Source organism: Dendrobates tinctorius, unplaced genomic scaffold (assembly GCF_039654945.1).
Source record: "Dendrobates tinctorius isolate UK_male_01 unplaced genomic scaffold, ASM3965494v1 ptg000312l, whole genome shotgun sequence".
Taxonomy (NCBI): Eukaryota; Metazoa; Chordata; class Amphibia; order Anura; family Dendrobatidae; genus Dendrobates; species Dendrobates tinctorius.
In genome coordinates this window covers 3,789,505-3,933,683 of record NW_027361979.1, presented here as the reverse complement: position 1 = coordinate 3,933,683, position 144,179 = coordinate 3,789,505, and the positions used below count along the sequence as shown (strand labels likewise).

Genomic DNA, 144,179 nt, shown 5'->3' with positions numbered 1-144,179 from the left:
TGTTATTCTCACCTTCCGACGTCCCGCGCAGCCTTCCCGCCTCTCTTCCACGCTCCCGGTCCCAGTAATCCTTTGCGACAATTACCGCGATGACGTCTGTTCTCGCGGGGTCGCGACGTCTCGCGGTCATTCGTGATGATGTCGCGCGAATGACCGCAAGACTTCGCGATCCCGCGAGAACGGACGTCATCGCTCGCAAAGGCTTACTGGGACCGGAACGTGGAGAGAGGCGGGAAGGCTGCGCGGGACGTCGGAAGGTGAGAATAACAATATTTTTTATTTTAAATTCTATTTTTTTACAGGGATATGGTACCCAAAGCCCGGAGGACAGTCTCCTCTCCTCCGGACCGTGGGTACCATCCGCAAGTGTTCTGCTTACTTTTCGCATGGTGTGCACAGCCACATGCGGAGAGTAAGCAGAACAATGCATTCCTATGGGTGCGGCAACGCCGCGATTCCGCGAAATTAACGAGCATGCTGCGTTTTTTCCGCAAAGCGATTCCGCCTCAGTAAAAACCGCAGCATTAGCACAGCATTGCGGAATCCCATAGGAATGCATGGGATGCTTATTTTTCGCGGCAAAATCGCACGGTTTAAACCGCCGCGGAAACGCGAAAAAAACGCCACGTGTGAACTCAGCCTTAGTGCTCTGTGCACTCTTTCAATGATTATCTTCTCTGCTCTATCTTGGCCTACCAGGGATGAGAAAATATCTCTTTTGACTTTTTCAAGATCTTCAGTGGCATAGGTTTCAGAAATTCCTTTTATTCTGACCTTCTTCCTCCTGCTTCTGTTTTCCTGGTTCTTCAATTGCCAGGAGGGTATTGTTTAACTGCTTTTGGTGGTAGGAGACTTGTTCACGTAAGGTTTCGGTGTATTCTGTCAGCTCCGTTTGGGTAGATTCAAGTGACTCCACTCTACCTCCTATGTGTTTTAAATCTGATCTGATTCCTGCTATTTCTTGTAGCAAAGGTTTCATTGCTTGGGTCAGTGATTTCTTTTAAAAAGACCTGGAGATGGGAGCGCTATCCAGAGGACGGGATTCGCCGTCTGAACTGTCCTCGTTTGAGTCCGAGGTATCAGAGAGTGGTTGTTCCATCACTTGGACGGTTTTTTCAGTGAGGGCTGCTGAAAAGTAGATTTTTTTCTTTAGATATTTATCAAGTTCCACTTGTTTGCAGGCCTTGTTACTGTCAGGGAGCACTTTTACACTCTCCTTAATTGATTTAACCATATCGGAATTATGAGCGCGTCTTCATAAAATGACCACTGGATCACTGGATCATCTATTCGTTTAATAAATCATGTCCAGTTTTAGCATGCTTGCTGCTGGTTAGAAGAGTCTTGGGCTCAGTTTGTGTAAACAGAGATGTTGGTATGACTAAATCCGAAAAACAGGTGTAGTAACGTTGGTCTACCAGTAGGTGGCACGGTTACACTGTATTAGAGGTTGCACGAAAAAAAAGAAATAAAAAACAGTTTATATACTGTCCCCTCCAAAGTATGAATACAATAGAGAAGTGTCTCCTAAGCCCCAAGTAGAGGGAATTATTCAGGAGGATATCTTTTGTGCTGTTATGAAGCTGGGAGGTTGATTGAAGGGGAGAGAGGGTTGTGCAACAAGCCCTATTTTAAGTTCCTCTCTGAGGAGCAGAGGGGGAGAAAATGGTGTCTTTGCCACTCCAAATGGTGGGGGATTTGGCGCCAAATCAGTCCTGGTGTTAGAGCAGTCTGGTTAATTTGTTAGTTATTGCTGTAGGGGAGTATATTAGAGGACCTGAGGTAGACGTGGGATTCTGAATCATCCCCCTGCTATTATAGTGAGTGGAGCTTATGGAGCTGTTGGTGGTGGACGGGTCTCACCCCCTGCAAATCCTCCGAGTCTGTGCCTCGCGCTCTAGTCAAACGCTCACCCAGTCAGCCACCTGTCGGTATGCCTCACTCTCTCCCGGACGCTCGTTCACTGGCGGTCGACTCCTGCCACAGCGGGCGGTTCAAGGTAAGCGAGGGGAGCGGGCCGCCGGACTCACTGCGTTTGTCATGTGGGGTGATGGGGCTTGTCACGGCCGCTACCGTCTCCCGCGCGCTCACCAAGCTCTCTCTGCTTCACCCGCACCACCGGCTCTCCTGATTCCTTTGGCTTCCGACCTCCACCTCCTGTTGGTGGGGCCTCTGTTCCCCGGCGGTCTCTTGTCCGAGGAGGCTCTGGCAGACGAGCCTCGGCTGCAGCCTCCACTGCATCTCCCCTCAGCCTAGGCCTCTCTTGTCTGTATGATGCCTGGAGCCGGTAAGCGGGTCTTCTAGGGTCTTCAATTTGCTGCAGGGTCACGCAGGGAGACTGTGGGCACACCCTGGGTTCGGATGGGTAATTATTTCGGATAGTTAGAACACTTTTTATGGCCTAGGGCCAGGAGCTCAGTCACTGCACGTCTTCTCCTGTTGGTGCCTAGGCCACGCCCCTGGAATAACCATGATTTTTAATCACAGCTTTCATGCATCTTGGCATGCTTGCCACCAGTCTTTCACACTGCTTCTGGCACAAAAATTTAAACAGGTCTTCTTTGATGACTTGTGACTATCCATCATCCTCTTGATTACATACCAGAGGTTTTCAATGGGGTTCAGGTCTGGAGAATGGGCTGCCCATAACAGGGTTTTGACGCGGTGGTCTCTTAATTTTTGCCAGAGCTGTATAGTCCTGCACATAATATAATGGCTCCACATATAACCCTGCACATAATATAATGGCCCCACATATAGTCCTCATAGAATCATAGAATCGTAAAGTTGGAAGGAACCTCGTGGGCCATCTGCTCCAACCCCCTGCTCAAAGCAGAATTCGCTAAATCATCCCAGACAGATGTCTGTCCAGCCTCTGTTTGAAGACTTCTATTGAAGGAGAACTCGCCACTTCTCGTAGCAGCCTGTTCCACTCATTGATCACACTGTCAAAAAGTTTTTTCTAATATCTAATCTGTGTCTCCTCCCATTCAGTTTCATCCCATTGCTTCAAGTCTTTCCTTGTGCAAATGAGAATAAAGATGAGCCTTCTACAATGTGACAGCCCTTGAGATATTTGCAAACAGCTATTAAGTCTCCTCTCAGTCTTCTCTTCTGCAAGCTAAACATTCCCAAATCCTGCAACCTTTCCTCATAAGACAGGGTTTGCAGAGCTGTCACCATTCTGATCGCTCTTTTCTGAACTTGCTCCAGTTTGATAATGTCTTTTTTAAAATGTGGCACACCCAAAACTGGACACAGTATTTCAGATAAGGTCTGACCAAAGAGGAGTAGAGGGCAATAATGACTTCACGTGATCTAGACTGTATGCTTCTGTTAATACATCCTAGAATTGCATTTGCCTTTTTTGCTGCTGCATCACACTGTTGACTCATATTCAGTCTGTGATCTATTAGTATACCCAAGTCTTTTTCACATGTGCTGTTGCTTAGCCCTATTCCTCCCATTCTGTATATGCTTTTTTCATTTTTATTGCCCAGATGTAGCACTTTGCATTTTTCCCTGTTAAAAACCATTCTGTTAGTTGCTGCCCACTGCTCCAGTTTATTTATATCTTTTTGAATCCTCTCTCTCTCTTCTCTAGTATTAGCTATCCTTCCAAGATTTGTGTCATCAGCAAATTTAATCAGTTTACCCTCAATTCCTTTATCTAAATCGTTGGTAAAGATGTTGAACAATACAGGGCCCAGGACTGAGCCATGTGGTACCCCCTTGAGACATTCTTCCAACTGGATGTACAGCTATTTACGACCACTCTTTGGGTCCGATCACTAAGCCAGTTATGAATCCACCTAACAGTTGCCTTGTCCATTCCATTCTTAGCCATTTTTTCAATAAGGATTGTGTGAGATACTTTGTCAAATGCTCTGCTGAAGTCAAGATATACTATATCTACAGCATTTCCCTGATCCACCCAATCAGTGATTCTGTCATAGAAGGAAATTAAGTTAGTCTGACATGACTTATTAGTTACAAACCCATGCTGACTCTGTTTAATCACTTCATTCTTATTCAGGTACTTACATACACATGTTGTTTAATAATTTGTTCAAAGATCTTTCCTAGTATAGAAGTCAGACTCACCAGCCTATAGTTGCCTGGGTCCACCTTCTTCCCCTTTTTGAGGATAGGAGCAACATTTGCTCTTCTCCAATCTTCTGGGACTTCTCCTGTTCTCCAAGAATTTTTAAAGATTATGTAGAGGGGTTAAAAAATTTCTTCTGCTCTCTCCTTCAGTACTCTGGGGTGTAATTCATCTGGACCTGGAGACTTCAATTCATTTAGGTTAGCTAAGTGTTTCCTCACTATCTTTCTGTTTATAGATATCCTGGTTTCTTCTATTCCCTTAATTGGACAATGAAGAACAGAATGTTACATTTCCTTTCTGAGAGAAAACAGATGCAAAATAGGAATTTAAAAGTTCGGCCTTCTCAACATCCTGTCTTACCATTTCATCATTTTCATCCTGTAAAAATCCTATAGCATCTTTGACTTTTCTTTTACTTTTGACATATCCCCAAAATCCTTTATTATTGCTTTTGACGTCTCTTGCAAGCCTCAATTCATTGTCAGCTTTAGTAATCTGATTTGTACCCTGCAAGTTCCGCAGACAGCATTATATTCTTCTTTAGATATGCCTCCCTCTTTCCATTTTATAAACATTTCTTTCGTTTCTTTTTAGCATGTGCTTAAGTTCTGTGTTCATCCATCCTGGTTTCCTTAAATGCTTCCTATTCTTCCCTCTTTTCGGAATTGTTAACAATCGTGCTTTGAGAATTTCCTTTTTCAAGATTTCCCATCCTTCCTGGACATTTTTGTCCTTAAGGATATCCAGCCATTGGATCCCTCCAATTCTCATTCTGAATCCCTTAAAACCTGCCTTTCTGAAATCTAACCTTGATGTCTGAGTCTTCACAGGTCTTCTTTCTCTAGTTATCCAAAATTCTAAAATAGCATTGTCGCTACCCCCTAGGGTCCCAGCCACTTTTACCTCCTCAACCATTTCCTCCCTGTTTATAAGGATTAGATCCAAGGTAGCAGTTCCCCTTGTTTTCTCCCCTACCTTTTGGAAGATAAAGTTGTCAGCAAGAGAGGATAAGAATTTCCTTGACCTGTTAGTTTTGCCTGAGAGAGATTCCAAACAAATGTCTGGATAGTTGAAATCTCCCATGACAACTATGTCATATTTTTTGGAGAACTTGGCCATTTGATGCATAAATAGTTCATCCATATCTTCAGCTTGCACAGGCGGCCTGTAGTAAATGCCTACAATGGTGTCCTTTCCATTGTTCTGTCCTTGTATTCTTACCCAAACAGTTTCCACAGAACTCCCAGTCTCTGAAGCTTCAATCTCTGTGCAGATATGCGCGTTTCTAACATACAATGTGACACCTTCTCCTCGTTTATCAAGTCTGTTTGTCGCAAATAAATTGTAAACATCTATCCTTGTATTCCAATCATGTGTATAGCCCATCAAGTTTCAGTGATTCCAATGACGTCATATTTTTTTTCCGCGTTAGTAGTTCCAATTATCCTTGTTTGTTGCCCATGCTTTGTGCATTAGTATAGAAAAATTTTAGTTTGTGATTGGTTTATCTTTCTCCAATATTTTTATTATTTAGAATTTTTTGTCTTTGTTCTTTCCTTCTGTGGCGCCCCTGAGGCTCAGTCGCCACAGAGGTACTGCACCTTTGCCTAAGGTGTGGTGCCCCACCATCCTGGTAAGTTGGGAATTCCTTTCTACACTCCAACACCTGCACCCGCACACAGGATAGTTCAGCAAAGGACCAGATTGCAGCTCCATGCTTAGAGGGTAGCAGAGGACCTTTCGTGGGTCCTTACTTCGTAACACGAGATGTGCTGGGAGGTGGGTGGAGTTTAGATTCATATAAAAGATTGGGAAGGTTTAGAATTACAGGTCAGTCTGGGGTGAGTCCAAGAGGAGGAGGTCAGTCCCTTAGAGGGTCAGTCCCTTAGGGGGCCGTCTGACAGAAGGTCGGCAGAGTAGGAAGTCACTCAGAGTGAGGAGTGAGGATCCCTGGAAGAAGGGATGAAGGAAGGAGTGCTGCAGCTGCCTCAGTGACCTGAGCCAGCTGGCACGGGAAAGTAAGAAAGGTGGAAAGACGTAGACCTGTAACCTAAGCATCCATATGAAGGAGAGACAAGTACGGAACAAAGGAGTAGAGAAGAGAGAGGAGTGGGTTGGATAGGAATCCTGCCTATAGGTTCTCAGCACAAGGCCGGGGCCCGGTCCCCGAGGTTGTATGGACACTTATGGTTCTGCAGCAGACACCGGTGAAGTAGTTGGCTATAAATGCACTACTCCCATCCAAGACTTGGGACACAACAGCAACACGGATGGAGAGCTGGGATCCAGGAGAATCCCCGAGCAGGCTACAGCTGTCTGTCATACAAGTAGAGTTCTAGGAACATCTAGAAAGGAGGTATTCCAGGGTAACTAAGTACTGGAGTGCTTCACACCACAAGGCGCATTGGAGAAGTCATTCAGGAAAGGTACATGTTGGCAGAGTGTTGGAGAGGAGAGCCCTGACTTGCCCGGGAGGTTGATTGAGTCTCTACCCCGGAGGACATGGCACGGAGGCAGGCACCAGTGTGTACCACGAACTGTGAGTAAAGCTTTGAAACTGCAAGCTCTGGTGTCCTCCATTCCTTCGTCGCTAACACCTTCAGCACCGCTACATCTGGGTACCAGCATCCACGGCAATGAGAAAAAACTTTGTCCAGCTCCACGATGTAGTGAAAAATATTCTTTATTCACTCAATAGAAATGAGGTTTAAAAGCCAGCATGAGTTACAAGGCATGTGATCGATCTACGCGTTTCGAGTGGCTAAGCACTCTTAATCATGATACGCAGCTTTGTCCATGGGTAGATCTTATATACTCTATGCGGTCTACACACCGGTTAAATAATTAATTAAAATAAATATATAACAAATAACGAGAAAACTAACAATTATAATTTTCAAGAAATATCACAATTAAATATAACAATTTGATTCATTAAGATACAATATTATCGCCTTCAGTAGTATTTTATCTTTTTTTTATTCCTTAATTTTTCTTCATTATTCTCTTGTTATTATCCATGAAAAAATGAAGCAAACTTCTGAAATAGAAGAGAAACATAACAGATCTCAATGTTGCAACCATTCACAACAGTAAAAATCACATAGATACAATTTTTTCAAAATGGTAGTTTTTTGCAAGGTTTTTCATAGGGTATTTTTGTGCATAGAACTGTATTTTCATGCCGCTTCTCGAATCTGCATGTTTAAAATATAAAAACTAAAATATTTGACATAATTTTGTGTTGATCAGTTACTCAGGAAATACTTTATTTATTTGGGAAAGTCTATGATAATAATCTCTCTATATATGCATTAGAACGGTTTTTTTCAGTGCATGAAGGGGAAATATAATAACCGAATGCTCCCCCCCCTTTTTTTTGGGTTGCAGATATAAACTGAAAATTAAATATAACGGAAAAAAAAAATTTTTAGTGCAAATTGAAGTTTTCCATCTTTCTGTCTTGAGAAAGTTTATGATAACAACTTTTCAATAAATGTATCAGAACGGATTTTTATGATTGGCGTGTGATGGGGAATAAAAGAATTAAATGTTTTTTTGGCTGTGTATATAAACAAAAAAATCATATACACTGAAAAAAATTCTTTAGAACAGTGCAAATTGGAGTTTTCCATCTCCTCTTTAAACGAATATATTATGGCTGTGTGCACATTTGGTGCGCTGATTGAAATAGTCCCTGAAAAAATCTTTCCATTTATGATCCCCTTTTTTTTTTTTTTCTTTGTATACATGTGTATACTAAAAAAATGGTTTGCTGTGCTAAAATTAAGATTGCACAAAAAAGAAATAAAAATTTGACATGTAATTGAAAACCGCATGCATTTTTAAAAAATTGTATCTATGTGAATTTTACTGTTGTGAATGGTTGCAACATTGAGATCTGTTATGTTTCTCTTCTATTTCAGAGGTTTGCTTCATTTTTTCATGGATAATAACAAGAGAATAATGAATAAAAATTAAGGAATAAAAAAAAGATAAAATACTACTGAAGGTGATAATATTGTATCTTAATGAATCAAATTGTTATATTTAATTGTGATATTTCTTGAAAATTATAATTGTTAGTTTTCTCTTTATTTGTTTTATATTTGTTTTAATTAATTATTTAACCGGTGTGTAGACCGGATAGAGTATATAAGATCTACCCATGGACAAAGCTGTGTATCATGATTAAGAGTGCTTAGCCACTCGAAACGCATAGATCGATCGCATGCCTTGTAACTCATGCTGGCTTTTAGACCTCATTTCTATTGAGTGAATAAAGAATATTTTACACTACATCGTGGAGCTGGACAAAGTTTTTTCTCATTGCCTTGGATTGTGCGCTTTGACACAGCGGTCTCGTGCTCCGATGTTGGAATGTGTTAAATATTAATAATCCGTTAATTTCTTATAAGACTCAGTTCTGTACATTGCTTTAGCTTACACGACATAGGCTATTTTTAAGCTTGGCTCATGGTAGAAAGACAGCTCCATATATGTAGAGACCACGTGCTTTAGGAGATGTATATAATTCATGGCTAACTGTAGAGGTCGCTCTTCTTCCCTCACCATCATGAGACACAGACGCAAGATGACATAACTCAACAGCTGGTATGTTACTTGACTACGAAGAAGCCGAACTGAGAGACAGACGCCATTTGCCATGTGAGATCCCGGAGAGAAAGAAGAATACATGTTGCTTTTGCCATGTGAGATTTCAGAGTATGAACTATGGACAATTTCTCTTTCACCTATTTTTATTCACCTGTTTTTCTGTAATAACCTTTCTTTGATGGAAGAAACCAAATAAACCACTATTTTTATCTGGTAACTAGTCCTGAGTATTTTACAGGATATGCATTATTTTACATTGGAGAGCCAGCCAGATCTGAATTTTTGTACTTTTTTGCGGATTTCCCTCAACTTGCACACACGGGGGATTGGACTTTGCTAACGTCAAATCATATGTGCAAGTTATCGGGAATTCCACTACTTACAAGAATCATACAGAACCTAGAAGTAAGAAGTACCAGATAGATTGAGAAGTACTACAAGTGCCAAAAGTACCAGACGTAAGCCAGACGTGTGAAGACAACAGGAACCCAGCGTTGTCCATCAAAGGAACAAGCTGAGACATTTCAAGGTAAGATAAAATGGATGTCATTAATTGTCTTGCTAAGCAGAGTAAATTGAAATTTAAGTCTGTAGACAATTCTAATTCAGAAGTTTTATGGTTAAGTTTATATGCCGAGTGTGAACTCGAGAATCAAAGGTTAGATTCTAAGTTTTTCAATAGAGAAAGAGAGAGATTAAAAAATATTCTACAGATGGTAGATATATTTCATAGATCTGTGTCAGAGAAATCCAAAAATGATTGTTGTGATGTTCTCGAGATTGGCTGTAAAGTTAGGGAGATTGACTGTAATCAAGTGTCTGTAGCAGTCACTGAAGGTGACCTTGCAGACGTGGAACAAGATGGAGAAGTAGGAGGAGACTTCAGAACTGACGTAGAGGACGTACAAGGGAAAGATGTACCACTAAAAATAGAAGACTCACAGGCCCAAATCCGAAGTAGCGTGAGGAAGAATTTGATAAAAATATGCCAAATAATACCTGCATATGACAGCAAAATAGATGTTTGTAGAAACTCTGAGGTTTTTGAAAGTTGTGTTGATAAATTTGATTTATCTAACGAGGAGAAGAATCAGTTGTTCAAAATGTGGATCCCTGTAACCTTTTCCAGGAGGTTATCTTTAAAGTTATCTGGTGAAACACATGAGAACTTAAATGATAAAGACAGATTAAAAATTCTCATTTTTGGTTCATCAAATGAAAATCATCCAGATATTGATATTCTTCAAAAATTAAGGATTGGTCGGAAGGAATGTATTTTTACGTTCATGTCCATATATGAACGTTTGTATAGAATGCTGAGTGAGAATGTCAAAACACCGTCCCTCATAAGGAGTTTTGTAAGCAAATTTTGGTTTCTAAATCCTGCATCTCGTGTTATTGCGTCACAAAAAGATTCTTTGTTTGAATGTGCGCAATCCCTTGATTTTGCCAGAAAACACAAGAATCGTGAGAGGAAAGTAAATTGTGCTAATTTTGTAAAGACAGGCAGAGTAAAATCTTATCAGAAGCCTGTATTAGCAAAGCCTTCTAAAATGAGTTTTCCCCAAAATCAAATCTACGAAGAAAGAAAAAGAAAATCACATGTTTGTTATAAGCCATATGGAATGATGCAAAGGAACACCGAAAAGACACAAATGGAATTAAGAAAAATGATGAGTTCTGATTTTCTTTCTGTAACAAAGATGGCCGAATTTAACAGACAGAAACAGGTGGTGAGTGACATCATGGCCTGTAAACTGAATACTCTGCTCCAAGAATCTATCAGCTTTAAAATGGCAAGAACCTTTCAGGATATTTTTTGCAGAGAAATAAGTATGGGTGTAGGAATTGGCTAGGAAAAGTAATTATATATATTGTGTAACAGTGTTATACAATTAGTGAGTTATATGTAATTATTTTATAGAGTATAATCCTGTAGTTTTATGGTTTGTGGATATATACATAGTCATACAGTATATATAGAGTGTTTGTAGAAGTAGAAATAGTAGAACTGTATTTTTTAATGAAAATTAAAATCTACATCAGTAATAATATTTAGAATTATATGATATTAACCTTATTTTTTATGTTTCCTTAGAATTTTCATTTCAAAGCAGGACTTAATCGGGAAAAATTCTATTCCAAGGATTTATGCCTTTATTTACACAGGAAGTTGCAATAATTGCATGATTTTATATATCTAACCCTTAAAAGGAAATAACTGATTGCTTTTTAAAAAAAATGTCTTGTGTGTGTGCTTTTCTGCTGCATGGCTTGAATGACAACCACAGCAGGTATAATTTGTACCTTGTTCTAATAATAAGTATACCAGACCAGTATACTATGTCCCTGTTCCTTAGGGAAAGAATTTTTAAGGGGGTCTCAACTTTTGCAAACCAATGGAATTTTTTTTCCAGGCCTAAATGTCAAGTATAGCTATACAACATATATTTATGTCATGTGGAGGAATATTCAAAGAAATATTAAGACTAAATTGAAATAGTTTACAATGCATTGATAATTAGGATAATTTGGGTTAAAATATGTGTATTCATCACACCTTCGTATGTGAGGTATTTGGTTTAAACTACACAGTCTGAGTGACAGTGACTGAGTGTATGAGCAGCTGCTGAGCGAGTAAGGTGATACGTTTGTGAGGCCTCAGGATCCTGAATGCATGAGAGAAAAGAAAAAAAAAACCCCAAAAGCTTTTATCTTTAGGAGAAATATGCAGATCAGTTAGATTATTAGAATATTAAGATACATAATGAAATATTATCTATACAACATATATTTCTATATTTCTATAGTAATTATTATTTCTTGATTTAGTTAATTGTGGATAAGTGCAAAGTGCAATCGCACATCAAAATGGTTTATGCAAATTAATTTTTCCAAAGGATAATTTTATGATATTCAAATTAATTTTGATGGTTACACATCTTCAGACAAATAATGGTATAAGCAAGTATAAATTCACATAATTTATACATTAATTATTTTTAATTTTGGTTTTGATAAATGAATTATTTCATAGAACAATATTTTTTGGTATTAAGGGGGAAAATATGTTTTTGATCCTGACTACATCATCACATTTGATTAATACCTCTTCTTCACACATTTTAATAGGAAAAAATATTAATAAGGTACAATGGTATAAGTATTGGGTATAATAACAAGTATTATAAGGAGTCATTTCTTTACACTAAGAGGAATTACATGCAAAGTTGCATAATTTGAATATTTTGGTAACACAAGTTTATGACAATTATGAAATAATCCAGATCATGGAAATATTAAGGGTATATGTTACTGAAGACATAACTACACTGCATCAACATAAAGGCCTTATTCTTATTTTTATTTTTATTCTTATTTTTCATTATTTTTAATTCTTTCACCAATATTTAGTAAAGTAATATCTACTGAGAATATTGCTTCATTAAATATAGCAATTATATGGTTCTATTACTAAGGAAAATGTTTCACTTCTGAGTTATATGCAACAATTCTTTTATTCATTCATTCGCTCACTCATATATTCTTATTTTGGTTCATGGCTATACATTCCTACATATTATTAGTATAATAAATATATTCCTTATTAATAAAGATGAAAACACTGGTTACATAAAACACAGTGACACCTATGGGTTGAAAAAGGTAATTACACCCATGACATAAAAATGTTCTATCACATGAAAAAATGGATAATAATGTATTATCACTTATTATTGGTTTATTATTTCAAATATTGAAATCCATATATGGTACAAATTCTGATAATAATTATATGGATATTACTGATTGCTATGGTACGCTGTGATATTATAGGATAGGGAAATTACCAGATTTGGTATAGAATAGGGAATGAAGACTTCAAGCAAGATACTGAAATTACGTTAATAAAGACTTTTCATATTAAAATTGATTCTTATCAGTTGCAAGAAGAAGAATGCCGCGATCCAGAAGTCCCAGAAGGTAACAAAGCTATGACTTCTGAGAAATGAACTGTGTTAATTACAAGTGCAGTATCCACCACTGACAGTCACAAGTGCAGTATCCACCACTGACAGTCACGATTAAAGTGTCTAACCTGACAACCAGAGGACGATGATCCTATGATGCTGAGATGAATGGTGTTATCACGTTCTTATCAAGTTCCAGAGGTTTTCAATCACCTGTAAAGCTTCGATGTAAGGCCGGTGAACAATAAGGTAATTGTCGGGAGGCTACAACCCTGACATATGTCCTGTGCATTAGGACAAGGACTGGTTATGGTGCTATGTTTAGCAAGGAAGAGTCATTTTAACCCTTGCTTTGCTGACCAAAGACGTCACACCTGTTCAAAGACCAGTGCCGATGGAGAATTCCAGAATATCCAAGGCGAGCCAATGTAAGCCCAGGTTTTTAAAGATGACACTGCACAGATATTAAAGCTGCATAGACTTTGTTTTCGTATTAACATTTGAATTTATGGACTTTGATTTGATACACGACACGATTTCTACAACATCTATATGCTAGAGAAAAACTGTATTTTTAAAAGAACCAAGAAGAAGACAAAAGACATCAAAATGAAGACCAGATGACATCAGATGATGATGACTGGACCTGAGATGCTTCAATTTAGACTTAGGGAGGTATAATTATACATATTTTATATGAATATTGTTCACGGCTTACCATAACATGAATTCACATCAATTATGTCATTGAGTACTTATAACGGTAATCTGATATTATTATTATTATTATTATTATTATTATTATTGATATTAAATTATTTTGTCAAAGAAGAAGGAAAGAAGAAAAAGATCTTGTTATATTTGAGGGTTCCAATTAATATCTGTCTCCCTCAAAAGGGGGAATTGTTAAATATCAATAATCCGTTAATTTCTTATAAGACTCAGTTCTGTACATTGCTTTAGCTTACACGACATAGGCTATTTTTAAGCTTGGCTCATGGTAGAAAGACAGCTCCATATATGTAGAGACCACGTGCTTTAGGAGATGTATATAATTCATGGCTAACTGTAGAGGTCGCTCTTCTTCCCTCACCATCATGAGACACAGACGCAAGATGACATAACTCAACAGCTGGTATGTTACTTGACTACGAAGAAGCCGAACTGAGAGACAGACGCCATTTGCCATGTGAGATCCCGGAGAGAAAGAAGAATACATGTTGCTTTTGCCATGTGAGATTTCAGAGTATGAACTATGGACAATTTCTCTTTCACCTATTTTTATTCACCTGTTTTTCTGTAATAACCTTTCTTTGATGGAAGAAACCAAATAAACCACTATATTTTTATCTGGTAACTAGTCCTGAGTATTTTACAGGATATGCATTATTTTACAGAATGCTATGTCTGGTGAGCTGGAATTGTATCCTGATTTATTACCAGCATCCACACCTATCCTCATCCATAGCGCCTACACTGCCCTGGGACTACAGCTCCACCTGTGGGGAGCTACACCATCTTTGCTGCATCACACCATCAGTCCCAGCGGATCTACAAGCAGCGTTGGCTTAACATCTTACTTGCCAAACACCACGGGTGGCGTCATGAACTATTCACATAAACTACATTAAAAAACCACCATTGATCTGGGCGCCCAGGGCCACGGACCAGGTCACCGCCACCGCTGTGACACAACATCCCCCTGACACCGGCCCGGTACCGAGTACCCCACGGCCCTGGGAGGGCGACTCACTTCCACTTCTAATCTCAGAGTTCTTAATAGCATTTGTCAGGTGTATGGCTTTTTCTGGGCTTTTGCTTCCCTTCCCACATTGTTCTAGTTTAAAGCTCTCCTGATGAGTGTAGCAAGGCGACTTCCAAATACATGTTTTCCAGTCTTCGTAAGGTGCACCCCATCACTAGCAAGTAGTCCATCATATAGGTAATTCACTCCATGATCCAGAAATCCAAATCCTTGCTGACGGCACCATCGACGTAGCCAGTTGTTCACCTGCAGAATCTTATTTCACCTCCTTGTTCCATGGCCATCCACTGGGAGGATGGAGGAGAAGACCACCTGCGCTCCCAGTTTTTTCACTTTCTTACCCAAGTTTTCAAAGTCACTGCAGATGATTTCCAGGTCGTTTCTTGCTGTGTCATTTGTCCCCACATGTATTAGCAGGAATGGGTAGTCATCTGTAGGTCTGAAGAGTCCTGATATCCTGTCAGACACATCTTTAATTTTTGCCCCTGGAAGACAGCACATTTCTCTTGAGGTAATATCCGGTCTGCAGATAGGGGCCTGTTATGAATGAGTCACCGAGGAGGAAAAACAAAAACAAGCTAAGCCACAGAAAACCAGAGAGGTTGGTAACTAAGCGGATTGCAGACCCATGATCCTATCCACACAACTAGCAGTAGCCGTGGAGCGTACCTACGATGATCCTAGATGCCTCCTCACAGTTGGAGAACTAAATAAACCTAAAGCAAGAAAAGGGGAAATCTAAACTGCCCCAGAGCAGACCTCAAAGCAATAGACAGCCCCCAAACATGTATTGTCGGTGAGACAAGATAAAAGCACAAATACAGATAGAAAAATAGGCTGAGCAAACAATGGGGCCCACACTAACTAGAAAGGACAGGAAAGGAAAGCTGCTGTCTGCAATCACGCACAAAACCCTGCCAAAAAATGTCCAACACTTACTGATAACAAAAACCCTGAAGTCACTAGACTTCAATTCCCTATATCAGCAGTCTGGTATATTCTGAAGACAGAGCAAAATTAGACAAATCTGATCTGGGACAAAAAGCAAACTGGCATAAACAGAGACATAAGAATGGAAATTCAGCACAGCACTAGCAGGGGCTGGCTGACCACAAAAACTGAGTAAACAAGACCAAATCTCTTGTGAAAAAATAGCAGAGCACACTTAGCTTGAGAAGACAGGAACAGACCTGGAAACCAGAACCTCAGGGCAGAAAAAAATCACCAGCCAAAATTAGGGAGTCGGCTGTCTTAAATCCAGTCAGAGACTCCTGATGTCCACTCACAGTCCTCCTCCTCAGGTGGCAGGTCTCTGCCATTTAGATCAGCTTCATTACCTATTATTACCACTAGAGGGAGCCCGGATGGAGAACTCACGACTCTTCTGTCAACACATCCAGCTCCACCACCCTCACCAGAAGCCAGAGGTAAACTAGAAAATGAGTTCACAACAGTGCCCCCCCTTAAGGAGGGGTCACCGAACCCTCATTCACGCTACTGGGCCGATCAGGATGGGCCCGGTGAAAAGCACGAACCAATCTGTCGGCATGAATGTCAGAGGCAGGGACCCAAGAATTGTCCTCCTGGCCATAACCCTTCCACTTGACCAAATACTGGAGTCTCCGTCTAGCCAGACGAGAATCCAGTATTTTCTCTACCTCATATTCCACATTACCTTCAACCAACACAGGGTCAGGAGGTGCCGCCATAGGAACCACTGGCTCAACAAACCTCTTCAACAGAGACTTATGAAACACGTTATGGATCTTAAACGTAGCTGGAAGAGCCAACCGAAAAGAAACCGGGTTAAGAATCTCCAAAATCCTATAAGGTCCAATAAATCTTGGCTTGAACTTTGGAGACAAACCTGCATAGAGATATTTTTTGACGACAACAAACCATATCACCCACTTTAAACTGGGGACCAATGGTCCTATGCAGGTTGGAAAACAGCTGGGCCTTTTCCTGAGAGAGGGACAACTTATCCACCACTTGGTCCCAAATCTGCTGCATTCTCTCTACCACAGTGTCAACATCTGGGCAGGCTGAAGATTCCACTTGCCCTGAAGAAAATCGAGGATGAAACCCAAAGTTACAGAAAAAGGGCGACATCAATGTGGCAGAACTAGCTCTATTATTTAGGGCAAATTCGGCCAAGAGCAAATATGAGACCCAATCATCCTGATCAGCAGATATGAAACATCTCAAATAAGACTCCAAAGTCTGGTTTGTTCTCTCAGTTTGCCCATTGCTCTGTGGGTGAAACGCAGAGGAGAAGGATAACTGAATTCCCAGCTTGGAACAAAAAGCTTTCCAAAATCTGGAGACAAACTGGACTCCTCTGTCTGACACAATGTTCTCAGGAATCCCATGCAACCGAACCACCTGTTGTAAAAACAAGGGCACCAACTCTGAGGAAGATGGCAGCCTTGGGAGTGGTACAAGATGGACCATCTTAGAAAATCTATCACAAATCACCCAGATAACAGTCATTCTCTGAGAGACAGGAAGATCAGAAATAAAATCCATTGAGATATGGGTCCATTGCCTCTTGGGCACCGGCAAGGGCATCAGTAACCCACTAGAACGAGAACAGGGTTTAGACCGGGAACAAGTCCCACAAGACTGCACAAAATCCCTGACATCACGAGATAAGGCGGGCCACCAATAGACCGACTCACCAAATCTCTGGTACCAAAAATACCTGGATGACCAGCCAATGCGGAGCAATGAACTTCAGACATCACTCTCTTCCTCCACTGGTCAGGAACATACAATTTTCCCACAGGACAACGCTCAGGTTTGTCCTCCTGAAATTCTTCCAGGGCACGTCTCAAATCGGGCGAGATGGCAGAAAGAACTACCCCCTCACCTAGGATGGTAGTAGGTTCGGTCACAATAGGAGAATCAGCAAGGAAACTCCTAGAAAGGGCGTCTGCCTTAACATTCTTAGTGCCCGGAAGAAAGGAGACCACAAAAACCGCGTGAAAAACACGGCCCACCTAGCCTGTCTAGGATTCAAGCGTTTGGCCGACTCCAGGTAAATCAAATTCTTGTGGTCAGTAAGTAATGTCTAGCTCCCTCCAACCAATGTCTCCACTCCTCGAATGCCCACTTCATGGCCAACAATTCCCGATTCCCCACATCATAGTTGCATTCAGATGGGGAGAACTTTCGGGATAAGAAGGCACAGGGATTCATTTTAGAAGTCACCGGATCTTTTTGGGACAAAATAGCTCCTGCACCAATCTCCGAAGCATCTACCTCTACCTGAAATGGAAGTGAGACATCAGGTTGCCGTAAAACCGAAGCAGAAGTGAACCTCTGCTTCAGCTCCTGAAATGCCAAAACAGCCTCTGGAGACCAATTCAGCACATCAGCGCCCTTCTTGGTCAGATCAGTCAGAGGTTTGGCAATACCAGAAAAATTAGCTATAAATTTATGATAAAAATTAGCAAAACCCAAAAACTTCTGGAGAGCCTTCAAAGAAGTGGGCTGAACCCAATCATAAATGGCCTGTACCTTGGCCGGATCCATTTCAATAGTTGACGGAGACAAAATAAATCCCAAAAATGAAATCCTCTGTACACCAAAAAGGCATTTCGATCCCTTAACATACAGGGAATTCTCCCTCAAAATCCGGAACACAGTCGAAATATGTTCCACATGAGAATCCCAATCACTGGAAAAGAGCAGAATATCATCCAAATAGATGATCAAAAACTTATCCACAAAGTCCCGGAAAATATCATTCATGAAGGATTGGAAGACAGAAGGGGCATTAGTGAGCCCAAAAGGCATCACCAGGTACTCAAAATGTCCCTCCTGAGTATTAAACGCCATCTTCCATTCATCCCCATGCTTGATGCGAATAAGATTATACGCCCCCCTGAGGTCAAGCTTAGTAAACCAGCAGGCACCTTTAACTCTGGAGAATAAATCAGAAATCAGGGGTAACGGATACTGATATTTAACCGTAATCTTGTTAAGGGAACGATAGTCAATACAAGGCCTTAAAGAACCATCTTTCTTCGCCACGAAAAAAACCCCAGCATCTAAGGGTGAAGAGGATGGTCTAATATGACCCTTCTCCAACGACTCCTTAATATAAGATCGCATAGCCTCGTGTTTAGGTACAGATAAGTTGAAAAGCCGACCCTTGGGAAATTTACCCCCAGGCCTCAACTCAATTGCACAGTCATAACTCCTATGAAGAGGCAGAGACGCAGACTTACTCTCACTAAATACATCATAAAAATTAGCCAAATAGTCAGGAACATCATGAGACTGGGGAGAGGTGGAGAAAACAGGAGTGTCACCAAGAGCACACCAACAGCCCCAACTCACCACAGACAAAGATTTCCAATCCAAAACTGGATTATGGATTTGCACCCAGGGAAAACCCAGAACAATAGTAACATGCAAATTATGCAGTACCAAAAATCTACAATTTTCTTGGTGGTCTGGGGCGACCTGCAATATCACCTGGGTCCAAAACTGAAGTTTATTCTCCGCCAAAGGAGTAGCATCAATACTCCTCAAAGGGATAGGCGTCCGCAGAGGTATCATGGGAAAACCACAACGTTTAGCAAAATCCAAATCCATCAGATTCAAAACCGCTCCTGAATCCACAAAAGCCTTGGCGGAAAATGTGGATAAGGAGCAGATCAGAGTAATTGCCAAAAGAAACTTAGGTTGTACGCCACCCAAAGCAAATGTGTGTGCAAAATGTTTCTCTCGTTTAGGGCAGACAGAAATAATATGAGAGGCATCGCCACAGAAAAAACACAGCTTATTACGCCTTCTATACTCCTGACGTTGCACCCTAGACAAAACTCTATCACATTGCATAGGTTCAGACATTTGTTCAAAAGGTGGCAACACCTCTCGTGTAGTTTTACGTTCACGTAAACGCCCATCAACTTGAATGGCTAATGACATAGAATCATCAAGAACAGAGGGAACAGGAAATCCCACCATAACATCTTTTACGGTTTCTGCCAAACCCTTCCGAAAGAGAGCTGCTAAGGCACCGTCATTCCATGTAGTAAGGACCGCCCACTTTCGGAATTTTTGACAGTATAACTCTGCAGAATCCTGACCCTGGTTCAATGCCAATAGGACTTTCTCAGCTTGATCAATAGCATTAGTTTCATCATACAACAACCCCAAGGCCTGAAAAAATGCATCCGCATAGTCAGAATAGGATTTTCAGGTGTCAAAGAAAACGCCCAATCCTGGGGATCGCCGCGCAGCAAGGAGATGACAATTTTAACCTGCTGCGCAGAGCTCCCCGATGAGTTAGGCTTCAAGGCAAGAAATAATTTACAATTATTCTTAAAATTCAAAAATTTAGACCGATCCCCAGAAAACACATCAGGAGTAGGGATTTTGGGTTCAACAGCATGTGATTGAGCGAGATAGGCGGAAATTCCCCGCACTTCAGCAGCGAGCTGCTCCACACGATCAGACAATTGCTTAATCTCCATTAAGGAAAAAATCCTCCTACGGCCCCAGAGAAAAAGAGGAAAAAATGCAAATGAAAAAAAAAAAAATTCTGACACTTTTTTCTCTTTTTTTTCCTGCTTTTGAGTACCCTAGAATCTGCGGTATGGCTGGTGATTGTGTTATGAATGAGTCACCGACGAGGAAAAACAAAAACAAGCTAAGCCACAGAAAACCAGAGAGGTTGGTAACTAAGCAGATTACAGACCCATGATCCTATCCACACAACTAGCAGTAGCCGTGGAGCGTACCTACGATGATCCTAGACGCCTCCTCACAGCCTGAGAACTAAATAAACCTAAAGCAAGAAAAGGAAATCTAAACTGCCCCAGAGCAGACCCCTAAGCAATAGACAGCCCCCAAACATATATTGTCGGTGAGAAAAGATGAAAACACAAACACAGATAGAAAAATAGGCTGAGCAAACGATGGGGCCCACACTAACTAGAAAGGACAGGTAAGGAAAGATGATGTCTGCAATCACGCACAAAACCCTGCCAAAAAATGTCCAACACTTTCTAATAACAAAAACCCTGAAGTCACTAGTCTTCAATTCCCTATATCAGCAGTCTGGTATATTCTGAAGACAGAGCAAAATTAGACAAATCTGATCTGGGACAAAAAGAAAACTGGCATAAACAGAGACATAAGAATGGAAATTCAGCACAGCCCCAGCAGGGGCTGGCTGACCACAAAAACTGAGTAAACAAGACCAAATCTCATGTGAAAAAATAGCAGAGCACACTTAGCTTGAGAAGGCAGAAACAGAACTGGAAACCAGAACCTCAGGGCAGAAAAAAATCACCAGCACAAAATTAGGGAGTCGGCTGTCTTAAATCCAGTCAGAGACACCTGATGTCCACTCACAGTCCTCCTCCTCAGGTGGCAGGTCTCTGCCATTGAGATCAGCTTCATTACCTATTGTTACCACTAGAGGGAGCCTGGATGGAGAACTCACGACTCCTCTGTCAACACATCCAGCTACACCACCCTCACCAGAAGCCAGAGGTAAACCACAAAATGAGTTCACAACAGCGGCCTCTGTTCCTCTCAACAGGGAATCCCCCATGACCACCACTCTTTGTTTCGTCTTCACAACATTTTTTCTTTATCCATCCAGGAGGATTCTGAAGGCGTACAAGGTTGCTGTTTGTGGGCAAAGTTCTGGTTCCTTAGCAGTATGGGCGTTGACTGCCTCCCGATCCTCCGGCTTCTCTGGGTCACATGTTTCCATTCCTCTGTTTCTTCAGGTGCACTTTGAATTTCTTCTCTTTCTGTAACATGAAGAGACAATTCTGCTCTGTCTAACAACTCTTAACCTTCCTTAATGATCTTCAATGTAGCTAACCTCTCTTTGAGATTTTGCAACGTTTCCTCCAACAGGGGCACAAGCTTGAATTTGTGGCATGTGAAGTTTGGCTTTTCCACTGATAAGTCTGTGAACATGTAGCAAGAAATGCAGCTCACCAAATGGCTCCTGGCCTCTTCCATATTGTTAGGCTGGAGTCACACACAAGGTAGAAAAATACGGACCGTATTTTACGCCCGTAATACACATAAATGGTCCCTAAATAGTGCTCCGTATGTCATCCGTTGTCAGGGTGTGGCCGCATATTTTTCTCATGTAAACATCCGTATGTAATCCGTATGTGATCCATAAACTGTTTTTTTTCTCGCAACCTTGCAAAATGGACATTTAACGGTTTTGAGGCCAGCACATAATTTAAATAATCAGCACCAACCCTATTTATTGCCTCAACATCAGGTGGCAGCCTCCAATCTGCCCATTTTGGTGCTGTGCTTGTGTGGGTGTCTTGCGGGTTGTTAGCAAACATGTCTGACACACTTCAGTTCACCCCAACTGACCGTGTTCTCTTCAACTGGGTTTTGTCCAGGTGCTTTGGCCAGCCATACCCAGTGATTGTGAATCCGAGGAGCAGGAGACGCATGTGGGTCCATCCACTTTTGAGGCAACAACTCACAAGAGGTCATTTTCAGCCCCTCTATTCTTCTCTGCGGGATCATCCGGAAAAATTTTACAAATACTGTCGCATGAGCCTTGCAATATTTGATCTACTCTTGGAGACAGTGCGCCCTGGGATCCTGGGATAACCTTTCAGGACACAAGGATGCGCAAAGCTAGATCTGCAGAGGAGCGACTTCTACTCACATTACGGTATGTACTACACAACCACATTCGCTATGTTCATGATGTGTTGCCCAAAGTATGTTTTTTATTTTGTCCTAACTTTAAGGCCCTCATCTGATTCCAGATATATATAAACTCACAGACCAGAATGTTATGTGTAATATGTACTGAATATCACAAAGTGATTGTGCGACCAAATATATTTGTGTTAGTAGATATGAATCACTAACAAGTTTGGTATGTATGTACGTGGTGTTTTGTTAATTTGTGCATTCTAAAATGTTCCATTTCTGCTGTTCTTCAGCTTCCTGTCCACTGGCCTGTCTTATGCCGCCCTCCACCATGATTTTCTCATTGGAAGATCTACCATTTCTGGCATAGTCAGGTCGACATGTAGTCAAATATGGTCAAGACTACATCAACTCGTCATGCCCCAGCCCAGGATGGAAGACTGGTTGAGGATATCAAGGGACTTTGAGGAGGAATCCAACTTTCCTAATTGTATTGGGGCCCTTGATGGCAAACATATCCGGGTGCGTAAGCTGCCGAACTCTGGCTCACAATTCTTCAATTAGAAACAATACTTTTCTGTTGTATTGTTGGCTCTGGCCGACCCTCAATGCAAGTTTATAATTGTTGACATTGGGGCCTATGTAAGGACGGGAGACTCTAGAGTCTTCAATACTTCCTTTATGGGTCGCCGGATACGCACCAACCAGTTGGATCTACCACCACCATGCCAGCTACCAGGATCCACTCGAGAATCAGTCCCTTATGTTCTTGTGGCAGATGAGGCTTTTCAGTTAACGCGCAATGTCATGAGGCCATATCCCCGACGCAACCTGGACCACCGGTGCTGAATTTGTAACGTGCGCCTATCACGTGCTCGGCGACTGGTGGAGTGTTCCTTTGGCATTCATTGTGCCAAATGGCGGATCCTACAGTCTGCCATTCAGCTGAGTGAACAAAATGTAAATGAAGTAATTAAATCATGTGGCGTTCGCCATTACTTCACCAGGAAACATGATTGTTCCTCCTCTGCTGGTGTTGTGCGTGGGTCAGACAACGTACGTAGGGCGAGACCACCTATCAACCCTCAACATAGACCGCTCTCTGGGATCAAATTACTTTATGTCAACTGAGGGGGAAACTTCTTGGCAAGAGCATGCTGTGTCTATGTTGTAAATGTTTCTTTTTGGGCTTTGGAAAACTATATATTACAACCCCTTATGTCTTTTCTCTGTTTAGAAATCAATGTGTAAGCATATGGCAGCATGTCTTGATGTAAGTGCATCATTGATAAAGACATCAACAATTGAAAGTTAAAACTTTTTATTTATCCTTTTTTTAAAGGCCTTGTGAAGCCTTATGTTATTTAGCAAAATGGCCATAATTGGCCTTAGGACACAAACAAATTTTTATAATGTTACAATACAGCATTTAGACACAAAAACACACACAAACTTATAAATTGTAGTATGTAGGGGGGGAGAAGGCGGCAGCCCAGCCTGTGTTGCCTGATGGCTAGTTTGGCCACCTTGGCTCTTGGCCTGTGTGGGGGCATACTCTTGCCCATGATGGAGGTAGTGGGCCAGCTCATGGGCTTGAGGTGGATATTGGGCACTTAATTGGAGCCGACTCTCCTGTTGAGGCTGGTAGGGCCGTGAGTCTAAACCACCAAAATGGCCATGTCGTCCCCAACCAGGTTGGGACCAGCCTCCAACATTAGCTGGGAACAAGTGACCATATTGGTGTGCTGGGTTATACCCTGACATTTGGGAATGATGTTGCCAATGTTGGGTGGGGGGGGAAGGGTGTGAGGTGTAGGCCCACGTGTAGGAGGATCCTCAGACCCTGATTGAGCAAGCAGTTGGGGGTGTGGGTTAAGACGCAGGAGAATCCTGGGTGACAGCTGCCACCTCTCCAGAAACTCAAACAGCTCATAAGGGGTATTGGGGGGTGTGCTTGCGTCAATTAGGATCTGAATGTATCCTAGCACACGTAGCCGCACCTCACGGGGAAGGGAACGAAGATAATGGGCAAGGCTGCGTGAGTACTCCTCCTCCCCATCATCAGTGGCAACTTTGTTACAAGAATTTTGGTACCCTGATTGAGCAAGCAGTTGGGGGTGTGGGTTAAGACGCATGAGATTCCTGGGTGACAGCTGCCACCTCTCCAGAAACTCAAACAGCTCATAAGGGGTATTGGGGGGTGTGCTTGCGTCAGTTAGGATCTGAATGTATCCTAGCACACGTAGCCGCACCTCACGGGGAAGGGAACGAAGATAATGGGCAAGGCTGCGTGAGTACTCCTCCTCCCCATCATCAGTGGCAACTTTGTTATGAGAATTTTGGTCCCCTGTATCCACATTGGTCCTGGTATCAGTGGCAGGGATATGGCGCCTTCGTCTACGTCGCCTGGATGGCACAGCAGGCTGGGGGGAGCCCTCTAGCAGAACAGTTGGGCTGCTGCTGTTGCCCTGTTCATCCTGGATGTCGGGTGGTGATGCAGCTGATGGTCCTTGTTGTGGCTCTGTTCCTGGTGGTGGTGTTTCTGGTGGCGGCCCAGGTTCTAGGGCAGGATCAGGTCAAGCCGAAGAAGTCACTTGGGCCTTGCTTCTTGGAAGGTCACAAGATGTGCCAGACACCTCAACCCCTCCACCTGCAGGATCGATGATGGCCTCTGATTCAGACCCTGTCTCCCTTTCAGTGATGTTAGACTGAGTTCTGTGATTAAATATAAAATGTAGAAAAAGGAAATTTTTGATCGGGCCCTATAAAGCATTTGTGTCATGTGGTGTTTTTGTTATACTTAGGGAACGAGAGGCGATCGAAATAAACATGTTTCCGCTTTGTGTGGGCCCCTGAACCACTTCTTGCCCGCTGCTGGCGCTCACGGCGATACTGGTCACGGATGCTGCGCCAGCGTCTCATCACATCTTTGACTGCAATGTGACATAAAAGAATGAAAACTTACAATTTGCCTAAAACAAGTTTTTCAACTAGTATCAAAGTCATGTGGCCTACTAGGGTGTGAGTTCTACCCAGCGTGGCATATAGCATTGGTGCAACCAGGCCAGATTAACAGGGTCACAGTAGCTCATGTAGCAATTAGCAACTCTTTAATAAACTATTTTTGCTAGGCATTATGAGGAGCTTGGGGACAGGGTAACATTCTCTCAGGGTCAAACAGTGGGTCCAAAAATAATTTACAAGCGACAAGAGTCCAATATCAGAAGCACAGGATGTGGGGGGGCCTACTTGTAAAATTTTTTTGGGATGGCAGGTAATTTGACATACATAATTTATGTGCTCGTACTTATGTGCTGCTGCTCCTCACATGGCCGATCACCAAAACCAGGGAACATTTTGAAACATATGCGCCTCCATGCAGCCTCCTTTCTTGCCCGGTCGGCATAATGTGCATCCCGTTGGTCCCATAATTCCAGCGATCATGCACAAGAACAATTAGCAGCTCCACATTCAGATTCTGGTGGAGTGCCATGATGCTGTACTCCGTGGAGGCGTACTTCCTGTATGTCTGGAGCGCTTTTTGAGCTAATTTGCATGTCTAAGCTTCCTGATGATGGATTGACCCATTTCCTGTCACCAGGAAAAGACTTGCGTATTTCTCGCAAGTCACACTGGTGGTCCGTGTGTAATGCGATTTTTTTAGCGCACCCATAGACTTGCATTGGCGTACTACGGTCGTAATACTCTGACAATCGCAGCATGCTGCGATTGGCACAGACCGTAGAAAATACTCAAGAAAAATACAGCTGATGAGAGCTACCCCATAGAGAATCATTGGTCCGTGGGCAATGCGTTTTTTTATCGCCTTTTACTCGTCCGTATTCCTCTCTAGTGTGACGCTGGCCTTATTGTTAAAGAGATTTCAAGGCGATGAAAAATGAGCCAAAATTTGCACGCCGAAAGGCGCGCGGTTTACCGATTTCCTCTTTTCAGCTGCAACGGCCAAAATCCAGTGATTGTTGAGCTCGTGGAGACTATTCACTTATCCCAGAAGGCACTGGGAATATGCAAATTCTCTCCTCAGGACTCTTCCTCTGGTTACCCTAGTCCTGTACATAATATGATGGCCACACATATAGTCCTGCACATAATATAATGGCCCTACATATAATGCCCCATATACAGTATGATGGCCCCACATATAAAGCCGCATATACAGTATGATGGCCTCATATATACCCCCCATATAGTATGATAGCCTCACTTATACCCCCCATATAGTATGATGGCCCCACTTATACCCCCCATATAGTATGATGGCCCACAAAGGACTGCTTGATTAAAAATAAATAAAAGTAATCACCTCTCTTCTTTTCTCTTCATTCCCCGCAACTCCAGCCGGGCCGTAGGTGCGACTGTAGCTGCAACATGGTAGGAGAGGAGAACGCACACGCTCTACCCACAGTATGCGCTGACATATGAAAGCCACGTGTGTTGCAGCGTTCAGTTGATGAACGCTGTGTGCGTGCACACGGCCCCGGAGCTACTGAACCCCAGCAGGCGTCCGGAAAATTAAAGGGGCCAGCAGTCGTAGAAAGGGTCTGGCAGCCCCCCAAACAGCGCCATACTGCGGAGCACCGGGCAAGTGCCAGGTAGGCAGATTAGCAATCCGGGCCTGTATAGGCCCCTCAAAGTTACTTCAAATGTGATGTGATCCATAAAAAAATGGTTTTGTACATTTTGGTGGAAATAAAAATGTAATAATGCTTTCAGGTGTCCAACTCCTTCTGAGATTTTTTTGTAGCACATTGTTCATTGTTCTAGGATAAGTTTTGAATTTAGTTACAGAAGCTTTCAGAAATTTTTTTTTTAACCCCCCCTCCCTTAGTGACCGAGCTAATTTTGACTTAATGACCCAGCCAAATTTTTTAAATCTCACCAGTGTCACTTTATGTGGTTATAAATCTAGAACGCTTCAACGGCTTCCACTGATTCCGAGGTTGTTATTTTTGTGACATAATGACATAATAGTGGTAACATTTCACCGATATGACTTGCGTTTTTTTGTGAAAATATCTGGAATTTGGTGAAAATTTAGAAAATTTTGACATTTTTAACTTTGAATTTTATGCCTTTAAATCAGAAAACTATGTCACACAAAATAGTTAATAACATTTCCCACATGTCTACTTTACATCTGCATTAGAAAAAAAAACAAAGTGACCCCATTGTAGAAACTGCACCTCTCAATGAATTAATCTACGGCTGCAATGACTATTTTTTAACATCCATGCCAGGCTTTATTCTGGAGAATTACAAATCTGTCTGTCACGATACAGCTGTCGGGTGACCCAGGACAAGGGGCTCCTTCTCTCTCCCTAACACTTGGGGGCACCCTATCTCAACCTATTCCCCGGGATACTTTTGAAAGTGAAGATGTCGGGGTCACCACCCTTGCCTTAGGGAAGAGGGGCGTTACTGTGCATCGCAGTACAACAACCCGAGAAACAAGGATGCATAAGCAAGGGTTAACTGAAAACACTAGGCATACAAAATATTCACTAACATAACAGAGGAATGCACTGGGTAGTGAAGGATGGGGAAAAAAACAAAGTAGAGGAGGGAAGGGAATTACCACACTTGGGATACTTTCATACTTGCCTTAGGAGGCGCAGCGTACGCTTGGCGTGAACCTCCGTCCCTGCCGCGCTTCTTCCGGTCAGCTCCGCCTATGGGCGCATGACGCTGCATGCGACCTGCGTACCCTATCTTTAGCATTGGGTATGCAGGCCATGCGCAGGTATCCTTTTCCGGCGCATGCGTCCTTTTGACGGTGCGCCGACCTGCACCAAACGCAACGTGTTGCATTTTTGTCTCCGGCGCACCCGCAAAAGCATACCTGCGCACGGCCTGTGTACCCAATGCTAAAGATAGGGTACACAGGTCGCATGCAGCGTCATGCGCCCATAGGCGGAGCTGACTGGATGGGGTGTGGCAGGGGCGGAGCTTCACGCCGAGCGTATGCTGCACCTCCTAACGCAAGTGTGAAAGTAGCCTTACAAAACAGTATAACTCCTCCAAAACTCCTTCTCATATGAACACCTCTCCTCCTAAGCCATGCAGAAAATATTAGCTCTGACATGGATCTAAATCAGGACCCAGATTATAAAAGGGATGGGAGTGGCTAAGCAAACTCGGCTGAGAGCTTAGTTTCAAACATTAAATCCTGTTCTGTAAAAAAAAAATAAACACCATTAAAACAAAGAAGTTCTTCTCCGCGCAGGAGTAGGAGCAATCAGACGCTGTGGTCTTCTGGCTCCTCTCTGTTGCGGTAACCCCATAACACTGCCAGTTTAGTGCCCATACATTCTGCCCCCATATATTGTAGTGCCCAAATACATTGTGCCTAGCTTGTGCTTCTGACGATACACACCCATAAACTAAGTGCCTTCTCTCCATTACAATAATGGCAATCATATGGCCGCTTACTGTGGTTTAGGCACTTTGTGACTCAGAAGGAGGAGGCATTTTGATTTTGGTCCGCAGAATTCATTGGATTTCATTTGGGGGGCGGGAACCATGTCACTTTTCCAGTCTTTGTTCTAGCAGTAATGTCAGAACACCCTATAGTTCCCAGTGACAGACCTGATTGGGGGTTGGTTTTGTGCAAGATAAATTAGGGTTTTCCTTGGTAACATTTTGGGGTACTTTATATTTTTCAGTTGCTTCCAGAATAAGGCTGAATCACATTCTTGTGTTCTACTCTGAGCACTTACCTCAGGGTTTCCATGTACGCTGCACAAAAATGCGATTCAGATGAAATCCCAACCAAATCACCTACCATGAGGCATATGGAGATACTTTGTACTCCTTTTGGCATCTATTCAGGTGATATCCATCGTTTTAGGCGTGCACAGATCTGTGGTCACCCACACTTGTGCGCTAAAAAAGATGCCTAAAATGATTTGTCACTGCTGGAACAAAGACAGGTCTAAAATGACTCCATATGCTTCATAAGCGAATGGTTCCATTCAAGGGTTTGTCTGAATCGTGGTTTTGGGGAATTTACACAAACCCAGACGTAAGCGCTCAGCGGAGAGCTCAGTATAAATGTGAGCTAAGCCTTATTCCGCTTTTTGTGAGGTAGAATGAACAAGTAGACAGCAGTACAATAATAGTTCTTATTTTTACTTGATTCACCGTGCAGTGCAAGTGATAAGGCGGATTTATTCTTTGGGTTAGTGCGATTACAGCGATACCAGATTTATATAGGTATTTTTTAGGTTTTGCTGTCATCACTCAGTAAAAAAATTTTTTTTCCATAAGTTTTTTGTAGTCATTCTGAGAGCTGTAACTTAATTTTTGGCAAACAGAGGGTATGAGAGCTTGTTTTTTGCGAAACGAGTTTCAGATTTTTTTTGTACCATTTTGGGGAACAATATTTTTTGATCACTTTTTATTCAGATTTTTAAGACAAAACCCAGCAGTTCAGTTATTGTTTTTATTTTTTTACATAGTTCACCGTGCGGTAAAAGTGATAAAATCGATTTGTTCGTTGGGTCGCTACGATTACAGCGATACCAGATTTATATTTTTTAGTGGCATACAGCTGACAGTCATGGGAATACGTGTAGGGTCGTGGGCCGGACCAGGGGGTGGTCCCTCTGTATACCGCGCAGTGACATACAGACACAAGATGGAGGTAGATTTCAGGTGCAATAGGTCCAAGTTTATTTTCCGCCGTCCGACTGACGGCCCTCAAGATGCACCGCAATTCTCTTCACGGCCCTCCGTGTCCAGGCCCCGTTACACACTCACACACCGTACTTTTCCACCAGGGACGTAATTACACGTACCGTCCCTTTTTCACTTAGCGACGATCCTGTCAGCGCAGTCACTGTGGCCGCCTTAGGCCCGTTCACCATCAGCACTTTTACTGGTCAGTTATCGTCTTCAATACGGTACGTTTCTCTCCGGGGCCTCGTCTGTACTGCGGTACTCCCTGTCAGGACCACCCCCCTGACACCTCTCTCCTCAGTCCCCTGGTTTGGCTATCCTCACAGCACACAACCTGTCACAGACTCCTTGTCTCTTGAGCGGTTTTAGGAAGTTTCGCCCCCAGCAGTTCGCCCCCAGCATTTCGCCCCCAGCAGTTCGCCCCCAGGTACACTTCGCCCCCGAATATTTCGCCCCCAGCATTTCGCCCCCAGGTTGTTTCGCCCCCGCACATTTCGCCCCCGCACATTTCGCCCCCAGCAGTTCGCCCCCGGATGTTTCGCCCCCGGATGTTTCGCCCCCAGCAGTTCGCCCCCGGATGTTTCGCCCCCAGCAGTTCGCCCCCGGATGTTTCGCCCCCGGATGTTTCGCCCCCGGATGTTTCGCCCCCAGCAGTTCGCCCCCGGATGTTTCGCCCCCAGCAGTTCGCCCCCGGACGTTTCGCCCCCAGCAGTTCGCCTCCGGATGTTTCGCCCCCAGCAGTTCGCCCCCGGATGTTTCGCCCCCAGCAGTTCGCCCCCAGCAGTTCGCCCCTGGATGTTTCGCCCCCAGCAGTTCGCCCCCAGCAGTTCGCCCCCGGATGTTTCGCCCCCAGCAGTTCGCCCCCGGATGTTTCGCCCCCGGATGTTTCGCCCCCGGATGTTTCGCCCCCGGATGTTTCGCCCCCAGCAGTTCGCCCCCCGGATGTTTCGCCCCCAGCAGTTCGCCCCCGGACGTTTCGCCCCCAGCAGTTCGCCCCCGGATGTTTCGCCCCCAGCAGTTCACCCCTGGATGTTTCGCCCCCAGCAGTTCGCCCCCAGCAGTTCGCCCCCGGATGTTTCGCCCCCAGCAGTTCGCCCCCAGCAGTTCGCCCCCGGATGTTTCGCCCCCAGTTCGCCCCCGGATGTTTCATCCCCAGCAGTTTGCCCCCAGATGTTTTGCCCCCAGCAGTTCACCCCCGGATGTTTTGTCCCCAGCAGTTCGCCCACAGCAGTTCGCCCCCGGATGTTTCGCCCCCTGCTTTTTGCCCTTAGATGTGTCGGCCCCAAATTAGGCAGGGAATTTTGGCCTTGTGTTTTAGCCCTAAGACCGCTTTCACAGTAGCCACTTTCCCAAGTGCTAAGCACTGGAAAATCGCTAAGAAGATTGCCAATTTTGAATATACTACATGGTGGCCCGATTCTAATGTATCGGGTATTCTAGAAGGCACAGCCACGTGGTATGTTGCACAGGTTTTGTAGTATATTGGACAGTCCACATAGTACATTGCACAGGCCACGTAGTATATAGGACAGCCGACGTAGTATTTTGGACAGCGCACGTAGTAAATTGCACAGTCCACGTAGTAAATTGCACAGCGCACATAGTAAATTACACAGCGCACATAGTATATTGGCCAGCCAGCGTAGTATATTGCACTGGTCACGTAGTATATTGCACTGTCCACGTAGTCTAGGAATGTGGGCACTATATTCGTGTTTAAAAAAAAATAATAAAGATATACTCACCTCAGCCACGGGCCCTGAAGTCCTCGCACCTCTCTGCAGTGCTGGCGGTGGCTTCCGGTCTGAGCGTAGGACCTGCGATGATGTCGCGGTCACATGACCGTGACATCATCGCAGGTCCTGGACGGTGTGCATTGGAGAGAGGCGCGGAGGACAGCGCGACGTTGGAGGGGGTGAGAATAACTTTTTTTTTTATCATTATTATTTTTAACATTACATCTTTTCACTATTGATGCTGCATAGGCACCATCAATAGCGAAAAGTTGGTCACACAGGGTTAATAGCAGCGTTAACGGAGTGCGGTACACCGCGATCCGTTAACGCTGGCATTAACCCTGTGTGAGCGGTCAGCGGTGAGTACAGGGCAGTGAAGCAGCGGCCATTTTTATGGCAGACTGTGACCGTCGCTGATTGGTCGTGGGCGTTTTGCCACGACCAATCAGCGACTTGGATTTACATGACAGACAGACCCCGCGACCAATGAATATACGAATAAAACGTTACAGACAGAAAGACGAAAGTGACCCTTAGACAATTATATAGTAGATAAGTCAATGGATAGAAAAGCGAGGTGTTGTTTCGGCCAGCTCTTTTTATTTTATTACAGGAGCTATTTTTGAGCACTTAGCGTTCATCAATAGCCTGTATCTTATGGGTCATTACCGAGAGCGCTCACAAAAGCGCTCTGAAAAATGCCAGTAAAGCACGTGCTTTGGAGTTCTAAAACAGTGGCAGCATAAGGGTGCTTTCACACTTCCGCTACATATGCACTACAGGCCGCCCGTTCGCTTCTGTAATGCCGCATTCCGCTAACCTGCAGCGGAACGAAAAGAAGGAAATGCTCTTCTTTTTGTTCTGACACTGATAGCGGAATGCGGCATTACGAAAGCGAACGGGCGTCTGCAGATCGCGGAACCCAGCCGTTCACTTCTATGGGCAATGCAAGCGGAATGCCAGCATTCAGCCAGCATTGCCCTGGGGTCAGCTGGATGTCAGATCCAGAGCGGATCGACCTCTGGCGGCCACAAACACAAGTGTGAAACCACTCTAAAATTACAGTGTGCAAGAGGCCTAAAATCTAAACAATTTTGAACTTTTACCTGACCCAGCACTGACCTGCTTTGTTGCAAGTTTTGTTGCAGATGTAACAAGTAGCATGGTCACATGTCCTGCAAGTTACATTAGACTAGCTTTTATTCCATCTGTATATCAGAATATAGCAGTGTCTGAAATCTCCACAAAGAGAGAAGTGTACTGCCACAAAAAATCAGTCAGCTTCCACAGCAATTCACTTTCTACAACTATGAATTCAGTTCTGTCCAAACGTGGAAGGAGCAAGTTGGTCCATGAGAATCACATTTACTTATTTTCCAAACGAACCGCTGACGATGTTCATTCCATCTGGGTATGTGAAAAACGGTCGACTTGCAAGGGACGTGTTTGGACCAATGAAGAATCTGGCGAAGTTGTGAAAGTAGTCAATCTTCACAATCATGCAGCACAAGCTGCAAGACCTGAAGCAATCCGACTTGTTAATGAGGCTGTGACCAGGGCAAGGACAACACAGGAGACACCACAACAGATTCTCACAGACGTCGTTTCAGGAGCCCATTCTAATGTTGCTGCACTTCTCCCAAGGAAAGCATCACTGAAGAGGACAATACGATTAGCAAGGCAACTTGGCAATATCCCAAGGTTACCTCAAACCCTTGATCAACTTGTTATCCCACTCGAGTTCCAGGAGATCAGTATTGATGGTGTCCAGCAGCAGTTCCTTCTGCATGACTCTGGTAAGCTACTTATCCATTTAACATTGTATTAAAACAATTCCATTATGCATAATTATTGCAAAGTTTATTTTGCACAAATGTGAAAAATGCTACACTATAAGGTGCCGATATAAAATACTATGTGATTTTTGCCTTCAAGGGAAACTTTGAGGGTAATATAATGTAGTGAGGCCTACTGATTCCAACTAGTGTTGGCCGATCACTGGAAAGTTAGGATCAGATCGGGCTGATCATACCGAAAGATTGGAATTAATTCAGATCCAATCTCCAGAGCTAGATGTAGATATATATATATATATATGCACACTGTACGCCCGAACAGTGTGTGTGTGTATATATATGCATATATGTGGGTGGGTGATGGTGGTCTTGCACTTTTGGAACTTTGAAATGCAATAAAGGATTTGTATAGGACTTCAGGAGCGCGGAGGTCTTTCTTCATGGATGCATGTTAAGTACGGGCGGAAGCCAACCCCTGCTCTAGCAGCACACTGAGTCCTCAGCAACAATCTCAGTTGAGCCACTCTTCTTCCAGCTTTCTTGCATATATATAATGGCCCCAAGCTGCGCTGTTAAAAAATAAACAAACCCAGTTATTCAACTCTCTCTCCGGTGTCCAGCGCTGTCTCCGGCGGTGCAGGGAATTCCGAAATCCCAATGCTATGCATTCTGGGTTGTGCATCACCACCTCTGCACATGTGCCGGGCTGTTCTGTGACGTGATGTGGTGCTTTCCCAGGACCGTCTAGTGAGCGGTCCTGGGATCACTCTCCACTGTAGTTATAGTACGGCAGGCACAGAGGCGGCGATGCGCCGCCTGGATTTCGGGATTCCCTGCACTGCTGGGCTAGGAGCCGGAGCCAGTACTGGACACTGGAGAAAGAGGTGAGTAACTGGGTTTGTTTATTTTTTAACAGCACAGCCTGGAGCCATTTACTAAAGCTAAATATGCACACACGCTGTACACCTGTATAGTGTGTGTGTGTGTGTGTGTGTGTGTGTATATATATATATGTATATATATATATATATATATATATATATATATATGCGCACACTGTTCGGGAGTGTATGCCCGGACAGTGTTTTCAGATTACGGAGGATTCCGATTTCTAATTCAGATCATCATCATGATCTGGCTACAAATCGGATCGTAATTTAAAATAACGATCAGCCTGAAAATCGTAATAAATTACGATCTTCAGTGATCGGACCGGCCAACACTAATTCCAAATATGCAGCATTGTACTGGCCATACCTGTCCTGGATGCTGCCCCGGAGTTCAGCCTCGCCTGTCTGCGGCATGCACGGACTGAACTGCCATCGCCGGCTGATTCCTCGGCTCTCGTAGTTCAGTCCTGCAGATCCGTGGACAGGTCGGGCTGAACTACGGAGCTCAGGTGAGATACGCCATGATTTGCAGATGCGTTTTGCCTGCTGCTTCCAAGCACTTTTTAAGCACTTTGCAAGCGCTTTGGCAAAACGCTTCTGAAAATAGGGGACGTGGCCAAGCTCTGCTATGGGCGTGGCCATGCCCTGCTATGGCCTAAACCGAGCGTATTTGGCGTGGTTTGCAGGCATTTTTCGGGAGGTTTCCCTCTTGCCCATTCCCATTCCTTCCGGGATCCGCCGGAAAATAGCTTTGAAGCTATTTTCCGGTAGGGCGTTTTCCGGCCCCGGCCGGAATCCGCCCGTAACCCGCACCATAGACATGAAAGGGCGGGTTTCAGGCAGGAAACACAGCACGGAATACGCCTGTAAATCCAGCTTGTCTGGATAAAGCCTGAGGCCTCGTGCCCACTGACGGAAGGGGATTGTGGAGCGGCATCTCCGCAGCGGCTGTAATTGCGGTAGCAATTGGAGATCCCACAGGAATCTATTTGTGCCTGCAATTGTGGCCACTATTGTGGTACCCTAATTCTGTATCAAAATCTTCACTTAACTCTATGGATTTAGGTGCAGGTTTTAGTGCAGGATTTCAGCCCCTTGTCTGAATGGCTGGAATTTTGTTTGTATAATGGCAGCATACATTGACATGCTGCACTGCATGTTTTTTTTTTGTAAACAAAATTTTTTCATCAGCATGTGGATGGGATTTACACATTAATGCTGCATATGACCCCAGCCTAATGGACCATTCAGTTATGCCTTAGGCCAAAAGCACACTGGTGATTTTACTGGCGTTTTTTGCGTCCTGCACAATCCTCTCAATGAGACAGCATAGGCAGCGCGGACGTCACGAACGTCCGCGCTGCCCACCCGACGGCTAGCGTGCCCATCCGCCTGAATGGAATGCCCCATTCAGGCGGGCGGACCGCCCAGTCGTTCATTCAGACGTCCAGCCGCACGCCGCGTCTGGATGCTGCTGTCAACTAGACGGCCCGTTCAGCATAGTGGCGATCGGCCGTGCTGAACGGCCGTCTAGTTGAAGGGTCTAAAGGTACCCTAAAAATGTGACCTATTTCAAGTTTGGAAGTAATTTTAATTTTAAACAAAAATATATAATTTTCCACTGGGACAATATAGGTTGTAACAAACTATTGGTTGGCCCCTTCACACTAGATTTTGCTTCAGTTTTTTTATTATGAAATCAGAAAATCTGGAGCAAAATGTGAGTATTTAATGTGAGATATGAACAGAGTCTTCTGATTAGGATATTTTTTTTGTGAATTTATCCCAAAACTCTGTCTGCTGCTTGTTACACTTTTTCTGTTATTTCCTCTACTAATACTTTCATTTTAAATTAGGAAATGGACACAGCCGTATGTTGATATTTGGAACAAGAGACAATCTCCATCTACTGGCACAAAGTAAAGAGTGGTTTGCTGATGGCATGTTTTTCACTACACCAGCCTTGTTTAAGCAACTTTACACAATCCATGTAGTCCACAGCGGCCTTGTTGTTCCTGTAGTGTACACCTTGCTGACAGACAAGAGCCGTTCTACATACCAGAGGTTGCTGCAAGAGCTGAAGAACTTGCAGCCTGGACTGCAGCCAGACAACCTGATGTTGGATTGTGAACTAGCTGCAATACAGGCATTTGAAAGTGAATTCCCCAACCTTGTGAAGACTGGTTGCTTTTTCCACCTTTCACAGTCGGTTTGGCGTAAAGTTCAAAATGAAGGACTCAAGATGCAATACCAAGGTGACCATGAATTTGCCCGTTGGATACGCATGATACCTGCCCTGGCCTTTCTACCACCACAGAATGTTGTGCAATCATTTGAAGAATTGGTGGAAGATCCTGACTTTCCACAAGAAGCAATACTCATTGCCAACTATTTTGAAGACAGCTATATCGGTCGAATGAATCGCAGAGGACGTCAAGCACCTTTGTTTCCAGTTCAATTCTGGAATGTGTATGAACGAACATTGAATGATCAACAGCGAACAAATAATGATGTCGAAGGATGGCACCGTAGCTTTCGAGAAACATGTGGTACTCTTTTCCAAAATATATACCGGTTCATTAACTGTCTGAAACATCAGCAAGAGCTCCATAGTTTTGAAATTATTCAGATAATAGCAGAAAATCCCATTGCTGCAAGAAACAAAAAGTATGCTGCAATTTCAGCAAGGGTTAAACGTATCGTGCAAGATTTCGATAATAGAAGCTTGATGGATTATCTGAGAGGCATTGCCTACAGCTTTGATTTTTAGTTCATGGTCACATATTGTATGTTTTGAGAGCAGTGTTTTTAGCTGTAAAATAATTCAAGCATTATAACCTGTAATTTGTATTTTCTCTTTTTCTCTACTCCTTCCCCTCTATACCTTTTTATGTTTCTTGTTAAAACAGTTTTGATATATACAGTTAAAGCATAACTCTGCAAAAAACATGTTATGTTATAGTACCTGTGCCCATGATATTCATTTCCAAAGGAGACCTTCCAGCAGCTTCACTTCTGTGTGAAAAGTCTCATCCAAGTTAAAGCTCCATGTGCTGCAGGATTTCAGTGGTTGCTAAGGAGGTTGTTTCTCCTTAGTAGCAGTACTTGTGGATGGATTCTAGAGGGTGTGGCTGCACAGGAGCATGCAGCTAACAATATATTCCCTATGATGTATAAAGGGCTGCTGGTTTACAGCCCTCTGCAAAGCCCCCCCTATGTGTTCCGTCCTGTAACGGCTTTACACAGGCAGGGGGGAGCCCTCCTCTTGTCCAGGACAGAGCACATGAGCGGAGGGTGAAGGGGAGCTTTGCAGAGGGCTGTGAACAAGCAGCCCTGAATGTATCATAGGGAGCCAGGATCCGTTCTGCTCCCAAGGGGCACGACCTCCTTAGTAACCAATGAAATCCTACTATTTTCCTGTCTGTTTGTAAAATTACTCATCTAGAAAACAAAGTTTGAGAATAAAAAAAACTAATTTGATCAGAATTGTATATCTTAGACTCATATGGTGTATTATTAGTGATAAGCAAACCTGCCAATGTTCAGTTCAGGCAGGTTTTTCCCGGATGCGAAAGATCCAGGAGCAAATTGCTAGAGGCAAAACATCCAGGGGCGAACTGACGGGGCGAAACATCCAGGGGTGAAACATCTGGGGGCAAACTGCTGGGGGCGAAACATCCGGGGGCGAACTGCTGGGGGCGAAACATCCGGGGGTGAACTGCTGGGGGCGAAACATCCGGGGGCGAACTGCTGGGGCGAAACATCCGGGGACGAACTGCTGGGGGCGAAACATCCGGGGGGTGAACATCCGGGGGTGAACTGCTGGGGGCGAAACATCCAGGGGCGAAACATCCGGGGGCGAACTGCTGGGGGTGAACATCCGGGGGTGAACTGCTGGGGGCGAAACATCCAGGGGCGAAACATCCGGGGACGAACTGCTGGGGGCGAACTGCTGGGGGCAAAACATCCGGGGGCGAAACATCCGGGGGCGAACTGCTGGGGGTGAAACATCCGGGGGTGAACTGCTGGGGGCGAAACATCCGGGGACGAACTGCTGGGGGCGAACTGCTGGGGGCGAAACATCCGGGGGCGAAACATCTGGGGGCGAACTGCTGGGGGCGAACTTCTGGGGGCGAAACATCCAGGGGCAAACTGCTGGGGGTGAAACATCTGGGGGCGAACTGTTGGGGGCGAAATATCCGGGGGTGAACTGCTGGGGGCGAAACATCCGGGGGCGAAACATCCGGGGGTGACCTGCTGGGGGCGAACTGCTGGGGGCGAAACATGCGGGGGCGAACTGCTGTGGGCGAACTGCTGGGGGCGAAACATCCGGGGGCGAACTGCTGAGAGCGAAACATGCGGGGGCGAACTGCTGGGGGCGAAACATCCGGGGGCGAACTGCTGGGGGCAAACTGCTGGGGGCGAAACATCCGGGGGCGAACTGCTGGGGGCGAAACATCCGGGGCGAACTGCTGGGGGCGAAAAATCCGGGGGCGAAAAATCCGGGGGCGAAACATCCGGGGGCGAAACATCCGGGGGCAAACTGCTGGGGGCGAAATGTGCGGGGGCGAAACAACCTGGGGGCGAAATGCTGGGGGCGAAATGTTCGGGGGCGAAGTGTACCTGGGGGCGAACTGCTGGGGGCGAAATGCTGGGGGCGAACTGCTGGGGGCGAAACTTCCAACTCCCCTCTTGAGCACCTCCCGGGGACTGGAACTTTCTGGAACCCTCCTGTCAAATTTATAACTTTCCCGGTTCCCTGTAACTCCGCCCCCCATGAACCAACCGTTTCTAAAGCCCTAAGCTGCTGTTAAGTCCTGAACTTACACTCCTCCCTGCCATCTAGTGGTCAACCCAGGGTACTGCACGTCATCTACACTTTCCTAGCTATTTCCCCACTGTCATAACTGCTATCTGCCTAAACTGTGCAAACCCTCCTTTCTTCTTAGTAATAAGTCCGTCCGTCAGGTCACCTTCCCTACATACGTGGCACTATACTCATTCCTCAGCACCATTAAAAAGCGGCACTGAGGAATAAGTATCCTTAACGACCGCTGTTAAAAGGCATATTGGCGGTCGTTAAGAGGTTAAAACGTAAAGTCATAACACTAGTGTAAGAAGTGCTCACCTACAGGAGGGAATATAAAGGGTAGTGTCATGGGTTCTGAAAAATCCCATTACTGGTAAGAAAGACTTTCGATCACCCATGACACCACCACAAGAGAATTACAGAGAAATAAGAAATTCAGGGAGGTACCACAAACCGGAGCAACCTTCTCTTACAGGTGAGGTCGGAAGAGGAATGTGTGCACATATATTCCCCGTAAAAGACTAGATTCTTTGTTAATAAATTTCTAAAAAAACACCAACCCAGTGAGAAGGTACATACCCAGATATACCAAAGATAAACCTAGCCTCACAGATACCCTAAAATATGCCTATAATGATCCCTATCTGACTGTGGAGGTTGGCACCCTAAAAGAAATGATTTTTTGGCGCCACCACTCAGCGTAGGTTGTCCCTCACTTCCCTATTGCACCCTACCATAAAGGTGGGAAAACAATATATAATAGGGCAGAGATGAAGAGAGTCTTTAAAATAACAAGGTATCTAATATCAAAAAAACCTGATTCATAATATTACTCCATTCATATACTCCAATGATTCAAAAAAAAGCCCCCAAAGCTGACCTAATAAAAAGTCATAATATAGTAAATAAAGAGGCAAATGTCCCCAATCATGGCAGGCTAATAACCAATCTAATATTGCAAAGAGACATATAGTATAAGCACAATCCCAAATGTTGGTTGTTCATAAAAATAATAATAGGTTTGGGGCACAAGTTAGTGTGGCTCATTTGTCCCCAATACCAGATATAGCCTAAACACCATGCCCACAGAACAATAAACCAATCATGGGTGCATAAATAGTCTCACAATAGTAGTTGCAGCACCATTCAGTTAATGCAAAACAGGCAATTCGCTGACATCAATGCCATATTGGTTTTTCAAATAGATAAAAATTCCCATGGAGTAACTTATCATGACTCAGGTGCACCCCAACGCGTTTCCCGGTCAATAGCACGGTTCATCAGGAGGTTAAACAGATGTAGATGCCGGATGGCAAGATGAATGATGACATGCCACAGCAGACAACAAGTGGACCCGAAATGGAATGCTCCGCAATAGGCTCCGCCCACCCAATCACTGGCGGAATAAAACCGTGTCATAAGTTATGCTGCAATAAAGATAAAACAGGATATCACCCTCCAAATGCAAACCACCACCTCATTTACGGTATATTAAAGCATGTGTCCCAGTCTGCGGAGCTAGAACAAATCTCTCGCTCCACCTGAAATGAGGTATGCGCTCCACAGCCTGGAACGCAGGGTATTTCCGGTTGAGCGGGATATTTTTTCTAGCCCCGTAGACTATGATTCCTATAATTCCTGTGGCATTAATACCACATCCCGAGCTGATTTATTTGGGGACTTCTGCATTATCATTGAATTATTGGCTCTAGCATACCACTTAAGCTTATCATTAGCGGATTGTGACTTGGAGGGGCTCATGACGCCTTCCCAAAGATATGTATATAATATAAGGAAAAGTCTTGTATGTGATCAAATAATATGCCGTCAGGAAATATCGGTGGTGGCTTGAATATTAATAGAAAAAACAAGAAGAATTACAGAGTCATTTCTCTATACCTTCTCACTGGGTTGGTGTTTTTTAGAAATATATTAATAAAGAATCTAGTTTTTTAAGGGGAATATATGTGCACGTCAGTTTACTATTTCCTGGATTATTTTATACGAGAGGTCGGAAGAGGAACCCATATCCAGTCTATAATGTTTATAGAAAGTGGAAAGAGAAGACCAGGTTGTCACCTTACAAATATACACTATTAAAACATCCAATCTCTCTGCCCAGGAGGTTGCCATGGCCCCTGTGGAATGAGCCTTCAAACCTTCTGGAAATGTTTTGCCACTTGCGGAGCATGCTAAAGAAATATCCTCCCTATTCCACCTAGCTATTGTGTGCTTCGAGGCCTTAAGCCCCTTCCTACATTCCTGAAAGGACATGAACAACAATCTATCCTTTTTCCAGTCTCCCATAATGGACAGGAATCTGACTATGCATCTTTTAACATCCAAAAGTATGACGTTTTTCTTTTGTGGTCTACAAGCTTGCGTATTTTGGCCAAAATATTAACTAATACCTCACATATTTTTTATATGTGTTTTTTTGCACTTTATTTTTCAGGGTGTAGTTGGGCCCATTCGGTTTTGTAAACTGTGGTGTCTGTTCACATGGGATGTATTTGGATAGTGTTAGCCAGCCCTCCCGATCTAATAGTATGGCATAACTAATACGTTGTTAACCTGGATGCTGTGCATTGCCATAGTGTGAACAGCGCCACATACAAGTCTTCATTGTGCATTTATATACCAAGCAGCCGCCCCCTCCATGGATTGGTAGGATGTGAGCGGTTGTCTCATCGGTATTCCTGCACCTGTGTTGTCGCCATCTTAACTAAATGGGTCCACTGCATCCTGATAGTGCATTTGTTTGGAGGCCTGGGCACGTAAGCATCTCTGCCTTTTTGCTGTGTTTTTGAAGTTTTGGAGGATTTTCAAGTCCTCTTTTTGTGCTATTTCTGAGTCTGTGTATTGGAATAAATAATTGAAAGGGGGTGTGTTCAAAATAAAAGCAGTGTGGAGTTCAATCATTCTGTGAAGAAGCAGGTGTATAACAGGTGGTCCTTATTTAAGGGGGAAGCTAGGACATGTTGTACATGAATTTCTCTTTGAAAACCTGAGAAATATGGGTCGTTCGGTTCATTGTTCAGAAGAACAGCGTACTTTGATTAAAAAGTTGATTGGAAAGGGTAAAATGTATAAAGAAGTGCAGACAATGATAGGCTGCTCAGCTAAAATGATCTCCAGTGCTTTAAAATGGAAAGCCAAAACAGAGAGACGTGGAAGAAAATGGAAAACTACCATTCCAATGGATGAAAGATTAGCTAGAATGGCAAAGGCTCAGCCAATGATCAGCTCCAGGATGATCAAAGACAGTCTCAAGTTACCTGTGAGTACTGCGACAGATAGAAGCCTATGTGAAGCTAATCTATTACCAAGAAGTCCCCGCAAAGTCCCATGGTTAAAAAAAAAAAAAAATACATGTATTGAAGCAGATACTATTTGTCAAAGAACACATCAACTGGTCTAAAGAGAAATCGAGAAACATTTTGTGGACTGATGAAAGTAAAATTGTTCTTTTTGGGACCAAGGGTTGCAGACAGTTGATCAGATGTCCCTCAAAAGCTCTGCATTCAAGCCACAGTACACTCTGAACACAGTGAAGCACGGTGGTGCAAGTATCATGAAATGGGCATGTTTCTCTTACTATGGTGCCGGACCTATTTACCGCATACCAGGGATCATGGACCAGTTTGCATATATTAAAATACTTGATTAGGTCATGTCACCTTGTGCTGAAGTGGATATGCCCTTGAAATGGGTGTTTCAACAAGTCAACGACACTAAACACACCAGTGGGGCGTGGTTTGAGCGCTGAAGATGGTGGCAACTTGAGCGCTGGGCTCCTGTACAGTCATCCCAATAAAGCGACCCTCACGGTGCAACAGAAGACTTTTACCCCAGGGTACCTGGTAAAAAATATCCACATACCCCAGAGGACCGTCTACCTCCATTACTAGAGAATTTGAGGAGCAATTTATAGAGTTACAATTTCAAATATATCGTGGCACTACTGAGTAGGTGCACAAAAAGAAGGTTCCCACACCAGAATAAGTAATTGACAAAATTTTTGGCACTCAACTTTTGCGATATGTGAAGGATTTTATTTGCAGTCACAAGTATTAGACCTTTCGGCTATGACAATAAGCCTTCAACAGTACACAAGACTGCTCATGTTCAAAGAAACATTGAAGATTTGAATGAAGCACCACTCATAAGAAAAATATGGGCCAAAATGTCCACAAAAGATCTGGGGAGAAAATTAGAAGAATGGACATCAGTATAATATCCTCAGTATATGTGTATTATAAAGTGGAATCCCTTAAAAGGTCAATCTCACACATGGGATTAATATATTTATATCAGCTATTGGAAGGTGACAGCTTTGGTAGTGTGTGGATAGCGGTCGTTGGAGGAGCTGTGTGGCCTGGAGGAACGCGGTATCCACTGCTAGTGCCGCAGGTCACTTTATAATACACATACACTCCTCACAGTGCACCAACTGTCACAGTCTCCTCGTCACTGGGGACTGGAACTTTCTGGAACCCTCCTGTCAAATTTATAGCTTTCCTGGTTTCCTGTGACTCCGCCCCATGACCAACGGTTTCTAAAGCCCTAAGTTGATGTCAAGTCCTGAACTTACACTCCTCCCTGCCATCTAGTGGTCAACCCAAGGTACTGCACGTCACCTACACTTTCTGAAATCTGACCAGTCAGTCCGTCCGTCAGGTCACCTTCCCTACACTCCCCCTTCCTTTGTCTATTGTCGTCCCCGACAATCATCTTCCCCTACCAGATCATTGCCAGCACCCACCTTCCTCTTTCTGGGGTGTCCGTGGTGTCGGGGACCTGACCTGGGACTACTGTCTGCTTCACATCTTCCATCTCTTTGTCTTTCTCTTGGTTACCAGTCATAGTCGGCGTCTTGGTCTCCCAGACCTTCTCAACTCATAGACCCTTTGGTCTCACGTTTCCTTCGGTCACACAGACCTTCTCTTACCCGGACCTGTTGAATTTTCTAATGCATAGTATTCTTCAAAACAACTTTTTATAACATCACAAGTTCCTCATTTTTATACATTTTTTCTATTGCTTTAGAACCATTACACAACAAAAAGCAATGAAACATAACAGATTTTTCTCCCCCTTCCTTTGACATGGACACTTCCTTTCTCATTACATCCTCGCTTTGCCAGGCATAATAAAAAAAACTTCAACTTTTATAATAACCCTTTTCGTTCACTTGGACGCAAACTGTCCTTGTGATCTGCACAACGGTGCAACGAAGTCTCAAAAGTTCAAGCCACTTCCTTGTGGCCGGCAGCGAGGGGCCCCACAGCCGTGGAGCTCCCGGGATGCAGGGAGTGTCCTATGAGTCTTTGCTACGGGGGCTCGCGGTCCTCTGGTTCGGCGAGCACGGCTACGGCATAATAGCCGCGTGGGCAATACTCCTTATAATAGGACACCAAGTCCCCTTCTTGCAGAGCCCGGCTGTGGCGAATAGATGTGACATTTAAATAAACTTTCTGGCCGGTAGCAAGATCACGTATGAACCCATACCCCTTGGGCATATTCGTGTACACAAGCCGTCCCAGAGATCAGTAAGCCGCCATGCCAGCCTCTCCCTTCGCATGGAGCTGGTTCCACACTTCCTGCTCCCTGGCCTTTTTCTTCTTTATAACCTCTGCGACCCAAATGGAGGGTCTGGTATAAGCCCTGGAGTCCGGTGGGCGGGACTTAGCCGAGGGTGATAGCGGGGCAGAGGCGGCTGATGTCAGCGGTCCAGCAGCTGCTGGGGCCGGGTGGCGGACAGGGACAGCCGTATTTCTCAAAGGTTGGGCCACAAGGCCTGATAGATAGGCAGCAGCCGGCTCCAATGCCGGCATAGCCGTGGCCGCGGGGTAGGCCGCACCCGGAGTTCCAGACGGAGCCGGAGTAGCTGCTGATTTTGGGACTAAGGTCGCTACCGGCAGGGGAAACGCAGCAGCGCCTTCTGCAGACAGGCTCCGCACCGGCGACACCGGGTGTGGTGCCATTGGGCATGATGAATCAGGGCCGGGAACGGAGGCCCTGCTCAACTCAGCATAAACAGTAAGGGCCTCCTTGGCCAGGCTTTTGGATACACAGAGGGCCGCGTGATGTGGCTGAGGGGTGGGGGCTTCTTGCGGAGCCGCTGGCAGAGCCGGGGGAACTCTCACCTTCCCCAGCGTCGCGGCCTCCATCACATCTTCCCGCGGCTTCTCCCGCAGTCTCTGTTCTTCACCCCGCCATCTGGCGGGGCTGGCCTCCAGGCTCGGGCTACGCGGGGAGACTCTCTGATGGTATCTTTGGCGGCCGCTCCCACGGGGTCCATAGTGGCTCCCCTCCCCCACCCAAGATCCGACTGCCTGCCCATGACTCTGGAGAATAAGTCTTCGGGCAAAGCTCGACCTCCCGACGCCATCGCCACTCCAGGCACCTGATGCCTCGACAACCAGAGCGTCGCATCCCGTCCTGTGGGCAGCAATCGAATGGTGCCAAGCAGCCGCAGCCAATCTCTTCCTCTGTGCCACTCCCTCTTTTGGGTGGGGCAGTGGTACGCTTCTCCACCCAGCTGCCTGGGTCCAGTATGTGGGAGCGTCAGTCTCCTGGTACATATCGCTTCCCCCAGGGGTATGATGGAGGGGGTCCCAATCCATTGGGGACAACGGCAAACACCTGGATCTCTCTCCTACGTTGGAGCAACACCGCCATCTTGCACAGAACCTAGTACCGCCCCGGATCCTCTGCCAGCACCACAGACCCTCCACAGTGTTCCCAATTTGTAATCCACAGGTAAGCAATTTGTAATCCACAGGTGTTTATAATCCAAACCGAGTAGTCCAAATCCTTTTCCACTCCTCAGAGGCAGGCCTGCCGCAGAAAATATCGTATTAGTGGCGGCGATCCTGCCGACTACGCCAAGTGTAGGGTCGGTAGGCCGGGCTGGGGGGGGCGGTCCCTCTGTATACCGCGCAGTGACGTACAGACATAAGATGGAGGCAAGTTTCAGGTGCAACAGGTCCAAGTTTATTCTCTCGCCGTCCACACGACGGCCTCACAGCACACAATTGTCTTCAAGGCTCTCCGGTTAGATAACACATCGACGTATCGTTCTTTTCACCTGGGACGTATATATACGCACCGTCTCTTCACACTTAGTGACGCTCTGACAGCTCCATCACTGTGGCTGCCTTAGGCCTGAACACCAACAGTAATTTTACTGGTCAAACGTCGTTCCCTATGCGATATCCTTCGCTCGGAGCCTCGTCTATACTGCGGTACTTCGTGTCAGGACCACCCCCCGACTTCTTTTCTCCTCAGTCCTCTGGTTAGGTTCTCCTCACAGTGCACCAACTGTCACAGTCTCCTCGTCACTTGAGCTCCCCCTTGGGACTGGAACTTTCTGGAACCCTCCTGTCAAATTTATAGCTTTCCCGCTTCCCTGTGACTCCGCCCCCCATGACCAACGGTTTCTAAAGCCCTAAGCTGATGTCAAGTCCTGAACTTACACTCCTCCCTGCCATCTAGTGGTCAACCCAAGGTACTGCACGTCAACTACACTTTCCTAGCTGTTTTCCTTTCTGAAATCTGACCAGTCACACCGTCCATATGGTCATCTTCCCTACATGGCAGCAGCAGAGGCATAACTGAGAGACTGACATTAATCCCCTGTAAATAAACGACAGAAGGGGAAACAGCTTGGCTGCCTCAGAGTACATTGCTATTGTTAAACCTAGGGTCAGGCAGTGATTGAGAAAACATACAATTAAAACTGGTGACCCTGAGGTACAGTAGGAGATACATAGGAAGTGATTTGGGATGCAGAAATCAGCCTGATTCAGCGTGAGCCAGAGGTCAGCGATACAGTTGTGGCCAAAAGTATTGACACCCCTGCAATTTTGTCAGATAATACTCAGTTTCTTCCTGAAAATGATTGCAAACACAAATTCTTTGGTATTATTATCTTCACTTAATTTGTCTTAAATGAAAAAACACAAAAAGAATTGTCCTAAAGCCAAATTGGATATAATTCCACACCAAACATAAAAAAGAGGGTGGACAAAAGTATTGGCACTGTTCGAAAAATCATGTGATGCTTCTCTAATTTGTGTAATTAACAGCACCTGCAACTTACCTGTGGCACCTAACAGGTGTTGGCAATAACTAAATCACACTTGCAGCCAGTTGACATGGATTAAAGTTGACTCAACCTCTGTCCTGTGTCCTTGTGTGTACCACATTGAGCATGGAGAAAAGAAAGAAGACCAAAGAACTGTCTGAGAACTTGAGAAACCAAATTGTGAGAAAGCATGAGCAATCTCAAGGCTACAAGTCCATCTCCAAAGACCTGAATGTTCCTGTGTCTACCGTGCGCAGTGTCATCAAGAAGTTTAAAGCCCATGGCACTGTGGCTAACCTCCCTAGATGTGGACGGAAAAGAAAAATTGACAAGAGATTTCAATGCAAGATTGTGCGGATGTTGGATAATGAACCTCGACTAACATCCAAACAAGTTCAAGCTGCCCTGCAATCCGAGGGTACAACAGTGTCAATCCGTACTATCCGTCAGTGTCTGAATGAAAAGGGACTGTGTGGTAGGAGACCCAGGAAGACCCCACTTCTTACCCAGAGACATAAAAAAGCCAGGCTGGAGTTTGCCAAAACTTACCTGAAAAAGCCTAAAACGTTTTGAAAGAATGTTCTCTGGTCAGATGAGACAAAAGTAGAGCTTTTTGGGCAAAGGCATTAACATAGAGTTTACAGGAGAAAAAAAGAGGCATTCAAAGAAAAAAACACGGTCCCTACAGTCAAACATGGCGGAGGTTCCCTGATGTTTTGGGGTTGCATTGCTGCCTCTGGCACTGGTCTGCTTGACCGTGTGCATGGCATTATGAAGTCTGAAGACTACCAACAAATTTTGCAGCATAATGCAGGGCCCAGTGTATGAAAGCTGGGTCTCCCTCAGAGGTCATGGGTCTTCCAGCAGGACAATGACCCAAAACACACTTCAAAAAGCACTAGAAAATGGTTTGAAAGAAAGCACTGGAGACTTCTAAGGTGGCCAGCAATGAGTCCAGACCTGAATCCCATAGAACACCTGTGGAGAGATCTAAAAATGGCAGTTTGGAGAAGGCACCCTTCTAATATCAGGGACCTGGAGCAGTTTGCCAAAGAAGAATGGTCTAAAATTCCAGCAGAGCATTGTAAGAAACTCATTGATGGTTACCGCAAGCGGTTGGTCGCAGTTATTTTGGCTAAAGGTTGTGCAACCAAGTATTAGGCTGAGGGTGCCAATACTTTTGTCTGGCCCATTTTTTGAGTTTTGTGTGAAATGATCAATGTTTTGCTTTTTGCTTCATTCTCTTTTGTGTTTTTTTCATTTAAGACAAATTATATGAAGATAATAATACCAAAGAATTTGTGATTGCAATCATTTTCAGGAAGAATCTGAGTATTATCTGACAAAATTGCAGGGGTGTCATTACTTTTGGCCACAACTGTATAACTGGACTGAGATAACTAGTATAACACAGCCATACTATTCATATATTCTATAAACTCTTCATCGTCCCTGGCATATTTACTTATATGTGCTTAATAGATCAAGCAGTGAAATAGAGAAAGATGATATTATTTACAACACTGCCATCTGTTGCTGAAGGATAACATTGAAGTCCTTCTAATTTCTTTGAACCGAATTGTTATTATAGTACTTATATAGTGCCTTTTTACATATACAGTGACTAACTTACTTATTGTAGGATTGCTTTCTCCTAATAAGCGAAATAAGTAATAACCCCCTTCCCGCTGTGGTCAAAACATTGAAGAAAAACATTGAGTTCCTAGGAATTATATGTGGGTTTAAATTTACTGTTTGAACTATAAGATTTTTAGGACTGTGACTTGTTAAATTGCTTTCACAAGGAAGACCCAATAAAATAGCTCATTCTGTGAACGTGCGACAGGAGCCCTGTAAATGGAAACTGGGGCCAATAGAGTTAAATCCACAAAAAAGGGAGACTCCTCCACTGCTAGGGCTTCAAAATTCAGGGGTCCCAATAATACAAGTCCAACATCAGCTTCTTTAAAATCTATTAACTCCTTTAGGTTCAGATCTCCTATAAAAAAAAGGAAATATGACCTCTAAATCCCTCAAAAATTTTTTATATATGACATCTTCATCTTTCATCTTTCATCCATTTTAAGTTTATGCTTAGAACATACAACACTGCCCTTCACCTCTCCAAACAAACCTATTTCAACACCCTCATCATCTCACTGTCCAATAACCCGAAACGTCTCTTTGACACTTTTCATTCTCTACTCAATCCAAGAGTACAGGCCCCAACCACGGAGCTCCGAGCTGACGATCTGGCCAATTACTTCAAAGAAAAAATTGACCAGATCCGACAGGAAATTATCTCCAAATCCCCTCATACCATGCACTGTCCTCCCTCCCCCACTGCATCTAACTCACTCTCTGATTTTGAACCAGTCACAGAAGAAGAAGTAAGCAGGCTCCTTGCATCTTCTCGCCCAACTACTTGCACCAGTGACCCATTTCCGTCACATCTCCTCCAGTCCCTTTCCCCTGCTGTCACCCCTCACCTAACTAAAATATTTAACCTCTCTCTCTCTTCTGGTATTTTTCCCTCCTCATTTAAGCATGCCATTATACATCCACTACTTAAAAAACCATCCCTCGACCAAAACTGTGCCGCTAACTATAGACCTGTCTCTAATCTTCCCTTCATCTCTAAACTCCTGGAACGCCTGGTCCACTCCCGTCTTATCCGCTATCTCTCAGAAAACTCTGTTCTCGACCCTCTCCAATCCGGTTTCCGCTCTTTACATTCCACTGAAACTGCCCTCACTAAAGTCTCTAATGATCTGCTAACAGCTAAATCAAATGGTCATTACTCCATGCTAATTCTCTTGGATCTCTCTGCAGCATTCGACACTGTGGATCATCAGCTCCTCCTCACTATGCTCCATTCCATTGGCCTCAAGGACACCGTTCTCTCCTGGTTCTCCTCCTATCTCTCCGACCGCTCCTTTACTGTTTCTTTTGCCGGTTCCTCCTCCTCTCACCTTCCCCTTACTGTTGGGGTTCCTCAAGGATCGGTTCTAGGCCCCCTCCTCTTCTCCTTGTACACTGCCCCTATTGGTCAAACAATCAGTAGATTTGGTTTCCATTACCATCTCTATGCTGATGACACCCAATTATACGCTTCTTCTCCTGACATCACGCCAGCCTTTCTAGAAAACACTGACGATTGTCTAAACGCTGTGTCTAATATCATGTCCTCACTATATCTGAAACTGAACCTGTCAAAGACTGAACTCCTTGTGTTTCCTCCCGCTACTAATGTACCTACACCCGACATTGCCATTTCCGTCTGTGGTTCCACTATTACTCCCCAGCAACATGCCCGCTGTCTTGGGGTCATACTTGATTCCGAGCTTTCCTTTGCCCCCCACATTCGATCACTGGCTCGCTCTTGTCATCTGCACCTCAAAAACAATTCTAGAATTCGACCTTTTCTTACTTTTGACTCTGCAAAAACTCTTACTGTTTCTCTTATTCATTCTCGTCTCGACTATTGTAACTCTCTTCTAATCGGTCTCCCTTACAAAACTCTCCCCTCTCCAATCTGTCTTGAATGCTGCAGCCAGGATCATATTCCTCACCAATCGTTACACCGATGCCTCTGCCTTGTGCCAGTCATTACACTGGCTACCCATCCACTCCAGAATTCAGTATAAACTTATTACCCTCACCCACAAAGCCCTCCATGGCTCAGCACCACCCTACATCTCCTCCCTTGTTTCAGTATACCACCCTACCCGCGCCCTCCGTTCTGCTGATGACCTGAGGTTAGTATCCTCAATAGTCAGAACCTCCCACTCCCGTCTCCAAGACTTTACACGTGCCGCGCCAATTCTTTGGAATGCACTTCCCAGGTCAATACGATTAGTCCCCAATCCCCACAATTTTAAGCGTGTCCTGAAAACGCATTTATTCAGACTGGCCTATCGCCTCAACACATTAACCTAACCTATCCCTGTGTGGCAGAGTCAAAAGTTTTACCATAACCAGGTTCCCAGCATCATGTTCCCACATGCTTTATGCATCCATTAGCCCTCTGTGTCTGTACTGTTACACACTTAACATTATGGCTGGTCCATACAATCAGGGCAACTGTTACCACCCACCTTTCGTGTCTACCTCTTTCCTCATAGACTGTAAGCTTGCGAGCAGGGCCCTCACTCCTCTTGGTATTTGTTATAATCTACTGTATGTGATTATTGTTATGCTGTAATGTCTATTGTCTGTACAAATCCCCTCTGAAATGTAAAGTGCTGCGGAATATGTCGGCGCTATAAAAATAAAATTTATTATTATTATTATTACATCTTACAGTAAAGTGATACAAGAAGGGCTGGACCAAAGACCTCTGGACCCAAAATCTCAAAATGAGACACAAGGTCCCCCACAAAACGCAAGCACTATAGATATTAATGTAGGGGGAAGATATCTATGGAGGAGGAGATGGACAGCTCTAAGTTATATAAAAGGAAGGGACCAGAGGAGGGAGCTTTGGAAGGCAGCCCTCGAGCAATGGGTTCAACCTGTGCGTCGCATAATTGTTCCCCCAACCATAGTCCTACTAAACCACAATCAAAAAGGGGGTGCCCGGAGTCTACTGGCTTAGCAGATCCTTCATCTTTTACCGGTCAATTTTGATAAGTTTTTGACATCAAACAAGGTAGCTACTGAGGGATTCATAGCTAATTTCTGCAAAGCCCTGACCGAGTCTATTAGACTCAGCTTTGAGGCGAACAAAGACTCCCTACAAGACGTATGTAGGAGCTTCACACAGAGGTTTGAAAGCAATGAGGCAAGAATAATAAAAGTGGAAAATAAATCAGAATCCCTGGCAAAAGAAAATTTGGAATTAAAAATGGAGCTCCTATCCCTGAGATCAAAAATAACTGACTTAGAAGATAGGAGCAGAAGAAACAATATTAATATCAGGGGAATCCCTGAAAATGTCTTGCAGAATGACTTTGCAGATTACGCCAAGTCCCTTTTTAAAAAAAAACAGCTCCTTCTCTATCTGAGCTACAGCTCACTATAGACAGGATCCACAGGCTGCCCCGTCCACGAGACATCGCCGCTGACAAACCGCGAGATACTATCTTGCGCTTACATTTTTTCCAAACGAAAGAACTAATCTTGAAATCCATTAGAGAGAAGGGGTCCTTCCCACCTCCATATACCAACCTCAAAATTTATTCGGATTTCTCAAAAGCCACGATGGAGGCTAGAAAGGCTTTTGGAGAAGTAACGTCCAAACTTAGAGATCTGGGAACCCCCTTTAGATGGGGTTCCCGACTAAATTGCTGATTTGGTACAAGGGAAAGAATATCCCTCTCTTTACAACAGAAGAGGGTTTAGACTTTGTGCACTACCTCCAAGAAGAACTAGCCCACAAAGGTAAGGGATGAACACTATGCCTTAATCTCTTCGTAGATATGGTCTACATGCCTTTAGTCTTATTGCGTATAGTGTTGGGGTGACTGGGCGGGTTCTTTGCCAAAATTCTTGTTTGTTCCCCCCAAACTAGAGAGAGGTCTCACTGGAGGTGTGATCCCTCGGGAGAGCTCTACTAGAGTTGAACAAAGTTTTGTTTGAAATATTACTGAGCAGGTTTAGGCTTAGTTAAGAAAGTCTTTGATATTTTTCTTTGATTGTTCACATCCAGACTGTAATTTATAACTTGTAGGAACGTAGGCAGCAAATATGAAAGTAAAAATTCTATCTTATAACGTTACAGGCTTAAATAGCCCGTACAAACGTTTTGCCACTTGGAAAGAGATAAAACAAGCACAGGCTGATATGGTTTGCCTCCAGGTGGTCAGGTTAGCCAGGGATGGCCACCCTTACTTCCAACACAAAAACTACCCCCACATGTAAAAATAACTTAATGACAAAAAAAGGGCAGGGGTTATCACAATTGTAAGCAAAGATATCCCATTCCAACTGATCAGTGAGGAGATTGATCCTCAGGGTAGATTCCACATCCTGATTTGCAGCCTAAATTGTAAAATATGTACAATAGTCAATGTGTATGCTCCAAGTAAGAGACAATTTCCCTTCTTTAATAAACTTATTAAAAAAATAGAAGAAGCCAAGAGGGGATTTCAATATAGTGCCAAATGGAAATATGGATTCCTCGTCTACCGTACGTCATTTGGTTCCAACTCTAAATAACTGGATCATCCAAAATGAACTTTTCGATGTCTTTTGATGTCTCAATTCAACCTCACGAGAATTTACACATTATTCAGATGTGCATAAAACATCATCCAGAATTTATCTCTTCTTAACTAATATTTTCTCATTACCTAAATTCAAAAAGCTTGAAATAGTAAACAAATCATTCTCTGACCACTCCTCAGTTATGGGGGAATTTATTCTAGGTCCCCTGATAAAAAATACATTTCTTTGGAAAACCAACCTGACATTGCTAAAAATCCCAGAATATTGAGAGATAATTAGGAATTCTATTGATAACTACTTCTTTGAAAACTCCTCACCAAATGTTGACCCATTTATACTATGGAAAGCGCACAAAGCGGTCATTAGGGGTTGCTTAATGCAACTCTCAGCTAGGCATTAAAAAAAAAAGAAGGGAAAAAATTTCCAACCTGCAATCCCACATAAAAATAAAAGAGGATCAACAAAATAAATCTGACTATCCATCTCATACCATTCACTTAGAACTGATGAAGCTAAGGCAGGAACTTAGAGCGGAACTCTTAACAGAGTATGACTCAATTATTCGGGCATCCAAATCTAATGCTTATACGTCCACGAATAAGCCGACTAGATACATGCTTAACAAACTAAAGCAAGAACGCATACATTGCAGATGTATTTGCAGAATATTTTAGCAAGCTTTAGGCCATGTGCAGATGTTGCATATTTTTGGTCTCATTTTTCTGCACAAAAACTGCAGCTGCTGGCAGAAAATGCATGGTGGAATGTCTGCGGTTTTGATGCGGTTTTATAGCGTTTTTGATGCGTTTTTAAGCGTTTTTTGGGATGCGTTTTTCTTGCGTTTTTCAAACAATTTTCCATGCATTTTCTATGCTGATTTCATGCATATTTTGTGCGGTTTTGCTTGCGTTTTTCTACCTGATTTGTCTGCCTTTTTCGAAAGCAAAAATAAAGAGAAGAAACTTCAAAATAGAAAAAAAAAATGATGTCACTTCCTAGTCCCACCTCTTTCTCCATTTTGGATTCGGCACACTTTCGTAATCATGATTGCTAACATTGAAAATGATCGGAGTGAACAACGAAGCACACAGCATGGCGAAGAACATGGTGAAACTAATGTATGGCTACGCAGGCCACAACGCCTCCAAGCTTTGGGAGTATTGCTTGATTATCTGAATCAGCAAAGACTCCAGGTAAGCAACACTATATGTAAAAATATTGTTTGTGAGTCCTCATCACACATAGTGCGATGGCTAGCCACATCGCTGAAACATCACAGCTGTTGTGACGCAACAGCGAACTCGCCAGCAATCTTGCTAGATGTGACGGATATGGGCGACCGTCCCCCTGCTGGATATTGCGGATTTAGCTTCAATGTCCTGTCCATTTTTTGATCGCTGTTGTTCAGCTGGCCTCATGCATTGCTATGTTTGCTGCCAATGAGCCACTGCGATGGTGATGCAGAATTCAAGGACGCAGGCGGGAGTTGTCAGATTATCTGCTGTGTGACAAGGTCCCAATGACCGCTGAGGTTACGGCTTGCCGTATAGTTGCTGTGTAATTGAATTGATCTGCCTGTTTGACAGCTAGTGACCATGTAGCGACGTACCACCCATCTTTTGGTCACATCGTTTTCATCAGCGCTGGAGCGTCGCAGACTGTAACGGGACCTTAACCCAGATTTTTTTTTCTTACTTGCAGGCCAGAAAGAGAACCAGAAGAATGTGGGTCCACCCCATTGTAGCAGAACGTACAGGAAAGGGTCACTTTCGTGTGCTATACCAAGATTTGAGAAGGTAAGTTACCCATATGTGACGTGAATTTGTTATGTATAACTTTGGTAAGTACAATAAATCTGTATCTGATGTAACTTAATATTTTTTTTAACAGATATCCCGAGAAATTTGTGTCCTTTTGCCGGCTCACCATCCCGGCATTTGACCGGCTACTGAGCATAATGGGAGAAGACCTTATGTATATGGACACAGTGATGAGGAAAGGCTGCTCATCACCTTGCAGTAAGTACACTGTTTCATTTTTGTGGTTTTTTGGCGTCCTAGGCCTTTTCATCCTGTCAGTGTCTCTGGTACATGTGGTCACACTTTTCACATGTCCTGGAGACACTGCGGTGTTTCCAGCTTTTAGTGGCATTCATATCTAATTAACTTTTTTTTTTTTCATTTACAGATTTTTGACCACAGGAGAGAGCTATACATCCCTACACCTCCAATTTAGAGTTGGTAAATCCACCATCTCTCAAATTGTGAGGTGTACAAGTAACGTGATCTGGCAGAAATTGCAGCCCATGGTGATGCCTTCCCCAACCGAGGAGACTTGGCTGCAGGTCGCAGCAGGCTTTCAGTCTGTGGCCAATTTCCCAAACTGCATAGGTGCAGTTGATGGTAAACATGTATGAGTGCAGAAGCCACCACTATCAGGATCACGCTTCTTTAATTATAAGAAGTATTTTTCTGTGGTCCTGATGGTGGTGGCTGATGCACATTACAAATTTGTTGCCATCGACGTTGGTGCCTATGGTAGTACTGGGGATTCTCGGGTGTTGCGAACGTCACAGATTGGTCAGCAAATTCTTCAAGATGGCGGAACGCTCCCAGCCCCAAGACCTTTGCCGGGTTCCACACATCCAGTGCCCTTTGTGATAGTATCGGATGAGGCCTTTCCCTTAATGATCACCCTGCTGCGCCCATACCCACGGAGGGGACTGAATGCCCGGCGGAGGATTTTTAATTATCGGCTGAGTCGTGCACGCAGATATGTGGAATGCACCTTCGGGATCATGTGTAGTCAGTGGAGGATCTTTCACACTGCCATCCAGTTGGATATTGACACTGTGATTAAGGCATGCTGTGTACTCCACAACTATGCTCGGGAGTACAGCACTGACATAGATGTGGAGTACCAGCAGCCAGTAATTAATCCAGTGACCAACGTCTGTCAGGGAAGGCCATCAAACAACGGTGTGAGTGTGAGAGAAGCCTTCACTGAATATTTCATGAGTCCTGAAGGTGCCGTGCACTGGCAATACTCCTGTGTCGGTGAAGAGCAGCCGGACCAGCAGAGGAGGGAAGAAAACTGATGTGAAGACAAAGACAATTGCGACAAATTAGAGTTTTTGTATCCCAAAAACAATGTTATATACCCCTTATGATATTTTTCCACAAATAATAATAAAAGAAATTGAAAATATGAATTTATTACAAAACCAATAAAGACTTTATGACCAACATAGTCTTTCTTTTTAAATTATATAATCTTTAAACAACAAAGAAAAGGTGCAACAAACACGAGGGTTTTCCAAATATGGCATCCCAAACCGGTGTCAGCAGGTCTCTTGTCCGCAACGCAGAACTTGTGAATTTAATGGAGGACTTTGTCATCCAGGACCTGCTTTATGCCCTCAACTAGTTGAGCAAGATGTAATCTGGGTTGTAAGTCATGTGTTCCGAGTTAACATCTCCATAATAGGAATAGTTATTGGGAGGACGATGATATCGTTGGTCATCACGCTGTTGTGGTGGTGGCATTGGTGGTTGTGGAGGCGGCAATGGTGGTGGTGGACGCCTTGCACGAACACTTTGTGAGGCCCCCATTACAATATCAGCTAAAGGTGCAATCGGCGAAGGGTCTTCAAATTCTGACAATATTGCATTAACTATTGTCATAAACTTAGTCTGCCTTTCCGCTGACAGGAACTGAGCTTTGCTGGCACCAAAAAAATCCAAGTGATCTTCCCTGGAAGATTTATTTATTAGATCTATGGTGTCATTAACCCTTTTTGTAGTCTGATCCATTTTTTTTTTTGCCTTTGCTTTTTTTGGCCAGTGGCTCGGTTACTGTCAACGGATTGGCAGCTGGTTGACTGTTTGGGGCAGGAGGATTTTGGTTCTCTGAACAAGATGCCGTCCCTGAGGAAGACGCAGCCGACGCTACACCTGATGTACTTGGAGACTCAAATTCACTTGAATCTGTGGATCCTGCGGCCTCTTGGCTGGCATCTTCAGAGGAGGCGAAATGTTGCCATCAGTGCTGTGATAGAAAAAAAAAACAGACTTTTCAGTGATAATTCTAATGTTAGTCATCATAACAACATTGAAATTATATCTAAATATTCACCTCCTCAAAGTCCTGCTGGTTAGCAAGAAACACATGTCTTGATACAGGCTGAATTTAATTTTGGCCGGTGAAGACCCACTGGTGCCAATCTTAGACTGGATTTTTTGAAACCGATCTCTCACCGATCTCCAGCATTGCTTCACATCACGAGCTAAAATTGAAAGAACAAACACATTATGATCCGTGCAATACGTTGAAAAATGACGATTTGGTCTGTCTAACCAACATACAAAAAATTACTTACTAATTTTCTGCTGCAGGGCACCGGTGTACCCATCAAATTCCGAATACAGCTGACGGCAGATTCTGGACCAACACATATCACATGTATACTTGTCTTTGTAGGCCTCATCGGCCGGGTCCCAGATAGCGGGCATGTCTCTTATCTGTAATGGATAAGAATATGTTATTTATATCTTCATATTTAGTTTGTTAGCATACACAAAATGTCATACACACACTCACGTACACACACTTCCCTCACCATGTGATAGCATCGGGCACACCTATCCGTTAACTCCTGGACAGTCTGAGTTGCAACGTAAAATTGGTGGATGGAGCAAGACATGATGTCCCAGGGTGTCAATCGGATTATGGAGAATGGACGGTCCAGGCCATGGCTTAACTGCCTTCATCTATCAGGAACTGCTGACACACTCCAGCCACATGAGGTCTGCCATTGTGGAACCTAGGGCCAACTGCACCTGGAGGGCTGTGTGGCCCGACCAAGAAAAACCACCCCACACCATTACTGACCCAGTGCCAAACATGTCATGCTTTATGATGCTGCAGGCAACAGATCACTCTGTATGTTGTCTCCACACTCTGTCATGTATGTCACATGTGCAGAGTGTGAGCCTGGTGCCTGCGCCATCCTTCAGCATGACCGTTTTAGCAGTGGGTTATTAATAATGGTGTGGGCTGGTTTTTATTTTGAGGGCCATGCGTAGTATTGAACTGAAACACACGCATGGAGGCCACACACAATACTAAGGTGAATTAGAACTAGATTCCACATTCCTTTGTGTTTTTTTAAATCCAAATACAGGCCTCCATTGGTTTCCAAATTTGATCACTATGGATGTTTTTTTTAAAACAGCTGGGGGGTTGATATTCAAAGCCTGGGAAGATTATCCCCTTTCCCAGGATACCAAAAAACAGTCCACATTTACTTGATTTAGCATTCTGCACTTGAACAAAATGGCGTGAGCCATCGCCATTTTGTTCAAGTCCAGAACGGCAAAGCCAGTAACTGGGGCTCGATTTTGGTATCCTGGGAAGGGAATAATCTTCCCAGGCTTTGAATATCAACCCGCCGCTGTCATCTGAGCCTTTGATGGCGAATAGAATATGTGGCCCCCCCACAAAAAAAAAAAATTACGTGGGGGTCCCCATATATTTTGTTATTCATCAAAGGCTCTGCTGACAGCGGCGGGTTGATATTAATACCCTGGGAAGATTAACCTCTTCCCAGGCTACAAAAAAACAACACGTAGTTGTTGTTTGTCCCTGTCTGGACTTGAAAAAAAATGGCGTGGGCTCCCGCCCAATTTTCAAGTCCATAGAGGAAAAGCAAGCAAGTGTGTGCTGATTTCTTGTAGCCTGGGAAGAGTTTCATCTTCCCAGGCTATGAATATCAACCCGCCGCTGTCAGCAGAGCCTTTCATGGCTATTCCAATAGGGGGACCCCCCCCCCCCAAAAAAAAAAATGACATGGGGTCCCCCTATATTTTTTAGCCAGAAAGGCTATGCCGACAGCTGCGGGCTGATATTCAAAGCCGAGGCAGAGGCCATGGTTATTGACCCCCCCGGCTACAAATATCAGCACGCATCCGCCCCAGAAATGGCGCATCTATCAGATGCGCCAATTCCGGCACTTAGCCCCTCTCTTCCCACATCCCGCACAGTGGACGCGGGATGTGGGGTAATAAAGGGTTAATGTCACCTTTGATTGACAGGTGACATTAAGCCGGGTTAATAATGGAGAGGCGTCAAGAAAACGCCGATCCATTATTAATCCTATAGTTTAATATGAAAAAAAAACACAGAAATTTTTTTTTAATGTTCTTCATTTAACCATACTTACCCATAAAAAACCATAACCTGTAAAAAAAAATAAAATAAAAAAACACTAAAATACCAACCAGTCCGACGCAATCCATTTAAAATCGAGTGTCCCACGTCGATCTCTAGTGGAGAACAGTCACATCAGTAGATGTGACTGCTCTCCACGGGTTAAAAAGTCACACTGACAGGAGAAAGTTCCTGCAGTGTGACTGCGCATGCGTGAAAGTGAGTTAACCGGAGTTCAATGAACTCCGGGACTCACTTTACGGCAATAACGACAGGTCAATTACCGTAAAGTGAGCTCCCGGGCCGTAAAGTGAGCTCCTGGGCCGTAAAGTGAGGTCCCGGAGCTGATTGAACCGCCGGGAACCCACCGCCGACCAGCGCACACTGCAGGAGCAATTTAACTCTTGCAGTGCATCACCGGAGGACATCGTGGGACAGAACCTTTTTTTTTTTTTTTTTGTATTTTTTTTTTTTAAACATTTTAATGGGAGACCAGTGAGGGAAGGCTTCGGGCAGGCGAAAGTGGTATGTGGTAAGTATGTGTACATGTTGTGTGTTGTATGTACTGTTACGTGTGGGGTTTTTTTTTAACCCATTGTGGTCATCCGCCTGACGATGGGAAAACTCTCCCATCATATTTGGAAGGGAGACGGTGTCCCATCCGACGAATGACCACAATCTGTCACTACAGACACACAGACTGACGCACATAGACATAACTTACCAACTCAACCATGCGCCTCACATCCATCCCCATACGACGGTACGACTCCATTTTATTTTCATACAGCATACACTTCCTCCTTCCTGTTCCGTCACTTCCCTTTCCTGCGTTTTTGGATAGCAAATCAACAGCAAAACCGCAGATCTTTCTTTGATCGGCGGTTTTGCTGCGGAATTGAAAGATAGAATGGGAGTCTATGGGTGCAGAACTGCAGCGGAACCGCAGAAAAGTAGTGACATGCTGCGGAAAAAAAACTGCTACGTTTCTGTGCGTTTTTTTCCGCAGCATGTGCACATCAAGTCTGCGGATCCCATAGATTCCCATTATAGGTGCACTACACTGCGGATTTTAGGCTATTCCGCGTGGTACAAACCGCGGCGGAACCGCAATTAGATCCGCAACATGTGCACATGGCCTTATAATCTAAAGTCTGACTCTGCAATGCCTAGCCCAGATCAAGCTGCCATAGACTCTTTCTTCTCTGATCTAAACCTCCCACAGATAACTCCCTCAGATTTAGAGCTATTAAATTCACCTTTCAGTGTGAAAGAAATAGCAGGCACTATAAACAAACAAATCACTGAAGTCTCCCGGCCCAAATGGGTTTATAAGCGAATATTTTAAAATATTCTCAGATATTATTTCACCTCCTTTGAAAACCCTTTTTGGCCATGCCTCGAATTTAGGAGCATTTCCTGCAGGCATGTTGGAAGCATCTATAATAATGATACCAAAAGAAACTGGAGACATGGAAAAAGTCCAAAATTTCAGACCCATATCGCTAATAAATGGCGATATTAAGTTATATGCCAAAATCCTTGCAGAGTGTCTAAAAAATATCATGCCTCCTGGTTAGAAAAGACCACATTGGCTTCATTTCAGGCAGGCAGGCCTCAGATGGGACGCAAAGAAATATAAATTTGCTTAATCTGATAAAGACATCAAACATCCCCTCTATGCTAGTAAGTCTAGATGCAGAAAAAGCATTCAATAGATTGAATTGGCAGTATCTAAAAACTTTATTTAATTTTGGCTTTGATAATAAATCTATCTCCTCAATGTTTTCCCTGTACTCTCAACCGAATGCAAGAATTTATATTAACAACCATCTCTCTACGCAATTCCACATCTCAAATGGCACTAGGCAAGGCTGTTCTTTATCACCCTTACTATTTGCCCTCGCGGTTGAGCCCCTGGCTGAAAAAATTAGGAGTTATAGAATTATGCTGCACTAGCATCGGACATGGCTGGAGACACTAACATGACCCCCCCACACACGGCTGACAGCAGAGATGGGTCGCTGCCGTCATGATCTACTCCCCCTCCCCTTCCCTCCTGTCCCCCCCGCTGTCCGATCCCCCCTCACCCTCCCCGGTACCTCCTATGTCCCGCTCTGCCTCCCGGTGTCCAGCCGTCCCTCCTGCATGGGCGCCGCCATCTTGGAAAATGGCGGGCGCATGCGCAGTGCGCCTGCCGGCATTTCCCGGCTGCAGATTCAGTTTTTTTAATTTGATCACTGTGATAAACTCTCATAGTGATCAAAATAAAAAAGAAGTAAATCACTGCCCCCTGTTATGAATGAGTCTCCGGAGGAGGAGAAAACAAAAATACAAGCTAAGTCCAGAAAACCGGAGAGGTTGGTAGCTATCGGATTGCAGACCCCTGATCCTATACACCACAACTAACAGTAGCCGTGGGGGGTTCCTACGTTGCCCTAGACCCCTCGTCACAGCCGGAGAACAACATAAGCCTAAAGAAGGAAAGGGGAAATCTAAACTGCCCCAGAGCAGACCCCAAAGCAAGAGACAGCCCCCAACATGTATTGTCAGTGAAAAACAGATGAAAACACAAACAGACAGAAAGACAGGCTGAGCAAACGATGGGGCCCAACTAACTAGATAGGACAGGACAGAAAAGATGCTGGCTGCAATCCGCAAAAAACCCTACCAAAAATGTCCCAACCGTCTGATAGGGAAAAAGGCCCTGAAGTCGCTAGACTTCAAAATCACTATATCAGCACTCAGGTATATTCTGAAAACAGAGCAAAGAGATCAACTGATCAGAGACAAAAATGGAATTCAGCCAGTCCCAACCAGGACTGGCTGAATACAAACACTAAGGAAACCAGACAAAATCTCATGGAATAATTGATGCTAAAAGAAAATTTTTGTTGGAAAAATTTAAAATGTCCATTTTTTCCTTCCATGTTGCTTTAGTCCCTGTGAAGCACCTGAAGGGTTAATAATCTTCTTGAATGTAGTTTTGAGTAGCTTGAGGGGTGCAGTTTTTAGAATGGTGTCACGTTTGGGTATTTTCTGCCATATAGACCCCTCAAAGTGACTTCATACGTGAGGTGGTCCCTAAAAAAAAAAAAATGGTTTTGTAAATTTTGTTGTAAAAATGAGAAATCGCTGGTCAACGTTTAACCCTTATAACATCCTAACAAAAAAAAAATTTTGCTTCCAAAATTGTTCTGATGTAAAGTAGACATGTGGGAAATGTTATTTATTAACTATTTTGTGTCACCTAACTCTCTGGTTTAACAGAATAAAAATTCAGAATTTGAAAATTGCGAAATTTTCAAAATTTTCGCCAAATTTCCGTTTTTTTCACAAAAACGCAAAAATTATTGACCTAAATTTAACACTATCATGAAGCCCAATATGTCACGAAAAAACAGTCTCAGAATCACTAGGATGCGTTGAAACGTTCCTGAGTTATTATCTCATAAAGGGACATTGGTCAGAAATGCAAAAAATGGCCAGGTCATTAAGGTCAAAATAGGCTGGGTCATGAAGGGGTTAATACTATTAAGATAAATACAACAGTAAAATGTTTAATATTTACGAAGCATATTTTATGGCATGTTTTGCAAAGCATCTATTATAAAAGAAGAGTTCTCTAAGTTTTATATTATTACCTTTTGTTCACCCTTCCTTCCCTTATGAAAAATGAATAAAAATTATTTGATAAACTAAAACACACCAGTAAACTAGCAAAATCTTGGTTCTAGACCAACAAAATTGAAGTTATGGAGTGGCAAGCCCAATCCTCAGACCTTAATCCGATAGAACACTTGTGGGGTGACATTAAAAATGCCGTTTCTGAGGCAAAGCCAACATTTGTCAAAAAATTGTGAATGTAGTGCAAGCATCCTGGGCTGGAATAACAGTTGACAGGTGCCAAAAGTTGGTTGACTAGGCAACATAGATGTGAAGCAGTTCTAAAAAACTGTGGGTATAAAAACTATATATTAGGTTAGTGATTCACAGGAATGCTTAATCCGCAACAAAGTACATATTGTGAGTTTGTAAAGACAAATACAGACAATGCTGTTTTTTAGACCGGCCCAATCTTCATTTTGCTATTTTCTGTAAATTACCTAAAAATTATATACATTTCTCTTCAGGTTTTTAGTTAGAACACAGTGTGCAATGTTCTCAATGCATGCAAATAAAAACTGGTGTAAAGATTCCATGATTACTGTAACTCATGTTTTTGAACACTACTGTAAATCTAGACTTTTTTTGCAAAAACATCAAAATACTGTTGCCCTATTCTCTAACCTAGACCCTGAAGAGGTTAAAAACTTTCTCCAAATTCTAGCATATGCTACGGACACTTGATTGGAATCTGACATGATGACCCTGTAGCATACAAGGAGTTTCCTTACTGCGAGCAGTTCTTTTGATTTTGATGAAAGTGCTCTCTCGCAGGACTGTCGGCATGCATGAGGGTAAAGAACCCCGGAGGGACATTGCACTCTTAAGGAACATGAAGAGGACTTACAAAGCTCGTAATACTTGATTTAGAATCTTTTATATCTTGTCCACTTGAAGATGGCATTCCTGCATCTCTGAGTTCAATTGGAGCCCTAGAAATGCTTGAATTTTTTAGATTCAGCAGCTAGGCTAAGTTCTTTAACCCCTTCGTGACCGGGCCAATTGTTTAAATTCTGACCAATGTCACTTTATGTGGTCATAACTCTGGAATGCTTCAACACATCCCAGTGATTTTGATACTGTTTTTTCGTGGCACATTATAATTTATGGTAATAGTAAATTTAGATTGATATGTTTTGTATTTATAAAAATATCAGAAACTTGACAAAAACGTAAAAAAAAATTGCAGTTTTCAAACTTTGAATGATTATCCCTTTAATCCAGATAGTCATACCACAGAAAAACATGAATAAATAACATTTCCCACATGTCTGCTTTACATCAGCACCATTTTTAAAACTGTCATTTATTTTGTTAGCCTTTTAGGAGGTTTAAAAATGTAGAAGCAATTTTTCATTTTTTCTAGGAAATTTACAAAATTTATTTTTTTTGAGGGACCTATCCAGGTTTGAAGTGACTTTAGGGGTCCTATATATTGGAAAACCCCAAACGTGATACCATTTTAGAAACAGCACCCCCTGACATATTGAAAACTGCTGTCAGGTAGTTTATTAACCCTTCAAGTGATTTTCAGGAATTAATGCAAAGTGGTATAGCCGGAATGAAAAATTGTTTACCACCTAAATGTCGCTAACTTCTGAACTGACCGCTATAGCCGGGAGACTCTAAGGCCGCTATTTGGCCATGAACTGCTATGGCAAACATCAGGATCACAGAATCATGATCTCAGTGTATCAATTAGATTAAAATGCAAGCCCCCACAATCTTTTAACCATTTATTTGATGTAGTCACTTTTGACAGCAGCAACTAAGGGGTTAAACAGATATGGATTTGTGAAACAGCAAGTTGTCAGATATAGTTGACAGCCAGCAGCTGCTGGATTGTCACCTTTATGGGGATGATATTATCTTATCTCTCAGGTCAGTATATATACATATTGGCGGTCTTGAAGGGGTTAAGATAGACATTACCTCTTCTAGCAGACTTGCACAATGGTGGATTAAATTGCCCACCACCAGAAAGTCATCCAGATGCAAGACAATTAACACGTACTACTCTCGGAGATGAGCCATCACCTCTATGAAGACATGAGAAGCTATAGCTAAACAAAATGGAAGGGCCCTGAATGTAAATGTATTTCTGGTGTTCCATGTGCATGGACACATGATAGTAAGCATGTTTGAAATCTAACACTGCCATGAAACAACTGGGGAAGAGCATCTTTATTGTTGACCTTATGGGTTCCATTTTAAATGATTGAACTCTCAGGAATTTGTTCAAGCCCTTCAGATTTGACAAAGTTCTGAAGCGACCGTCCGTTTTTTTTTTTATTAGCGGGCAGTTCCTGGAGTATTGCCTTCTGACCCAGATCCAAGATATCTGACCTTAGGGCTAACTGTTCTCTTGAGGACCGAGGGGAAGTGAAAAAAATCTTCATTGTGGGACCAACTGGAATTTTAAACCTTAAACCAGTTTTTATCAGGCTAAGAGTCCAGCTGCTACCCGATATTCTTTCCCAGGCATAGGAGAGCTTCCCCCCTACCTGGGACAGGAGTCAGTGACCCGATTTTTTGGCATTCTTGGAAGAAGTTCCAAACATGAAGCCTCTACCTTTTCTTGTCCTCCCAACTATCTTGCTCCCCCTGGGGGATTTTCTTTGGATAAACTTTCTCTTCTGGAAGGATTGTTTATAGACTGGGATGGATAGACTAGGGAATCCCTTCTTGACATCCTCAGCTTACTCCAGAATTTCATCCATGGCTGGGCCAAACATGCTCTTCTTTACACAGAAAGGTACACAACCTTGTTCTGGCCTGAATGTCTTCTGGCCAGCATTTTAACCACAAGGCTCTAACTGGCTGAGTTAGAAAAGGCAACTGACCTTGCCACCAGTCATACAGTCTGTAGAAGTACCTGACTAGAAAGCTGCTGCTCCCCACATAAGTTGAATAGTGGCCAAAAAATTATCCCTCGTCATTGAATTGAGCTTCCAGGCAATCCAGCCAGATTATTAAAGATCTAGCAGTGCGTGTTGCTGCTACCGCAGGTTTCAGGGTGCTGGCTCATGTCTCCCATGCACTGCTAAGAAAAGTGTCTGCTTTTCTACGAAGGGATCCCCTCAGTGTTCCCATATCATCAAAGGGGAGAGAAGAGGCACTACTAGGAGACAGGCCAGTACACCAGATGTGGATGGGGCCGTAGGAGGGCAACAACCTAGCAGCAGGACTGCTACCTCAGCCTTTGTGCAAGGAGGAACAGGAGGAGCACTGCCAGAGTCCTGCAAAATGGCCTCCAGCAGGCCACAAATGTGCATGTGTCTGCACAAATGGTTAGAAACCGACTCCATGAGGATGGTCTGAGTGCCCGACGTCCACAGATGGGGCTTGTGCTCACAGCCCAACACCATGCGACCCTCCAAAGAAATGCTACCCCACACCATTACTGAGCAACTGCCAAACTGGTCATGCTGAAGGATGTTGCAGGCAGCAGATCGCTCTCCACGGCGTCTCGAGACTCTGTCACATGTGCTCAGTGTGAACCTGCTTTCATCTGTGAAGAGCACAGGGCGAAAGTATCGAGTTTGCCAATCCTGTTCTGTGGCAAATGCCAAGTGTCCTGCACGGTGTTGTGCTGAGCACAACCCCCATCTGTGGACGTTGGGCCCTCAGACCATCCTCATGGAGTCGGTTTCTAACCTTTTGTGCAGACACATGAACATTTGTGGCCTGCTGGAGGTCATTTTGCAGGGCTCTGGCAGTGCTCGTCCCGTTCCTCCTTGCACAAAGGCTGAGGTAGCGGTCCTGCTGCTGGGTTATTGCCCTCCTATAGCCCCCTCCACGTTTGCTGGTGTACTGGCCTGTCTCCTGGTAGCGCCTCCAGCCTCTGGATACTACGCTGACACAGCAAATCTTCTTGCCACAGCTCCCATTGATGTGCCATCCTGAATGAACTGCACTACCTGAGCCACTTGTGTGGGTTGTAGAGTCCATCTCATGCTACCACGAGTGTGAAAGCACAACCAACATTCAAAAGTGACCAAAACATCAGCCAGAAAGCATTGGTACTGAGATGTGGTCCCCACCTGCAGAACCACTCATTTATTGTGTCTTTATAATTGCCAATAATTTCCATCTGTTGTCTATTCCATTTGCACAACAGCATGTGAAATTGATTGTCAATCAGTGTGGCTTCCTAAGTGGACAGTTTGATTTCACAGAAGATTGATTTACTTGGAGTCATTCTGTTGTTTAAGTGTTCCCTTTTGAGCAGTGCATAATGGAAAAGGGATAAGGTGGATTACTTTCTTATTTTTAATGAGGACATCAAGCATATGGACAAAAGCTCATCAAAAGGATATTTCCTCTTAAACGATGGGGGAAGAGAGCCACTCTTCTCCAGATTCCTCAATCCCTTCTGACCTAAAGCTTGGATCCTAATCATTTAACAGAAATGATATGCTTTTTTTTTATCTAAGGCTCGAAACACAATCCCTTCCACCCATCTTTCAGGCTTATAGTCCACCAATTAACCTATCCATTTCTTTAAGTGGAAAACCTGATCTGTTGTCTGAAGAGGAGGCTGGCGAGGAGGAATTAGAGAAGTAGTCGTTATCTGATTTAGCAGAAGCATCTGACCCAGGAGATAACTGCCTAGCCCCTCTCTCCTTTTTATGCAGCCCTTTTTGACAGAGGTATTTTAAGGACTCTTTAAGCTCTGCCCTAATGATGGACCTTAAGTCAGTTGCAAAATTAGGGGTCTCCTCTGTTACCACCTGCTCTATGCAGGACTGGCAGTCTTATTTGATAGGTATTGGGCAATATCCTCTTACAAAGCGCACATTCCTTGTGCTTAGATTTAGCCACACATTTCTTTCCCTGGCAATAAATGACAAAGAAAAGACACTACCAAGGGAACTTTCACAAAGATCACTTAACCACCGTGACACATTCAAGAGGTACCGGTTAAAAGGAGAACACATCTCAGCCAGAAGACCATCTCTGGAGGCTGAAGAATCTTCCACCTTTCTGGAGCTCCGCTGATTCTGCTTTTTGCAGAACTCCATGTTTGTGACACGGCTGCCGCACCCCACTGCTACTGGGATGCCGTTGCGCCACCTGTTCCTGGGGATTCTCATCAGACTGCAGCACAAGCTGATGTTGCTCAGAGCTTGTCTCCATTCTCCCGAAGGATGCAGCTGAGCCCAGAAACACTTTTTCCTGTGGTCATATCGCACTTATATAATGGACTTGCACTTCAGCCTGCACCCTCACCAGTACTACCTGGAAGTTCTGGGTTACATCGCTCTTGCCCACGAATCACCTAGGCGTGCCTCCAGGCACACACCACTTCCGGCTTGCAACAATCAAGCACGCACACACACAGCAGCACGCCACCTGGCACATCATCCAAGGGCAACTCCTCAGCCAGTACCTCCCAGCATGTGCCTTTTAACGAGCCACGCCAGAGCATACCACTCACCTGTGCCCACGAGAAAGTTCCCTGGGACCCACTGTGGCGCTTCCAGGGACCCTGCACCAGTCGAGGCAGGGAAGGGATCGATGCCTGAGCTGTAGGCCAGGCCTGGGAAGAAACATCAGTCTTCTGTCTTCAGGTACATCTGCTAAGAGATTCCTCCATCAAGAACAGGAAACCAACTGATGTGAGGGAGAGGTACCGCCCTTTTTAGCCGGCTGGTTTCCTGTCCTTTATGGGCAGATACCTTCTCTCTCATGATGTCATCATGGGTCATCGATAAAACAGCAATTCTGGAGCTTATGTTTATCTTTTTTATCATGGGCAGCACGGTGGCTCAGTGGTTAGCGCAGGCTGCAGCGCTGGGGTCCTGGGTTCGAATCCCACCGAGGACAACATCTGCAAGGAGTTTGTATGTTCTCCCCGTGTTTGCGTGGGTTTCCTCCGGGCACTCCGGTTTCCTCCCACAGTCCAAAGACATACTGATAGGGAATTTTAGATTGTGAGCTCCATCGGGGACAGTGATGAAAATGTGTGCAAACTGTAAAGCGCTGCGGAATATGTTAGCGCTATATAAAAATAAAGATTTTTATTTTTATCATATGTGACAAATTAGATAATTATTCTGACAATTCCTCACTCGCCAATACTAAATATGTTAGCTTTTATATTTTACCATTAATGTTTGAAGAGGGTAATCTAAACATTTTAATTGGGGAAGGGTTTTTTGTATTTATTTTTTTAAACATTTTAAATTTTTTTGATATCTTAAACATATTATATACTGCAAGATTGCAGTATTACTGGCTATTGCATAATTATTGCTCTCCTACGAAGCACAGCCGAAAGCATGGCTTCATGAATGGAAATGCCATGGCATAGGCCTTCACAAGGCCCATAGCTACCAAAGAAACTCATTGGCAACTCGCAATCTTATTGTGTAGGAGGCTAATGGGGTTTGGAGTGACGGCTACCATGTTGGGGGCTGTACAAATGCCACTGTTCAGCTTGACACAGTCCAGCATCTGCGAAGTATTGAGCAGGCACATCTAAGCACACTTCATGCAGTGGTGGAAGACATCCACGTGTATGGCGGGAGTTGTTGAGCAGTAAAAGAAAAAATAATAAAGTTATGCAAAAGAGGATTTTTCATTTCAGACTGATGACATATCACTAGGATATACTATCACTTTGTGATTAGTGATGCATGTGATTATTGACCATAAAGGGTTCATCTATTCAGCTCTCATCATTGTAGCTGCAACGATGGCGACAGCTGACAGAAGGTTTAAAGGACTTTCTCAGGAAAACCTAGATTTATTTATAATGGCTCAGACAACCTTAAAATAAAAATTATATATAATATACAATAACTTGTGGATAAATCATGCTAGTTTTCATATGGGTTTTATTGTTTTGATTTGGCAGTTAGTCAATCTATAAAGAAAATACAGTAAAAAAAAAAAATATATGATTTGAAAATGTACAAGAAACTTTATTTAAGAAGCAATGTGTATTGTGTGGATGAGAAATTGAGGTCAATACAAAGAATTTGCACTTATAGTAAAAGAAAATGCAATGAAATGCACTAAAAGAAAGCAAAAAACATAGCACACTCCAATGTATACAGCTTCAGGTTTGTTAGGTGCTCCTGGAATTACATAATTCAATTGCCCCCAAAATGTTACCTGCAATAGCTTTGGAAAAATGCATGAAGTTTCCTGAGGGAACATGTGTTATGGGTAGTCTGTAAACCATCATTATATGGCATTAAGTGGCCTGGAATCAGAATAAAAATCTTTAAAAGGGGTTGTCTTAGAAATTACATTTATATTCATAATTCCACAAAGGTGTAGGGAGCAGCACAGGCATGAGTGTCTCTCCTATCAATATGAGGGGATGGGAAATTCTGGGAGAGGTGTGGGTTACCGAGGTGGGACCCACACAATTTCATTAAATTTCACAAACAATATAAAAAAAAAAAAAAGTGATCATGATATTGTAAGTTATTTGTACCGCTGAATGTTGCAATCATGTTTTAATGTGATACCCTCATTCTGATCTGGGAGAAATGCAGAACAAACATTTTATAGTGTAACAAAGTATCAGTCTATACTCTTTAGTCTGGACAATAAGCCTGGGGCTCTGACTCCTACGGATCAGGGTTGCAATCGAGTTCTCTGATCTTCGTTAAGCGTGAAAAAAAAAATAGGAAAATATAGCATTTTAAAGTGTTTTTTCACTTCCTAACAATAGACCGGTCTGGTTAGTGAATGTCACCATATTTATTTTTTTTTTAAGAATGTTCCCGAGATAATCACTTTGATTATGAAATCTGTGTGTGTATACATATATTGTTTTTTATAAGGCTACCATATTGTTAATGCCATGTTGTTACATATAAGCAATGAAGTTTATACAACAGGTTGGGTCCTATTTATTTTTAAAGATGGTCAGGCTCAATATATTTGTTGGGAAATGTATGCTTGGCTGTGTTATTAAAGGGTTGAATGGTATGTTTTTTTTTTTAAATTGGCCTCATGGCAAAATATATCAAAATACTAAGAGAAACATTATTTTTTTTATTCAATCCCCCAGTGCTGTTGCTCATTCACTACGACCATTACAGCCAATCACTCGAGTCAGCGGGGTTATAAACGTGCCAAACATTACTGCTTAAGCCATGATTGGCTGCAGTGGTCAGGCAACTAATGTACGGAACATCTATATATACGACTAAAGAGCACCAACCAGAGTAGTGGTGATTGAATATGTGAATAATGGTTATTTTTTTCAATACATTTTTGTTATCCTACATTTCAAAAATACCCGACAACCCCTTTAAGCTCTCCCTCAGTGCAGCTTTTTCATTAGCAGAATATATAAACGGTCACATTGCTGTTAACAGCACAAATAAATGTCTGAGATCTGCTGGGATTCATTTCTATGTGCATTTATAACTTCTAAAAGGTAAATTCTATCCTGAATTGGGTTATGATTTTTTTCCAGGGGATGGGTTGGGCTAGAATACTTTCTCTGATTCATGCCATTACCAAATTATCAGCCACATGTCACTACAAGCCCCACTGGCCAATCATTGATCTTATGAAACTGCAGGAAAAAAAAAAAGTAAGTCCTCGACTCTTTGGGGAAACACGGCCTTTTCACGATACGACTCGCCGCTTGAGATGAAAAAATAACTGCGGACCTGTGTAAAACCACAGATACTTGTGCCACATTAGTAACTCTCTGCTCTGATGTAAGTATACATGCCAGGTTAGAAAGATCTCGCTTTTCCCTCTCATCCCACTTTTCTACTTTTGGATGGAGTTACACTTTATAAACAAAGGTTTGAGATTTTTTTTTCTTTTAAAATACTGGACATTAAAATCTTTCTAATGAAAATAGCCAAAAGTTTGTCAATTTTATCACGCCTGAATACTTTCAGAATTGTTATATAGCTAGGCAACATCATTTCAAGCATAAAAAAAAATAAGTCGGAATTTGGCGAGTTCCAGGTCGTATTTCTAAAATGCTGAAAATCTATGTTGGATTGGTAAACTCTTCTCCTTATGAAACATGCATTTCTGAACGTAAAAGCTGAGGACACTTAGTGGTGATTCAAATGTGCAGCATGTGTCTTTATTCTGAAGACTTCAATGTGAAGATGAGAGGCGATTTGATTGCAGATGCTTACACTGTAACGGAGCAAATCAACCATCGACAGAACCTGAAAGAGAAATACGAACGCATTACTGGCTTTTATCTAGGAGCGTTACTGTTCCCCAATAACGAAAAGGTTCTTCCTAAATTCTTTGCCTCCCAATCACTTTTGCAATCTGCTTCATTATAAAATACACAACGAGCTAATCACTAAGGCTGTGTGCCCACGATGCGATTTTTAAGCGTTTTTGCCGCGCCCCATGCATTCCTATGACATTCCGCACATGCTGTGCTAATGCTGCGCTTTTTTCCGCGGCGGAATCGCATCGCGGCATGATCTTTCTTTTGTGCGGAATCGCAAAGAATTGCCGCAATTCCGCACCCATAGGAATGCATGAGAATCGCTTACTTCCCGCATGTGGCTATGCCCACCATGCGGGAAGTTAAGCGTCTCATGTGCGGTTGGTACCCACGGTGTGGAGGAGAGGAGAATGTCCTCCAGGCCCTGGGTACCATACCCCTGTAAAAAAAAGAATAAAAAAATCGGGGTATATTTACCTTCCGACTTCCCGCGCTGCATTCCCGGGCCTCAGCGTTCCCAGTAATGCCTTGCGGCAAGGTCCTGTGATGACGCGGTCTCGCGAGATCGCTATAGTAACGCAAGACCAACGTCATCACAGGTCTCGCAAGGCATCGCTGGGAACGCTGAGGCCCGGGAATGCAGCGCGGGACGTCGGAAGGTAAATATACCCCGATTTTTTATTTTTTGTTATCATTTTTAACATTTTATCTTTTACTATTGAGGCCAACCTGTCAATCACTTTCCAAGCGATGCTTCAAATCGCTTGGAAAGTGCTTGAGAAAATCGCGGCAAAATCGCTGTGAAATCGCGCGGAAAAAACACGCTATTTCTGGGAAGGAGTCCGGTTTTCATTGTGCGTTTTAAAACGCTACGTGGGCCCATAGCCTAAATGTGTTTTTGTTTTTTACTTCACTTCCTGGGATGTTTTGTTTGAGAGGATTCTAAACCGAGGCATCATCAGGAGGCGGCATCCATCTATTACCCAGCCTGGATCCGGACATCAGGGGCAGTGCTGCTTACTAGGTTTTCGTCACCTATGAAGAGGTCTTGAATTCATGGAGCTAATAAGTCGTGTGAGACACAACTGATGTGTTGGCTGATCATGTACAACTAACATTGGCTTTTTTTTTTTAATCTGTCACAGAATGCTATTTTCTTATTGGAGGTCATTAGGTGAGGAAAGCGCATCACAGCCAAACAAAAGAAGTATAATGGAAGCTTACCAGTGCAATCCACAAAACTAAATATTCATCAATGAAACTGTTAAAATACTGATTGAAAAATAAAAGGGCAGGTCCAATAAAAGCTGTATCTTGCAAATGCATTTCACTTTTCGTCATATGGGCAACCTATCACAAAAACATGGAAACATTGAAATTTATTCTGTATTCAATTCTGCAATATAACAATACAACTACTTATAACCAATCCTGATGGGCATACCAAAACTATAAAATGAGTTGTCGAAGAATCTAAGGTTGATGACATATCCATCAATATCAGATTATAACGAATGCAAAACCCTACGTTGCCCCTTACCCCTTAATAACCCCCCAGTGTCCCTCTCCATAACATCTCCCCACAGTGACTTTCTCTAGAATATCCCCTCCAAAAAAAAAAAATCACTGTCCCCCAATCACAGTGCCCCACGGCATAATATCCACCCATTCCATAATATACCCCCCCTTCCGACACTAAGCATCTCCATAATATCCCCCTTCCCCAACATTGCCCTTCTCCAAAATATAACCCCCCCCCAAACTGCCTCTTTCCATAATATTCCCCCTACACTGCACCTCTACATAAAGTCCCTCCACCCCACTGCCCCTTGATATACTGTGGCCGCTTTCACAATTCCACCCTCACTATAAATGTGGCTTGGCAATAACCCCAATCCTCACCATGCCCTCATCTAAATTGTCAGCAGCATAATGACTTCATCACACTATTGAAATTTGGGGAGAGGGCTGACAGATACTCTGCTGCCCTAGATCCGTCGTAAATAAATTTTAATATAGGAAGGAGGGAGCGGCGTCTCCTGGACCACTCTGCAGACCGGAGCAAACCCTTTGGCGGGCCGAATGTTGTGCAGGTCTGGTGTAGACAGAGGAAGTGTGTCATCCACACAGTGCCCCCACCAGCCAACCAGAGTGTACCCCCTTAGTTCCTCTGTATGTGCTCGGCAGAACATATACATGTTTGATTACAACACAAATAAGGGCTGAGCTGTCAATATACTGACTTAATTCTCAGAAAATACAAAATTCTTACCACTAATTTGTTTGTTACTTTGGCAGAAACACATCCAAATGCAAGAATATAAAGGCATGGGTGCTTTTCAAACAGCTGGACAGCAGATTTCTTGTATATCATAGTAGCCAGAACAATCACGCTTCCAATATGTAACATTGGAGATAATACACTGGTTCCCTAAAATAGAAGCGGAAATAAGTTAGACGGTGACACTGCATAGGATTCTTCAAAAGGCGAAGCACTGCAATGTATCAGAATTTTAAAGGGGTTAACTGGTGAAAATAAGTTATCACCTATCCACCAAATAGGCGATAACTTAACAGATTGTGGACTGCAGGGACCTGAAACGATCCGCAGAGTAGGGCACTTCATTCCCCTCTTAGAATGGAGCAGAAGTGGGGACATCTGACTGATGCTTCCATCACTGTCTATAGGGCTGCAAGGACACAACACTACAGTGAATGGATAGTGGCGCGCTGCTGCTGCATTCCAAGGGTATGAACAGTTGCCATTCTTCAGAGAGATGAACCCGCTAATTGTTTCAAAATGGAAAAAACCTTCAGGAAACACTGGATTCTTATTTTCTATAGTGCCTTTACTATTGGGCGGGTTTCTGGGTCGTTTACTGACGTCTTTTTTAATTTCTGACCGCTGGCCTTTTTTCTATTGTTTTTGGGCGTGTTTTTTTTTTTTTTAAACAGGTGTTTTCCAGGCATTTTTCTCAACTCTATTCAACATTGTGAAATCAACCTTGCTACCCCCCAAATCTCACGACTGCGGTGATGGGTAAGAAATACTGAATACATGAGATATATTTAACTAAAATAGCATATAAAAGTATCTGCCTCCAAAGGGAAGTGGGTAATAAACCATCTATCCCACATATACATCCATATTGGGGTAGAAGCTATAGTATGCAATACTGGCAATAAACTAAAATTCCCCTAATATCTGCCAGTGGCTTATAAAGTGTCAATGCATTTGGAGATATCGCTTGTGGAACAAGAGATGGGTGATAAGGGCTAGTGCAGGGCAATGGCCAGTGTTGTCAGACGTCTGCCTTCCCCATCACGCCTTTCACACTTCTTCAGGATGCCTTGTTGAATTATCTTCTATTACAGGTTAGGAGTACTAGATTCTGCTTTGGGACATTGATCAAGGGAACTAGTCTGATTGCTGTCAATGGAGTTAGGAAGCAGTTTTTTCCTAATAAGCGGCAATTCGCATCTGTATCATGAGGTTTTTGTCCTCCTCTGGACCAACAGGTCAGACTATAGATTTAATTTGATGGACTTAGACCTTTCATCTTTAAAAAGTATCAAACTATGATCCCTTACAGAATGGACCCAGAGCCAGATGCTGGAGAGCCTTCATTTGGTCTTTGCTGCTCTATTGACATCTCTACAGTGGGTAAGTCAGTCACAGATGTCTGAGATGTAGTGCAGGTAAACCACAGCAGATGGATCGCTGCCTCGCTGAGTTTAGGCAGGGCGGCATTTTATTTAATTGGTGTCACAGCAGCATCGTCCGCTCTCCTAACCGATGTGTCATGTCTAGTCAGGAACACATACAGAAGCACGGAAATTTGAGAAAACGGCGGTTCTGGAAACAATGATCAAAGACAGTAGTACATCCGGAGATGTATCGGGCCAAGCATCTTCTCACATCTTCAGGTCACATTTAGCCATTGCCAAGTTTAGAATACATCTATGAACTATGTTTAGGGTACGTGCACACAAAATATTTCCACTACAAACTTCCTGTCATGGAAATGGGGTAGTTCAGTGAAATCAAACAGCAGATTAAAATCTGCACAGCCGTCAACGTACATGCAGATCTTCTCCATAAAGTGTGCATGAGCACTACAAAACTCTCCAACCATGCGGCTACTCTAACATGCATGGCAGCTGCCTTAGTGTGGGCCTTGGAGGTCGGCGAGCTGACCTAGCTGGACTCTTGGGATCAGTGACGTTTGTGCGGTGGGAGATATGCAACATGAATAAGATATCTAACCCTTATGTCATGTTCTGACTATTCATGTTTCTCTGCAGTTATCATTTGAGTGAGAATACTGTTTGGCATTCCTGGCTATGTTCTGCCATGATCCAAGAAAAACAAAACAAAAAAACAAACTTTGAATCTAAAATTGCACAGTTTGTACTTACAGCTATGGTTGATCCATTCTTTCCCACTCCGCCTGTGAAAATAACTCGAAAGTAATTGATTGAGGAAAATATGGTGCCAGCAACAGTGCAGAACGCAGGAACAAGTTTTGTTTGTACATTCAGGACGGGGATCTTTGAGACAAAAAAAAAAAAAAAAAACGGAATAATCAACACGGGACTTAGTATGATTTTCAATATCGGTAAGCCTTAGGCTATGTGCACACGCTGCGGATTCTGCTGCGGTTCCGCAGCGTTTTTAGCCCTGCGGAAACGCAGCAGTTCCGCAGACATGCTACAGTACCATGTTATCCAATGTCATTTCAAATCCGCTGTGCTCACGCTGCGTTTTTTTCTGCGTGGTTTTGCTGCGGTTTACAAACCGCAGCATGTCAATTGTTTGGGCGTTTTCCGCAGCGATTTCACAGCTTTAACATAGTAGAGGTGTGAAACCGCAGGGCAAAACCGCAGGCCAAACCGCAGCAAAACCGCAGGTCACTTTACCTGCGGATGAGCGCGGAGAAACCCGCAGGTGAATCTGCAGCGTGTGCACATAGCCTTATAGCGATCTAGCTCCATATGAAGTACCCAATCTACAACATGGCATAAAGATTCCCTATTTAGTGCTAAGCTTTTCCAGGAGCTCATGCGCAGAATTCAGGCTGGTGCATAGTGCACCAGTAATTTATAAATACAGGGGGCAAAGTAGTACAGCTGCAAGTGCTGAAATTGGACACTCAAAAGACCATCCATACAATGTACTGGCACATTTCAGTTTATGCGGTTCCTTAAAGAGGTTGTTAGGGTCATCATTTTAAAAAAATATGTTGGGTCCATCACACAATCATTTTATTTCTCTGTAAAAACCATGTAACAGAACAAATTCTCTTTTGCAACAATTTTAAAAATCGCTCCAATGTCTAGATCTATGGCCGTTACGTAGCAGTTATGGCACCCCTGCTGCTCTCCACCTGTCAGAACCATCCTCCTCCGATGCTGGAGGTCTCACACGCTCAGTGGTTCTGTCACACAGCCTCCTAGATTCTCCTTTACATGGAGGAGTGAATTCTGTGGATGTACTATATACAGAAAGGTAAAATCTGGCTTCTTCTTGCCCAATACTGGACACATTACTTAGCCATTCTGAAAGGGAGTGAAAAAACAAACATTGGGGATGCCATAATAAGTAGGTAACAGCAATAGCTGGCAAGCACAGCATCAACATGAAAAGTTGTATGCTATATTTCATTCAGTGCATTGTTTCTATGGAAAACACGGACAAGTTTTCTATGTTGCAATTTTTAATTATAAAGTCCATAAAGTAAATATTTAAAGATGAGAATCACGTTGCTAAAATAAATGAAGAACATCTTAGAGGGGCTCTCTCAACGTCATCCTGTTGAGTGTGTTCGGTCCAGCAGCGTCGTTGACCGCTAACCCGAACAATGCCCTCCTCCAATGATGCAAGCAGAGGCAGCTACACCTCTGCACTGGAGCAGCGCAGTGGCACTAATGCTGGCCAGATCATGAGCAGCGCTTACAAGTGCTATGGAAAGAGCTTGTAAGAGCAATGCATATTTAGCCACTGCTCTTGGGAACAGATAGGATTTTGAATAAGAGAATTGCAAAGTTAATTGTTTTTTGAAGCAGTTTGCAATTCTACCCAACTAAATTGATAAACATGACCCTTTAAAAGTTTACAGGCACAATACCAACAATAGGAATTAAAATAAACTTTTCATGCATCAAGACAACTCAATAAATGTATCTAAAATGGTTTGTTAAAAGGATACATGTCACTACTAGCCAAACATACTTGTACACTTTTTTGTAATACATTATTTTGATCAGTTAAAATGACTGATTAAATCAGTTCTTTGTAAGATTTTTTTCTATAATTAGGGACGGTTCTTCTGTGTGCCCACTATGCTGGGATTGTAAATCTACCTGGAATATGAATAAGACCTGCCAACGTCCTGTTAAGCTGACTTTTTTTTTTTTTTTTTAAGCTTGAAGAGGTTTTCCAGGATCAAAAAGTTTTCCCGAAACAAACCCTTTAAGATTTTTGTAATTTACTCACAATGAAGGGAAGTCAACAACATGCCATTCAGGACAGTGTAATAATCTGTGCAGAACGTATGTGCACAAACACAGCACACGGTAGCTGGATCCATGCAGCATAAAGGCCAGAGAAAGGAGGGCAGCGCATCAATCCAGATCCCCAGAGTGCACCCCACGAAAAAAACAATTACCTGCAATCATGGGATTACAGCAACGGCAAATGAAAAGAATAATGGCAAGAATTTAATTTTAATGATTGATGTGATTTGTGACATGTTTATTAACAATGAGTTCATGCAATTGTTAAGGTGTCGGATTGCAATCTGAGTAAATGCCTAACAAGCCCTTATTGAGTGAAGGTCAAATGAGAAAAGGCATTTCAAAAAGGAGTTGTGTAGCAACTAAATTGCCCGTGGACACTAGGCAACCGAAGTATTGTTGCAACGATACAGAGAATTAAAATGGGACAACATCCACATGGTGAAATAAAAATATTAAAACACACCCAACAATAGCAAAAGTATATCTCATACACACATTGATGTATAATATGGATGACTGGGCATTAGTGATGAGTGAGTACACTCGTTCCTCGGGTTTTCCTGAGCACGCTCGGGTGTCCGCCGAGTATTTTGGCGTGCTCGGAGATTTCGTTTTCGTTGTTTTACGGCTGCTGGTCAGGCTGAGTATATGTGTGGAATTCCCGAACTAACAGGCATTCCTCACATGTATTCATCCTGTCTAGCAGCCACAAATCATGCAGATGAGACAACGAAAACTAAATCTCTAAGGCTAAGTGCACACATACCGGAACTCTCGCGGAAATTACCGCGAGAATTCCGGAATTCCAGTCCGCGGGAAAATCGCATTTTAAATTCCCGCGATTTTCCCGCGGAAAAACTAGCATTTTGCAAGCGTATTTAGCTTGCAAAATGCTAGCGTTTTCCAAGCGATCTGTAGCATCGCTTGGAGAACTGATTGACAGGTTGGTCACACTCGTCAAACATAGTGTTTGACGAGTGTGACCAACTTTTTACTACTGAGGCCGCCTATGCAGCATCAGTAGTAAAAGATAGAATGTAAAAAATAAAATAAAAAATGGTGTTATTCTTACCTTCCGACGTCCCGCGCATCCGTTCCCAGTAATCCTTTGCGAAAATGCCCGCAATGATGTCCGTTCTCGCGGGATCGCGATGTCTCGCGGTTATTCGCGATGACGTCGCGCGAATGACCGCGAGACTTCGCGATCCCACGAGAACGGACACCATCGCGGGCATTTTCGCAAAGGACTACTGGAAACGAGAGCGTGAAGAGAAGCGGGAAGACTGCGCGGGACGTCGGAGGTTTTTTTATTTTTAAATTCTATTTTTTACAGGGATATGGTACCCAAAGCCCGGAGGACAATCTCCTCTCCTCCGGACCGTGGGTAACATCCGCAAATGTTCTGCTTACTTTCCGCATGGTGTGCACAGCCACATGCGGGAAGTAAGCGGAACAATGCATTCCTATGGGTGCGGGATCGCCGCGATTCCGCAAATTAATGAGCATGCTGCGTTTTTTACCGCAAAGCGATTCCGCCGCGTTAAAAACCGCAGCATTAGCACAGCATTGCGGAATCCCATAGGAATGCATGGGATGCTTATTTTTCGCGGCAAAATCGAGCGGTTAAAACCGCCGCGGAAACGCGAAAAAAACGTCACGTGTGAACTCAGCTTAAGCACCCCAAAATACTCAGATCACCAGAGCATCAATGCTATTCGCTCCACACTACTGGGCACTATAATAGACAATACACTGGGTCCAATAACATTTATGGTGGCAGAGATGGTAAACGCCATTATGCAATGCATAAATGCAGCTTTTAAGAATATTTCATTATTCTTTTTTTACAAACTATTTACGGTAATTATTGTGACTAATACTTGACATATTTTACATCATCATATGGATGTTGTCCCTCTTTGATTCTGAAAAGGTTGTACAGTTGGTGGAGGTGTACCTCTAAATCAGCGTTTCCCCGTATTGCACAGGCGATTAAATCATGAATGCATCAGAAATTGCCACAGGTTTTCTCTCCTGTGAAATGTTAAGGAAACCCTAAAATCATGACTTGTTGGGGGTTGTGAGGACTGGATTTGGGAAACAATGCTCTATACACCGAGGTTTAGTGTAGTGGATACACTGAACTATTGTTAGTGCATGTGGTTCACTATCACATTGCACAGCGCCAGCTCTGGCTACGTTAACACCACTTCATTGCCAAACTGTTGCGGCAGTGCGCAAAGTTTTCCTGTCCTGAGAAAAGCTGCCTAATCAGTGGTGGGGGCAGGATCACAGAGATTAACCTGACTAAAGCCCCCCGTCACACACAGCGATCTCACTAGCGAGATCGCTGTGTGACACTTATCAGCGACCGGCCCCCCTGCCGGTATCGCTGATCATGCTCAAATGGCCTGGACATCTTTTTGATCGTTGGTCTCCCGCTGGCCAGCACGCAATCGCTGCGTGTGGAAGGCGGAAGACCAGCAAGCTGGTAACCAAGGTAAACATCAGGTTTCTAAGCGCCGCGCCTAGAAACCCGATGTGTATGTTAGATACCAACGCACTGGTGCAGGGAGCTGTTAGCCAAGGTAAACATCGGGTTTCTAAGTGCCGCGCCTAGAAACCCAATGTGTATGTTAGATACCAACGCACTGGTGCAGGGAGCTGTTAGCCAAGGTAAACATCGGGTTTCTAAGTGCCGTGCCTAGAAACCCAATGTGTATGATAGATACCAACGCACTGGTGCAGGAAGCTGTTAGCCAAGGTAAACATCAGGTTTCTAAGCGCCGCGCCTAGAAACCCAATGTGTATGTTAGATACCAACGCACTGGTGCAGGAAGTTGTTAGCCAAGGTAAACATCGGGTTTCTAAGTGCCGCGCGGCGCTTAGAAACCCGTTGTTTACCTTGGTTACGAGCTCCCTGCACCAGCGCGCTGGTATCTTAACGTACACTGCAGGTAACTAAGCGACATGCGTCGCTTGTTACCCGCGTGTCGCTGTCCTGATTGCTGCTGACATCTGCCTGTTTCTGAGAACACTGCCTGCCTAGGTCTCACATGCACGATAATCTTTTGCTGATAAAACACTGTTAGCATTGGAACTATAATACACAGCCGAGTAAGTGATAAATCTCTGGAATAAGACTCTCATGCCTTATATTATGCTGATCTCAGATTAATTAGCAAAAACCTGCTGACATATTCCCTTTAAAGTATAAATTGCTTTGCAGCTACCTGTATAAACATATGCCTAAAGTATATGGCAAAAATACCATGTGAACATTACCTAGAACGCTTCCGTGTAAATTACTACATTGCATTTATTTTTCTCTTCCTCCCATCACTGTTTATCAGCCCTGTGCTTAGTTTGTGGCTTACACAGCTTAGTGCAGATACATACTATGGACGCCACATGACTGACCTAAGCCATCCCAGTCCTGAATTGTTTTGTCTAGTAAGCCTTATTTCTAGTTTTCACAGCCATTGTAACACGTGAGCCTTCTATTGCAGCAGGCACAATACATTATATAGTACTCTGTTCTGATATATGAGGCACTGGCACCCTGCACCTGAAGGCACTAACAGGTCAGGGGCAACAGAATGTGCCAGGATACAAATGCAAACAGTCCTAGCCCCCAATATACATCCAACATAAAACATCTCTGAAAGAACAGAGGGGGCGTTTATTGTGCTCCATGATAGAAAATACACTGCCTATGGGCCAGCATGGAGGACTCTCCAGTGCCTCTGCGCAGGCTAATAGGCGGTGTAATTTCTATCACACTGCTCACATAACCGGCTCCTGTTTCTGCATGGATGCTGGGGAACTTTTTATTTTTATATTATACAACAGATTACACACATCTAAATACATAACAAATTCGAACAGTGCCAATACTTTTGTCCACCCTCTTTTTTATGTTTGGTGTGGAATTATATCCAATTTGGCTTTAGGACAATTCTTTTGGTGTTTTTTTCATTTAAGACAAATTAAATGAAGATAATAATACCAAAGAATTCGTGTTTGCAATCATTTTCAGGAAGAAACTGAGTATTTATATTTTACACACACAGGTTTGGATTATTTATGCAGAATTGCAAAACAAATTTGGAAATAATTTTTGCGTAAACATTTTGAGAGTCCCGTAAAGCTTTCCATCTTCAAGATATAGGGCTGTGTAACGACTAATTTTTTGAACCCTGAGGTGACATTTTACGGATACTATTTTGGGGTAGATACGATGCTTTGATCGTCTCTTATTACATTTTACTGCAATGCTGCGGAGGCTAAAAAAATAAAAAAAACAAAAAAAAACACCACACCTAATTCTGGCATTTCGATATTTTTTTTGTTATGCCGTTTAAAGTTAAAGATTAGGATTCCTTTTATATATTTTGATCAGACTTTAATGAACACAGCAAATCCAAAGTGTATTTTTCTTTATTATTTTTAATGGTGAAAAAGTGGGGTAATTTGAACTCGAGCCTTTTTATATTTTATCAACTTTTTTTTTTCACTTTATAATGTATTTAAAAAGTACCCTTAGGGGAACTGAGGTTGCAATAATCTGTTCTCTTGTTATACAATTTTTTTCCCTCAGAATTAAGCGATTCCATAATTTTTCCCCTATGCTTGGTTTAAAAAAGTAACCATTATTGACTACCACATTTTTTGTTCTTGATTTCTTAAAATGTTTCTTAAAGCCAGAAAGTTGCCATTTGAATTGACTTTAGTTTTTTGTGCCATGCCAGTGATCTGCTTTTTTTCTACAAAATTAAACAAGTGAATGAACATCCTCCAAGGCCGGTGATTCCATTATTTTTGCCAGGGGTTGTATGTAATCAAGAGGAAGTTTCATCTGGCCGCTCACTTCCTTTTGGATTACTTATATGTCTTAAGGCAGGGACAGTGAAGCCAATGCTAATAGGGCGCTGGGCTCACATGTCATAATCTCACACGAGCCCCGGGAACGTGAATGTCCACACTGCTTAAACATCGAGGAGAGAGAAGAGAGTATAGGTGATTTTATTTTATTGGGGCTAAACATAGGGAATGGAAAGGGGATGTCCAAGTAGTAGACAACTCATTTAAACCAAGAATGGTGTTGCGTAATGGACTAACGTGAGAAAACATACCTTAGAGGTCTAATAGAGAATATTAACTTTGTCCACATATGCCAATACGTGATCATAGTGCCAAGAGTCAACACTCCTACACTCCTGAGATCAGCATGTGCTCAGTCCCCTGTCATCAGTAAACCTCATCTCGCACCACTTTCCATGACGTTGATGGACAGTCTTCACATTGGCCTTTTAGACCCCGTTATGGCAGGGCCTAATAGTTCTCTTGTAAGTGTAAAGCTGATAACGTATTAAGACAAGTATTGCAAGGTATTAAGACAAGTGATCAAAAAAATCCAATAAAATTAGTAAAATTAAAAAATACCAAATATTAACATTTTCTTACCACCAAAAAAGATGGTTTTAATGTAAAAAGAGTGAACAAAAAGCACACAATTGAAAGTGCTGCTTCTAGATCTACATAAGCTATAGAACAGTTATGTTATTACAACCCCGTTTGGTGAAAACCGAAAAATAAAAAACATGCCAAAAACGTAGCCTTATGCTCACATACTGCTTACGGCATTTTTTTTGTAACGAAAAAGGTAACAAGTAAAAAAACAAAAACCTTTCATATGGCTCTATAGATGGCAGAAAAAAAAAAAAAAGCAAAATAAAAAACAAAAAAAAACAACTTATAAATGGCTCATTCACGTTTCACTTAAAATAACTAAGGCAAACTCACCTTCCAGCATCCCTGAGGTTCTAGCTGCAGTGATCCTGGGACTTCTGAATTGAGCAGATATCGCTTCCGGAGCCGACAAAAACATCCCGAGAGGAATGCACTAGATCCGCTGGGGCACCAGAAGGTGAGTACACCTTCGTTTGTTTTTAAATACTAATCTATGCCTTATGAAAAATAAAAAAAAAAAAACCCATCACACAATTTAATTGTCAGATAACCCCATTAATTCAACTTACTAATAAGGTTTCTGTTTGTAAGAGGAGATGAGGGCACATATAACCTACACTAGAGACTCTGCGTTGAGAACCTTGGCCTTAGATTATGGGTACAAGTATGTTTGGTACAAAGAATGTGTAAATTACAATCAAATTTCCAATTAATTATAAATCAGCAAATTACCATTGATTGCCACAAATCTGGTCCACCGATCACAGCCAATAAGTGCATGATAATTATGAAGATCTGCACTTCAGTCACATCAATTCTGATTACATGCAAGAAGTCAAAAGACAAAGCAAATGATTAAAACATACTTTATTCTAGGTAAGTTGATCTTTGCTTAAATAGTTATTGGTGCTATAAAAACAGACTGAAGTGGAATTACTTAGAAGATGCGGATGAGTGGGCAGTTCACAATTGCGGACACGTGATGCCGGGGCGGACTGCAGTTGGTAACGGCAAAAGATTGTGACCATTATATATAGTAGTACACACGCCACACATACAATCCTCATTGCTAACAAAGGGGACAAACAAAAACAAACACAAAACTTTGGAGTAGTCCTTTAACATTATCCTACTATTTCGCTGCTGTAGAATCATTACAACTGGTTTGCATCATTTTCTATTAATTCCTGTAATATCAAGTTTGCATTTATATATAGCCAAGGCCACTAACAAATGTAATTGTGGTTTGGCACGCAAATATTTTATAAGTCATTTCACACTGTCGTAAACGTGTATTCTTAAATCAGCTGCAATCTGATCTGGAAAGGTCACAGGCCTCTACAATTAGAGTGACATGGACTATGTACACACTCTCACAAATGTGAGTACAGCCTCACTTTTCTGGAAATATTCTATCTTTTCATGGGACAACACTGACTATACGACACTTTGAAAATAGTGTAAAGTAGTCAGTGTACAGCTTGTATAACAGTGTAAATTTGGTGCCCTCTAAATAAACACACAGCCATGAATGGCTAAACCGCTGGCAACAAAAGTGTGTACACCACTAAGTGAAAACAGCCAAATTGTGCCCAAAGTGGCAATATTTTGTGCAGCCACCATTATTTTCAAGCACAGCCTTAATTCTCTTGGGCATGGAGGTCACTAGAGATCCACAGGTTGCCACAGGAATCCTCTTCTACTCCTTCATGACGACATCACAGAACTGGTGGATGGTAGAGACCTTGCACTCCTCCATCTTCCATTTGAGGATGCCCCACAGATGCTCAATAGGATTTAGGTCTTAAGACATACTTGGCCAGCTTCCTTAGCAAGGCAATGGTCATCTCAGTGGTGGGTTTGGGGTTGTTATGCTGGAAGAGTGCCCTGCGACCCAGTTTCTGTCGGAGGGGGATCATGCTCTGCTTCAGTATGTCACCGTACATGTTGGCATTCATGATTCCCTCAATGAACTGTAGCTCCCCACAGCCGGTAGGAATCATGCGGTCCTAACCACAACACTCCCACCACCATGGTTAATTGTAGGCAAGACACACTTGTCTTTGTACTCCTCACAATGTTGACACCACACACATTTGACACAGTATGAACCAAATTCATTTATCTTGGTCTCATCAGACCCCAGGCCATGGTCCTAGTGATCCATATCCTTAGTCTGCTTGTCTTCAGCACAGTGATGGTAAGCTTTCTTGTGCATTATCTTTAGAAGGGTCTTCCTTCTGGGATGACAGCCATGCAGACTAAATTGATGAAATGTGCAGCGTATGGTCTGAGCACTGACAGGCTGACACCCCACCCCTATAACCTCTGCAGCAATGTCTACAGTCATGGCCAAAAGTTTTGAGAATGACACAAATATTAATTTTTACAAAGTCTACTGCTTCATTTTTTCTAATGGCAATTTGCACATACTCCAGAATGTTATAAAGAGTGATCAGCTTAACAGCAATTACTTGCAAAGTCAATATTTGCCTAGAAAATGAACTTTATCCCCCAAAACACTTTTCAACATCATTGCAGCCCTGCCTTAAAAGGACCAGCTAACATCGTTTCAGTGATTGCTCCATTAACACAGGTGTGGGTGTTGATGAGGACAGGGCTGGAGATCAATCTATCATGATTAAGTAAGAATGACACCACTGGACACTTTAAAAGGAGGCTGGTGCTTGGCATCATTGTTTCTCTTCTGTTAACAATGGTTATCTATAAAGAAACACATGCAGTCATCATTGCACTGCACAAAAATGGCCTAACAGGGAAGAGTATCGCAGCTAGAAAGATTGCACCTCAGTCAACAATCTATCCCATCATCCAGAACTTCAAGGAGAGAGGTTCCCTGGTTGCCAAAAAGGCTCCAGGGCGCCCAAGAAAGACCAGCAAGCACCAGGACCATCTCTTAAAAGTGTTTCAGCTGCGGGATCGGGCTACCAGCAGTGCAGAGCTTGCTCAGGAATGGCAGCAGGCAGGTGTGAGTGCATCTGCACGCACTGTGAGGCGGAGACTCTTGGAGCAAGGCCTGGTCTCAAGGAGGGCAGCAAAGAAGCCACTTCTCTCCAGGAAAAACATCATGGACAGACTGATATTCTGCAAGAGGTACAGGGAGTGGACTGCTGAGGACTGGGGTAAAGTCATTTCCTCTGATGAATCCCCTTTTCGATTGTTTGGGACATCTGGAAAACGGCTTATTCGGAGAAGACCAGGTGAGCGCTACCACCAGTCTTGTCTCATGCCAACTGTCAAGCATCCTGAAACCATTCATGTGTGGGGTTGCTTCTCAGCCAAGGGAATGGGCTCTCTCTCAGTCTTGCCTAAAAACACAGACATGAATAAAGAATGGTACCAGAATGTCCTCCAAGAGCAACTTCTCCCAGCCGTCCAAGAGCAGTTTGGCGATCAACAATGCCTTTTTCAACATGATGGAGCACCTTGCCATAAAGCAAAGGTGATAACTAAATGGCTCAGGGAACAAAACATAGAGATTTTGGGACCATGGCCTGGAAACTCCCCAGATCTTAATCCCATTGAGAACTTGTGGTCAATCATCAAGAGATGGGTGGACAAACAAAACCTTCAAATTCAGACAAAATAAAAGCATTGATTTTGCAAGAATGGACTGCTATCAGTAAGGATTTGATCCAGAAGTTGATTGAGAGCATGCCAGGGAGAATTGCTGAAGTCCTGAAGAAGAAGGGTCAACACTGCAAATATTGACTTGCTGCATTAACTCATTCTAGCTGTCAATATAACCTTTTGTTACTCATAATATGATTGCAATTATATTTCAGTATGTGATAAAAACATCTGACAAACACACATAAAAACCAGAGGCCAGCAGATCATGTGAAAATATAATATTTGTGTCATTCTCAAAACTTTTGGACATGACTGTACAGATTGAGCACTGAGACTGACCCCCCCCCCCCCCCCCCTGTAAAATCTCCAGCAGTGCTGGCATCACTCATACATCTGTTTTGGAAACACAAACTCTGGTTATGACGCTGAGCACTTGCACTCAGCTTCTTTGGTCGACCATGGCGAGGAGAGTTCTGAGTGTAGTCTGTCTTGTTAAGCTGCTCTATGGTCTTGCCCACCGTGCTGCGGCTCAGTTTCAGGGTGTTGGCAATCTTCTTATAGCTTAGGCCTTCTTTCTGTACAGCCACAATTCTTTTTTTCAGATCCTCAGAGAGTTCTTTGCCATGAGGTGCCATGATGAACTTCCAGTGAAGAGTATGAGACCGTGTGAGAGTGATAAAACCCAGTTTACCACACCTGCCCCCCCATTCACACCTGAGTCCATGTAACACTAGTAAGTCACTTGACACTGGGGAGGGAAAATGGCTAATTGGGCACAATTTGGCCATTTTCACTTAGGGGTGTAATCACTTTTGCTGCCAGCGATTTAGACATTAAATGACTATGTGTGAATTATGTCGAGGGCACGCCAAAATTACATTGTTATACAAGCTGTACCCTAATTACATTGTATCAAGTGCGTTACTTCTTCAGTGTTGTCCCATGAAAAGATATAGTAATTTTTACAGCACCAAACTATTCTGCAGCACATTACATCTGAGGAGACCTTCTAGACAATAAAGACATTACAGAATACGCCCAACTCAGATATCAAAAGGTGTGCGGTCCCTCATCACAAGCTTCCAACCTAGGAGGAAACGGGAGCCATATCGTGCTTACATTGTACAATAAAGCCAGAATCTACTAATATAATAAAATATTTACAAAAATGTGAGGGATGTAGTCACTGTTGTCAGATACTGTACCTTATACGCTCTATATTTGCACCTCATGTAGGCAAAATCGACAGGGAATTGCAGATCTTGGAATTGTACAGACTTTACAGCAGCAAAATAGGGGAAAATTTACACTCGTACATTACTACAGTATATCAGGATCCGCTACTACTATAGTGGATAATGTAACAATGAATTCTTATTCTCAACCTGTGATTACTATATAATACTCCTGTGTGCTGCCTTCATTCTGGTAGCAGGAATCTGTGTCATATCTCTTAATGTATAACATACCTGATGACCATCCTAACCCCTCAGCCGTCTAGGTTACATTAAAAAAAAAAAAAAAAAAAGGATTTTTTTTTTACGTTTGTTGTAAGTTTTTGTCCCATCAATGATTTGAGTTTTGGAAACAGATAATAACCAGAAGGGGCCAAATCAGGAGGATAAGGCACATTATAGACAATGTCAAAGCAGATTTCATTGAGCTTTCGCAGGACAATATGAGACTTGTGGGTGGCGTATTTCTCTGGAAAAACAAGACATTGTTGGAAAGTTTTGCTGGAGTGCCAATCTTCATCTGACATGGTTCTTAATAACAATTTCAAAATATCAATTTTTTTGCTACAGCCAAAGTTAACCTACCCAATATGGCTGGGATATAACTTCAACAAGACAAACAGGTAACTCATGAGCGACTTTGGTTGTGTTCCAAGAACATTTTTTTTGTTTATTGGGCCACCAAATGTGAATAAAAAAAAAAAAAAAAGTACTAAAGTCTACTTGCCCACTGCTGCTGCCCCCAGTCTTTGCTGACAGGCTGCAGCATCTATGTCACACCTGCAGTGCACGTGACCACTGCAGCCAATCACTGGGCTCAGTATCCTATACACCATTCACTAAGTACATAATACTATTACTACGGAGAGGTCTCAAGCTCAAGTTTTAGGTAATTAACTCTGCCAAATATGGGAGGATATCTGCAAAATTAGTGCACATTTGAACGACATGTATAAGTCTAACTATAGCGTGGAGCAATGATGCCCCCTTTGCCCTTTAATACCCTCCAATTGTCATCTCAAACATAGAAAACTACAGGATAGGCGATAAATGAATGATCTGTAGGGGTCTGACCCATTGGCCCCCACCTATCACAAGAACTGGCGTGTTTAAGTCTCCTGAATATATGAAATGCTAGTAAGCATGTGTGACTACTACTCCATAACTTCCATTATCATTAATGCATAGTCCTAAAAGCAGAGGGCACACGTGCTCTACAGTGCTTCACTTGGGATTAAGTTCCCTGGAACGGTGGGGTCCACAGCAGTCAGGCACATTTATCATATATCCTATGATTAGCGGATGATTATTACTTATAGGTGCAACTTCAACTCTACCATTGTGAATATTTCCAAACTATTTGTCTATGAATAAGCTGTAATAAACTCCAATACAAGCTTACATTATTGAACATGACATTACTTACATGCCAAACCGCAGCATTCCCGAAACATACGTTTGCCAATGAGCGCAGTAGAACATGAACATGCCTGCGAAGCAGCAGAAGAACATCCAGTCTGGGTGCGTGCCAAGCTGGACTGCAATACAGGTTCCCAGAACCACGAAGACTGTTAAAAAGAATAAATCGATTAACACACGCAAATACACAGTACAGGTATTCATAGCTACAGTACCAAAGTCTAGAATTTACTGTGGTACCAAAGCAAAACCTGTAGCTTATGTTGGTCAACTTGTTAAGCTTTGTGTTTGCCAAGGAACAAAGGGATGAAATCTCCACACATGAGACCACAGTAATCCATAAAACAGAAGTGATACAGAAAGTAACCACTGAGCAGGTTCAACAGCAACGATCTAAATGATCTAGAGGTGCAACAAGAGACGACGATCAATAAACACATACAGTGCCATGGGAAAGTTTGGGCACCCCTGGTCAAAATTACTGTTATTGTAAACAGTTCAGCAAGATGAAATGATCTCTAAAAAACCTAAAGTTAAAGAGGACTTTTTTTTTTTACTAAAAGGCATATAGTTTGCCACTTTTTTTTTTTTACGGTGTTCATTGAAGGGGTTAACCAGTGTGACCGTTTTATAGGTTGAGTTATTTGGGACATGGCGATACAAAATGTGTACTTTTATTTACTTTTGTCTTTACGTAAAGATACCCATTTATTGGTATATTTTCAATTTTTTTAGTTTATTTTTAAATATTTTTATATTATTTTTTTTACTTAGTCTCTCTATGGAACTTTAACACTTTAATTGCTGGTATAATGCATGGCAATCCACGAGCACTGCATTATACCTGTCAGTACACCGACTGAGCTTCTTTGACCATGCTCCTTGGCACAGTCTAACAGGTTTGCCATAGCTGGCAGCCACGGATGTCACCATGACTACCTCTCGGATTGCCATGGCAACGATCGTTGCTGATCGGAAGGGAGGAGAAACCCTAGTCTTCCAAATACTGCGCTCGCTATTGATTATGGCTATTAAATGGCCAAGGGCAGTGCAGGCACCACTCCTGGCTGTGACAGACGGAGCATGGCTATTATGCAAGCCGAGCTCTTGCTGGCAATCGCATGGGCACAACTCCTGTGCCGCACACGTTCGACATGATGTTCCCATAGATAAAAGGCCGGGAACCCCTACCTGACTATGACGTATGGGTACTTCAAAGGTCATGAAGGAGTTAAAGGGGACTTTGTCAGCAACAAAGTACAGGAGCTCGTTGCAACCAAACATTCAAGTGCACCTCCGTACCTGTTTGTGTTACATCCATCTCCGCCCTGAATCCAGAGCGGTCAAAGGAAGGGTAGGAGGGTGGGAAAGGTGGAGAATGAGGGAAAACAAGCAGTTGGGAAAATGTCTTGAAGTATTTGGCCCCACTAGAAGCACTGAGCGCCTGTACTTGGCTAAGCACTCATTTTGTGGCTGACTCAGTCCCTGTAACACACTTAGGCTATGCTCACATGATGCGTTTTGCTTCTCTTGGCAGTAAAGAAGCTGCTTGCAAGAAGCAAGTTTTGCTGCGTTTTTCATGATCACAAAGTTCAGTTTTGCATCCACCACAGAAGCAAGAACATAGGTCACCCATGTATGAAACCATTTTCTGAAAAAAAGGGAAATTTGACTAAAATATTTTTGTGGAAAAAGATTTTTATTTCTGAAAAAAATAGTGACTATTCGAAACAAAAGACATTCACGAGTTCATGAAAAAATACACAGTTATAAATGTAACAGCATGGGCATGGAATTGGTCGGGATTAGCTTACCTAAGACAAGAGTATTGAGTTTGTAGGACATGGTTTACTTTCACACATTGGTAGGCCCTTGCCAATGTTTACTATGCACATATCACTAACTTAATGGTCCTTCTCAGGTGAGAAGACCAAGACATCATCTATACTTGGGGGAAGGAAATCACAAAAATAAATAGGTGTCACAAACTGCTAGACCTGCTTTTTTTTTTTTTCCTTCACTAAAAACGCAGCAGGTACTTGCGGTTTTTCTGTGTTTTTGCACTTACCAATTGCTTTCAATGGTAAAAAAGACACTGCAAAAATGCTGAAAGAAGTGACATGGTGCAGTTTTCAAAAATGCAGCAGTTTTCTAATTCAGTCAGGGAAAAAAAGAATAATGTGTGTGCATGAGATTTTTAAGATCTTAGCTTTTGCTTGTACTGTAAAATGTGGCTAAAAATTTGCATATAAAAACCATGCAGAAAAAACCATGCGCAGTGTCGAGCGGCTCCCTGATTGACACTACACACAATAAATTTACAATTAATAAATTTCTTTACTTCATCAGACAGCATGAAAATAGAAAAAGCAAGTCCACTGCCTGTTTATTGCTGCCAGTCTCTTGTATTGATGGATGCTACCTTACATAGTGTAAAGATGGCTGACTTGAAGCTTGGCCACCAGTGTCTGCCCAGACCCTCACCGTAATGTGCGCAGTAGCTACATTAGAGGAGATGGGTTAAATATAACCAATATTTAAATTTTTATAGCATAAATCAACAGTATATATGAAAATAAGAAGCTTTGTAATACATCTTAGCAGAACAAACCCAGCTTCCTCTGCCTTCTAGACTGGTCAGTTTCAAAATCCTCAATTCATGGGTAAAATCTGTATTCAGTGGAGAAAGATTATTACATGACTGAGATCGGAGAGGACCGTTGCTACAGATTCTATGGAGCCTCTAGCTATTCTCTCCTCCTACACAGAACCTTCTCTGTACCAACCTTCATCTCATATCAGTAATGCAAAAATTTAGAGAATGATTGATCGTTCATGTTGGAGAAAGAAGCAGATTTCTTCATTTGTAATATGTTTTGACATATACTATTGACTTATGAAGCAAAAATTAAAACGACACCCTTTAACTCCTAATATCCCATCCATCTCTTAAGCCCATTGATTTCTATACACCCTTAGCTATGCTCCACCCTACCCCTGACAATCTTAATAAATCTTGCAAAATCACCAGCCTCACCATCAGTTGCTCACAGAGCAATTTTTCTAATCACGGCTCTCACTGTCCGGACCAGTGTGCTTGTTCAAATGCCATGTTATACCTATGTGTTAATACAGGGATACCAGTGTAGACACAGAACAAACATTGATAGATGACTGTTACAGCAGGACATATGCTGAGCTTTATAGCTCTACTAAACAGCCGGACACTCCTGCGCCATCTTAGTAGCATCTATCGCGTTTAGAATTATGCTACTGCGCAGACCGGCCGGTACCATTTTGAGGAAGAAGTTTATTTTTTTCTAAAGAAATTTGTATGTCTAAATAAAATTAAAATATGGATATTGCAGATCTGATCATGCCACAGCGCAGGCGCTGCCGCCTGCATGATCATTCCCCCCCCCCCCCCCCCCCCAAAAAAAAGCTAAGATATTCGGTATGTAAAATAGGGGGCCTGTCATAATACATATGCATATATAAGCAGAGCACCACATGAAGACCCTAACAGGCCGCTCCGGAGCACAAGCATATCATTAACTGAAAATAAAGATTAAACAGGAACCAAAGACGGATTTCATCAACCAAGGTATCATGGTTACAGTATAACGGTGCCGACCTGACACGGTCTGTAGGTTACCGTGCACAATCCTTTAAAGAACATCTTTAGAATAACCCTATTAAATTTTAAGAAAACTCAAATTGTGCTAGTGCACATAATCAGAAGAAATTAGACAATTTTTTTCTATTTTTTGCCATTTAGCTCTAATGGAAGCACCAACACGCCAATTTATGGAATACAGTGTAAAACATCAGTTTTTTTCTATACACATCAGGTAGAAGAGAAAAATAAAAACACTTGGCATCGGTAGGGTGCAAGGGAGACGACCTGCAAGGTTAATATGTACACCAGGAGATTTCCCAGCATACATTCCAAGAAGGGCACAAAGAAACAAGTGACTATGCCCTACAGGCCTGAGCTGTCAGGCTGCCAGAAAAGACTTTAGTCATGCTTCACAAGAAATGGAAATATTCCTGTACTCACACGCCATGAAGCTAATCTATTATAATGTATTCCTGATATAGTTCTTGAATATAAAATTATAATAAACAAATAAATGGAAAGGATTACATCTACATGTTAATAACCCAGTAAAAGCATGCGTACTAATCACATGTTACCTACACTGGAATTCCTTAAAAAGTTTTGGTTACAGATGGGGGCCTTAACCCCCAAGGATGGTTTGCACGTTCATGACCGGGCCAATTTTTACAATTCTGACCACTGTCCCTTTATGAGGTAACAACTCTGAAACGCTTCCATGGATCCCAGTGATTCTGACATTGTTTTCTTGTGACATATTGTACTTTATGCTGGTGGTAAAATTTCATTCATATAACTTGCGTTTGTGAAAAAAACGGAAATTTGGTGAAAATTTTGAAAATTTCACAATTTTCCAACTTTTAATTTTTATGCCCTTAAATCACAGAGAAATGGCACACAAAAAAACTTAATAAGTAACATTTCCCACATATTTACTTTACATCAGCACAATTTTGGAACCAAAATTTTTTTTTGTTAGGAAGTTATAAGGGTTAAAAGTTAACCAGCAATTTCTCATTTTTACAGCACCATTTTATTTTTACGGACATTTGAAGCCACATATGATAGAAAATACCCAAAAGTGACACCATTCTAAAAACTGCATCCCCTAAGGTGCTCAAAACCACATTCAAGAAGTTTATTAACCCTTCAGGTGCTTCACAGGAATTTTTTGATTTAAAAAAAAAAAAAAAATAATGAACATTTAACTTTTTTTCACAAAAAAGATACTTCAGGTTCAATTTTTTTATTTTACCAAGGGTAACAGGAGAAATTGGACTGCAAAAGTTATTGTGCAATTTGTCCTGAGTACACTGATACCTGATATGTGGGGGGGAACCACTGTTTCGGCGCATGGCAGAGCTCAGAAGGGAAGGAGCGCCGTTTCACTTTTTCAATGCAAAATTGGCTGGAATTCACATCGGACGCCATGTCACGTTTGGAGAGCCCCTGATGTACCTAAACAGTGGAAACCTCCCACAAGTGACCCCATTTTGGAAACTAGACCCCCCAAGGAACTTATCTAGATATGTGGTGAGAACTTTGAATCCACAAGGGCTTCACAGAAGTTTATAACGTACAGCGGTACAATTAAAAAAAATCATTTTTTGCACAAAAATGATCTTTTCACCCCCAATTTTTATTTTCCCAAGGGTAACAGGACCATAAAAGTTATTGTGCAATTTGTCCTGAGTACGCCGATACCCCACATGTGGGGTAAACCACTATTTGGGCGCATGGCAGAGCTCGGAAGGGAAGCAGCGCCATTTGACGTTTTTGGCTGGAATTGAGATCGGACACCATGTCGCGTTTGGAAAGCCCCTGATGTACCAAAACAGTGAAAACCCCCCACAAATGACACCATTTTGGAAACTAGACCCCCCAAGGAACTTATCTAGATGTGTGGTGAGCACTTTGAACCCCCAAGGGCTTCACAAAAGTTTATAATGCCCGGGCATGAAAATAAGAAAAAAAAAAAAAAAAAAAAAAAAAAAATCGTATTTTTTCCACAAACATGATCATTTAGTCCCCAATTTTTTTATTTTCCCAAGGGTAACAGGAGAAATTGGACCCCAAAAGTTGTTGTCCAGTTTGTCCTGAATATGCGGATACCTCATATGTGGGAGAAAACTACTGTATGGGCACACGTCGGGGCTTGGAAGGGAAGTAGTGACGTTTTGGAATGCAGACTTTGATGGAATGGTCTGCGGGTGTCATGTGCGTTTGGAGAGCCCCTGATGTACCTAAACTATTGAAACTCCCCACAAGTGACCCCATTTTGGAAACTAGACCCCCCACGGAACTTATCTAGATGTGTGGTGAGCACTTTGAACCCCCAAGTGCTTCACAGAAGTTTATAACGCCCAGGCGTGAAAATAAAAAAGTCAATTTTTGCTCCCAATTTTTTATTTTCCTAAAGGGTAACAGGAGAAATTGGCCCCAAAAGTTGTTTTGCAATTTGTCCTGAGTAGGCTGATACCCTACATGTGGGGGTAAAACACTGTTTGGGCGCATGGCAGAGCTTGGAAGGGAAGGAGCACCATTTGACTTTTTCAACGCAGAATTGGCTGGAATTGAGATCAGACGCCATGTTGCATTTGGAGAGCACCTGATGTGGAAACCCCCAATTATAACTCCAACCCTAACCCCAACACACCCCTAACCCTAATCTCAGCCCTAACCCTAGCCCTAATGGTAAAGTGGAAATAAATACATTTTCTTTTAATTTTATTATTTTTCCCTAACTAAGGGGGTGATAACGGGGGGTTTGATTTACTATTTATGGCGGGCTTTTATTTTTGGCAGCTGTCATACGCTAAAAGACGCTTTTTATTGTAAAAATAGTTTTTGCATCACCACATATTGAGAGCTATAATTTTTCCATATTTTGATCCACAGAGTCATGTGAGGTCTTATTTTTTGTGGGACGAGTTGACATTTTTATTGGTATAATTTTTGGGCACGTGACATCTTTTGATCGCTTTTTATTCCGATTTTTGGGAAGCAGAACGAACAAAAACCAGCGTTTCATGAATTTCTTCTGGGGGGTGCATTTACACCGTTCCGCCTGCGGTAAAATTGATAAAGCGGTTTTATTCTTCGGGTCAGTACGGTTACAGCGATACCTCATTTAAGTTTTTTTTATGTTTTGGCGCTTTTATGCAATGAAAACAATTTTATATAAAAAAATTATTTTTGCATCGCTTTATTCTGCGAGCTATAACTTTTTATTTTTCCGCTGATGACGCTGTATGGTGGCTCGTTTTTTGCGGGACAAGATGACGTTTTCAGCGGTACCATGGATATTTATATGCGTCTTTTTGATAACGCGTTATTGCACTTTTTGTTCGGCGGTATGATAATAAAGCATTTTTTGCTTCGTTTTTCATTTTTTAAGGGGTTCGCTACGGACGCGGCGATACCAAATGTGTACTTTGTTTTTTTTTTATTATTTCCAAAAAATGAATTAGGGAATATTTTTTTTTTTTTTTAATTTATTTAGCGATTTTTTAAAAATTATTAGTACACTTTTTTTTTTTTTTTTTTTAACTTTGTTACAATGTCCCAGGGGGGACATAACTGTCATGTGACAGATCGCTGATCTGTCACATCACAGATCAGCGATCTGTCACAGGCACTGCACAAGGCTTCCTCCTTGCCTGTACTTTGCAGGCATGAGGAAGCCAGCTCCATGCAGGCCCCCCCGAAAGTCCCCGTCGCCATCTTGGATTCGGGGACCTGCAGGGATGGAGCCCCCCGCAGCAGCGCTGCACATTGCGCTGCTGTGGGGGGCTCAGGGAAGCACGGAGGGAGCCCCCTCCCTGCCGATGCTTCCCTTTAACCCCCAGTACACCGCGATCGTGTTTGATCGCGGTGTGCAAGGGGTTAACGTGTCGGGGGCGGTCCGTGACCGCCCCTGACACATTGTGCCAGGTGTCAGCTGTGATAATCAGCTGACACCCGGCCGCAATCAGTGGCGCTCACCACGTGGGCGCCGCGGATCGCTGTGATGTACCATCCCGTCCCTGGGAATTAAGTCCCAGGGCACATGGACGGGATAGTACGTCACATGACAGAAAGGGGTTAAAGGGGTTTTCCTCAAGAACAAAAATCCATTTTAAATCAATATATCTTGCAATAATAATAAGTTCCACAATTGCATGTGTTTAAATAAAATGTTTCTGTGCTGCGATAATCTTATAAATGTGCCGCTGCTGTGTACGGTGTAATGGCTGTGTCTGAACGTTCAGGAACAGGGTTTCATCATACAAACAGCTCCTGGTCAGGGGAGGATGCAAAAGAGTATATCGACAGGACAGCATGGGATCACAAACAATTCTTTCTTTGAAGTAAAACATTGTTTAAAAACATGTAGGGAAATGTTTTACCTCACAAAAAGAATAAGCTGCAATCCTATGATGTAATGTCTGTATACTCTCTTCCTCCCTCCCCTGCCCAGGTGCTGTGGTATGTTCAGACCATGTTCCTGAATGGTCAGACTCTGATATTACACAGTACACAACAGGGGCACATTTATCAGATTAAGCACAGGAGCGTTTTACTTAAAACACAGCCAATTGTGGAAATTATTATTCCAAGATCTATTGATTAAAATGAACTTTAGTTCATGGGAAAAACAACTATATTTAGCCACGTCTTGCATTATGACTCGGCAGCAGGGCAGGCGCCACAATCCCTTCCAATGTTGCCTTAGTCTAGAATAGGTGATGATCTGTGTAGAGTGTTGTGGTGTTCTGCTCCTTACAAGGTTTATAACCAGTCACTAGAGATGGGCGGACACCTGGATGTTTAGGTCCAGCTGAAGAGTTACAAGTAGTTAGGATTCGGGTACCAGAACAGTACCTGGGCCCGCACCTGAACCCCATTCACTTGAATGGGGAGGGGGGGGCGAACATTCAGTGTTTGCCATGTTGTCATGCTGATCAGTAGTCCCATAAGCCAACAACAGTGACCAGAGGCAAACTTTATGCCTCCGGTCAAAACTGTGCGCTCATGCTGCCTTGACAGCGTGCGAATCGGGCTGTCTGACCAGTGGGGATGATTTTACTGCTGATCATAAGTGGTGTTTGCTGCGCTGTCATGCATATCACAGCTCAAACAAACACCTGGTGTTCGGGAGTCCGACCCCCAACAGTAACACAGACTTCCCGGTGTCCGTAGTACAGAAGGCAAACTTTACTGTTCAGGTTCACCCATCTCTACCAGCCACAGCTGACAACTCACAAGTAGTTCAGAGAATGCTGTAAGTCATGGCCCTCATTAAAATGTAGAAAACAAATGTAAAATGATCACTATTCCCATAAACAATTAGGGCTGTGGAGTTGGTAAGCCAAATCTCCCGACTCCACAGCACTGCCTCACTACTGAGCATGTGCATAAAGTGCAGCACAGTTTCCTCTCAAATAAAAGCAGAGATCCTCAGATCAGGAACATAACAGACATTTATAGGACATTTCATAACATTCCCAAATTCTTAAACTGACTGACTCCACAACAAACAATAGCAGATTTCAGAATAGAAATAAAAATACCTGTAGAAAGAGAGTCACATCCATGATCAAAGAGCTCTCCAAGGGGTGTGCTGCTGTTGGTTCTTCTCGCCTGCTTCCCATCAATGGCATCCAAAGACTGGTAAATAAACAACCCAACGGCACAACACAGGTACGTCCACGTTGGGGCCTTGTGGGGAAGTTAGAGAGTTACAATTTACTTTCAGACATGACCAATGCCATTATAGCCAAAGAAAAATTATTTAACGCTCTAATGACCGCCTACCAGCTTTAGATGAAGGACAGTACAAGTTTCAAAGTTTGGTCTTGATGCTTAAACCCATTAAGGACTGGGCAATTTTTTTTTCTTCTCCACAACATTTTAATTTTTCCAATAAAGCTATAGGGCTTTTATTCTTGCAGGACCAAGTGTAGTTTTGAATGATACCATTCATTTTACCATCTAAATGTATTAGTGGTTAAAAAAAAAATGCGGAACTTTGAAACCATTTTCTGAGATGTACAAATTATTTATTTTCTGCCCATGCAGTGGTGTGAGGACTTGCTTTTTGCACGCCAAACTGACGTTTTTACTAAAACATCTTTGGAGTACATACAATGATACGATCGCATTTTTGGTAGGGGAAGTGTAGCAGGCTGCCCTTCATCCCAAATTTTTCTATTTTGCAATATTTATTTTTTTAATATTTCATTACATAAGATTATGGTGCAGGCAGCAATACCAAATGTTTTTTATTAGATCTCGACATTTATAGATAGGAAAAAAGGAAAGTGATTATAATTATATAGTAGTTTCAATGCCTTTTTAGACTGTACATTAGTCTTGAACTTGAGATTTCTTGATATAACAGGTGGTAATTGCTTTGTAAAATGACTATTCTCCTATGAAGCCCAGTTATCTGGCACCTGCCAGTGGTTCTTAAGGATGTGACTGACTGATACATTAAGTACGGTAATTGTCACATATCAAAATCAAGAAGTGTGTGGGGTGGGGGGAATGTCCGGTCTAAAAACTCATAGTAGATTATGCCCATGTATTCCGATGTGTAGTAGACAGATTACTGTGACACTGGGAATGAAAAGGTCTCATATGGCCAAATGGCAGCAGTATTTTGTCGTCTGTGTTATAGCTGCAATTTCCATCCAGACCAAGGGTCTACTGACCTGAACGAACAGGTTCTAGACGTCACATCTCTGCTCTCCAGAATCCCGGAGTGTCTGCCATATCCTCCTTCTCCTCTCGCTTCCTCACACTCAATGTGGCCAAATCTGAACTCATCATCTTTCCTTCTTCCTTACCCGACCTATCTATAACAATTGACAACATCATGCTTTCCCCCGTAACAGAGGTCCGCTGCCTCGGAGTAACCCTTGACTCTGCCCTGTTCTTCAAACTGCACATCCAAGCTCTCCACCTCCTGTCACCTACAGATCAAAAATATTTCCAGAATCCATCCCTTCCTCAACCCTCAATCTACTAAATTGCTTGTGCATGCCCTCATCATCTCCCGCCTCGATTACTGCAACATCCTTTTCTGTGGCCTTCCTGCTAACACCCTCGCACCTCTCCAGTCCATCCTTAACTGCCGCCCGACTAATTGATCTCTCTCCTCGCTACTACTCTGCTTCTCCCCTTTACAAATCTCTTCACTGGCTCCCATTCCCTCAGTGTATCCAATTCAAAATTACCACTACTGACCTACAAAGCCATCTATAACCTGTCACCTCCATATATCTCTGAACTAATCTCCCGATATGTTCCCTCACATAACCTCCGATCCTCCCAAGATCTCCTTCTCTCCCCCACACTTATTCGCTCCTCACCCAACCGCCTCCAAGACTTCCCCCGAATAGTCCCCATCCACTGGAATTCTTTGCCCAAACACGTCCGACTATCAACCACACTTGGATCCTTCAGACGGAACCTGAAAACCCATCTCTTCAGGAAAGCTTAAAGCCTGCAATGATCCTCCCTGCCTCCTCACCACTACTGGAGTTACTGCCTCACCTTCACTGGAGCTGCTGTAACCCTCCAACCTACTGTCTACTTCCCCACCATCCTGTAGAATGTAAGCCCGAAAGGGCAGGGTCCTCTCCCTTCTGTCATTGTTAGTTTGTTTGCTGTAAGTGATATCTGTAATTTGTATGTAACCCCTTCTCATGTACAGCACCATGGAACCAATGGTGCTTTATAAATATAAAATAATAATATTATTACGGTAATAATAGTTAACACTGGTCAGGGAACCTGTATTTAGGCAAAAAATGGCATCCATAACGCAGACAGTAAAATCCAGGTGCTATACAGTGGTGTGAAGGAGCCTGGACCGGTTTCCTTTGACGTGTATATACTACATACTCAAATTGCTTATCCCTTTTCTTGCTATAACCACCTAAAAAATATTACCTTTTCTTTCTCTGGGTACCTGGAAATCTTGCACCACAAATAAGTGATTTTTTTTTTACCATTTCAAACCCGAGTTGCCTAATAAATCATTATTAAACTCACATTCTTCAATTACAAACAGGCTTCTGGCACATAGTGAAAATACATGCCACTTAGCTCTTTAATTTCATGGCCATTTCGGTAGGTGATGCAAAAAAATAAATAAAAACCCATCACATCCGAGGATAAAAGTCTAATCCAAGCAGGGCTCTTTACAACATACAGTTTTAAGAGAGACTAATAAAATTGACTCCTCTATGAAAAAAAAAAAAAAAAAACATTCGGTAAAATCGGAAGCAATAAGGCCAGCAAGTACAGAGAATTAGGGGAGATTTACTAAACGGTGGCAGAATCTGGTCTCAAACTGATGAGAGATTAGGGCATGTGCCTTTGCCAGGAGTGTGCCCAGTTCGGACCATCGGTGTGCCCGTGCAGCTGGTCTGAGCCATCCTCAGAAGCGCACCGCCCCTGGCAAACAGGGAGCACTGAGCCCCTTTCACTTTACACAGGATTAAGACATCTGCCAGACTGTGTGGACGGAATACACCCGCATTCTTGGCTGGGCGTCGTACTATCACCGTACAGGCTTGCAACCTATGAAAGTCAACAATGCTACCTCAAACAACTCTTGAAATTGGCGAACAAATAAAAACACAAAGGGAGAAGGAATCATCAATTGCTCTGTGACAGTTCTCTGGCTTAAAACGGTTGCAATTTTTTTTTATCAAACCTTCATTTTGCAGCTTATTTTTGTATTTTTACTTCAACCCAGTTAGCCTTCTTACAAAGTAGGTGGGCTCGACGTGAAGGGAGATGCTCATGTAAGTTCTGCACTGCACCTTAGAAAAAATAAGCGCGCTGTGTGCAAGCAGCCCAAGAAATGTCCATTGGGCGTACTTGTAATGCAAGAGGCCCTCTCTACACAACAAATGTGCTGCTCCGGCTGGGTGGACTCGTCCCCTTCATTCTAAGGCTGTGTGCTCACGATCAGGAACAGAAGTGCTTTGGATGCATCGTATTTTCGCTGCGATCTACGTTACAAGCACTGTAGATGGGCTTCCTTTTAACGCTTTGTAGACTGACCTCCGATGCTGCAGCATTTTAACATCTGTAGCGGAGACGCTAGTCTCCTCTGTGTACGTTCCATGACTAGACTGGCATTAGATGTGGTAAATCCGCACAGTTGTAAACGACAAGTGCGTAATGTAGAGCGCAGCGTTTTAGATACAGAGAAATTACGCTGTGTCCAAAATGTTAATATTTTATGTTATGTATCTTACAGTTATTAGGTTCTTTAGAAGGACATAGATCTGGGCATTTATTCTGACGGAATATAGGCTGAACTGGATGGACTAATGTCTTTTTTCGGCATTGCTACCGTAACTATGTTACTATTCCTGATCATGGGCACGTAGCCCAAGGGTAATTTCAGACTAGTGTGTACAAGAGACTACAAATGGACCAATTGCACCAACGTGCTAGGGCATATTAGCGATTTTTTAAAACGTACTAATGATACATGTGGAAAAAGACTCCAGAATGCAATATTCTGGTCATTTTATTGACCTGCAACTGTCCATGAAGCAGACAAGCACACAGAGACAATCAATAGCATGCATTGTGCAGGCATGGCACACTATCACAAACAGCTTTATGAACCAGACCTTACTCACATCAAGCCTGCAAGTGCATTTCAAGCCTCCATTTTATGACAATTTTTTCAATGACTTGATAACTGAGGCTTTTGACTTATTACATGTACAGGGCAAATACGAAGCAGCCAGAACCAATGAGATAATTCAACTCAGCACCTCCTCCTCCGTGTTGACTAGCGGCCTCTATGCTGTGTGACTTTAAGCAATGGTGAAGTCAGTCAAACAGGAGGAGTTAGCACTGGGTGGAAAATAGAGCTGGAGTGACAGAGGCTTCAGATCTACAAATAGTTCTTAAATGAGAACCTGTCAATGCGATTTTGTAATGTTAAAAGGGAATCGGTCACCCCTTTATTAGATTATGAGCTGCCAACACTGACATCAGGGGCTTATCTACAGCATTCTGTAATGCTGTAGATAAGCCCCCGATGTAACCTGAAAGATAAGAAAAAAAAGGAGTTAGATTATACTCACCCCGGCGTTCGGTCCGGTGGGTATCGCCGTCCGGTTCGGTGCCTCCCATCTACATACGATGCCATCCACTTCTTTCCTTCCTGTAATGCCTCAACAGGGCAGAGCAGTGCGCCCGAGCCACGACAGGAAGGAAAGAGGAGGACGGCATCATATGAAGATGGGAGGCGCCGGACCGCAACACCCATCGGACCAAGACCGGACTGCCCCCCAGGTGAGTAGAATCTAACTTGTTTTTCTTATCTTTCAGGTTACATCAGGGGCTTATCTACAGCATTACAGAATGCTGTAGATAAGCCCCTGATGGCAGTGACGGAAGCTCATATTTGAAAAAAGGGGTGACAGATTCTCTTTAAAGTAAAGACATTGCTGTAATGGAGCTGTAGTACTGATTAAACTGATACATTGGTGAAGAAATCCGCCGGGGAATCAGACAGGGAAAAGACCCTGTATACAGGCCAGCCCCTGTGCATCAAATATAATTAGCAGAAAACAGCAAATGGTGAATAAAGAACAAAGCGAATTTCAGAACCAAAAAGGTATCAATGCAATCTGTACATTAGCACCATTAAAGGGAATCTGTCACCTACCCTTTGGCGGGCGATGAAAACGAGGTTGGTCCGATGGGCGGTGTTCCCGATGTGTGACGCCTCCCCATCCGCAGGTTATTGCTGAATTGGAGTAGGTGTCTGCCATTTTTTGCGCGTGCGCTAAGCATTCATAGCTAGCGCACGTGCAGTATGCTTTGCCCAACTGCGGACAAAGCCGAAAAGCCGGACTGCGCATGCGCCGTTAACTAAGCCCCGGAACACAGCAAAATACTTCCAGGGCTTAGTTAACCGGCTTTTCAGCTTTGCCCGCAGTTGGGCAAAGCATACTGCGCTAGCTATGAATGCTTAGCGCACGCGCAAAAAATGGCGTACACCTACTCCAATTCAGCAATTACCTGCGGCGGCGGGCAAGGATGGGGAGGCGGCACACATTGGGAACACCGCCTATCGGACCGGACCGACCTCGTTTTCATCGCCCGCCAAAGGGTAGGTGACAGATTCTCTTTAAAGGCATGTCTCTAGTTTACATTGCAAAATGATGCCAACAGGTTCTCTTTAAGCCTCATTTGCATATTAATTTAACCATGTTTTTACCAGGAATAGAGAGCAAACTGGACATTTAAATGTATTGCTGGGCATTTATTGAAAAAAAAAAAAAAAACGAACAAAGGCACACACCTCTTTTCAAAATGTTGGCAAGCCTGGCAGGACTATAAGTTGCACAAAATTATGCCATATTTCAAAACTGTTCCACTTTAAAATTTTGGCTGAATTGCATTTTTTTTTGAACAGAGGATCCACATTCTCACGCATCAACTCACTTTCAATATAACAGTCGGGCTCCTATAGCTGATCGTGTGGGCACACCGGAGTACCTGTGCAAGCTGCATGATGTATGAAGCACTAACTGGCAGGTGCTCATCCCTGGTATATACATCATAAAGATGTAAAGGGAACCTGTCAGCAGGATTGTGCACAGTCACCTACAGACAGTGTCAGGTCGCCTCCGTTATACTGACTGAAATGATACCTTGGCTTATGAAATCCGTCTTGTGGTTGTTGTTTAATCTTTATTTTCAGTTAATGATATGCTGGTACTTCAAGGCGACGTGTGTATGGTGTGTGTGTGTGTGTGGTCTTCATGTGCTCTGCTTAGGTATTCATATGTATCATTTATGAAAGGTCAGTGATACCTCAGTGACCTCCCCCCTACTTTACATACTGCATAGAATATTGTTTGAAAAAAAAAAAAATATTAACATTCATTAGGCAGGCGCTGGCGTTGTAGAATGGTACGATGAATATATGCATATTATCTATTATTTACTCATTGTATTGTGGGGAGAATTTTTTATTTTTTGGCGGCAGCACCTGCGCAGTACCTTCTATCGCGTTCCAATAGATGCTACTGCGCAGGCACCACCGCCAATTCCATTTTGCTATAGGAAAAATGTTTTTTACTCTATCAAGATGGCGTCAGCAGTGCTTGTGCAGTAGTGTCTATCGGAACGCAATAGACGATACTGCACAGGCGCTGATGTCATTTTGCTAGAAGAAAAAAAATTGGCTCCATCAAATGGTGATAGATGCTACTGCGCAGGCGTGGCCATTTTGATGGAGCCAAATTTGATGGACACTGAGATGCTACCGCGCAGGCAACATTTGATGAAAATATTTTTTTTCTCCCCACAATACAATATAACTAAATAATAGCTGAATATATGTCAAATATCCATCGTTTCATGCTACAGCGCACCATGATGAATGTTGGTTCCCCCCCCCACCCCCCACACACGCACAATATTCTATGCAGTATGTAAAATATGGGATAGGTCACTCAGGAATCAGTGACCTCCCATAAGGATGAATACCTAAGCAGGGCACCACATAAAGACCCCCCCACAGGCTGCCCCCGAATCATGAGAGTAGTATTAACTGAAACTGCAAATAATGATTAAACAAAGACAAAACGGATTTCATCAATAAAGGTATCATTTTATCAGTATAGCAGCTATATATTACAAAAATGGTGAAAGAGTGTTTAAGTTTAAAAGGTTATATCCAATTCAGGGGATAGGAGATAACTTTCTGAACGATGGGGGTCAAGTGTTGAGGCCACCACCAATCCCAAGATGCAGGGCTCTGAAGAACCCCAGCAGAATAGAGTAGAGGTCAATCATGCGCAGTGCCACTCCGCTCATTCTAATTGGAGCGTCACAGATCAGAAAAACACTGCGCTCAGTAATCTCCCAGTAAGAATGAATAGAGAGCCAGTGTGCATAAATGAGCAATGCTCCACTACGGCTGATGCTCTTTGGAGTCCTGCTCCTCAAGATACTACCAGCTATAATGAACACATCTCCCCCTGACAGTGCGCCCAAGTGTGCATTGCAACTATACGGGAAAGAATGGCAGCTTGACTACTCTGACACTTCTCACCTGATTGCTTAAAGGGTCACCATACTATCGAGTAACTGTTCTGAATAAGCAGTCATGTGTATAGGCACTCTAATTTGCAATGCAATCTAAGCAGGTGGAAAGAGACTGGCTGCGGTGACCACTGCCATACACAACAACGCAGAGGCATTCCTGCTCTTCATTTAATATTAAAGACATGCAGCAGCAGGAGGAGATTATACAACAATACTGAGCTGCCAGGATGAGAATCAGCTGCAGGGTGAGGAAAAAGACTTGTTAGGAAGCTCCCCATGATGGTTCTGTGTGCGCCTCTCCTTGTTCCTTATGCCTCCAATCTCTGGATAGAATATAATAGGCTTGGTCACATGACATTACAGTGGGCCGACAACCTGAATTTGAGCTTTTTTTTCTCCTGAGTGGATGAGAAGTTCAGATGGTAAGGGGGGAGGGGGAAGAATTGTTTTATAAGAGGGAAAGGAAGTGAATTTCTCTGATAAGATATATCACAATTTGTTGAAAGTACAGTTCCTTTTTAATCCCATCTTCTCCCTGTGATAACTGCTTTATGCCCCGAATTATTTCAACAGTACTAATGTGATAAATACTGTGTGTCCGGGCTGATCCAGTAGCACTAACAATAGTCAAAAGTCTTGTCGGTACTGTTTAACCAGCCCATCCACAGCCAGATTTGGGCCCAGGGTAAGAGCTGAGTTGTCAACTGTCCATAAATTCCAGGAAGTCTAAGGCTGGTTTTACACTTGCCGTGCTTTTTGCGGTCCTTTTTTGCGGGACGTATGGCTGCGATTTTTGTGGTATCCCGCAAAAACGGGCCACAAAAAACCTTCATGGATCCGCAAATACGGTGTACCGCAGAAACAAGCAAACATTGTTTTTGCGGTACACTGAAATGCATTGCGGCCGTGTCCGTAAGCCGTGAAAAATATCGAGCAAGCTCGTTATTTTTTCACGGTCGCAAATACAGCCCTCACGACCATACGGAGCACAGCCCTCCTACTAATTTTTGCGGGCCGCAAAAATACGGCAAGTGTAAAACCAGTCTAAAGAATAAGGGTTTGTGCAGACTGTCAGTAATTGGCAGTGCTTTGGACGCAGCACATGTCTGCTGGGTCCAAAACGCTGTCGGCTTTTGAAAGCAGAACACTGCGGAATCACTGTGCCCAATACATTGGACGGGTGCGGTCAGGAAAGACGCGACGTGTCCCCGACTCTGCAGGGAAGCCGAGGGCGCCAGTGGAAGCATAGTGGGCATGGGATTTCTTAATTCCATCCACTATGCTGCAACATCTGGCCACTGCGGATGTACTATAGGAGTTATCTGTACTTATCACACATTTATGCCATATCCAGTATCATATGTTTGAGATGGGAATACCCCTTCAATATGCTGTACAATATATAAATTCTAGAAGCATTTTTCATAATATGTCTCCAGATGGTGCATTCGTAGGATGAAAACAAGTATTATGTTATCTTTTACCTGCTCTGTTGCCGTTGGACAGTAACATACTAACACTACTGTTGTCAATATATTGATGAAAAGTCCTATTATGGTGATAAGATTTGGTGCAATCCATGAAGGGACCTGACCAACCAACCATTCCCAAAATCCTTGCATTAACGGCTCCAAAAGTGACTTCCCGCAGCTCTTATACCGATGTTCTTCCAACCTCTTTAACTGGTGTCGGGACAGAGGTGGTGTTGGCAATTCCACCAGCTTACTTAAGACACATGCTGTTCTGGAGACCTGCTCACAGTGTGAAGGAAGTTCTGAGTGGATTTCTCCACATCTTTTTCTTGACGATCTTTGCCCACTCATGGAGTTCACAATTCAAACCAAAAACCAAAGAAATCTGGAGTGAAGACAAAAAAAAAGGGACATCAAATTCATAACTTTGTATTAAACATAAAAGAAATGTAGGTGAATTCATTATGTGGCAATATGGGGCAGGCAATCTACCCGATACATCCATTTAAAGAGGTTGTCCACTCCTTTTAAATTGATGACCAATGTCTGATCGTCCAGGGTCAGACACACCGCACCCCCCGATCAGCTGTTACTGGTGGCGTTTGCTGGCTGGAAGTACTCACTTGTGGAGCTGGCCGTCTTCCGATAGTGGCCGTTGCAGGGTACTGCACATCGGCCTCCTATTGATTTGAATAGTATGCGGATGTGTAGTACCAAGCCTCGATTTCCATGACAATTAAAGACCAAAGATCGGTCTTAAGAATCTGCTGACTATAGTAGCCTGTTCAGAAGTTAGCAACTTTTAGATGCTAAATGTCATGCTACATTGCATCAATTGCTGAAAAGCACCTGAAGGTTTAATACACCACCTGACAGCAGTTTTCAATATGTTGAGGGGTGCCGCTTTTAAAATGGTCTCACTTTGGGGGATTTTATGACATATGGGACCCACAAAGTCGCTTCAAAAGTAAATAGGTCCCTAAAATATTAAGTTTTGTAAATGTCGAGAAAAAAAATTGCTGCTACAACTTTAAACCTACTATGATCATAACAAAATAAAATGACATTTTATAAATGGTGCTGATGTAAAGCAGACATAAGGTAATGTTATTAACTACCATACTTTTCGGACCACAAGATGCCCTCCAACCTTCGAGGGAGGAAAATATTTGTTTTTTTTAAACTTAACCATTTCATGATTGATAACGTATAGATATGTAATCAGTCGTGTGTCTGCCTTTGATGCGGGCTCCGGCGCTGAGCCCACATCTTTCCCTGCATGTGACGGCTGATCTGATCAGCTGCCATGTGCATCTAACAGCCGCCGCTGTTAAGTTAAATGGTGCTGTAAATGAATAGCCAAGTTCTAAATCTGTGCATATGCCCCTCCAGCGGCCTTTTTCCTTAAGACCATCGCAGGGAACTCCACGTACAGAGCAGGGATTCCTGCCTCACTGCCGACATTTTTTTTTTGAAACCCAAGGCCCGCATTTTTGCACTGCCCCCTCCTCCCAGCCCAAGGTGGGGCAGCGTCATCCCACTCCTACTGTCACCGCCTTACTGCAGCAGCTACGCTGCCTCCTATGAGCCCACTCCACTGCCGCGGCTCCCCAGTAAGCTACATTCGGACTATAAGACCATCCCAAATTGGGGGGTTCGTCTTATAGTCTGGTATTTTATGCAGTATGGCTATCTGGATTAAAGGGATAATCAGAGTTTGAAAATTGCTATTTTTTTTAGAATTTGTCAAATTTCTAATATTTTTATAAATAAACGCAGAAATCATAGAATGGTAGAGTTGGAAAGGACCTCCTGGGTCATCTGGTCCAACCTCCTACTCAAAGCAGGATTCACTAAATCAGCCCAGACACATGATCGGGGGTCAGCGGTGCGTTGCCATTACAACCTGAGGTCTCCTGGACACCTCTATGATTGCTGATGACAGATTGCAATGAGGGCCACCCTGTGGTCGGCGCTCATAGCAATGCTGTAATTCAGTTAAATAGAGGTGATCTGTGCATCACCTCTATGTAGCAGAGCCGATCAAGTAGTGGATGCTTCTAGCCTCCTATGGAGGGTATTGAGCATGCCAAGTGTAAAAAAAAAAAAAAAAAAAAAAAAAAGTTTAAAAATATAAAAAAAAGTTAAGAAACAAGTTCAAATCACCCCCCTTTCACCCCAATCAAAATAAAATGGAAAAAAAAAAATAAAACCTGGATATTTGGTATCGCCGCGCTCAGAATTGTCCATTCTATCAATTAAAAAAAGGATTATCCTGATCGCTAAACTGCATAGCGAGAAAAAAAAAGCCAGAGTTACGATTTTTTGGTTGCCGCGACATTGCAGTAAAATGCGATGAAAAGATCGTATCTGCACAAAAGTGGTATCATGTCAGCTCGGCGCACAAAAAAATAAGCCCTCACCCAACCCCACATCACGAAAAATGTACACGGGTCTCCGAAAAATGGCGCAATTCTTTTTTTTTTAAGCAAAGTTTGGAATTTTTTTTCCACCACTTACCGTAGATAAGAACCTAGACATGTTTGGTGTCTATGAACTCGAAATGACCTGAAGAATCATAATGGCAGGTCAGTTTTAGCATTTAGTGAACCTAGCAAAAAAAGCCAAACAAAAAACAAGTTTGGGATTGGACTTTTTTTGCAATTTCACCACACTTGGAATTTTTTTTCCCGTTTTCTGTGACTCGACATAGTAAAACCAATGGTATAGTTGAAAAGTACAACTTGTCCTGCAAAAAAAAGCCCTCACATGGCCATATTGACGGAAAACTGCGGTTTACCTGCGGATTAGCCTGCAGTTTCACACCTCTACAATGGAGGTGTGAAACCGCTGCGGATTCCGCACAAAGAATTGACATGCTGCGGATTTGAACCCGCGGAAAAATCCGCAGCATATGCACAGCGTTTTTCAGTTTACCATTGAAAACAACGCAGCTAAAGCTGCTGCGGACCCGCAGAGCCTGAAACGCTGCGGATCCGCAGCAGAATCCGCAACGTATGCACATGGCCTTAGAGGAGGAGATTAGGAAAAAAAAATTTGAAGCAAAAATGAGGTCAATTCTGTATTTAATATGCCCTATCCTGGTATGCGCGGACCCCTCATCCCCATCCTGGTATGCGCAGACCCCTCATCCCCATCCTGGTATGCGCAGACCCCTCATCCCCATCCTGGTATGCGCAGACCCCTCATCCCCATCCTGGTATGCGCAGACCCCTCATCCCCATCCTGGTATGCGCAGACCCCTCATCCCCATCCTGGTATGCGCAGACCCCTCATCCCCATCCTGGTATGCGCAGACCCCTCATCCCCATCCTGGTATGCGCAGACCCCTCATCCCCATCCTGGTATGCGCAGACCCCTCATCCCCATCCTGGTATGCGCAGACCCCTCATCCCCATCCTGGTATGCGCAGACCCCTCATCCCCATCCTGGTATGCGCAGACCCCTCATCCCCATCCTGGTATGCGCAGACCCCTCATCCCCATCCTGGTATGCGCAGACCCCTCATCCCCATCCTGGTATGCGCAGACCCCTCATCCCCATCCTGGTATGCGCAGACCCCTCATCCCCATCCTGGTATGCGCAGACCCCTCATCCCCATCCTGGTATGCACAGACCCCTCATCCCCATCCTGGTATGCACAGACCCCTCATCCCCATCCTGGTATGCACAGACCCCTCATCCCCATCCTGGTATGCACAGACCCCTCATCCCCATCCTGGTATGCACAGACCCCTCATCCCCATCCTGGTATGCACAGACCCCTCATCCCCATCCTGGTATGCACAGACCCCTCATCCCCATCCTGGTATGCACAGACCCCTCATCCCCATCCTGGTATGCACAGACCCCTCATCCCCATCCTGGTATGCACAGACCCCTCATCCCCATCCTGGTATGCACAGACCCCTCATCCCCATCCTGGTATGCACAGACCCCTCATCCCCATCCTGGTATGCACAGACCCCTCATCCCCATCCTGGTATGCACAGACCCCTCATCCCCATCCTGGTATGCACAGACCCCTCATCCCCATCCTGGTATGCACAGACCCCTCATCCCCATCCTGGTATGCACAGACCCCTCATCCCTATCTTGGTATGCACAGACCCCTCATCCCTATCCTGGTATGCACAGACCCCTCATCCCTATCCTGGTATGCACAGACCCCTCATCCCTATCCTGGTATGCACAGACCCCTCATCCCTATCCTGGTATGCACAGACCCCTCATCCCTATCCTGGTATGCAGGACCCCCATCACATCCTAGTATGATGCAGGGCCCCCATCTCGTCATAGTATGCAGGACCCCATCCCTATTCCTGGTATGCAGGGCCCCATATTCCTATCCTGGTTTGCAGGGCCCCCCATCCCATCCTAGTATGATTGGCCCCCATTTCCGTCTTGGTAAGCATGGCCCCATCCTTGTAATTGACCCCCACCCCCTGCGCTCCCTCGCAGCATCCTTCTCCGTTGCCAGCAGCTTTATGCTTGTAAGCAGTGCATGGCAGTGACGTCATGCGCTGTTCATAAGCAGAGCACAGCTGCCGGAATACTATGTAAGCCGGGACTGTGAGCGCAGAGAGCAGCGAGTATTTATTGCTCTTTAGTAGCGCGCACACAGTGTCAGCCAGAGCCTTCCTGCAGCTGCCGGGCGATCATGTGTGCCGATACTTAAGGGAAATGAATATTCACCTCTCTGGGCTTGGAGAGGGGTGAATATTCATTTCTCTTAAGTAGCGGCACACATGACCGCCAGCAGCAGCAAGAAGCCGGCGGCTGACACTGTGCTCGCTACTGAAGAGCAATGAATACTCACTGCTCTCTGCGGGCACAATCCCGGCATGCAGAGCAGTGAGTATTCCAGCAGCTACCCTTCAGCTTGCAAGAAGCGCATGACATCCCTGCCATGAGCTACTTACAAGCATTAAGCAGCTGCTGGAATCGGAACAAGATTCTGCGAGGGAGGGCCAGGAAGGTAAGTGTAATTTTTTTAAGGTTTTTTAATGTTTTCTGATGGGACCATGCATACCAGTATGAGGGTCAATTATAAGGATAAGGCCATGCACACCAAGACCGGGGTTGGGGGCCAATCATACCGAGACGCTATTAAAGAGCAATGAATGGATGTGGAATGCAGTGAATATTAATTTCTCTTTAACAGTGGGCACAGGAGGCAGCCACAGGCACCAGCCTCCTGTGACCCGCTGCTCCGCCAATGCCACTTCCCCACCACAGCCAGAGCCAGTACATCCGGACTATAAGACGCACTCCCCCATTTCCTCCACATTTTTGGATGAAAAAACTGCATCTTATAGCCCGAAAAATACAGTATGTTAAAAAACAGACACAATGAGGATTGAGTAGACCAGGAACTGTGTGGCTCAATTTTAAGCAATCGAGACAATACTTGTGGTGTTAGCGTGCTCTTCTTTTTTTGCAACCATTTGTTACACACAGTACCAGAACCAAAATCAGACTTCCCACCATCCTTACACATTCTCATCTAGTCTGTCTCGCAATGGAAAGTAAATTGCAAAAGATTCCAAACTTCAGACAGCTGACCGCAAGTAATGTGGATGGACCACCTGGCTTCCCTCCCGCTTATCAGTGATTTATATCAGAGGATATGCTGGAATCATCAAGCAATGGCCAACTTGTTACCTCCAGATTTACATCCTGACTCAGTCCACAGAGATGCAAACTAACTACTATCGTTTAAAGAAATGCTTCATCAGGAGCCTGCAACACCTACTACCTCCCTGAGCGCCAAACACAGAAGATCTGTGAACTCGAGAACTGCACTAAATACTTGCCATTAAAGTACGGGAGGCACATGGCCAAGAACTAGACTCCTTTGAAGAGGACTACAATGCCCTTTTGTTAAAACTAGAGCATACAGAAATTAAATCACACCATAGCAACATCCACATTGCCAGTCAGTCATAATGCAAGAACTATTTCCTTCCATGCCTATAGAATATGTAGATATGGATAGAGTTAATAATTCTTTAGAGTAAAAAAGATCAGATGGCCCAGTAGTCTGAAAGCCAAACTGCTTGCAATATGATTTTAGATCTGTACGAGGTTAACCAGGAATCATCCCTCTAACTACCCTATAGTTCCATTTGTCCTGCGATGCATCTAGCTCTGCTCCATCTAGATGGCAGGCTGCGTTGTTAGATGATGCGACTATACAGTCTGCCATCCAGCAGAGACACTGAGCAGAGTGTGCTACCACTGCTCAGTGCCTCCTGATGAACTCCTTTCACCTCACTGACATCACCGTGAGCAAAAGTTCACACTTGTGGTGCTGTCAGAAAGGTCCTGCGAATTCTCAGCCAATGAACTCAGTTCAACTCACTGTCATGCAAGCACCGTGGGAAAAGTCCTAAATGGCCTTTCCAGCGCCACCATGAGCGCGAGAACCTTCTCATGCTTGTGGTGACGTCAGTGAGGTGAAAGAAGTTCACCGTGAGGGGCTGAGCAAGCACGCACAGCTGTGTCTCTGCTGGATGGCAGGCTGTATAGTTGCATCACCTAACAATGCAGCCTGCCATCTAGATGTAGCAGACCTAGAAAATGGATTATTATCTTCTCTGTGGACAGGTGAGAAACACTGTTGCTTATTTTAATTCTGCTACAGGAGACATTGGCTTCAGTGGATTGGGCATTGATGAGAGTATAGCTGGTTTGGTTTAATTTAGATTCATGAAAGGAGTGTCATTATTTCAATTAAAAGACTTTATTCTGAGTGATTTTTTTATGCAATATCACTATGGGGTTAGTAATGGGGGCGTCTTATAGACGCCTCTTCATTACTAACCCCTTGGGCTGACGTTTCATTACAAAGGGGACATCATCCCCACCCCCCCAATTATCACCCCAGTTGGGAAGAGCAAGGCTAAGTGCCAGAATTGGAGCATCTTATGGATCCCACGGCATGTTTTTTTCCAAAAGGTATTAACAAAAAAAAAAAAAAAAAAGTAAAGTAAACTACACACAAAGCACTGATAGAGTATAATGTGAGATAATACGAGATTAGTTAGATGGATGCAAAAAGATTATACTTACCGTATCTATATACACACACAAACGCACAATTGAATAATATTTCCTTGAAACAGATTTGTTCTATGTAAAAGCTCATGTTAAAAATCGCATTGCAAGTTGGATTGCATTTACATGTAAATCAGATGCTAGGTGTTAAAAACTGGATTGTACTCGCATGACACATCCACTTTTCTGGACCAAAATCAGAACTTTTTTCCATGGTGATTGTTATGAGCCCTAACTTATACATACCCTCCAATCCTGGGTCAGAAACCTGCGAGTGACTGCAGACTTATCATTTTGGACTGGACATACCCTTTAACCCCAATGGCACCCTGAGATCATGATTGTGTTGTCTTGACGTTTGCCATGGCCTTAGAGTCTTGCCAGCTTTAGTCACCTGTTCAGAAGTTAGCAACATTTAGGTAGTAAAACATAACCTTTCTGTTCATACCATTTTGCATTAATTCCTGAAAAGCACCCAAAGGGTTAATAAACTACCTGACAGCAATTTTGAATATGTTGAGGGGTGCTGTTTTTACAATGGTATCACTTTTGGAGTTTTTCCCATATAAAGGCCACCAAAGTAACGTCAAAACTAAATAGGTCCCTAAAAAAATAAGTTTTGTCAATTTCCTTGAAAAAAGTGAAAATTTACTTTTACAATTTCAAAGCTTTAACATCCTAAGAAAACAAAAGAACATTTTTCAGATGACGCTGATGTAACGCGGACATTACGTAGTGTTATTTATTAACTATTGTGTTTGGTCTGACCATCTGGATTACATAGAGAATTACATTTAGAAAATTGACAGTTTTTAAAAATCTTTTTAGTTATTAAATGAAATGGTAAGAGCAGGAATACACTTTTTTTAATCTAAAAAGAAAAACAGAATATGGAAAACAAGTGGGTACTCCCCTTATCTTTCATGCCAGACATACTTTTGAGTGGTTGAAAGATAACCACCAGAATAAAAAAAAAATCCATAGGCTGAAATTTCTTATCAAAAGGAACCATAAATGCAGATCTCCAAACAGAGAGAAGGAAGCTCCCTTCACTTCAGAATGTGTCCTCCTATAGTTGTGGTTTTAACAGTCAATGTCCGAAGGGCATCAGGAATATAGTCTAAATAGCAAGGACTACAATGAAAAATGGAAAAAGCTCTACAGTGAAAAGCAGCACCAATAACCTAGAGCTGTAGAATGTGAACAAGCACCAGTCTTCTAGTCTACTTTAGTGGTTGCATCCTTTATTTTAACTCCTTACTGCCATTGGGCAGAATAGTACGTCCGATGGTAGTATCCGCCGCTTTGATGTGGGCTCCGGCGGTGAGCCCACATCAATGCCGGAACATGTCAGCTGTTTTGAACAGCTGACATGTGCCTGCAATATGTGCGGGTAGAATCGCAATTTACCCGCCCCTATTAACTAGTTAAATGCCGCTGTCAAACTGACAGCGGCATTTAACGTGAGCTTCCGGCCATTGTGACGGAAATACGCGCACCTCTGACCACTATCACGTGATCGGGGGTCATCCGTTTGTCAGCATAACAACCAGAGGTCTCCTTGAGACCTCTATGTTTGTTGATGCCAGATTGCTATGTTCGGCGCTCATAGCAATGCAGTAATTCTACTACATACAGGTGATCAAGAACATCACCTCTATAAAGCAGAGCCGATCAAGCTATGCCAGCTTCTAGCCTCCCATGGAGACTATTGAAGCATGCCAAAAGTCAAAGACAAATGTTTTAAAAAAATATTAGAAAAAATAAAAACAAGAGTTCAAATCACCCCCCCTTTTGCTCCATTCAAAAAAAAAAAAAAAAAAACATATTTGGTATCACCGTGTTCAGAATTGCCTGATCATAAAAAAAAAAAAAAAAGATTAACTTGATCGCTAAATGGTGTAGCGAGAAAAAAAAAACGAAAAATGGAGACGCTACGGGTCTCGAAAATTGCACAATTTTTTTTTTTTTAGCATACTTTGGAATTTTTTTTTTTTCACCACTTACATAAAGAAAGAACCTAGACATGTTTGGTATGTCTGAACTTGTAATGACCTGAAGAATCATAATGGCGGGTCAGTTTTAGCATTTAGTGAACCTAGTAAAAAAGACAAACAAAAAACAAGTGTGGGATTGCACTTTTTTTTTTTACAATTTCACAGCACTTGTAATTTTTTTCCTGTTTTCGAGTACACGACCTGCTAAAACCAATAGTGTCATTCAAAAGTCAAACTTGTCCTGCTACAAATAAGCCCTCACATGGCCATATTGACGGAAAAATAAAAAAGTTATGGCTCTGGAAAGAAGGGGAGCGAAAAACCGAACAAAGCTCCGGTCGTGAAGGGGTTAAGGACAGCTTTAAAATGACCAATACAAATCTATCCCCATACAACTCAATGTCAAAAGACCAGGGATGTGCACAGGAATTTTTCCAACTAAAGAGGGCCTTTAACTGCATTTTTTCCCCTTTAAATAGGAGGCGCTGCCTAGGTAGAAAGATAAACCCGGTCACTATTTAGGCGAGTTTGACTGTAATGGATTGTTTTACGTAGAGTGAACTGTAATTGTTGTTACCTTTTGAGATAAATGTGACATTTTAATCACCATTCATTCCATTTTTCATGGCAGGGTGACAAATTAAAAAAAAAAAATCTCTATTTTGAGATGATCACCCTATGGGACGATTTTAGATCAGATGCAGCAGTAAATAATTTGGTCATTTTTGTAATAAATGAGGTACTGCGGTAGATTAAATTGTATTTATATAAACATAAAAAAAAAATTTACATACTTAATATATGGGTTTCAATTAGCGCGTCATGCGTTTAGAACTATTCACCGATACTGCTCCACCTCTCTTCTCGGATAAGGGGGTGTAGCTTACTTTTCGCTCCATAAGCAAACCAGATCCCTGATTAAGCCTCGATTCCTGAAGTCACAGATCAATGAGAGTGTGCCGCTACCTGTTACCTGCTTCACCGTCAGCCATGCCCCACGAGCGTTTCATCTCTTCTGCCTCTCAATTACATCTGTGGTCTTTGCCTGCTTCAATCATAGCTTGTATTTCACACACCACGGAGCTCTCCTTGTGATCACTCCACGCTCCTTCACAATCTATAACATAACGCTGTAAGCGTCACTCTGTCTCTGAAGCCTTTATAGACTGCGAAAGTGCGACACGCCTCCGCAGTCTGGCTCCAGACAGAATGAGGCAGCCAGCGTTACAGGTAACGGCTATGGCGCAGGAGATGGCGGTACGTATAGACACTGCATTCCGCGATCTCTGGCACCATACTTACCTGACCGGGAGGAGCGTTGCTGCGGCTCTTCTCTTCCGGAGATCGGGGCAGGAGTGCGCGTGAGAATCGAGCATGCGCATAGCGCTATCCGGTGCCATTTTACTTAAGACACATTTGCAGTGCTGGGGGAGGAGTGTGGCGCCGGAGTATGCGCATGCCCATACCGTGCTGTCCGGCGCCACACTCCTCCCCCGGCATCCGACAGAACTTGACAGCACTGGAACACAGGAAAGAAGGGTGAATATAAATGTGTTTTTTTGTATGTGTGCAGTTTAATAGGGTGAGGGGTAGCATGCATACCAGGATTGGGGGTTGAGGGGGTACCATACATCCTACGATAGGGATGAGGGGGGACCACGCATACCAGGATTGGGAGGTGAGGGGGGACCACGCATTCCAGAATTGGGAGGTGAGGGGGGACCACGCATTCCAGAATTGGGAGGTGAGGGGGGACCACGCATTCCAGAATTGGGAGGTGAGGGGGGACCACGCATTCCAGAATTGGGAGGTGAGGGGGGACCACGCATTCCAGAATTGGGAGGTGAGGGGGGACCACGCATTCCAGAATTGGGAGGTGAGGGGGGACCACGCATTCCAGAATTGGGAGGTGAGGGGGGACCACGCATTCCAGAATTGGGAGGTGAGGGGGGACCACGCATTCCAGAATTGGGAGGTGAGGGGGGACCACGCATTCCAGAATTGGGAGGTGAGGGGGGACCACGCATTCCAGAATTGGGAGGTGAGGGGGGACCACGCATTCCAGAATTGGGAGGTGAGGGGGGACCACGCATTCCAGAATTGGGAGGTGAGGGGGGACCACGCATTCCAGAATTGGGAGGTGAGGGGGGACCACGCATTCCAGAATTGGGAGGTGAGGGGGGACCACGCATTCCAGAATTGGGAGGTGAGGGGGGACCACGCATTCCAGAATTGGGAGGTGAGGGGGACCACGCATTCCAGAATTGGGAGGTGAGGGGGACCACGCATTCCAGAATTGGGAGGTGAGGGGGACCACGCATACCAGGATGAAGAATGGGGTGCCATGCACACCAGGATAGAGGAGGGGGAGCATACATACCAGAATAGGGATAAGGACGCTATGCATACCATTATAGGGATGACGGGGCCATGCACAACAAGATAGGGATGAGGAGTACCATGCATACCAGGATGGGAGACCATATACCAATAAAAATGCTCGCCACACGGGTGTAGAACAGGTTCATAGCTAGTTCACATATAACAAAAGTAAAAAAAATAGGCAGCACTCAAATTAAATGTGAAAAAAAGTGGATACTTTACTGATCCTCAAGTGGCAACGTTTCAACGGTGACCCGTCTTTATCAAGCAATGTGCTCATAGTCAGTACAAACTTAAATAGTAGTAACACATGTGTATACAATTTCAATAATTAATCTGTTTTACATATTCAAAATGGCCATTGCCATAGTAACATTAACAAGTGCTCCATACAACATATGTGCATATGTCCGAAGATCGCTTAAAAAGACTCAGCTTGTCAATAAAAACGATCATGACACAACTTATGAAGGTACTAAGGCTTATATAGTTAAAAAAATTGGTATACTTTACTCATATCCATGCAGCTCTCTGTCACTGCTGGCAATTAGCTGTGGTCAGTGTTGTTTGTCGCTGCCCAGCTCCAACATGTGATTCATCACTGCAAGGCCGATCATTGCAGGATGCCTGAGCATGCTCACTAGACATACTGTTCAGAACTGCCATTTTACTTCAGGGCGCCACAGCCCTTTTGCTGATTCCATGTAAATACATGTATTAGTGCCTGGGGTTGCGGATTTACACCTGGAATGGTCACAAACCCTAGAGGCACCCACCAAGGTGACAATATGGTTGTGTTGCTGTTTTTACAAGAGATAACGACCTCACACAGTCTCTCTTTACAGCATTACCCAATCCTGAATACCCTTTCACCACCAGAGGTCACTCTCTATGCAGTTCCCATTCACTCTACTTCACACATACCAGGCATTAGTATACTGCAGTGAATTGGCCATAAAACTCATTCTATAGAAAAATGAAAAAAAATATATTTTTACATAACGCAAAAAAAAATATATTTTTTCATTTTTCTACCTTGGTGGGTGCCTCTAGGGTTTGTGACCATTCCAGGTGTAAATCCGCAACCCCAGGCACTAATACATGTATTTACATGGAATCAGCAAAAGGGCTGTGGCTCCCTGAAGTAAAATGGCAGTTCTGAACAGTATGTCTAGTGAGCATGCTCAGGCATCCTGCAATGATCGGCCTTGCAGTGATGAATCACATGTTGGAGCTGGGCAGCAACAAACAACACTGACCACAGCTAATTGCCAGCAGTGACAGAGAGCTGCATGGATATGAGTAAAGTATACCAATTTTTTTAACTATATAAGCCTTAGTACCTTCATAAGTTGTGTCATGATCGTTTTTATTGACAAGCTGAGTCTTTTTAAGCACTGTATATGCACTGTTGCACTTTGTAATCTAGATCTTCGGACATATGCACATATGTTGTATGGAGCACTTGTTAATGTTACTATGGCAATGGCCATTTTGAATATGTAAAACAAATTATTGAAATTGTATACACATGTGTTACTACTATTTAAGTTTGTACTGACTATGAGCACATTGCTTGATAAAGACGGGTCACCGTTGAAACGTTGCCACTTGAGGATCAGTAAAGTATCCACTTTTTTTCACATTTAATTTGAGTGCTGCCTATTTTTTTACTTTTGTTAATTTGGCTGTTTGGACACTGCTGAATAGGTTTTGCACCAACTATTTAATTTTGGTAGTGCTGCCCCTTTTTTTGATTTAGTTCACATATAAGCTGTGGAGAAGGAAGCAAAAAGCACAGAACAAACAATGACCGTGCATAATGTGTATCAACGTGGCTCACTCTGCCTGCACCTCCACAGCTTGCATGTTAAGGAGTGTGAAGTGACTGCTTTCCTCAAGATCACTACATGCTTCCTAACATTTGAAATTCACTCCTCCGTAATGAAATGACAACACCAACAAGGAAAAGTTGTGGAATTATGGAAATCATAGCATCATTAGACATGTTAATAATATGCAAAAACATTTTCAAAACATTGCAACTTATTCAATATCAAATATGAGCGCCAAGCGCAGAAATACACACAATTACATGATTTGACAAGCTATTAATGAAGTTATTCATGGTTGTCTAAGGAATGTTTTTCAACAATGAATGTACTTGCACACACAAAACAAGATGCGCTGCTGGCAGCTCCCTTTGCAATTGTTGACCAATGACATTCCAGATGTAGAGTGCCTTGCGAAAGTATTCGGTCCCCTGGAACTTTTCAACCGCTTCCCACATATCATGCTTCAAACATAAAGATACTAAATGTAAATTTTTGGTGAAGAATCAACAAGTGGGACACAATTGTGAAGTTGAATGAAATTTATTGGTTATTTTAAATTTTTGTGGAAATACAAAAACTGAAAACGTTGTAATCCACATCTGGGGATGAACAGTTTTCAACGTGGATGATGTGACCGTTCAAGATGAGAACCACTGAGAAATGTACTGCTGCTATCTAAGACTCAGTGACCAGAAATGACATCATCGAGGTTAACGGAGGCTGCGTTCCAAGGCGGGCCAATGAACTGCGGTGACCTCTGTGAGATCACCGCTCGCACAGTGAGAAAAAGTGCTATATAGACATCAACCACATAAAAATGAACCTCACTTGTCACCGCTATAGGGCAAGTGAGAAGAACTGGGCGAAGTGCCAGAATAAGCTCATCTAATAGGCGCGCCTTTTCTGGGTGGTAGCGGGCTGCAATATCCATGGCCCCTTACCAACCTAAGAATACCTGCTCCCTGCTGACTGCTTTAGTTTGGATTGTTATGTAACAAAATGGGGGGGGGGGGGGGGGGGGGGGGGGGGAGACCCCACGCCTTTTTTTTTTTTTAATTTAAAATAGTTAAAATAGCATGGGAACCCCTCTATTCTTGATAACCAGCCATGCAGAACCTGACAGCTGAGAGTTGCAGCGCCCAGCTGTCTGTTTTGTCTGGCTGGTTATCAAAAATACAGGGGAACCCACGATTTTTTAAATTATTTTATTTATTGAGCAGGCGCCGGCTGATGAATACTCCCATCAGCCGCTGCCTGCTTTCACAGTTATTAGCGGCATAAGGCGTAGGTTAATGGGAACAGTAGTTCCATCAGTTGATGTCAGTGGCTGGAGGTAAACTTTTTGACAGCATGGCAACTGTTGCTGTCTGACAGGTGTTAATGATTTTACCGCCGATCAGACGCAGTATTTGCCGCACTGTCATGAACATGACAGTGTGACAAACACCCAGTGTTCAGAGGGCTGAACCCAAACAGTAACATGGACTTCCTGGTGAAGTCTGTGTTCGGTGTACGTGCCCGAACAGTAGGTGTTCGGTATGGACACCGAACTTTACTGGTCGGGTTTGCCCATCTCTAATTAAGAGGTCTTCTAGAGGCAACGTCATATTGGTCCTAGTCCTCAGATTATGGTTTAAATTGACAATGTACAGTAGCAAGACCTCTCTAGGCAGGTATACTAACAGCTCAGCGTTACATTGATTTGGTGGTCGAACCAGTGGTATGACCCTTTCTTTAAAGTGTCACAGGAGCTATTTTCATCACAACGCCAGACTGCATGTTGCCCATGCTACTGTCAGAATCCAGCATGAACTAAACGTGATATACGCTAAACACAGCTCTGCTCAAAGTATAGCGGCCAAATGAATAGGAGCTGTGCTGCAGTATCAGTCGGTGGTTGGTAGAGGCCACTACAGTTTAAATGGATCTATGCTCAGAAGATCCATTCAAAGTGTTAACATTCGCTGCCAGAGCCGTGTGTTGGACCCCCACCAATCTGCTATTGAGGACCTATCATAGCTCTCTCCACATTCTGTAGATGCCGGATATATTTGAAAGAGAGCATCTGTCCGTTATAGCAGTAGCCAGAGCTGCCAATCTCTTAACACTGGCAATTCAATTGAGCACTCGTGGGTATGAGCGCTCCAGCTCCCATTGGCCCTAGAGTGATGCAATCAGTGGGCAGCAATAGGGTACAATGGAAGCTGTAACCTGTGAACGCCCCAAGGCCTTTCTATCTTGGTACTCCTGCGAAGCTCAACCACAGCATATAGAGCTAGCGCTCACTTAAGTGAGCACAACACTTACACACCTCAAAAATGGCAGCCCGCGGGCATGGGTGACTGCGGTCACCGTCCGACCACATCTCTTGTATTTAGACTGCGCCTCCAGCTGTGATCTGGGCACACCCCCTGGGCAGTCCGGGACACAGCTGTGGAAAAAAAAAAAAAAAAAGATAGACGCCATCATTGTGAAGCCCACATAGTATGCTATGGGCTGCACTTTCCCAATCATCGCTCACACTGCTCTGTGTGCGATGACAAGAGCTGCAGGGAAGAGGGGGTGCGAGGAAGCAGCGGTCCGTAGTGAGGCAAGGATCTGTGGCAGGGAGCAGTGATCAAAGCCTGTCATCAGTATTAAAGTACAGGCTGCAATCACCACATGTCCTGTTTACATCGCAGCTGGTAAATCATTATGCTGCTGTACTTTGAACACACAGAAAAAGATGCCACGCTGTATGGGAGCGGAGGAAAGGTGAGTACAAGCGTTTTTTTCCTGGGGCCCTATATGAGGCCACGGTATACTCTGGGACACAATTTACAGAGGGCAGCGTAACTCAGCAATTCTGATGAGTGATGTAGTTACTAACATCACCGCTCATCACAGCCACCAAGTCTCAGAGTGTAGCAGGACTCGGAGAGGCTGCTGCTACAGCCTATGGAGCTTCATTCTCTGAATGAGGCGTCATAGTCTTTGGACATCAGTTTTGGGGATTTTTTTTTATTTTTTTCATTACTAACCCCAGGGGTTGATGGTAGCTGTGATTTCTGACAACGTGCCAAGGAAATCAGGAAGAGCCAGGCAAAGCAGGGCTGTGGAGTCGGAGTCGGTATAAAATGGACCGACTCAGACTCCTAAAATATATAATAAATTGGGTACAGTAATTCAATGCAGGATGTGCTGAATATTTTTTCATAGGAATTTGGGAAAGTTATGACATGTCCTATAAATGGCTGTTCTATTCCTGATCTAAGGCTACATTCACACACAGTGTTTTTGCTGCTTTTTTTGCGGATATGTTTTTCAGCTGCAAAAGCAGATCAGCTTTTTAAAAAACCGCATCACCTGAAAGGTTTTTGAGCTCATAGATAATGTTTTCAATAGCAAAAGCAGATAAGAAATCTGCTCTATCCATATATCCATTTCTTATCTGTACCAAAAAGAATGAAAGCCGGGTAGCACACAGACTAACACTCCTTTTTCTTTTTAGCACCAGTCAGGTATACCTCATAGCTGCCCAAAAGGACGCCCAGGACAGGCATTGCTCGTCTTCAGTAACACATCAACATCAATTGATAGTTGGAATAAATAGACTGCATTCACCACATCTTAAGGTGCAGGCTTTATTTTCAAGTGTAGGGGTGTGCAGTATAAGGTTCTGCGGCAGCCGAGGTGTGCAGTATGAGATTCTGCCCCCCCCCTAGTTTTGATCCTGGCTAAAACTGTTTCTTATAGATATGGCAAACCCTCAGGTAACCCTACATGAAGGTCAATGGACACAGGTGGCTGAATTGAAGGAATTTCTTAATCACCTATTTACCGTGACTACAAAATTACAAGCTGAGGATTTAACTCCTGGCATTTTCATAAGGGAGTGGAAGAACTTGCTATTTTGCCTGTCCCAAAGAGGAGATTTAATCGCAGATGGCATTTCTGCTTCAATGAAAAGGAGAGAGACACAGCTATTGGAAAATAAAACTTTTCTGGCAGCTGTTTATGTGGACCCAAGTCATCGTATATTGCTTGATGATCAACAGCTTACTAAAGGAAAAGAAGCTCTGACTGAGGTAGCCTTTAGGATGAGTGGCCTACAGGAGGACTGCCAGGCGCAAGAGGACTTGGGTCCTGACAGTGCTACTGCTGCCATATCTTCATACTCATCAGATGAGGAGTTTGACTTTGACAAGTATTTGGATGATATGGAGCAGGCAAAGCAAGGAAAAAGATTTCACTCCGTCTCCTATAGCAAGCAGATTGACCATATTTCAGCAAAATGTTTCACTTGCTCTCAAAGAAAAATTCAACCGTTCATCAAAACTGACTGTGCATGAGGCAATTCCTTTATACTTGGAAATTGTTAGAGATGTTGCCCATGTGGTTACGGCTTTGCCTCCAACCCAAGTTAGTGTAGAGAGGTTGTTCTCTAGCCTTAAAATTATTAGGTCAGATTTGAGGTCATCTATGAAGGAGGATCTGATGGAGGCAATTCTAGTTCTTAGAACAAATTCATAGACTGCAGAAATGTTATTTAGAATGTTTTTGTTGAAAATTGTTTTTTGACACTTAGTTTATTACATAGTGTATATATATATATATGTAATCGATATTACATAGTGTATTACATATTTACAATTTATTACAGTTTGTGTTCTAAAGTTGTATTACAATAAATATATATTATGTTCTATCTAAATGTCTTGATTATTGTATCATAAAAATGATTAAATGTCTGATGTTCACATTGTACTACAATAAATTTTTCACTTAAATATAAGCAATATATGTGGGAGTCGGAGTCGTGGAGTCGGTGGAAGGGAAATTGAGGAGTCAGAGTCGCAGGTTTGGCTTACCGACGCCACATCCCTGAAAAGCGTCAGAATTATAATCTAATGTAATGTGCCACTTCTGTGGTGGCTGCAGGGTGATGTTTTTAGACTGGGAAGGGCCCAATATCCAGGGACCTTCCCAGCCTGATTTCAGCCAACAACTGTTGGCTTTACCCTAGCTGATTATCAAAACTAGGGGGGACTCCTGTGTGGTTTTTAAATTTATTAGTAAAAACAAGCCTACACACCCTTTTGTGCTACATGAAAGGCACTAAAAGAGTGCAAGTTTATTATATGTAGGGGCCTGTGAAATAATATATCTACAGGACTTCTATGTGGGCCCATTATACTGAGCAGCACTATGTGGGGCCCAATGTACTACGTGGAGAATCTATTGGGTTCAATAGCACAAAAAATACTTTGTAAGGACTGCAAAGTTTCAAGATATGCGCTTTTGTGACTCTGTTAAATATATATTTTTTTGTGGGGAGACGACAATTGTGTGACCCTGCTCTGTCCACTTCTATGGCAGTAGTAATGTAGTGGATGGAGCGGGGTCACGCATTACACCACTGCTCCCAGAATCTATGGGAGCCGTGGATGCAATGTGTGACCCCGAGCCAGCCACTTTTATGGAAGCAGTGGGGTAATGAGTGACCCTGTTACGTCAACTTACATGGGAGCAGTGGTGCAATATATGACCCAGCACCGTCTAGTTTCTATAGGGGTTGTAATACAGTGGATTAAGTGGGGTCACATATTACACCATTGCTCCCAAAGAAGTGGACAGAGTGGGGTCACATTACAGTACTGCTCTTCTCTTCAACCTATCCCTAACTTCTGGTACCTTCCCCTCTGCCTTCAAACATGCCACCATAACACCCATCCTCAAAAAAAAAAAAAAAAAATCATCAAACCTTGACCCAACTGCTATGCCCAGCTATCGCCCCATATCACTGCTCCCGTTTGCTTCCAAACTCCTTGAACAGCATGTCCATGCTCAACTTTCCTCCCACCTCTCATCTAACTCCCTCCTTGACATCCTGCAATCTGGCTTCCGCCCCCATCACTCCACTGAAACTGCCCTGACCAAAATTACTAATGACTTACTCACAGCCAAAGCTAACAGACAGTTCTCCATCCTCCTCCTTCTTGACCTGTCATCTGCCTTTGACACAGTTGACCACTGCCTACTGCTACAGATTCTTTCTTCCCTTGGCATCAAAGACCTTGCCCTGTCCTGGATTTCCTCATACCTTTCTGACCGCACATTCAGCTTTTCCCACTCCCACACTACCTCCTCATCCCGCCCCCTCTCTGTTGGGAGTCCCCCAAGGCTCTGTCCTGGGGCCCCTACTTTTTTCCATCTATACTCTTGGCCTAGGACAACTCAAAGTCCCATGGCTTCCAGTACCACCTTTATGCAGATGACACTCAGATCTACCTTTCTGGCCCAGATGTCACCTCTCTGCTGTCCAGAATGTGTGTCTATCAGCCATATCCTCATTTTTCACCTCTCGCTTCCTAAAACTCAACGTAGACAAAACTGACATCTTTCCTCCATCTCGCGTATCTTCCCTACCCGATCTATTATGGTAAACGGCATCACGCTCTCTCCCGCACCTGAAATCCGCTGCCTCGGAGTAACTCTCGACTCTGCCCTGTCCTTCAAACCACACGTCCAATCTCTTGCCACCTCCGACTCAAAAATATTTCCAGAATCCGTCCCTTCCTCAGTCCTCAATCTACTAAAACTCTTGTACATGCCTTCATCATCTCCCGCCTTGACTACTGCAACACTCTCCTCTGTGGCCTCCCTGCTAACTCTCTTGCACCACTCCAGTCTGTCCTCAATTCTTCTGCCCGACTACTCCACCTCTCTCCTCGCTACTCCCCTGTCTCCCCCTCTGCAAATCCCTCCATTGGCTCCCAATTCCCCAACGAATCCAGTTCAAACTACTAACACTGACCTACAAAGCCATCCACAACCTTTCCCCTCCCTATATCTCTGAACTAATCTCCCAAGATCTTCCCTCACGTAGTCTTCGATCCTCCCAAGACCTCCTACTCTCCTCCACACTTATTCGTTCCTCACACAACCGCCTCCAAGATTTCTCCCAAATATCCCCTATCCTCTGAAATGCCATGCCTCAAATGTCCGATTATCCACCACCCTCGGATCCTTCAAACGGAACCTGAAAACCCATCTTACAGGAAAGCTTACAGCCTGCAATGACCATTCTGCCGCCTCACCACCGCCTGAGCTGCCGCCTCATCACAACCACCAGAGTTGCTGCATCCCCGACCTTCTGTCTCTTCCCCACTATCCCATAGAATGTAAGTCCACAAGGACAGGGTCCCCTCCCCTCTGTACCAGTCTGTCATTGTAAATTTGTTTACTGTTAACGATATCTATAACTTTGTATGTAACCCCCTTCTCATGTACAGCACCATGGAATTAATGGCGCTATATAAATAAATAATAATAAAATAGAAGTGGACAGAATGAGGTCACGAATTACACCACTGCTACCATAGAAGTGGACGGAGCTGGGTCACACATTACATATTGCGTATCTAATACTGTGTGATACACACCACTGAGCTCAAAATCTAATCCCAGACCAAAACGGCCTCAAAAAAATAAGCCCTCTCAGCTTCAATGGAATTTTATACATTTTTTTTTCTTCAAATTTTGGATCTTTTTTTTCCACTAGCAAACTACAAAAAGAAAATTGTAGTGACTTGGTGAATCATGCTGTCAGGTCATTTTAGAATGAACGGTATAAAAACAAGACCCAAAAGACAATAGGGAAGTTGCAGTTTTTCAGCTCATTTGGAATTAATTTTCTTGTTTTTCAGAACATGACATATTAAAATGAATGATGCAATTTAAAACTACAACTCGTCCCACAAAGAAGCAGGCATCATATTGCTATATCAACAGAATAAAAGAAAAAAAAAAATTAAAAAAAAAGGATTATGACTCTCGGTAGAAGGGAAGGAAAAAAATTAGACTATAAAAATTGTCCTGTCTCAGAAGGCTTAAAGGGAACCCATAATCTGATTTATGGTGCCTGAAACGCAGCAGTGTATGTTTTACTGGGACACGCAGTGTTCTTTTAAAGGACTAAGAATAGACGGCCATGGACTACACATCTCATAACTATTCCAGGCCAGATCACCAGCGTCCTCTCCCTGTCCCCCCATCCCTCGACTGACATATCTACCTATGCACACCCACAGAAAGACCTTTCAATAAAGGGCAGTACTAACTCAGGAAAACTTGGATTCATGCTGTCATTAAACCATAAACCAAGCCGAATCTATTAAAGAGCAATCTAACCTTTTCTAAATTTAAGGTCATTTTTTTGTCCTTAATTTCAAGCAGATTGGTGGCGGTCTGGTTCCTAAGTCACCCACTGATTGCTCCAAAACCCCCTTGTGAAGGGCACAGGTCCGGAGAGAGAAAGACTGACAAGTTGCACGGCATAAAACATTTCTATGACTGGTTTGTGACTGCTATTGTAAGTACGGTAAGCGGTCCAGGTGCTGAGCACAAAACATTTAGATGAATTTGAGCTGATGAATTGAAAAGAAGATAAAAAAATGAATAAAAACTATTAAAACCACAACTCTTTTTGGCTGTGAACAGCCTTCGTCAGGTGCCTGCTGTAGTTCTCATTGCTTTGTGAGCTTTATTCAAGGTAGAAAACGTCCAGAAATGGACAAGTCCCACTGGGGTTTTCTGAGAATGTAAAACAAATTCACATAGACATGATAAATCCCCAGTGGCCCCAGCACTGATGCTCAGGTGGTCTAAAGCAATCTTGGCCCTAAGAAAGGAAGAAAACTCTGACAGTCTGTTAGCAGCCAAAACGCATTGTGGTTGTAATAAGGTTTTTTTTCATTTTTTTTTAATCATGTTTTATATTCACCAACGGGATTTTTTCCCACTTTGTTTGGGAGTGCCTCGCACCTGGGCCCTTTACCTGCCAGTGGAGTCTCCCTACAGCACACCTTGTGGGCTGCACTCCCTCCTCTCCAGCATATAGATAGATGGAGTGGTGCCTAAGCAGCACCAGGTGAGATACATCACTCGCCATCACACTTACGACGCTCAGAAAGTGATACTTTCTCTCCATATTTGCTGTTGGGCAAGTCTTTTAAAGCTGTTATTTGGCTGGAAAAAAAACAAAAAAAAACAATCAAACTGCAGGTAGGTTGTCTGAGAAAGAGAACACTGGAAGGCTTCTTCCAGTTTTTTGAACCAAGTTAGGCTTCAGAGAGAGTAAATGTGTTTAGTTTTGGGATTCTAGATAGAGAGTGGTATTAAAGGGAACCTGTCACCTCGTTTTTCAGCTATAAGATGCGGCCACTGCCTTTCAGGGCTAAATCTACATTCTATAATGCTGTACATAAGCCTCCGATCTGACCTGAAAGATAAAAATAAGTTTTAGAATATTCAACCGGGGGCGGTCCAGTCTGATGGGTGTCCCAGGTCCGGCGCCTCCCATCTTCATGCCGTGGCTCCTGTGCAGGTGTACGGATCTGCCCTGTTGGGGGAAGTTCAGAGAAGCCCAGCGCATTGCAGTACTTGGGTCTTCCCCCAACAGGGCAGATCAGTACACCTGCACAGGAGCCACAACACGAAGCAAGGAAGATGACATCGCATGAAGATGGGAGGCACCGGACCTGCGACGTGATTGGACCACCCCCGGGTGAGTATAATAAAACTTGTTTTTCTCATCTTTCAAGTTAGATCGGGGGCTTATCTACAGCATTATAGAATGTAGATTTAGCCCTGAAAGGCAGTGGCCGCAGCTCATAGCTGAAAAACGAGGTGACAGGTTCCCTTTAAAACAAGTTAGTGAGAATGTTCATGTGCATAATCATTCCTCCCAGTCAGAGGTTGCCCAGTGTGATAAGACAGCCTTGTTCCTCTTAAGGGCCTTTTACACATAGCGATATCGCTCAAGCGTTACCGATTTTGTGACGCAACAGCGATCTCACTACATGTGACACTTACCTCCAACCGGCCCCCCCCGCTGGATATCGCTGATCGCGCGAGACCGTCCTGGGCCGTTTTCTTCTTGCTGGAGTCCCACTAGTGCTGACAAGCGGACGCATGAACGCAGGCGGAAGACGACATCATCGCCTCGTCTGACAGGTAACGACCGCCGAGCATCGCTGCGTTGCTGGTGAGATCTGCCTGTGTGGCAGCTCACTAGCGACCACTTAGCGATGCACCAGCGATCCTGACCGCGTCATATCGTTGTCGGGATCGATGCATCGCTAAATGTAACAGGACCTTTAGTCCTTGTCTTGGGCAGGGAAAATCTGCTAGGCTGCCACAGGCCATCCTAGCCAGCGGCAGGAGACATGACTGGAGAGGGTCAGACACTTCTCTTCACAGGGGTCCATGCTTGGGTGCGGTCAGGGGCATTAGGAAACACATTTTAATAGTGAGATAGTCCTAAGTGTATGATTATAGTGCCACCTTACCTGTCAGTGTGTCCACTACCTGTACCCCATATTGATGAACGCTTTTGCCATTCCCCTCATCACTTGCCAGAGAAGAGAGTGAGCAGACACAGAGAGAACCTCAGCTTCTCTAACAAGCATGGAGCTATATGCAGTCATTGCTCATCAGAGAAGCGTGCACTTCAGCTAAAGCAAGTGGTATGGACACGAGCTAGAACAGATCCTCCCATACTGCCTAGCGGTACGTTCAGTAAATTATGTGTTTAAAGACCTTTCACTGTCCGCTCCTTCCGACAAATCGAACATCAAGAGAAAGTCAGGTCGACCGCAGTCCCGGGTGTCTACGTGCAATATGTCTGAAAGTGGAGAGCGCGGAGCTGGCGCTGATTGGGAATAGGACTCGCGTGAGCCCAAGGAACCCGAATGCCAACAAGAGAGGAACAACACCGGCATAGGAGGAGGGTATAAGGATATGTTCACACGTTGCATTTTTACTGAAAATTTTAATCTGCGTTTCACAGTTCCAGCAAAAGCTATGGGATTTTAGAAATCTCATGCACCCACAGTGTTTTTTCCCTGACTGAATTGGAAAACAAACCCAAAGTGTTATTTTCACTTGGGCAAACATAAGGAATGAGAAGGGGTTGTCCTAGTGGTGGACAACCCCTTTATTATATTTTGGACTAAATTGGCTTTCACTAAAAAATTATGCAAGGTTTGACTTTGAAAGGCTTTTTGCTTCCCTGCACATTCAATTTTAATGTGTTTTGTGGTCATAAATCAGCTGAGAGGAGCTCTGAAAATCAGCAGATAACAGGAGCTATGGATGCAGTTGGGCAAAACAAAGCACCCTGATCTGTGGTCACATTGGTACCCTGCTGCAGCCAGACCAATGCCAGCCTCCTGTATGTGCCAGCTTCCTCTCCTCATTGTACCCTCATCAGCGGCCACATCGGTACCCTGCTGCAGCCAGACCAGAGCAGTGCCAGCTTCCTCTCATTATAACCTCATCAGCGGACACATTGGTACCCTGCTGCTGCCAGACCAGAGCAATGCCAGCCTCCTGTATGTGCCAGCTTCCTCTCCTCATTGTACCCTCATCAGTGGCCACATCGGTACCCTGCTGCAGCCAGACCAGAGCAGTGTCAGCCTCCTCTCCTCGTTGTACTCTCATCAGCAGACACATCGGTACTCTGCTGCCAGACCAGAGCAATGCCAGCTTCCTGTATGTGCCAGCTTCCTCTCCTCATTATACCCTCATCAGCGGACACATCGATACCCTGCTGCAGCCAGACCAGAGCAGTGCCAGCCTCCTCTCATTATAACCTCATCAGCGGACACATTTGTACCCTGCTGCTGCCAGACCAGAGCAATGCCAGCCTCCTGTATGTGCCAGCTTCCTCTCCTCATTGTACCCTCATCAGTGGCCACATCGGTACCCTGCTGCAGCCAGACCAGAGCAGTGTCAGCCTCCTCTCCTCGTTGTACCCTCATCAGCGGACACATCGATACCCTGCTGCTGCCAGACAGAGCAATGCCAGCTTCCTCTCCTCGTTGTACCCTCATCAGCGGACAAATCGATACCCTGCGGCAGCCAGACCAGAGCAATGCCAGCTTCCTGTATGTGTCAGCCTCCTCTCCTCGTTGTACCCTCATCAGTGGCCACATTGGTACCCTGCTGCAGCCAGGCCAGAGCAATGCCAGCTTCCTGTATGTGTCAGCCTCCTCTCCTCGTTGTACTCTCATCAGCGGACACATCGGTACCCTGCTGCAGCCAGACCAGAGCAGTGCCAGCCTCCTCTCATTATACCCTCATCAGCGGACACATTGGTACCCTGCTGCAGCCAGGCCAGAGCAATGCCAGCTTCCTGTATGTGTCAGCCTCCTCTCCTCGTTGTACTCTCATCAGCAGACACATCGGTACCCTGCTGCTGCCAGACCAAAGCAATGCCAGCTTCCTGTATGTGCCAGCTTCCTCTCCTCATTATACCCTCATCAGCGGACACATCGATACCCTGCTGCAGCCAGACCAGAGCAATGCCAGCCTCCTCTCCTCGTTGTACCCTCATCAGCGGACACATCGATACCCTGCTGCAGCCAGACCAGAGCAATGCCAGCTTCCTCTCCTCATTGTACCCTCATCAGCGGACACATTGGTACCCTGCTGCAGCCAGGCCAGAGCAATGCCAGCTTCCTGTATGTGTCAGCCTCCTCTCCTCGTTGTACTCTCATCAGCAGACACATCGGTACCCTGCTGCTGCCAGACCAAAGCAATGCCAGCTTCCTGTATGTGCCAGCTTCCTCTCCTCATTATACCCTCATCAGCGGACACATCGATACCCTGCTGCAGCCAGACCAGAGCAATGCCAGCTTCCTCTCCTCGTTGTACCCTCATCAGCGGACACATCGATACCCTGCTGCAGCCAGACCAGAGCAATGCCAGCTTCCTCTCCTCATTGTACCCTCATCAGCGGACACATCGATACCCTGCTGCAGCCAGACCAGAGCAATGCCAGCTTCCTGTATGTGTCAGTCTCCTCTCCTCGTTGTACCCTCATCAGTGGCCACATCGATACCCTGCTGCAGCCAGACCAATGCCAGCTTCCTCTCCTCGTTGTACCCTCATCAGCGGACACATCGATACCCTGCTGCAGCCAGACCAGAGCAATGCCAGCTTCCTCTCCTCGTTGTACCCTCATCAGCGGACACATCGATACCCTGCTGCAGCCAGACCAGAGCAATGCCAGCTTCCTGTATGTGTCAGCCTCCTCTCCTCGTTGTACCCTCATCAGTGGCCACATCGGTACCCTGCTGCAGCCAGACCAGAGCAATGCCAGCCTCCTGTATGTGCCAGCTTCCTCTCCTCATTATACCCTCATCAGCGGACACATCGGTACCCTGCTACAGCCAGACCAGAGCAATGCCAGCTTCCTGTATGTGTCAGCCTCCTCTCCTCGTTGTACCCTCATTAGCGGCCACATCGATACCCTGCTGCAGCCAGACCAGAGCAGTGCCAGCCTCCTCTCATTATACCCTCATCAGCGGACACATCGGTACCCTGCTACAGCCAGACCAGAGCAATGCCAGCTTCCTGTATGTGTCAGCCTCCTCTCCTCGTTGTACCCTCATCAGCGGCCACATCGATACCCTGCTGCAGCCAGACCAGAGCAATGCCAGCTTCCTCTCCTCGTTGTACCCTCATCAGCGGACACATCGGTACCCTGCTGCAGCCAGACCAGAGCAATGCCAGCTTCCTCTCCTCGTTGTACCCTCATCAGCGGACACATCGGTACTCTGCTGCAGCCAGACCAGAGCAGTGCCAGCTTCCTCTTCTGATTAGTAGGCCCCACATTACTGATGTGGCCGCTTAACCCAGATCCTGCGAATCGCTTTGCTTATCTCTAGTTACAAACGTTTTGGTTAGAAAGCGCTGACTGGAAAATTCTCAGTTAACTCATTCTGCAGCCAGCAATACACAGTGGCTACAGGAGGCAAATTGGGCAACATTTTGATTGAAGCCCAAAACCCCGATAGTCTAAAACCATTTATAAAAATGACAAGGACAGCGGGTAATGTAAGAGTTCAGGTATCCTCCCCAGAGGTACAGATGACATCTTATGCCCTGTGATCGCCTGCAGCGGACAGAACGGCACGTCACCTGACAAACTTGCTCCAAACTGCAGGCAGTCAGGCTCAGTGCCCAAGTGAAGGTCATGGCTTCCGGTCTTCACAGAGAATTCCAGAGCAGTCTTTACTGGAGCGACAGAGTATTCTACATCATTAAAGGGGCGCTCCATGACTGGACATCACCTGCTTAATAACTTCAGTGACATTGGAAAAAAACAATGGACTCCCTCCTGTCGCAGCTGTGGCATTCCAGTGATGTCAGAGCCCCCATTCCATCAGGTCACACGACCACTGCAGCCAATCAGCGACCCCTGGTCGGCTGCAGCTCTTAGTATTTCATCACAGAGGACAACTGCTCTGACGGAATACTGATGCGCAACGATTGGCTGCAGTGGTTCCATGACCTGCAGTGATCCCTAGAGTGGCCCATCTGCGGAGGGGAGGGACCAGGGGATTTCATCTCCATGGCAATGGATTCGGCAGGGTGTGCCCAGCAGTGGACGATCCCCTTAAGGTGAAACAACCTCTTTAACCACATCCTTTACTCCATACAGCATATAGAGGGCAGTGCCAACCACCGCTGGCAGTCTGTGTAATGCCCCACACACTGCCATGGGCACAGCTGGCCACATAACGTGTACTGCCGCCTACCTTGGCTTCTGTGCCAACCAGGACCCTGCTGAGTGCAGCTTTCCGCCACAGCGTACGTTCACCGGAAGCAGCGGTGCTACACGCAACTCCGAAACAACACGCTTTCCTGCTGCGCTCAGCACCGCCCACCTCACACTTACAGCCAATAGCGGCCTTCAAAAGGAGCACCAATCGCTTTTTGCTGGTGTTTACTACATCATGTTATCAAATGAGACGAGCATTTGGATTGGTTAGTGGACTTCCCGTTAGCGAATATACTTTTTCGGCATATTACGCTGTTTCCGTCAGTCTCATATTAGCAAGTATGTATCGATTTACGGAAACAGCGTAACTGCGCGCTACACTTCATTAGTTCGATACGGAAACAGCGCAATAGGAACTACGCACCATTCGTGGGTTATGGAAACAGCGTAACTACAAGCTACATACTGTATCATCCGTGGGTTACGGAAACCGCGTAATACCGAACTACACATCATTAGTGAGATACGGAAACAGCGTAACACTAAGCGCTATCATTCGTGGGATACGGAAACAGCGTAAGGCTGTATGCGCATGTTCAGTATTGTTTGCGGAAATTTCTGGCAGCAAAACCGCTGCGGTTTTGCATGCGTTTTTGTACAGCGCTAATAAAGATATTTAAAAAAAAAAAAGATTTGTGATGTAATTTCCTTGTTCAACCACTTCTTTTTCATTCTCCATTTTGGAACTTAAGATGAGCACACAGCAGCCATTACGGCTCCGCCGGCCCTATAGAGACCTGCTGTTACATGTACTCTTCCATCTCCTGCGTCGTTGCGGACAGCAGGTAAGGTATATGTGAGTAATCTGTTATAAGTCCCGTTCTTTGCTCCATGTGGTGCAGTAAGCGATTCTTGTATCTTTGTAGGAGCGGTGGAGAAGGAGACAGAGAAAGCGGTGGCTGCGATGTAAGAAGGGGCACTTCCATGTGTTATACAGAGATTTAAGGAGGTAAGTTACCATAGGTAAAGCAGTGGTTATAATTATTGCCCTGCAGCGCTGGGTGAAAATCCCACCAAGGACAACACCTGCAAGGAGTTTGTATGTTCTCCCCGTGTTTGCTTGGGTTTCCTCCGGGTTCTCCGGTTTCCTCCCACACTCCAAAGTCATACGCCTTTTAACTGCGGCAATTGAGGATACTTAAACCACAGCGCTGCTTTTTAAGGGCGGTGAGGATTAAGGTTATAGCAGCCCCCCAGCGTCGGAATTTCTCCAGAGAGCATGATTTGGGTCGGTTTTTACCGACCCTGGTGTTGTGATCGCTGTTATCTATATATAATCGTCTTATGGTGTCTGTAACCGAAATCCCGCCGCACTGGCGCAGCTGTTTGTAACGGGAAGCTGCGCCTGCCGCTGACTGGTCGCGGCCGGCGCAGTCGGGCGCAGCGCTCAATCGGGTGCAGCGCTGTACTCACCTTCTGACGGCCCGCGATCTCCTTTCCACCCGACGTCATCAGCGGTGTTTCGCGCAATGCATTACTGGGACCGCGAGGCCGGGCGCGTGGAGTGGAGATCATGGGCCGTCGGAAGGTAAGTATATAACTATTTTTTATTTTAACAGAGACCATGCATACCAGGAAAGGGGGGTGACGGGACCATGCATACCAGCAAAGGGGGAGGTGGGACCATGCATACCAGCAAAGGGGGATGAGGGTGACCATACATACCAGGAAAGGGGGGTGAGGGGACCATGCACACCAGCAAAGGAGGGGTGGGGAGGTGGACCATGCATACCAGCAAAGGGGGAGGTGGGACCATGCATACCAGCAAAGGAGGGGTGGGGAGGTGGACCATGCATACCAGCAAAGGGGGCGGGACCATGCATACCAGAAAAGGGAGGTGAGGGTGACCATACATACCAGCAAAGGGGGATGAGGGGACCATGCATACCAGCAAAGGAGGAGTGGGGAGGTGGACCATGCATACCAGCAAAGGAGGAGTGGGGAGGTGGACCATGCATACCAGCAAAGGGGGCGGGACCATGCATACCAGAAAAGGGAGGTGAGGGACCATGCATACCAGGAAAGGGGGGTGAGGGGACCATGCTTACCAGGAAAGGGGGGTGAGGGGACCATGCTTACCAGGATTGGGGGGTGAGGGGACCATGCATTCCATTATTGGAGGGTGAGAGGACCATGCTTACCAGGATTGGGGGGTGAGGAGTACCATGCATATCAGGATTGGGGGGTGAGAGGACCATGCATATCAGGATTGGGGTGTGAGGGGACCATGCATATCAGGATTGGGGTGTGAGGGGACCATGCATATCAAAATTGGGGTGTGAGGGGACCATGCATGCCAGGAAAGGGGGTTGACGGGGACCATGCATACCAGGAAAGGGGGGTGAGGGGGACCATGCATACCAGGAAAGGGGGTAAGGGGACCATGCTTACCAGGAAAGAGGGGTGAGAGGACCATGCATACCAGGATTGGGGGGTGAGAGGACCATGCATTCCAGGATTGGAGGGTGAGGGGACTATGCTTACCAAGATTGGGGGGTGAGGGGTACCATGCATATCAGGATTGGGGGGTGAGAGGACCATGCATATCAGGATTGGGGGGTGAGGGGACCATGCATATCAGGATTGTGGTGTGAGGGGACCATGCATACCAGGATAGGGGGGAGGGGTACCATGCATATCAGGATTGGGGGGTGAGAGGACCATGCATATCAGGATTGGGGGGTGCATTATTGCATTATTATTAAAACTTCATAAATAAACTACATAGATATTCTAGAATACCCGATGCATTAGAATCGGGCCACCATCTAGTTAACTGTATAACAGAGACCGCAAAAAAAAAGTCTGATTTGCCATTTAACTTCTCTCTCTTCTGATGTGATCGCACATCAGAGGAGAGAGAAATAGGGTCCCCCGATTTCCCCCCCCCCAGTACCTCCGTTGTCCCTGCAGGCCCCCCTGAAGTCCCCTGGGCTGCCGGCTTCTTCTTCCAGGAGAAAATGGCAGGCACATGCACAGTGCGCTTGCCGAGATCTGCCGGCCGGCACCCGGCAACAATAGGAGATGGCGTCGTGTCCAATCTCAGTTCCTGAGTAAAGAAAGTGTAGTCAGCTTACCCGTCTGCAAAGCAATACCCAAGCCTGCCAACGCCCAGCACGGACTGTGGTGAGCATCCACATGAATTAGGAGCAAGAGGAAGAAAAAAAGTGATCCAGCTTGAGACGGAGGCGGCTGCAATTTAAAAAGCTTTATTGGACAACTTAAAAATATGTTGGTTCTTAAAAATTTCTTATAGCAAACACCAAGCACACCAGTGAAGATCAACGCGGTTCAACTAAAAACTAGTCTTAGTCAAGACTTAGTCAAGACTAAGACTATTTTTTAGTTGAACCGCGTTGATCTTCTTCACTGGTGTGCTTGGTGTTTGCTATAAGAAATGTTTAAGAACCAACATATTTTTAAGTTGTCCAATAAAGCTTTGTAAATTGCAGCCGCCTCCGTCTCAAGCTGGATCACTTTTTTTCTTCCTCTTGCTCCCAATCTCAATTCCAGCCTATTCTGCATTGAAAAAGTCAAACGGTGCTCCTTCCCTTCCGAGCTCTGCCGTGCGCCCAAACAGTGGTTTACTCCCACATATGGGGTATCGGCGTACTCAGGACAAATTAGACAACAACTTTTGGTTCCAATTTCTCCTGTTACCCTTGTGAAAAATTGGGTGCTAAAAAATCATTTTTGTGGAAACAATGATTTTTTATTTTCATGACTCTACATTATACTGTAAACTTCTGTGAAGCACTTGGGGTTTCAAAGTTCTCACAACACATCTAGATAAGTTCCTTGGGGGTCTAGTTTCCAAAATACGGTCACTTTAGGGGGGTTTCTACTGCTTAGGCATATCAGGGGCTCCTCAAACGCAACATGCCTCCCGCAGACCATTCCATCAAAGACTGCATTCCAAAACGGCACTCCTTCCCTTCTGAGCTCTGCCATGCACCCAAACAGTCGTTCCCCCCACATATTGGGTATCAGCGTACTCAGGACAAATTGCACAACAACTGTTGGGGTCCAATTTCTCCAGATACCTTTGGGAAAATAAGAAATTGCGGGCTAAAATATCATTTTTGTGGAAAAAAAGGATTTTTTATTTTCATGGCTCTACATTATAAACTTCTGTGAAGCACTTGGGGGTTCAAAGTGCTCACCACACATCTAGATAAATTCCTTCGGTGGTCTAGTTTCCAAAATGCTATCTCTTGTGGGGGTTTCCACAGTTTAGGCACATCAGGGGCTCTCCAAACACGACATGGTGTCTGATCTCGATTCAAGCCAATTCGACGCTCCTTCCCTTTCAAGCTCTGCCATGCGCCCAAACAGTAGTTTACCCCCACATATGGGGTATCAGCTTATTCAGGTCAAATTGCACAACAAGTTTGGGTGTCTAATTTCTCCTGTTACCCTTGGGAAAATAAAAATTTGGGGGCGAAAATATTTTTGTGGAAAAAAAATATGATTTTTTATTTTCATGGCTCTTTGTTATAAACTTCTGTGAAGCACTTGGTAATTCAAAGTTCTCACCACACATCTAGATTATTTCCTTGGAGGGTCTAGTTTCCAAAATGGTATTGTCACAGTCCAATTCTTGGATAGTTTTCCTTGCTTTACCTTTTGCCCCCGGTGGTCACTGGGGTTATTACATGTCTTTGGTTTTTCTACTGATGGTGACCACTCCTCCTTTGCTATATAAGGTTACCTGTTGTATCAGCTGGTGTTGGTTATAGCAGGTCCTTTGTGGATTCCAACCACGGTGAAGTTAGCAGCTGGCTCTGAGGTGTTTAGCCACTGCTGAAAGCTGATCTGGTGTTGAACTCTGCTGCCTGGTGTTTGCAGCAGAGAAAGATGGTGAAGGTAGCAGCTGGCTCTTAGGTGTTGAGCCATTGCTGAAAGCTAATCCGGTGATTTACTCTGCTGCCCGGTGACTGCAGCAGAGAAAGATAAGTCTTTTGTTGTTTTCCCGCATTTGGTGTATTTTCCTTCGTGTGTATTAGTGCAGCAGTGGGACCAGTGTCCGCACTATCCTGTTCCCTAGTAAGGGATAGGTGCAGGGCTAGTGAGGGATTCAGGTATCCTGGCTGGTGACAGGTGAAGAGCCTGTATAGGGAAAGTTAGGAGTGTTCAGGAACACTGCCTCAGGGGAGTTCAGGAGGTCTCCACGTCCCCGTTCCCTATTGCAGGGCCCACCGTTGTAACTGTTTCCCCGGTGTTCCCCTTTTGTCCTGTTGTTTCAGTTACCGACCTGCGGGTCGCGTCACACAGGACAGGTAGACGTGATAGTCTTGTTGTTTCAGTTACCAACCTGTGGGTCGTGTCACACAGAACAGGTACACATGACAGATTATAACCAACCACTCATTTTCTCTGGTGAGCCACGGGCCAAGTACAGACCTGTGACCAATTGCTTCTGGTCCTCACTGAGGAGAGTGAGGTGCTGCACGGTGTGTTGGAGCAGCAGCAGCAGTTTTCGGGGTCTGGGGCCTCCCCTCTGGCTCAACCAGAACCCCCAATGTGCGGCTTTGGCAAATATGCCCCATGTAGTCCCTGCTAGGGAGCAGGACTTGCTCATACACGCGGACGCACCCAGGCAGATGGGAGGAGTTAGTGTCCCCGAGGTGCTGCCTGATGTTCCCCGTGGTGAGGGGGCACGTCCCTGTAGTGAGCAGACTGATGATTTAGTCCGCGGGGCTCACACCGAAACTTCTATACTACCAAAGAAGCCGCCTTCCCCTGGTCGTGTGGGGGAAGACGACCAGGGAGAGTATATTTCCTTCATCTTTCCCTTCCCAATTGCGGCTCTGGCACATGTACCCCCTGTAGTCCCCTGCTAGGGAGCAGGACTTGCTCATACACGCGGACACACCCAGGCAGATGGGAGGAGTTGGTGTCCCCGATGTGCTGCCTGATGTTCCCCATGGTGAGGGGGCACGTCCCTGTAGTGAGCAGACTGATGATTTCGTCCGCGGGGCTCACGCCGAAACTTCTATACCTTCGAAGAAGCCGCCCCCTCCTGGTCGTGTGGAGGAAGACGACCAGGGAGTGTACATTTCCTCCATATTCCCGTCCCCTTCTCCTGCAGTAGTGGCAGCAGGGGTGCTGCCAGGGAGTAGGGGCAAGTCGCAACCCTTACCACAAGCTGCCTCTCAGAGTCGGAGTCCTCTTAGGAGGGGGGCAGAGAGGAGTGGTTACATCTGAGCCTTGTGGGGGTGTGAGTGCTATGACACGGGGGGACGCCTCTGTTGTCGGTTCTGTGAGAAGTTAACCATCTAGTCTCAAGAGGGTGAATGACAATAAACGCTCAGGTCCGAACCTGGGTGTGTACATGTTTGTATGGGTGTCTGCCATTCTCGCGCCAGCGAGTTATCAACTGGAGTTACCCTTTGTTATACCCAGGCCTAGCTCATTCCCCAGGTTGGAGCGCTGGAGATTTGTGGTACCTCCGGAGTATACGTCGTCACCTCCATCTGCCCTCTCTTGCCATGACCCGGAGTGTCAGATGATTGCTGAAGTGAACTCTGGTAGAACAGGGCGTCCTCACTGTAGGTGGTCTCCAGTGTAGTATGGTATTGAGGGTCTGGAGGCCCCTCATTGAGGGAAGGGTACTGTCACAGTCCAATTCTTGGATCTGTGTCAGATTCTGGATTCCCTTATTTAAACCTTTTTTTTTCCTTTCAGGCCTCTGGGGCCTTAATATGGGTTTTTGCCCCTGGTGGCCACAGGTGTTATTACATGTCTGATAGTTTTCTTTGCTTTACCTTTTGCCCCGGTGGTCACTGGGGTTATTACATGTCTTTGGTTTTTCTGCTGATGGTGACCACTCCTCTTTTGCTATATAAGGTCACCTGGTGTATCAGCTGGTGTTGGTTATAGCAGGTCCTTTGTGGATTTCAACCACGGTGAAGTTAGTAGCTGGCTCTGAGGTGTTTAGCCACTGCTGAAAGCTGATCTGGTGTTGAACTCTGCTGCCCGGTGTTTGCAGCAGAGAAAGATGGTGAAGGTAGCAGCTGGCTCTTAGGTGTCGAGCCACTACTGAAAGCTAATCCGGTGATGTACTCTGCTGCCCGGTGACTGCAGCAGAGAAAGATAAGTCTTTTGTTGTTTTCCCCCATTTGGTGTATTTTCCTTCGTATTAGTGCAGCGGTGGGACCAGTGTCCGCACTATCCAGTTCCCTAGTAAGGGATAGGTGCAGGGCTAGTGAGGGATTCAGGTATCCTGGTCGGCGACAGGTGAAGAGCCTGTATAGGGAACGTTAGGAGTGTTCAGGGACACTGCCTCAGGGGAGTGCAGGAGGTCTCCATGTCCCCGTTCCCTATTGCAGGGCCCACCATTGTAACTGTTTCCCCAGTGTTCCTCTTTGTCTTGTTGTTTCAGTTACCGACCTGCAGGTCGCGTCACACAGGACAGGTACACATGACAGGTATCACTTGTGGGCGGTTTCCACTGTTTAGGCACATCAGTGGCTTTCCAGACGCGACATGGTG

At 44.0% G+C, this 144,179-nt stretch overlaps 1 protein-coding gene across 2 annotated transcripts; it reads right to left on the bottom strand.

Annotated features, from left to right (window-relative positions):
* Positions 1-70,014: 70,014 nt before the first annotated feature.
* Positions 70,015-136,824, bottom strand: LOC141073698 (choline/ethanolaminephosphotransferase 1). 2 transcript variants are annotated; one of them, XM_073561050.1, is made up of 9 exons: positions 136,803-136,824; positions 108,793-109,165; positions 99,778-99,925; positions 90,614-90,755; positions 85,091-85,175; positions 76,787-76,918; positions 74,640-74,798; positions 73,592-73,717; positions 70,015-72,353 (listed from the first exon to the last, which is right to left on the bottom strand). In XM_073561050.1, exons 2-9 carry the CDS (start codon positions 109,129-109,131, stop codon positions 72,234-72,236), a joined length of 1,251 nt encoding a protein of 416 aa, XP_073417151.1. In that variant the 5' UTR covers positions 109,132-109,165; positions 136,803-136,824; the 3' UTR covers positions 70,015-72,233. The 2 variants fall into 2 exon arrangements, with proteins under 2 accessions (XP_073417151.1, XP_073417150.1); XM_073561049.1 differs by lacking the exon at positions 136,803-136,824 and adding an exon at positions 136,663-136,789.
* Between the last annotated feature and the right edge of the window lie 7,355 nt (positions 136,825-144,179).

Coding starts and splice junctions, on each gene's coding strand:
- LOC141073698 (XM_073561050.1), bottom strand. CDS start 109,131: ATGAGTGGGCAAAGATCGTCAAGAAAAAGATGTGGAGAAATCCACTCA. Junction 90,756..99,777: donor ATGTGACTCTCTTTCTACAG/GTATTTTTATTT, acceptor TCTTTTTAACAG/TCTTCGTGGTTCTGGGAACC. Junction 72,354..73,591: donor TAGTTTTGTGGATTGCACTG/GTAAGCTTCCAT, acceptor TTTCTCTTTCAG/GTTCTGTCGATGGTTGATTT.